The sequence below is a fragment of the Camponotus floridanus genome, unplaced genomic scaffold (genome assembly GCF_003227725.1).
Source record: "Camponotus floridanus strain SB8 unplaced genomic scaffold, Cflo_v7.5 scaffold5, whole genome shotgun sequence".
Classification (NCBI taxonomy): domain Eukaryota; kingdom Metazoa; phylum Arthropoda; class Insecta; order Hymenoptera; family Formicidae; genus Camponotus; species Camponotus floridanus.
The window spans coordinates 4,431,684-4,575,862 of record NW_020229658.1 but is presented as its reverse complement, the minus strand read 5'-3'; the positions used below and the strand labels follow the sequence as shown (position 1 = coordinate 4,575,862).

Below are 144,179 nucleotides of genomic sequence, written 5' to 3'. Positions count from 1 at the left end.
TATACATTAACGCAGAATCTTAAGTTAATGAAGTATTTTAATTTATTGAATAAAATTGATTATTTATTAAACAATTTATCACGGAGCCTTTCGTTATACTAATTATTTGTATCTATAATTCGATTGTTTTACTTCGCGTTCTCTCACATCCTATATTATATTTAGATTATCAAGTAGAGCGATAAAGTAACACGGACCAAATATATTTGTGATTCTAAATATTAAAATAATAATTATTGTCCGTAAAAATCGCAATTATCAAAGTGATTATTTTATATTTCAGATCCCTATAATTTAATCAATTTTCGATTAAATTGTGTATTTAATTAACAATGATTGAGAAAAGTTAAAGCATTGGTCGAAATATATTTAATTCTAATTATATTGTAATATTATATAGAAATATTGTAATAAGTTTCGATGATCGAAATATCGCAATATAATCTCTTATCCTCTTTTATGTATAACCTGTTTCAATTTTTGTTCTCAGCAATGAATTATTGCGATACGATAAAGATTTATCGTTGCAATAGAGTTTCATGTCGTTAATTAATTTTCAATTTATTAACATTTATTAATATTCTTAGCAAATTATGTTACAAGACTAATCATAATCGTATTTAACAAAAAAAATTATAATATACGAAGCGTTTCTCACCACAACTTTATTACTCGAGAGTCACTGTGCGAATGATGACAAAGCGGTAACGTATAAGGCGCTACTGTTTATATTTTATATTGCCAAAATCGAACGCCGTATTATCGATAATTTGCTGAAATATTTTATAAATTGTAAAATATACATTTATACGCAGAATCTTAAGTTAATGAAGTATTTTAATTTATTGATTAAAATTGATTATTTATTAAACAATTTATCACGGAGCCTTTCGTTATACTAATTATTTGTATCTATAATTCGATTGTTTTACTTCGCGTTCTCTCACATCCTATATTATATTTAGATTATCAAGTAGAGCGATAAAGTAACACGGACCAAATATATTTGTGATTCTAAATATTAAAATAATAATTATTGTCCGTAAAAATCGCAATTATCAAAGTGATTATTTTATATTTCAGATCCCTATAATTTAATCAATTTTCGATTAAATTGTGTATTTAATTAACAATGATTGAGAAAAGTTAAAGCATTGGTCGAAATATATTTAATTCTAATTATATTGTAATATTATATAGAAATATTGTAATAAGTTTCGATGATCGAAATATCGCAATATAATCTCTTATCCTCTTTTATGTATAACCTGTTTCAATTTTTGTTCTCAGCAATGAATTATTGCGATACGATAAAGATTTATCGTTGCAATAGAGTTTCATGTCGTTAATTAATTTTCAATTTATTAACATTTATTAATATTCTTAGCAAATTATGTTACAAGACTAATCATAATCGTATTTAACAAAAAAAATTATAATATACGAAGCGTTTCTCACCACAACTTTATTACTCGAGAGTCACTGTGCGAATGATGACAAAGCGGTAACGTATAAGGCGCTACTGTTTATATTTTATATTGCCAAAATCGAACGCCGTATTATCGATAATTTGCTGAAATATTTTATAAATTGTAAAATATACATTTATACGCAGAATCTTAAGTTAATGAAGTATTTTAATTTATTGATTAAAATTGATTATTTATTAAACAATTTATCACGGAGCCTTTCGTTATACTAATTATTTGTATCTATAATTCGATTGTTTTACTTCGAGTTCTCTCACATCCTATATTATATTTAGATTATCAAGTAGAGCGATAAAGTAACACGGACGAAATGTATTTGTGATTCTAAATATTAAAATAATAATTATTGTCCGTAAAAATCGCAATTATCAAAGTGATTATTTTATATTTCAGATCCCTATAATTTAATCAATTTTTGATTAAATTGTGTATTTAATTAACAATGATTGAGAAAATTTAAAGCATTGGTCGAAATATATTTAATTCTAATATTATATTGTAATATTATATAGAAATATTGTAATAAGTTTCGATGATCGAAATATCGCAATATAATCTCTTATCCTCTTTTATGTATAACCTGTTTCAATTTTTGTTCTCAGCAATGAATTATTGCGATACGATAAAGATTTATCGTTGCAATAGAGTTTCATGTCGTTAATTAATTTTCAATTTATTAACATTTATTAATATTCTTAGCAAATTATGTTACAAGACTAATCATAATCGTGTTTAACAAAAAAAATTATAATATACGAAGCGTTTCTCACCACAACTTTATTACTCGAGAGTCACTGTGCGAATGATGACAAAGCGGTAACGTATAGTGCGCTACTGTTTATATTTTATATTGCCAAAATCGAACGCCGTATTATCGATAATTTGCTGAAATATTTTATAAATTGTAAAATATACATTAACGCAGAATCTTAAGTTAATGAAGTATTTTAATTTATTGGTTAAAATTGATTATTTATTAAACAATTTATCACGGAGCCTTTCGTTATACTAATTATTTGTATCTATAATTCGATTGTTTTACTTCGCGTTGTCTCACATCCTATATTATATTTAGATTATCAAGTAGAACGATAAAGTAACACGGACCAAATATATTTGTGATTCTAAATATTAAAATAATAATTATTGTCCATAAAAATCGCAATTATCAAAGTGATTATTTTATATTTCAGATCCCTATGATTTAATCAATTTTCGATTAAATTGTGTATTTAATTAACAATGATTGAGAAAAATTAAAGCATTGGTCGAAATATATTTAATTCTAATTATATTGTAATATTATATAGAAATATTGTAATAAGTTTCGATGATCGAAATATCGCAACATAATCTCTTATCCTCTTTTATGTATAACCTGTTTCAATTTTTGTTCCCAGCAATGAATTGTTGCGATACGATAAAGATTTATCGTTGCAATAGAGTTTCATGTCGTTAATTAATTTTCAATTTATTAACATTTATTAATATTCTTAGCAAATTATGTTACAAGACTAATCATAATCGTGTTTAACAAAAAAAATTATAATATACGAAGCGTTTCTCACCACAACTTTATTACTCGAGAGTCACTGTGCGAATGATGACAAAGCGGTAACGTATAGAGCGCTACTGTTTATATTTTATATTGCCAAAATCGAACGCCGTATTATCGATAATTTGCTGAAATATTTTATAAATTGTAAAATATACATTAACGCAGAATCTTAAATTAATGAAGTATTTTAATTTATTGATTAAAATTGATTATTTATTAAACAATTTATCACGGAGCCTTTCGTTATACTAATTATTTGTATCTATAATTCGATTGTTTTACTTCGCGTTGTCTCACATTCTATATTATATTTAGATTATCAAGTAGAACGATAAAGTAACACGGACGAAATGTATTTGTGATTCTAAATATTAAAATAATAATTATTGTCCGTAAAAATCGCAATTATCAAAGTGATTATTTTATATTTCAGATCCCTATAATTTAATCAATTTTTGATTAAATTGTGTATTTAATTAACAATGATTGAGAAAATTTAAAGCATTTGTCGAAATATATTTAATTCTAATATTATATTCTAATATTATAAAGAAATATTGTAATAAGTTTCGATGATTGTTAACATTTATTAATATTCATAGCAAATTATGTTTCAAGACTATTCATAATCGTGTTTAACAAGAAAAATTATAATATACGAAGCGTTTCTCACCACTACTTTATTACTGTAGAGTCACCGTGCAACTGATAACAAAGCGATAACATATAAAGCGCTACTGTTTATATTTTATATTGCCAAAGTCGAACGCGTGTTATCGATAATTCATTGGCGATATATTTTTATATTACAAAATATACATTAGCGTGGAATATTAAATTATGAAAGTATTTTTATTTATTGATTAAAATTGATTATTTATCATACAATTCACAAAGCTTTTGTTATGCTAATTATTTTCATCTATAATTCAATTGTTTTACTTTGTGTTCTCTCACAGTCCCTCCTTCCCAAATTATATTTAGATTGTTAAGTAAAACGATAAAGTAAAACGGATAAAATATATCTGTGATTTTAAGTAATAAAATAATAATTATTGTCCGGAAGGATCGCAACAATCTAAGTGATGATTTAATATTTTGCATCATCATTCATTCGATTCTCGATTAAATCGTATATTGTTTAATTATAACAAGAAGGATTGAGAAAATTTAAAGCATTGGTCGAAATATAGTTAATTCAAGTATTGTTAAAGAAATTTTATAATAATCAATGATGGATATCATAACATAATTAAATCTTTTATCCTCTTTTACGTACCTCGTGTTTCCATTTTTATTTGCAGTAATAAATGATGCGATTCGATAAAGCTTTATCGTTGTAATACAGTTTCATGTCGTTAATTAATTTTTAAATAATTTTTGTTAATATTTATAGCAAATTATGTTTTAATATTAATCGTAATCGTGTTTATTAAAAAAATTATAGTATACGAAACATTTCTTACCACTACTTTATTACTCGAAAGCCACCGTGCGAATGATGACAAAGCGGTAACGTAGCCCGATACTGTTTATATTTTATATTGCCAAAGTCGAACGCCGCATTATCGATAATTTGTTGCTGAAATATTTTTATATTTTATATATTATAAAATATACATTAACTCGGAATATTAAATTATGTAAGTATTTTAATTTATTGATTAAAATTCATTATTTATTAAACAATTTATCACGGATCTTTTCGTTAATTATTTGCATCTATAATTCGATTATTTTACTTCGTGTTCTCTCACAATCCAAATTATATTTAGATTGTCAAGAACGATAAAGTGACTCAGATGAAATATATTTTTGACTTTAAGTATTAAAATAATAATTATTGTCTGTGAAGATCACAATCATCAAAGTGATTATTTAATATTTTGGATTACTATCATTTAATCGATTCTCGATTAAATTGTATATTGTTTAATTAACAAGGAGAAAATTTAAAGCATTGATCAAAATATATTTAATTCTAATATTGTTAAAGAAATATTATAATAAGCATCAATGATCGGAAGATTATATTTAATTCTCTTATCCCCTTTTATACATCCTCTGTTTCAATTTTTAATCGCGGTATTGAATGATTACGATTCGGTAAATATTTATCGTTGTGATACAGTTTCATGTCGTTAATTAATTTTTAATTAATTAATTTTTGTTAATATTTATAGCAAATTATATTTCGATACTAATGATAATCGTTTTTAGTAAAAAAAATTACAGTATACGATGCGTTTCTTACCACTACTTTATTAAGTTATAATTATTTAATTTAATCTATCCTAGCTCATCAATTTTAAGGTAACGGATTTACTACAATCTACAATCTACAATCTACAATCTACAATCTACAATCTACAATCTACAATCTACAATCTACATCTACATTTACAATCTCTACGAATCCGTTACTTTAAAGTTAAATGAAAGTTTTTCTCACTCACCGGCACTGATGCGCAACAGCGGAGTTGTTGTTATCGAAGCTAGTTGTCTATAACATACAAATATAAAATTCATTTATAATAATGTTCACAAAATCAATATTTCAAAAAATTTTTATCGTTTGAAATCAATATTTCAAAAAATTTTTATCGTTCGAAATTTTATATCCGATGTGTAAAATAATAAGCAGAGATAAACACGTGTGGAAAAATTTTATAAATTTTTGAGACGTTTTTTAAATAGAAAGTTTTATATGACTTTTATAAAAATCTTATTCTTTATTCTCTTTAATTCATTTAAATAATAAGACCGAATTATTATCCGTACAATTTATACTAATTAATATACAAATAATAAATATTCACCATCAGGTTGCTCCGCCGATGCAAGATGCCTCTCCCAGGCCTCCTCCTCCTCTCATGTTGTTGGCGCGCGATGCTTTTAACGCACTACCGCACTCGCGTGCGATATATTTATATCGCTATTTTCGTTATTTTACGCGCGATACTGAACGGCACTCCCGCACTATTACGATGCGATTAAAAATTTTATATTTGATCGCGCGATGTATATACTTAATATGTATATACCTTTAACGGCACTCCCTAATACCTAACGCGTTGACGAAGCGCTTGTTGTCCGCGGCACGTTGACGGCACCGACGACTCGAAAGGGTACTTAGCTTCCCTTTCAGGCACCTTAAGATTTACCATAAATAGAAAAATTTAAGATAAATCTCAAGACACCATCCAAGTACTAAGCCCTCCCACCGCGACAAGGTGTACCCCATGGGAGGGTTATATTATATTATATATAATTTTATATATAATATAATATATAATTAATTTTGTATTATATTATATCAATTTTATAACTTATAAACATATTAATGATTTACATCTTATTGATCCATCTATTTCCAAGTTTTTTTCTTTTGTTTCACTTTGTTCTCGTGGCTCTCCAATTCTCGTTGAACTCATTTGAATTCTACGTTGCACTTACACTCATTCACGAAAAGTTCCTTGTTGCACTTGCAATTGTGGTTAGAGAAAAAATTTGATAATATATGGAACGTCTCACATCACTATCTCACTGCTCGAGAGTCATTGACCGAATGATCGTAAGTCAGAAACATTATCACGGTACTGTTTATATCGTCAAAGTTGATTATGTGAAGAAAGAATTTGATAATATGGGAAACATCTCTCTCGTTATTACTCAAGGTTACTGTGCGAATGATAATAAAGCCGTGTCACATATTAACAATAGCGCGATTTTGTTTATCAAGGTCGGACACGGTGTTATTGATGGTGAGTCTCTCGTTGCTGAAATATTTTCTGTAATATAAAATATTTGTACGCGGAATATTAAATTATAGAAGTATTTTAATTTATTGATTAAAATTAAGATTAATTGATTATTTATTAAACTATTCATCATGAAGTCTTTCGTTATGCTAATTATTTGCATTTATAATTCGATTGTTTTTCGTGTTCCCTCATAATTTATTATATTTAGATTATCAAGTAGAACGATAAAGTAACATGGATGAAATATATTTTAGTCTAAGCATTAAAATAATAATTCTTGTCCGTAAAGATCGCAACGATCGAAGTGATGATTTAACATTTTTGATTCCTATAATTTAATCGATTCTTGATTAAATTGTGTGTTTAATTAACAAGGATTGAGAAAATTTAAAGCATTGGTCAAAATATATTTAATTCTACTATTTTGTTAAAGAAATATTATAACAAGCATCAATGATCGATATTACAACATAATTAATTCTCTTCTCCCCTTTTATCTCCTGTTTCAATTTTTATTCGCAGTAATGAATGATTGCGATTCGATAAAGATTTATCGTTCCGATATAGTTTCACGTCGTTAATTAACTTTTAGTTAATTAATTTTTATTAATATTTATAGCAAATTATGTTTCGATACTAATCGTAATCGTGTTTAGTAAAAAAATTACAATACACGAAACGTTTCTCACTGCTACTTTATTACTCGAGAGTCACCGTACGAATGATGACAAAACCATAATATAGCGCGCTACTGTTTACATTTTATATTGCCAAAGTCGAACACTGTTATCGATAATTCTAAAATATTTTATATGTTATAAAATATACACTAACGAGGAATATTAAATTATAAAAGTATTTTAATTTATTGATTAAAATTAATTATTTACTAAACAATTTGTCACGGAGCCTTTCGTCATGCTAATTATTTGCATCTATAATTCGATTGTTTTACTTCATGTTTTCTCATAATCTAAATTATATTTAGATTGTCAAGTAGATAAAGTAACAGGGATGAAATATATTTGATTCTAAGTATTAAAATAATAATTATTGTCCGTAAAGATGGCAAAGATCAAAATGATTATTTAATAATTTGAATTCCTATTGTTTAATCGATTCTCGATTAAACAATATAATAGATAAATTGTATATTGTTTAATTAACAAGGATTGAGAATATTAAAATTGAGAATATTATTGCAGTATGGATTGAGAATATTAAAGCATTGGTCGAAATATATTTAATTCTAATATTGTTAAAAGATATTACAAGCATATATCAATAATCGAAAGATCATAACGTAATTAATTCTCTTATCCCCTTTTACGTATTCCCTGTTTCAATTTTTATTCACAGTTAATAGTAATGAATGATTGCGATTCGATAAAGATTTATTGTTCCGATACAGTTTCATGTCGTTAATTAATTTTTATTAATATTTATAGCAAGTTATGTCTTGATACTAATCGTGTTTAATTAAAAATAGAATTCGATAATATACAAAATCTTTCGCACATCATTACTTTATTATTCGAGTGTCACCATGACATGTATACAATAGCTCACTTGCTGAGGTCAGATATAATACTATTGATAATTCTCTGCTGAAATATTTTATGTATTACATATATACGCGAAATTTTAAATTATAGAGATATATTTTATTTTATTAATTGTAGAGATATATTTTAAATTAATTATTAAACGATTGATGTATCACGGAATCTTTCGTTATGCTAATTATTTCAATTTATTCACGGAAGATACATAAATAAATAAATAAATAAATAAATAATAGCGTGAAAAGAGCGAACATACTAATATTTTTATGTGATAAATTATTATTAATTAAATTATTTATATTTTTATTTATATTATTTATATTATCAGAGAGAAATATCCCATATAGCATCCTATATCTAAAAGACATTAAGGACATCCTGAAGATGTCTAATCGCCCAAAGATATTTTCTGAATACCTTCTGGACATCTTTTGAATATGCATGCTATGTGGGATATATGTTACTCTCTGAGACCATTCGTGAACATTGGCTTTATAATTCCACGTTTTTAATGTCCACAGAGAGAGTATCGCTTTCAGAGGTCATCTATAAATGAACTATGACACCTTTCAGTTTTCTCTCTGCCTACAACAGTGAGCCATGAGTTTTCCATCATGCTAATTTTCGTAAGACCAATAAATTCTCTTATTAGCGTCTTATCATCAGTGCACGAAGTCTGACGAGCTTTGCCAATCTGCTGTGAGAAGGCGCTGTTACTTAACATTCAAAATATACGACTTTCCGCCATTTGTGCGGTTGTAGTTCGCGCGTTTGTACCTTTCCTGCTTTTCGTCACGAAGTTATATTAATCGTGTGTGAAATACTTGCCGAAAATAATACAGAAATCGAGATTCTTGGTAATACGAATGAGGTACGTAATAGTTACATCGTAATTTTCAAGTTTGTTCATAATTCTGATGTTTGTCGAAAGAATATTCGAAAACAATTCTTGTTCCGTTTTTACTGTCCCTTGAACTTTTAATCTGCTACAGTTATAGCTATTATCATATTAATATTTTAATATTTGTTAATATACACATATTCTGACAAAATATACATGTGTATGTGTGTGTGTGTGTGTGTGTGTGTGTGTGTGTGTGTGTATTTTTACGAGAATATATGTATATTAACGAAAATATTTAATATTTAATATTAAAATATGAAAATAATCGCCAACAATGAACAGAACCGATATATAAATTCCTCTTAAATATTGCATTATCTACAAGTATTAATCTATTGAATAATTTCTCTTAAATTCTTTTCAGTTAATGCTTTATCGTCGATGTATCATACCAGCCGGTACACAAAGCTCGACAAAACTTTCGCTTCGCTGGCAGATGGCACCATCATACTTCTTATGAAATTCAAAATTATTACAGGTATGTCTTTGCTACTTGTTAGTTCGCACGCGTTTCTTTCGTCGCGAAATTATAATTGTTAATTGTTTGCGAAATACTTGCTGAAAGTGATATAGAAATTGAAGTTCCTGATAATATGAATGAGATACGTTGTAGTTACATCGTATCTCGTAGTTATTTCGAAGTTATATGCATATTTTTATGGTGCTAATATGTCAGAAAAGAATGTTCGTGTGTGATTCTCCTTCTGCCGCTGTTATTTTTTGAACTCTTAAATTATTACGTGCTGTATTTCAATTTTAACTATTACTATCATATCATTCTCTTGCTATCATATGCAGCACATTGCAATCATGTAGTGCTTTATATGTAAATAGATTTATACCATCAAAACTGATGTCGTTTTGCTGCTTGTGTGAGTAATATATATATTGATTTAATTTTTCCTCAATATTTTTCAAGGTCAATGATTTTTTATTTTTGATTTTTTGTTTTATAAAAATTATTATATTTTAAACAATTTATAATTTGCAATAAAATTTGAAATATTCTATATATATTTATATATATTGTGTAATATAGAAAAAACATATTTATGAATCCTATCTTAAATTTCACAAATTATAAATCGAGTTTAAAGATATTATTTTGATATAGAATCTAAGAAAAATTTTATGTGTGAAATATTTTCATAAATCATTTCCCATGTGTGATGGCTAGTAACAAAATCTGCTATTCGAATTTCATGCAGTTTGACTTTTGAAAATATTTATATTTTAATTGAAATGTGATATTAATTTATGATAATTTACTTAATATTAATTTATGTGATATTAATTTGTTTGATATTAATTTATGAGTTATAATCCATTAATTTAACATAATTTATTATATCATTAGAAAGTCATTCTTCAATATCTCCAGCATGTTAATAAACAAAAATTATTAATTATTAATTATTAATTACAACATTTTTTATATCATGCTTTTGTCTTACTCTCTAAAAATAATTGTCTTCTATACTATATATACATACTATTTCTATACTATTTTACTTTAAATTAATTATTAAAGAACTGTATTGATTTGTACTTTTCTTATTAAAAAAATAATTATTTTATCTACATTTTTATTTACAAATCAATAAAGATTATTTATTATTATTTTAATATAATTATTATAAATATGGTAAAGTATATTTACATTTATTATAATATAATTATCTTCCTCTTATATTTTTATTATGATAAAGTAATTATGCAGTAATTATGTAGAAATTAGATGCGCGGAGTATCCTTCCGTTTTATTGAGAGTCCTGTAAACCCTTTTGCAATCTTTTTACATCCACGAGTAAACTTTCACTTTTTGTCGACGATGCGTCTAACCGAGCGACGGCGATTCTTTATCCATGCAAAAAAAAGAAAGAGTGTGCACGGAGAACGCGCCGGCGGTTCGTAGAATTTACGTAGCACTTAATCCCGCCGCTTAGAAGGCCTCGGCAAAATCACCCTACTTCACATTCTCAGGTACCTATTCCTCCGTTCCTTTGCGCCTTCTCCTTCGCCACTCATCATCGTGAACATCCTTGCTTCGTATTCGAGCACCTCCGCGCTCGCGCTTTTTATTAGCTGCCGAGAGCGGCGATATTTCCGTAAAGTATACCTTATCAGTGTATATCACTTTTAGCGTGATTTCGTATTTTATAATGCGCGAAATAATAAAAATTAACAGATCGCACAGAATAATATTCCTATAATAGATAATTGAAATTATCCAGGCAGACTGAAGTTATACCTTTAATATTAATCCTTTGCGTTATTTATGCCTTTTTTCTTCTTATTCTGTTATCGATAATTTATTTAAATATATATATATATATATATATTTAAATAAATTATCGATAACAGAGATAATTTTAACAGGGATAATTTAAATAATTTTTAAAATTTAATTTCTTTTAAATAATAATAATATATTACGAAGATATTTTTATATTAAAAGAATGTAGATCGGTATAAAAACGCAATATCTTGTGCATTTTGCATATGAATAAATCAAACAATTTTCATGTAATAGACGATTCAAATAGCTACTTATTGATTAATCTGATTTATACGCGAATTGCTTGGATATGAAGACGCTCTTTGAAAATGATGCTCCGAAAATATCGCGAAAAGGTTTCGTGAATCAGTTGCAAAGCCAATCCTTTAATCGTCAGTACTAAAATATTATAAGGCGCGTAATCGCTCGCGATCGCGCCGAAATCCGCCGGCTAATCTCTCCACCGTAAAAGCGGTTTTATGTACCTATCTGTCGGGAACTCGGGCCGGTGCTATGCTCTCACTGCTTTCCCGAGATTTTAATGGCAGTCACATGGCAGAGCCGATGGCAGAGCGGGTGAATCGGCCGGTACGAGTGTACACATTATTCCGTCGTCAGAGACAACAGAAACGTTAATCTCGGTCGCCAATTATCGGTTTTAGGCGGCACTCTTCGTTGTCTTTCGTCCGGGGCAGCGGGGGAGGGGTGTCGCTCGCGCTAAAAACTGCTCGCTTGCTCGCTTGCTCGCCCGTTCGCTCGAAAGAATGATTAAACGCGGCTCGATTTATCGATTATCGGCTTTGCGCCCCGAAGGGAAATCACCTCGCCTAGTATGCCCCTATACACGTTCCTCGATTTATATCATGGACTTCAACGAGATGTCCCAAATCTGCCGATCTTAATTTTCGATCTTTCGACCAATTTGGGATTTTAATGGAAATTTAATGTTAAAAAAATTGCAATAATGAATTTAGGAAATGATGTATATCTTTAATTTGTAAAATTCACTTTGCATACGACATACTTAATGTGGAGACGTACAGATTATGTATTTACTCTATTCTTATTTTTTTTGCTAGTCTTTTAAATCTGAATTTACCAAAAAAGTTATCGTTAAAATCATATTTCGACATTTTAATATCATGGAGAATACATCTAAGAAAATGTATGTATATTATGATATTTATTATATATCGTATAGTTTGATATTTATAATTTTTTACTCAGGGCGATATGGAGCAATTAACAATTTACTGTATGATCTAAATATTCGCGATTTATGTATCGGCGTGATTTAAGACTTACGATTCATCGAGCACAGCGGTATTAAATCGATGACGACCGGTGGCTCGTGATTACGGGACAAATCAGTGGATTATCCGAAAGCTCGGTTTCGCGAACACGGGAACCGGGAATAGAACATCGGAGCAGTTTCCATTTCGACCGGGAGGTTAACAATCTAGAACGGGGAAACTGTAGTTTCCGAGAGTGACGAGTCTTCGTCTGTTCCGTTAAAGGGCAGGGAATCGTAGGTGGAGGTAGATCGAGAGTAAAGGAGAGGAAGAGGAGAGAAAAGATGGCTTATTTGAACGGAAGAGAAAACTAGTACGCGCGAGCGAGGGAGGGAAACACAGGACGATGATGGTAAGGGAAAACCGTGGAAGGAAAGCAAAACGCGACCAGAGGTGGGACAACAGTTAAACGAGAAAGAAAGATAGCTGAATAGAGAGGGAAAGAAAAAGAAAGAGAGAGAGAGAGAGAGAACGAAAAGGAAAGAGAGTGAAAGGGGTGTGAGCATTGCATCCGGAAAAATAAAGGAAAGTAGCGTCCGTAATCCAGAGCGCGGCCCGGGTCTTACCGAGGCTTCCACGGATGTTTATTGAGTCGGTACGCGCACGCGCTACATGCAACACTATCATCTCATCTCATCCGGTCGCGTCTCATCGCCCGTGTATTCCCCTATGGCCCTTTCTTGCTTCTCTCCCTCTCCCTTTCTCTCTTTCTCTTTCGTTGTCTGCTCATTTGTGCCATCTCTCCCGTTCGCCGTTCTTGATTTTAGTTCCATCACATTTTCCTTCTCTTCTCACCCACCGCCTTCATAGAACTCTTTTCTTTTTTCCGCTCGCCACCTTATCCCTCGCCTTTGCGCGACGTCCATTCAATCCTATCTCATCTGCGAGAGGTTACCCAGGACTCCCCGTCGCCCCATTTTCCCTTAAGTCGCCCGGCTCCTTCATTCATTTCTAACTCGGCAAACGTGTCGACCGATCTTTCCCAGCTTACTTTTGTCTTACATATTTTTCAACGATTCGAAAAATACTTGATACGACTAAGTCGAATATTGAATCTATCTTTTTTTATCTAAATTTTACATTGAATTTTTCTCTCTTCTAAAATTGATTCTGTTAAATGATCCGAGTCTATTTATGACACTGGTCGAGTAACTTTTGATAATTCATATATAATATAAAAATTATTCTCTCTCTTTTTTATTATAATATATTTATTAGAATTTCAATTTTTTATTAAAAACGCATTTTTTAACATTAATCTCTTTACAAAACTGTCGAGCAATATTTGATTTATTAATAATACGATACGATAATCGTCATTTTTTATCAACTTCGTGACATCTATCGAATAAGAGAGAGATTATTACTTTTAACAATATTCTATGTAAACAATTTTACGTGTTTAATACTGAAAAATTTGATTAAAATTGAAAGATAAAGCTCAGCGTTGCGTTTACTCCCGTGTCATAATTACGCTGATTGAGCTTACGAGATCGTGACTGCAAAGTACGTTCGATCAAAGCGGCAATAGAGACAAGCCTCGCGCGTACATGAGAGTCCACGCATACGCGTCGCACGAATCAGATAAATCTCGAGTGAAACACGTGCGCGCGTGGGACCCCTCTCGAAAGGGTTGTTTACACGCTGATAACCGCCGCATACGATATGAGATTATTGTAAAGATAAGTAACCATATATAACATACAGTTGTAACCTATGCCACGTCGACATAGATACAAGAATGACGAGAATCACCGTGCTTTTTTTATGCCGCCTCAATTACGTTGACGTGTATTTACGCAGCACTTATAAACCGCATCGTTTTCTGCACGTTTTCATCATTAGAAGGCTCGATGTTTTATTGACTTTTCCATTAGCGGCAAATCATTGTTACATACACGTACGCGTTTATCGTATTACTAATTTATTTCTATTAAATATAAAGTATTTTCGATTGTTTTAAAATAATCGTGAGTTTTTTTCACATCTCTGTTTAAAAATATTTTTATTAATACATATAATTTACATTGCTTTCCATTAATATGTATTACACAATAATAATATATTTTACCTTATCAATAATGATATATATCATTCATTTCATGTAAATTATACATATAATAAAATAATCTATTTTTAAAATAGGGAAAATATTTACTTTGTCATTTTATGTTCTCAGAGAAATCAAGTCACGTTTATATTAGTTCGACACAAACACATTTACAAAGTACATTTTTGTAATATTTTTGACAATAGCAAGATTCAGTCAAAATTTGCTTTATTTTTTATTGCATTATTGAATGGAAAAGTTAAATGAACAAAATTCTTATTTGCAAATTGCATTGTTGTATATGCATTTTTAGACGTACAAAATCTTATTAGAAGTCCACGGATAGCATTCTCAGTTAAATCTTGAATTTTAAAATTGTTTGTTTACTTATTAATTTTGCATAATTGAAAATGATTTGCACAAAATTTATTTATCAGATATAATACAGTCGCGGTTTCACATTCGCTAATTAGTCGATTTTCTCGCTCGTTAGTGTCGAAGCGGCAGAAACTAGATAAAATTAGAAATAATTAACGAAGTTAAACCTTCGCGACGGGTCGAGAGGGAGTTTTAAAAGCCACCTGTAACCGTTATTACTTTTTCACCTTCTCGGATCGTTCGCCACGCACGTATCGGCGATGTTCTCGCCGTAAACGTAGTCTGTCTTTCCTCTTTTTAACGGGAATCACTCTCTTGGTCGTTGCATCGCGATGCAACGCTCGCGCGCACGCGTGAGCAACGATCAATCTTGAATTTCTTTTGCGAGAAAATAAGCTTAGAATTCGGCGATGTTGCCAACAATTTGGTTATTAATCTTACGAAGTCTGATCTAATCATTTGCTGTAGAAAGCAATTGGTATTTGAAACTTTTGATTATACATTTGTAATCGAAATTTACAATTTACGATGCACTCGAAAATTCGTAATACATAAAAAACGTAATTGCTGTTATGTTTGCAAAATTTATTACACTTATTCACTAAACTGCTCCTTTTTATATTTATATTTTTTTCAGAATTTATCAGAAGTACGATTTTTATCTTATTCGTTATTTTCGATTTTTGCGAGAGAATGGCACGGCATAAGTCGTCGTTTTTTTCTCGCGAGCGACAGACACTCATTCTTTACTTAATTGCGAAAATCCAAGAGGTAGACCATCCCCAACCTTTCGGATGCTACGCTCCGTTAATGCACCATCCCCGTCGCTCCGGAAAACCGATGATTTTCTTCCTCCTCCTTTTTCCTATCCGCTATCTTCCCCCTATCGTCTTTCCTTCTCGTTTCTCCATCGGAATCGCACCGTTCGTTGCTTTTGGTGTTCACCGACACCGAAGAGAATTAGAAGCGCGGAGAACGTCGTCGCCGTGCGACGACGACGACTTGCTTCCTTCTCTTTCTACGTCCAGTCTCTTCCTTTTCCCTTCTTTTGCCTCTGTTATTCTCCACCTCGGTTCTCTTGCTACTCTATATTGGGGAGCCTCCATTAAATTCATTAGGCCATTAGTGGCTGCAACCCTCCAAGATGGCTCCCGTCGCCTGGCAACGCTCTGCTTCTCTACATTCACCCTCTCTTCGCTTTTCTCTCTCCCTCTCTCCTTTTGCTTCTCCTCCATCTCTCTCCATTACTCCCTATCTCTTGGATCCAATCTCTCTTTCCCCCTCATTCTAGTCCTCTTAGTCCCTCCTTTTCTTTCTCTCCCTCTCTCTCTCTCTCTCTCTCTCTCTCTCTCTCTCTCTTTCTCTCTCTCTCTCTCTCTTTCACTTCTCGAGAATTTCCGCTCACTCTCTAAAACGGGAGGGTCTTGGCGGGTGTAATTAGATTCAACGAGCGAGAAAAGGGAAGGGCGGAGGGTGGTTGTTAGGTTGGAAAAGGTGGTAGCCCAGGATGTTAGCCTGCTCTCGAGGTACATTGTTGAAGAGGGCCATTGCCAGAGGATAGCCAGAGGTTTCCTCGTTTTCCCTCACAATATCCTGACAACTCCCTTCATTCTTCTTTATCCAAACTCCCTTCTATGGCGAGTTGGTTTTGGCGTACACGAACATGCTTCCGGAATCGTTTGCCCCGACATCGTCCTCCCACGAAGAATAAATTTTATTATTATACTATGGAATTCTTATTCACCTTCAAACAAGTTTTCTCAAATGAATTGGAATGAAGAAATGATGATCAATCTCGTCATATAAAAATATCAATTAATATGTATAATAATAGCGATAATTATTTTTTGTTTTCTGTTTGGGAAATTTAATAAGCCAAATAATTATATTTTATATACTTATATGTACTACTGACTTTGAGAAATTATAATATCAATATTTGTGTCTGTGATTATATATATAATATGTGTGTGTGTGTGTGTGTGTGTGTTTGGTTTAGATAAATTAATATTTTAGAAATTTAAATAACGAATGCTCGCGCGCAAAATTAATTTTTATCTATAAATCAATATTTTATTGAAAGTTAAATTAAATTTAATTACATTTTGGATTTTTGGAGCAATTTATTCTTTTGTGTGAGAGATTAGAGCGTTATCGTATAATATATAGATAGTGAGGACGCGACAAAACGATAGCATAACTATAGGAAGATTAGGCAAGTCAAGACAACAGTGGACAGTGTTGCATCTCTAAACACAAGCTGGAACGCATTCATACGAGCGGCCGTTTTCGGGGGTGGTAGAGCAAAGGGGACTCTTAAAATACTCCAAGAGCTTCTAAATCATGGAGGCTTAGTCGCCGTCGTTTGCGAGCAGGGATTACCTACCTTACTTCAAAGTGCCCTGCAGGTGCAGGCTCTCCGTTTCGAATCCTCTTCCACGACAGAACGTTGAATCATGACGCGTCAGTCGCACTTAACGACACCGTTTCGTACGTGCTCGTCGAATGCGCGCTTTTTTTTATCCTGACAGTCCCTTTCTCTTTGTCGCCACTGGAAGTATCACGAAACTCATGCTGTGGAATTTCGATTTAACACTCGGTACATGATGGAAGAATATTTTACAAAATGTCAGATAGTCCGAAATAATATGTGCTTTCCGAATTATTTGAATCAATTCAACAAATAAGAATTAATAAAATATACTCTAAAATTGTTTGATTTACTTTCCGAAAGCATTAATTTAATTCGATTTGCACTTGTTAATTTTCTCCTCAAGCTTTAAGAGAATTTCTTAGTTAAATACCATCAAATTTAAACGCCTTCTTATTTTCATGAGATTCATATCGCCAAGTGTTCCGATTTCACAGTCGTAACACCAGATGAGCCAAAATATTTGGAAGTGCGCGGCTAATCATTACCATACGAATTAAATGCGGGTAGAAATACGCGGAGCGGTTCTCTCCCCGACGAGGCAACGTCATTTCATTTTCACGGCAAACGAAGCCGAGGAAGAATTCTCCCAATTCTCTAAGCCTCCGCCCTAAGCCCTCAATTTCACTAGAGTAAAAGCTCAATGGAAAGCGTGATAAAATGGCTTCTTATTCCCGCGTTTATATTCAATCTCGATGCCGACGCCGCAGGCACAAAGGGCTCCATTTGAAACACGTTAGTCGATGCCGTATACTCTGGATAGACAGATACATACATACACACGCATCACATATACATACATATAATGGGAGAAGAGAGAATCGCGGTGATGCATTATGTAGTACCTCGCTGATCCTTATATGCATCTATGCATGGGTTCCGCGACGCACCAACTTTATAGGCGTGCTGTATCAAGACACTTACCAGTAGTGCGAACCGTTAACGTAACCGCAGACATATTCTGACAATATATTTTCAATGCGCCTGGAAAAAGTCTTTTTGGCAATCGGAATTTATTTTTTTCTCTCATCTTTGTATCAATCGCAAAAATGTTAGCAGACATATATTTTCAAAGACACAAGATGTATTTTTATAATTATTAATTATTTCTTTAATTATTAATTATTTTAATTATTGTAAAAAATCTTATAATTCTCTTGGAGTTTCTGAAAGAAAGTATTTTTGTATTCTTTTCCTAACTCTCCCTTATCTTAAATTATTATTGTATCGTAGTTTTAATTTGCCTAATATTTATTTAAATAATTTTAACATAATATATTGGGAAAAAGAAACCATTATTTTTACAAATGGAGCTTTTTGTATTCATTTAATCATTTGATGTATCGAATCGCTCGAGTCTCGTTTGAAAGAAAATGCGAGGACAGCTCGATTCAATCCAGTGGCAGTGTGCATACGTAAGTACAACGTTTCGCACTCTGTCTGATTGCTACGCGTGAAGACAATCGGTTCTGCCAAATGGACCGATCGACGTCTCCAGATGTCATAGCAATTATAATAGAATCAACAATTTGCCAGAGTAGCAATTTGCCTAGTTAATCATAAAACAAACTTTTTCTTTAAACAATAATTATATTCTATTACTCTTTCATTTACATTCGTTGATTTTATTATATGTTTTTCACATATCGCGTGACGCGAAACATTTACATATTGTATTTGAAAAATCTATGTGTATGTGTGAAATTTTATTGATATAAAAAAAGATATTTTTTATTGTATTTTTACATTATATGTATAATACATTTCTGACTTGTATTTTTTTTAAAAATAGATAATCAAATCAGCATATGAATTAGTAGAATGTATTTATATTAATATATAATTAATATAACATATGATAAATTATATATATTTAAATTAAGGCTGATTTAAGAGAGAAGAACTCTCAATTATCAAAAGATATTTACAATCAGATAAAAAAATAAATTTTTCAAATCGTCAACGAATCAAACAATGATTTTATAAAGAAAATCATCAAAATTACTCATTAAAATATAGAACACATTATTTTCTCGCTAATGAGTTTCTCGATACTAGAACGAGCTAGACAAAGCAACTTTGAAAGTAAGTTGAGAACGGTTCGCTTGATTCGATGCCAACATCGGGTCGCGTACCGGCAATAAATAACACGGTACCTGAAATCTACTCTTTATGATATATGCGAGATATAGTTATAGCAATAGTTTGCATAAAGGACCGCGGCAAGTATGGAGAAACGGAAGAAAGTAACCTCGCGCAAAAATTAAAATTGAACACTTTATGTCGTCAACATTAAAATATAACATCGACATCAAAAACGAGAAAAAAAAATTAATTATAAAGACAAATTATTGAAACGATTCTCTTCGATAATTAAAAACAAAAACAAAACTGCTTAATATATTAAAATCGATATAAAAGAATTAATATTAAAGGCGTCACATGTCATAAATTTTTTTTCAGCATCAATATCATTCTGGTTACATTACTGACCTTGGCTACATGAGTCGACAAGATAATAACGACAAAGGTGCGACGTTTGCGCGAATCCATTAAATGCGTTAGTTACGCCAATGCGTAAAAGCGGCGATAAGGTTGTAGCGATGTTAGCGCAGATACGCCCGGTATCTTTATTACCCTTCGCGAGACACCTTGCTCAAGTTAATGTTAATTGCCATTTTATCTTACTCAGACGCCTGATATTTTGACCGCGTGATCCTCGCAAACTTTATGGTGCGCAAATGAGAGACAGCAAGAGAGAAAACGCTCGTATACAATAATCGAGATGTATCTTGAAATGTTAATCTTGGAGAATAATGTAAAAATAATTATAGAAGAAACATGTCAAAATTAATCGTATAAAAAGTGCCAGATACTCTTACCTTAAAAGTGTCCTTTCGTTGCTGCGTTTCTGCTTCATCTTTCATCGTGATCCGAATCGAATTGCACGAATGTTGACAGAGAAAGAAAACTCGATCTCGCTCTATTAGTAGGAGTATAAAGAGAAACAAGGAAGGATTACGGTGACGTAGCGATCTGTAATATTTGTTTACTCGAGCTCGCGCGCCATATATGTACATACGCACGTCGTATGGTGTCTGAGAGCAGAAAAAGAGATCGTCGCCCTTGGGAGAACGAGTGTGCCGTAAGTAAAAACAACGTATTCACGAGGCTGTATCGGATTTTATTCCGTAGGTAAATCCTCGAATCTCGGCGGACCCGTGTCTCTGTCTTTGCATCTCAGTCTTTCGCTCCCTCGCGATTCGTCCCGCGTGATGGTCCTTAACCCTCTTACCCCTCCTTCCTCTCCTCCTTCTCTTCTTTCGTGTCGTCCGCGCGCGCTTTCACTTCGCGGAAAGAAGTTTCGGGAGTTACGGTGACTACTCGTAAGCCGACGAAGACGATGACAGCCCCGGTGCGTCTTTCTACCGACGAAGGTCATTTCGTCGGAGAAACATGGATGCCAGGGTTGCGGCCCACCCTAGCCTACTTCGTTTCATCTCTTTCCATCTCCTCCTCCGACCATTCCAGCCTCTCGTTTTCCTGCCACGTCTCGCCGAAGCTCGTCCGTATTCAAATGTTCGGTCGGGGATGCACGGAGGCGGACGAGAACCGAATTACCTGCCCTGAATTGGAGAACGGCGAAGGGGTGGGGGAGAAAAATTCGTTGTTACGAAGCGAGGCGAGAAGAAAGTAGGACGTCTGGTGGAGAGATTCCCCTTTTCATTTCTTTTCGCGAAACATACTATCATGCGGCCCAGAATTTTATCCATTAAATATATAAAATGAATTGTGTCTTATAACTTCAATATAACATACGAGACAAAGCATTCCTTTTTTTAAACATATGAAAAGATAGAACGAATAGAAATTATACATTTTAATTGAGAAAAAATATTTTTCCCGCAAGTCTTATCAAGATTTTCTTCATGAATGTATTATTAAATGCGAAAAGAATAGAAATAAATTTTTCGGAATTCTTTTCTGGCTATGAATGATATAGCGATATTTTAAAGAAGTTTGTCACTCTCGGAGATTTTTGAGGAAAAAGCGTCGTATGGCGCGTACGAATGATAAGATTACGGAAAAAGATAAGTTGCGGAAAGATAAAACGTTCTTTGTACATTGGACTTACAATTAGTAGGAATTTAAAGCAGTACGATGAGATCTTGTTGAGATCTCGAAAAAAATAGCGATAACTTTGCATGCGCGGCTATAATTAAAACCGACAATAATAATTGAGACTTGATTTAACTTATCACGCGCAACATGAATCAATGTAATTATGATATAATTAACGCATTACTTTTCATACGCTATTATTTATCGGAATGTAATAAAATTGGCGTCGTTTTCTTAAAGCGCGACTGTTATATATACGCGTAATGGGGAACATACGGGCTGTGCAACATCTTATAACTGCTGCGCCATTAACGGCACCACGATCATTGTAATATACGTTTAGTTTAGTTTAGCTAGCGCACGAGGGTGGTTGCGAGCCACCGACCCCTTGCGTGCCAGCCGAGGGTGCATAATTTATCGCCGCGTCCCAACCACCGTAATGCAATACGTTACATGCTCGGCATGCATGTGGATTCCACATAGGTTATCGATGCTCCCTCAATGTCCGAGGGGCATAACTAACTATCTATAAATAGCGCGATCATGTATCGGCATTCATTGCCCGTTATCTCTCCCTATTTCGCTTTCTATTCGACAACATAACAACACGAAGAGCGACATAAAGGTATATCGAGACGTTACGGGATACATCGTTGCCGTAAATATAATTTTTCTCACGTCTGCGCATAACTCTTGGAATTTTATATTTAAATAAAAGGACCGAATTGAAAACCGATTGAAATAAAGAAATTGTAATCGGCCAAGTGACGCCGATAGGCAGGGAACAGTTCCGAGAGACACGTTGCTTTTTAGAATAGAATTGGTTTTTATTGTGACTAGATTACAAACGGGGCCTTTAACGGCGCTCAATATCGCCCAGTAGGAACGTTTACACGTAGTGAGTGAGGTGACAAACGGGAATGAAGAAACATTCTGCGTGACGTTACGGATCACCCACTGCAGGGACTGGGATATGTGATTACGACGAACATTTGTACGACATTGGGATTCATACAAAATAGCGGTCGTTTCTTACGCCTATCTTACGTGACTATGTCTCGATCTCTCTACGGCGATCGGCCACTCGCTATCGACCTCCGAGGTCGATCGATTCGTGTCCTGTCGTCGTCGTTTCACTCGGTCGAAATCTCCTCTCGATGCACTTTACACCACACATTCCCCCGTTATATATAATAATTTATACAATTATCCATGACGTCGACGCGCGGCATATAATCATTCTATACATACGCAATATATTTTTGGGTTTAACTTTGGTTTTGTTTTTTTTCTCGCAACAAGTGTGTCATCTATCAAATAATAAGCTACTTATAAAAATAGGATATTTTGTTGATTGATTACGTTAACGTCTCTCTAATTGCACAATCAAGGAATATACGTATATAAGTTAAATGCTGTCGCTAGAACGATAAGAGTACGAAGAGAAATCGACGGACTTGAAGAATTCAATTGCACGCGTCGCGCGAGGATACCGTGAATATTACTTTAATAATTATTTGACGATACTAATTCATATTTAAACGCCTAATCGATAGGATATTTCTTGTTGCATACACTGTACAATCCGTTCATAATTCGTTCGCTTACTTACAGCCTACAAGATTTTTGGTATTCTGTTTAAATAATCGTTATTATCCTCATTACAATGTAACAGTTTTTTTTTGGTATACAGTTACGCTCCGCGCATAAAGAGCCGGCATTCTACTATACATATATCTACAGAATAGTGAGTACCCGATCCGCGACGGATCTTTATTAGCGCCATTGTTCTTTGCTAGAAATTAACCCCCCAAATTTTCATGCCGTGTCGAGAAAAAAAGATTATTAAAGCATACTTCGTATACAATTAGCGCACTCGTGTCATGTAACTCGCGAGGAAACATACTTTATCTCCCAGCGAAATAATATTACACGTATATTTATTGCGACATATATACAGCATCGTTAATAATGAATATATAATATTTGCCGGATTAAAAATATTAGAAAGAAAATCGGGGGGGTTTTAAACATATTTTTCATCGCGGCGGAAGTTTAATATTTGTACTCCATCAACGTTTATTTGCCTTTGAAGAATGTATGCGAGTCCACTGAACCCGCCGAACTTGTAGTTTGCCGAATACGACGTAGTTGATTGCTCGCGTAATACCTTGTATTTGCATACAACGTAAGCAAATGTTCTCGACTGTAAGTTCTGTTAATCGTTGTCGCAGACACTGATTCCTTACCGTTTTTTTCATTCTCGTAATTTTCGTAAAGATTCTGATAACGAGAATTATCGGCAATTGATAACAAAAATATTTCTAATTCCATTACGAAACTTGCATTATTAGGCCGATTCCAACCGAGCATTGATTAATATTAAATATTGAAAGTGACTCTGCGCTTTTATAAATTTTATAAAGACACATGAAGAGAGACATGTAAGAAATTCTTCCAGTTTATATAATACACAATCAATTTTCGGCAGAGATGCGAACATTTTAGTAGATATACTAGGACTATAAGCAATATTTTTGCAACCGATTTCCGATAGAGATACAAAAATACGAACGATCTGCGAGTCGTATTTGTTTAGGCATCAAACGTTCGATATTTGACATAACGAAACAAGATTTCGCAAGAGGATCAAGGCAACACTAAAACGACAATTTGATAAAATTCTACTGGCCTCAATCATCGTCCCGCGGCAAGGACAGCGTCTGCGAACCGGATGCGATCGGCGGCGTCGTCCAACAATCAAACAACGACGGCCAGTAACTGGTGGCGGTGGTCGCGTGCTGCCAATAACCCGTCAATCCGGTACCACTTCCGGTGGCCGTGCCTGGTCCACCTACGCCGATACCAACTCCCACGCCGATGCCACCGGCTGTCACCACCTGTTCAGGATTTACCATACTGCTCGCATCGATTACACTTCGCTCGTCCACTTCCAGCTTCTGGTCCGCCGCGGTCCCGTCCTCGTCGTACATAAGGTAATGCGGATGCGAGGTCGTCGACGAAGGCGTCGACGACAGCGTCGGCGAGGCGGCGGACCTAGGCCTGGGTCACTCTTGCGATCTAAGTTGATTGTCGCTCGGCTGGCCGGAAACCGTGGACGCCGCGGCACCGGATGGCGGTACCACCTGATTGTTACCACCGCCACCGCCGCCGCCGCCACTGAGGGAACTTCCTGAATTTGGATTCGTTACGTTGTGATGATGGGGGCTAGAGGTAGCCCCCGCTTCGCCTCAGACTTGGGCCCTGGCGGTGGCATTGGCGTGCGCCTCGGGACCACCCGGAGAGTGAGGATTCGCCCCGGTGGCTGTCGTTAACGCGTACTGACAGGCGCTTAGGCTACCACCACCGCCCCCGCCGCCGCCTCCACCACCGACCGACGACGCTCTCGAGCTGACGGGACTTATGCTACCAGCCGTGGTACCACCGGTGATGCCGCCGCCACCGCCGTAACCGCTGCTGTGCTGTTTCGCTTTCATGCGCAGCGAGGCGATGCTGCTCGATGTCATCACGGTGCAGGAGTCGGGTGACCGATGGTGCGGCGTGTAAACCGGAGGTCCGTACGGATGATGCGGCGCGGCCGGCGCCGCGTATGGACACGCAGCACCGGAAGCGGCAACCGGCGAACTCGCGACGCCCAGACCGGAACTCATGCCCGGTAACATGGACGTGGCTGCTTGCCCGACCGACACTGACATACCGCCCACGTGGCTGCCCGCGACCGATGTCGCCGCGGAGTTGAAGGGATTCACCGGACTGACCTGCGCGTGATGATGATGATGCGACGCCGTAGGCACCACCGATCCTAGAGTATTCATCCAGGGAAAGCTCTTGCCACTTAGCGGCGACGGCACTTTGGCCGCCCAATTGTTGTATTGCCCAATTGTACTGTACGAACTGTAGAGGGTATCCGGATCCGGGAATGGTTGGGTGATGAAGCCGTTCATCACCCCCGTGCTAAAGCCAGATTTGAAATCCGCCGCGGCCTGCGCGGCTGCGTTCATCGCGTTACGCTCTTTCTTTCGCCATTTCGCTCGTCGATTCTTGAACCAGACCTAGAAGAATAAACGTAGCATTGTGAGATTTATTAATTATGATATGCGCGACATTATTTGAGAAATTTAACAGAGAAAGTCGGTCTGATAAGTCTCTATTTCAAACTTTAGAATGCATATATAGATAGTATTTTTTAAAAGACCCTGCGATTTATTTTATCATCAGATAAATATTATTTTTCGTTAACGTATATAGCTCGTACATCGAGCATGAACAATGGAGAAGAAGGAAAGGCGTAATAACCCGTAGAGTTTCTTGCCAGAGATTTCACGAGCGCTCGCACGCCACGGGTTATTAGTCACGAACGCAACGAAGAAAGCAACGGGCGGCGGTTCCGCTCCGTAGTAGACGGTAGGCGAGTCCCGAGACAAATAGCAAGAAAACCCCAGCGAACTCCTCCATCCTGAAATATGACGGCGTTAATTCAAGGCGGCCCTTCTCTTCCGCGCTCGATACTACGGCAAACTTCGTCAGCCGTTTCCACCCTTCCCATCCCTTCGTTCGTCCTTCAACCCCTCAAACCCACGCAGCCCTCTGACTATGTCGTCTCTCTTTCTCGCCGTTCGTCCCTGCTCGCCCCCAACAATTATACGGGTGGTTGCGCTCAGATACACGTCGCTCTCGCGTAACTGTAAGGCAAGGGGCGGGAAAATGCGACATACGAAGGGTCGTGGCGCAAGTATTCGATGAAGGAAGGGTCGGATAGCAAGCAGGAAAGACGGTAGGAAGGAAGGAAGGAACGAAGGATGGTACTGAGGATGAAGCAATGCTGAAGGAGGTCGGGAGAATACTCCGTAAGATGGATGGCCCTACGATCACGCCGTGGAAACGCTAAGAGGCGCGACGCCGGGTCATTGAAAGTGGGGGCGAAAGACTAGCTAATGAAGAATAATGTCCTTTCCTCTCGACGATTATTCCCGTAACGTCGCGTAACATCCCGAATTTGTTAGTAGTCTCGATTGTGTAACTGGACGGAATAATTTTACGAAATGTGGGAAGAGATGCGTTCAAAAATTCATTGAGATTTTAGTGAGAATTTTCGTTCGCTCACTCTTGTTTATTTTAATTTTTACATTACTTTGTGTAATTAAAAAGCAGTATTATTCTTATGATAATATTTTTATCACAATGTCGTATTTCTCTCTGTGCCACTTAGTTGTTGCAAGATATATATAAATTTATTATTATATCACTTTTATACCGTGAAATCTTTATTTTTGATCTGAACTCGCGTGAAAGGTTTACGTATAGGCGTGTATCTTTTTTTCTCGCGATAAGCCGCACGAGGAACATCATTGAATTTTACGAAGCGGCCCCGGTAGTCGCGAGACGCCATGGGCGACGACGGTAAGCCAGGAGGGAGTAAACTCGATAGGACAGAATGGTACGGCGGGCGAAAGATGCCGCGACTCGAGAATCAATAAACTCTCTCGCGCAAAGGCGCACCCGTGTACACACAAGAGAGAGGTGCCGCGCCCATAAAGTTTAACAGCGCCGCGGAATCTCGACTAACACCGTGTGGAACCGTCAGGAGAATCGTAATGCCTCTGATTCATAAGGTCGTAAATTTGACGAATGTATGCTCGAATTCTGGAGACTATCGTTTGACCGACTGGATTCCAGCTATTGACCGAATGATCTTTCCGAATCGTGAGAGAAATCGCGTCCACGACGTAAATACATCAATCGACGCGTTATATTCCGGCAATAAATTGCGGTATAATTAATCAACATAATATATCTCATTAATAACTTCAATCCAATTTTATGAATATCCCTACAGTAAATTGACGCAACGAGCTATGATATATAAAATCTATTTATGTTTTCTCGTCTATGCGTTTGTAATTGTAAAATTTTTATTAATATGCTAGAAAGTGACGTGATTATAAAATAAATCTATCTGTCGTAGGAATCTACGTTATTTTTGACGATTAATCGAAATCATGGTAGCAGCGCATTCGACCGATTTCTCGACGGCGTTGAAAAATGTCAAAGCATAGTCCGGTATAGAGACACGATAAATCGAATCTACTGTTTCCCGCCTGGCAACCGGCTCGGAGAACAATGGCCCCGTCACGTCATTCGGGCAATAAAACCTCATCAAATCACGACCCCTCGCCACCGTGTAAGCCTCCAGCTCGCTCCCGTTCGCGTGCGCGCGCGCGCTCGGCTCAATCTACGAAAGCTTATATAAATGTAATGAGACCGTAACGGGGGGTGCCTCATCAATCACACCCCCTACGGCCCCCTCCTGTCCCGTTCCATTGGCGGCGTCGCTCTTCTCTACGGTCGTCTTCTGCGCCGCACATACGTCTACGTGCTACATAGACACCCTTGAACACCGGTACCGGCCCGTTCACAGTAATCCCGTGACTTAACATCGGGCTCCGGGTTCTCCGAGTAACCGCGATTTGTTCCATTGCGCTCAGAAGTTGCGCGCCACGCCGCACCGTTAGTTCCTCGGTCAAGAGAGAGTCTTATAGTCGGAGCCTTATTTGGAGCCCAGCTCTCAAGTAAGGCCTATTTAAACGGAACGACTTTCGAAGGATATCCTATCGAATCGGAACATTTTATGGTGTTTTTATATATACTTGGTTCATGTTGTTCACGCTATTTATAATTATATTAGCGAAACGAAATTAAGGTTGAACAATGTCTATTATTTTATTAAAATCCGCTATTTATGCACCAATAATCATTAATTGATTTTAAACGCCAATTTGTAACGTCTAATAATAGCTTATAGCTTTAAAAAATGAGATGCATTTCATTAACACATTTCACACTCTATAACACACTATTTACTGCATATTGACTATAACTTGAAAATTTATTTAAATATATAAAGTCTTGAGTTATATATACATATATCAGTTACTGAGTTATCAAACTAATAACTTTTTCTTCTTATTATTCATGTATTCAACTTATTATTCATGTTTTAAGAAATAGTATAGATATGTATGTATACGGGTAGGTTTTGAAAGTTAAAAATTATTCTTGTGGTTATAAAACTTTTTCGTCGTAAGAATTATAACGTTTATGATAAGATTAGTGTAATCTCAGAACTCCGAAACGAAATATTATAATTACATTATTTATTATCTTTTTACATTACACATTGCTTTTCAACAGTATTAAATTTTGTAAAATTGTAATTCTTTCCAAACAATCAATTAAGCCCAGCATAGAGTTTCTTTTATATTTTGCGTAAATTTGACATAACAAATAAATAAAAGCCATCAAACATTTTATATGAAAAAGCCAACGTTATGATTTATTTCGGTAAATCAACTTGTATTTTAGAACAAAGATTTTGATGAATATCGACTGTCGAATAAACAAATTATATACATCGATAAATGTCATCGATAATTAACTATTATTATTATTCTGCAAACCATAGTAAAAATTTGAAAATTCAAGAAAATCACATTTCAAGAGAATCAAGTTTCTTTCACTCTACATTGGATTGGAGAGCAAATGAAAAAGAATTTTGAATTATTTTTGCAACATATAAACACGTAAAATATAAATATCTCGAACGTCGCGTAAAATCGTAATTCCTTTACGTTTCTGTGCGTCTAGATTAACGATCTCACCCAGTCTGTGCGAAATTCGCGTGAGTTCGTGCGAGCTCGCATCGCTCGCAAGATGAAGGGGAAAGAAGGAGAGAGAAGAGTCGAAGGACGAGCCAAAGGAGGCAGCCGCGGGTGGCGGTAGAAGGGAGAGCAACCTGACATTCGTAGGGTGGAGATGGTGATGGTGGTCGCATCGGAGGGGAAACCCGAGAGGGAGTCTGAGGGAAGGTTAGTCGTGGATGTAGGAGGAACAGGGAGACAGAAAGCGAGGGAGAAAGGGAGGAAGAGAGATGCATGGACGAGGAAACGGAAGTGGAGGTGGAGGAGGATAATATTGATCCCCTCGTAGCCCCGCCCCTCCTCGCCCAGCCGACGCCATCATTATATTATCCACCATCCCTCCGTCTCCGTTTCCCGACGTATGCGCACCTACGACCTCTCGAAACTCGCGAAACTGTCCTGGCGCGCATGTTATCTTATGTTCTCGAAGAGAGACCTTTCTAAAAAGGGGAAATATATGAAGACCATTCTTACGTACGTCCCCTGTGTTTCTCGTCCGATTCTCTTCGTCTCCGTCACTTTCTTAACTTTCGCTATCCTTTTGCTTTGCTACTCCTACGTTTTTTCATATCGAACAGAAAGCTAGCTCGAAGAAGAGCGTTGCTGTGGTCACGGAGGATTTCAGCAGGTTTCCCGAAAATCTTGCGAGGACCACAGCGCGTGGGCGAGAGAAAGAGAGAGAAAGAGAGACAGAGAGAAGCACCACTTCATTAAAAATAAATTCCGTAAAGGAGTCGGCGGATATCCGGGGGCTTCGCGAGGATTTGACGCCCGCAGACTCGGTTCTTCATTCTCTCTCGCCCTCTCCATCTCGCACCTTAGTTTCACACTCGTTATTCTTTTCTCCCTACATGCTCTCGCCTATCCATAATTTGGTGCACCTCTCTCGTTTGTCTCGTGAATGTTTCCTCAATGTTCTCCATTTCTTTCTTTTATTTTTATTGTACTGTGAGTTGGTTGTACGCTTCAACTTTTTTTTTGTGTTCCAATAGAATATTTTATTCCAGAGAAATTTTCGGATTTTTATTTTTGTTATTGTTCTTATAATAGACAATAATTGGATATCTTAATCTTATAGATAATCAGTTTTAATTATTGCTAAAAAATTTATAGAATATATTGGATGAAAAATATAATATATTGGAAAATCTAGAATATATTGGGAAAAATTGATTAATAAAAAATTCTTTTATAGTCATAAATCAATATAAAATTTAGAAATATATATTGTAAGATTTTTAATGTTGACGCATGTCAATATCATTATGTAAATCCTCCCTTTATCTTCTGTTTTTCAAAGTTTAATAATTCGTATATGTCATATCTCATGTCATCGACATAATATTGAATATGTATTATTAGTATTATCATCTCCATCCAAACAGCTTTTATTCCGTCACTTTACTTACCTGTCATTGTGCTGTTTCGCATTATAAAAATCATCATTATCATCGCGAAAAATGCAAACAATTGTCGCGTGGAGCTAATAGATGCGACGACATCGGTTCTGCGTCAAAAGCACGACGGCGCGACGCCACTTCGTTAAAAGTAAATTCCGTGAAGTATATCGCCGGATATCCGGGGCTTCGCGGGGATTTGACGGTGGCGCGAAGGTGGAAACCTTTTGTCTGTCGGGAATAAGCGGTTCGCCACTCGTAACTTTGAACTACTCCTACATCTCTTTGCGAAAGCTCTCGCGACATCGTCCGCGATTTATAACAACATCCGCCTTTCCGCGCGTCTGTGTTCCATCTTTCTGAGGCTGTAAGAAGGGTTCATCGCGCGACTGATTTCCGTCGATATTCTCCAATACCCCGCCATTTCACGAACGATTAATCTTACTCATAGTTGTACGAGACAACATCCCGGTAATTTTTAAGCGTTTCACATTTCGCGAGGAAAATAAATACGTTCGATATACGAAGAGAGAGGGCAGCTGCTCGCTTATGGCAAGCTCGCTCACGCCATCATGGCCGCCAGGATGAATTCTCCTTCCTCTCTTCTCTCCACTCTCTTCCCGTCTTTTCTCTCGTTTTCTCCCTACAGTATCCTTTTCTCTCTTTTTCCAACCCAGCTTTGATCCTCTTTTTTCCTTTCGCTGTGAACAGTTTTCTCTTTCTCTTTCTTTTTTCCGCTTCTACGTGTACCCACGTACGTTCGCTTCCTCGCACACGAAATAGACTCTTCGTCTTCTGGTCGTTTCTCTCTTTCTCTCTCTCTCTTCTCCTCTCTCTTCGTCCTCTCCGTATTTCCTCCCTTACCCTCCACACTTGGTCGCAGTCTCAGGTTCTAACAGTAGCGTCTCCATAAATCTCGCTATAACGTCGAGATGGATCAGCGAGAATGGCCCACGTCCGACATAGGGGAAACGGGACACGGCTGCGTTTGTATCGTTGCATACGTTGCCGTGCATACGTGTATGTCGAGGATAGGATAGGATCGCTACGGATGCGGCTTAGGTCGGTGAACACGCAATGGGCGAACCATCGGCCATCGGGAGTGGATACGAAGAAAATTCGTCACGTCTGTGACAACGCCGAATCCCGCTTATGCTTATATCAACAACTTGGAATAAAAATGATCGGATGCTGTTCCACAATTTTGTAGAGAATAAAAATATTCGTATATGCTTGTGGATATAGAATGTATATTTCTTTTTTTTTATCTTCTAGTATGATATTAACGTTTCTAATTTGTATGGTATTTAGAATATCGATTAAGTATTGATGCTATAAACAGAAAATTACCAAAAAGTGTAATAAAAATAAGCAAAATTTTTATAAACATGAGAAAGAAAGAAAAGGAGCTTTGTACGGATTGAGAGCTTAAGCTTCAAAATGGAGAGCTTAAAGTTGAGACTCGAGAAGTTATGTAAGAAACTATATGTCCGATTTTGTATTTAAACTATTTGTGTCTCATATTTGTGTTTTATTGTATATCTTACAGTATTCATGCAAATCGGAAGGATGTGGCCGACGGAAATCGTTCGTGTTGGAGCATTGCAAAGGGCGGTACTGAACGATACAAACGGCGCGCAGGACGCGGAATGGGAAGCTGGGCTTTCTCTGTGTCTGTTTCTCTCTCTCTCTCTCCCACCATCCCTCTCTCTCTCTCTCACATGGTGAGTAGTTTTATGGATTTTTTTTATCGTTGTGCTGGTGGACCGTAACAGCTGCAGCCGGTGGGATTCGGATATTCAATGTCGGCGTACCTGTATGGATATTAAATTAACACCCGTAAGCCACGAGTATTAACAACTTTGCAAAAGATTATACGAGATTATGAGCTCAAGCGGAACACGTGATTTTTAATGCCACCGTCCTGCTAGTTCTCTCTCGCGAGCCTTCTTCATTTCTTTGTAATTTATAAATAGTTACGGCTCATTGCCCGCGTTCACCGCCGCGATTCGTTTCCAGTTAAATACTTTTTTTTCCGTTCTTTCTTTTTTCTTTATTCACTTAACGGCATCGGATTCCGTCAGGCAGCGATTCTTCCGCGATATCGATGCGAGAATGTCCGTGTAAATTTATCGCAAAGAGTTTTAGTATTTCAGGCTTATGTAGCTTATTTTTCCTTACTTTACTTATTCGATTAAACGAGACTTGTTGCATACAGGAAATATTAGAATAGATGCATCAGTAAATGACAACTTGGAAAATATTGTTGTATTGTTCAATCTTTTTATGATATTACATGCAAGTTTATAAAATAGTTTCTTTATACATATTATTATTTTTTATATATGTTTATACTTTTTATATATATTAATTAAAATTCAAATTGTTTGAATTCCGCTTCATATATGTGTGTGTGTGTGTGTGCTCACTTTATACATGTATGCGTATATATGCAAAAATAAGTTATTTAAAATATTGTTTTTTAAATGTGTCAATATATTATTTTATATATAGCACGTAAAAAGCACACTGTTTTTTATTCATTTGATGCATCTATCCTATATTTTTTGAATTGATGAATTTGTTTCATTGTGCTTTTGTATCTCGCTGCTCTTGTATTTGTGCGCAATAATTTTATTTCGTGATATATATATCGTGTATATACTCGTTTTGAATACGATCGGTTTCAACTTCTTCAAATCAAGATCACTGACCGTTAAACCTCGAAAACATTTTATCATTTAATCAATACAAACATTAATCGTGATAAATAATCCCAAAAGAATGATTAATCAATTTCGAGGGATTATCCGATACTCTAATATATATAATAATAATATTTTTGACTTTGATCGCGCGAAATTTGAATACTGAGACATCTAAAACACATAATATTATGAGGAAAAATTGATTGAAATTTTTAAATATTTTTTTGGCTAATATAATGTTTACGTATTGAATAATAAAATATACAATTGATTGCTTATTGATTGAGCATTATTTTTCCAAATTTGTCTATAATTAGAAATAATTTATTATTTTACAATTATATTTTGAAAATAACAATACTAAATCTTCAAAACCTTGAAAGAGAGCTCCAATGCTCTTTTGCGATGGTATTGCACAGAACGCATTGCAATGCTCTGTATCAAAAATACAATACCCGATGGAAGATTAACTGCCGCCGATTCGAATCCTGACTCGCCTGTAGAGTACGCGCGCTCTTTGCCATTTTTCATCTCGTTCAACGTGATATTAACTTGAAAACGGCCGCTCTCGGACATTACTGTAAAGCCGATCATATCTCCGTTTCGACCCGCTCTAAAGCCAAAGCTGGGGCAAAAGGGGGCCTTTTGCGGGATAAAAACTTATGATGCCTAACGTTGAATTGAATTTGAGATCACACTATATCAATTTATCGTATATATGTATGCGATGATAAACATGTTTGAATGAATACTAGATATTAAATAGCCTTCGTATATTATATATTTGTATTCAACATAACACTTTACATCGCATTTAACGTTAATTGTAATTGTAATCAGCTCAAATCTCACTGTTCTCGAATTTTATACATTTAATACGAAGACTTTAAAGCAAGCGCGTATTAAGAGTAAGATTTGTGAGATTCGTCTCAAATATGGAATCATATCTAAGTGATTTATATTTCTCTATATTTATTTATATTTTACAAACCTAGATTTATTACTATTGCTTTAACTCTTGATGGTTTGAGATTCTCTCTCTCTTTCTCTTTGACAAGGAATATTATCTTTTTTATCAAATATATTTGGTACAGTTTGTTACTTTTATTGACTAGTCTGTGCATTGACCATTTAAATAGGCAAGATTTGTCCACCATCATTTATTATATGAGAGCTATTACAAGGTCGTTTTTTTAGAAGTGCGTTATCGTTACCATTTATTCAAACATTAATAGCGTTATTAATTATATAATCTCTATCTTCATTGCACCATCATTTTACATAGATTATTGCTCCATTCATTATATTATTATTATTTTTTCCTCGCGAATCGTTGCTTCGTTTCGAAAGCCCAAGACAGTCGATATCGCGCTTTTCGCGTTCACCTGAACTTACGAGCTCGCGATCTAAACCAGGCACAGTCAGTGACCGCCACGGGTTCAACATTAAACCCGCGTAACCGTGCAAGCGCGGAGAGGCGAGAGGTGAGCGCACATACATACACGAAATACGTCGCGATGCAAATCGGCCCGCGCGACGCAAACGAGATACGCGATGCGATGCGTTTCATCGCGATGCAGCGGAGTTTGTGCATCGGCGGAATGCAGCCGGGCGTAAGCGCACGGCGCGGCCAAAGGTAATAATTGATATATAGCGATAGCATTGGCCGCTGACAGCCGCTAACCCGGCCGAATACGGATGACACTCGGTAATCCTCACTCTCATACCGGTTAGTGTCCACCTATATTCCGCGGCGTCCCATTTCCCATTCCCATAGCGTGTAAGCTCGATTCCTCTTCCTCCTCCGCTCCTCCCTGTCTCTCTCTCTCTCTCTCTCTCTCTCTCTCTCTCTCTCTCTCTCTCTCTTTGTGCAACCCCCCTGGACCAGTCCGTGGTACACAGACACTGAATATATGTCGGTCGCGCCGCAATCAGGGGTTCGGGAGAGGTGGATGATTGCGCGAGAGAGAAAGAGGGAGACAGGATGAAAATTGGACAGAGATGCGAAAAGAGAACGAGAGAAAGAGAGAGAGAGAGAGAGAATGAAACACAGGAGACCTAGAGAAAGAGAAGGAAGGAGAGAATACAGCACTACTGGAAGCTGGAGCGCAAAGCGACTCTCTCGTGCACCAGGCAGAGCGCCGGCACGAGGTGTGCGGTGCAACCATACTAATCCGCCGATGGATTTATGGTCTTAATCACCGGCGGATTATCTCGGACAGCCGCGCTCTGCTGCCACCGACCGAAACATACGCCTGCCTCTTTGCAGATAACTGTACCCAGCTTCGCGCGCACTCTCTCTCTCTCTCTCTCTCTTTCGCTCTCTGTCTCTCTCTCTCTCTCTCTCTCTCTCTCTCTCTCTCTCTGCTCTTTCTGCTTTTCTCTCTCTCTCGCTCTCTCTCTCTCTCTCCCTCGTCCTGTTTCTATCGTCGACTCTTCGGTATCTCTTCTTCCATTCTTTTCTCCAATATGACGTTTCCGGACCTTTAATCTGATATCAGGGATTTCTATGACGTTACGTTAGGCTGTGAAAATAAGTCTAAGAACCAAGAGAGACGACGCAATTGCACGTCTTTAGATTTCTTCAATGAGACACTGTTCGCCTTTAAAAGTATCACGTAATAATTCAAGTTCTGACTGAACATGAAGCAAAATCATAAAATTAAAATAGAAAATTCCGAAGTTCTTTCACCTAATTAATTTCCCAAAACATTACAATTCTGCTTGCGCAAAGCGGAATATTTCATTAAAAATTTATTTAAAAATATTCTTATCAAGTTCGTGATTGTCTTTTGAAAAGTATTTAAGTCCTATTGTTTCGTATTACGGCAAAGATTAAAATGAAACTCCGAGCTAACGATGATCGCGTAGAAGGACGTTCTTCGCGCTTGAAGTAAAATGCGCGCAAAAAGAGAGGTTTAAAATGAGGAATGTGTCTCCATAACGGCGATACAGTTTGCGAGCGAGCAACGGCAGTCGACAGGACACCGCGACGGCCGGGGATCTGCAGCGTTTTGGTACATGGCGTATAGCACCGTGGCGGGAACACCGTACCACGCTGTGTGTGGTTCTATAAATCCACCGGGGTTTACTGGCGCAAAGCTTCCCCTGCGGCCTGTGCGCGGCACCTCTCACCTCTTTCCCTGTGTGTGACCTCCTATCTGCCCGTTCTCTTCCGTCCCCCGTCAACCCCTTTCCTTCGTGCCGTGTCCACGCACGCTTCGTCCATGCTTGGTCGTCTCGCGATGCCGACCGGAACGTCTCGTCGAAACGCAAGCAGACCGTCGGGATTTCAAGGAGCTCTGTTCTGGTCGCTCGCCTGATCCGTTTCCAAGTCTCTCGGACTTGGACCGCGCGCGATCCATCGTTTGTTCGCGAATCAAGTCGCGGAGACGCGAGAGGATTTATAAAGGGCTTTCGGATTTGCGAACTTTCTAACGGTTTAGTTTCTTCGACGTGAGCCGCCACTTCGTCGTGGGGAGAGAGAGGCGTCTTCCTTTAGCAACTTCGGAAGTACTCTTTCGGAGAAACATTATTACCGCTTGTCGTGTTCCGGATCATTACAGTGATACATGATAGTTTTAAATCAGTAAAAACGCATTTATATTTATGAACTATAAATTTCTAAAGCTTAAAAAATCCTTAACTTAGTTAAGGATGAACTTTTGTTATGAATAATTATTCTTTTTTAGCAAAGTTACTATGTGAAACAATACGACATTAATTTATGCTAAAAATTTATTTGCTCCATAATTTAATTATTATTCTTTTTCAATAGAAATTTATGTAGAATAATCGAATAGAAATTGTTAAGAAAATTTATCATTGCGAATAGAAGTTTTAATTAATTAGCTAATAATATTTAATATTAACAACCCGTTTAAAATTTTATCCTCGTCATTTTCATCTTGTAGAATTCATTTGTAAAGTTCACTAATGCAAGACTCAAGGAGTATTATCCGTAGTCGACAGATTGTTGTCTTTGTAATCGATATTTTAACGCTTCAATGCAACCATTGTGTGCGTCTATTACTGCTTTATTTGTTAGGAACTCAAATTTTTGAACATCGTTCCCATGTAACTGTCCAACATTTCTAGTTTTCTCGATATGATTCCTAAGAAGACAAATGTTTCATAAAGCAAATGCTCGACGCGAGTATTCGATCAAATTAACATCGATCTATCTAAACAAATGATTAAAATAAATTAAAGTCAAATATAAAAATATATTAATTTATATTATAACAGAAAAAATATATACTCCTCTTTTTTGTAAACAAATATTATTTTATGAACAAACAAATGATTGGAATAAGTTTTTAAAGAAATTTAATTTTTATTCAGTCCTTGTATTTGAACGTCGTCTTCTTCCTGGTCTTTCTTCGCGAAGTTACCTCGGGCAATTAAAATGTTTGTAATGATTGTAGCGAGGAAATCGAAGCTTTTTAATATAAATTACAATTAATCTTACCCTGACGCGAGCTTCCGTAAGATTCGTACAGCAAGCTATCTCCTCCCTAGTCGACATGTCCGGATATCGGTTCCTCATAAATGTCATCTCCAAATTCTGTAGCTGGTGCTGCGTAAAGTGCGTTCTCTGTCGCCTTTGTCGTTTGTTCTTCTTACCGTCCTTGTCATCGGTATCGTTGACTCCGACCACTCCAGGAGAAACGACACCACCACCGGCACCCAACTCGTGTTTCACTTCTGGTGGTGTTCGTACACCTGAAAAGTGTTAAGGTATCATATCCTCGACAAAACCGCTAATAATATTTTGGATATAGGGTCGATCGTAAATTGAGATCTTTTAAAAAATGATTTAATCCGTGAAAATAATAATAAAAATACTACATATAGTGCATATTTATTTAAGTAAATGTAGAAAAAAAAATTTTGCAATATTAAAAAGTATTAACTCATTACTGATACATATTTATAAGTAATAAAATTAAAGGAAAATACTATTACTTGTAATTATTATTACATATTTATTCACTAATTAGATAGAATCTTGAATTATATTTTCAGATAAAATATTGTAAAGTATATTTATTAATCCGGTGTAATTTAATTGACATTGAATTTCGAGTGATCTCATGTTTAAAAAATGTCATTTTTTTATATACATTTAATTTTATATACATTTCATCGGGAGAAGTTAAAATGGACTTATTTGCGCGTCGTATCACGAAAATGCAACGGACTCGAGTGAAAAGACATGCAGAAATTGACATTTCTACAATATTAGAACGAACGAAGTGAGATCCGGTGGTGCGAAGGTTTGTTGTTAACCGGGGACTGTAAGACTCCGGGAGATATTTCAATTTGCGGGGATTTGGGGCGCGAGTGAGAGTGTTCCGGCTAAGTGCCGAACAAACGTGCAAACAAACGAAAGCAACCTTTTCCGCGTCTCTTCTCCCATTCGTCGCCATCCACCATTTCGCGCATTCGTTTCAAAACTCCGTGTAAACGCGAGAGAGCATGGCGTCTGGCAAAACTCCTTCCCGTAAACTAAATTTTGATTCGAGCAAATACGTCTCTCTCGTTATAGAATCTAAATGTCGAATTCTGAATACGTATATACGTAATATACGAGATATATCGCATATCTCATATCATTTTAAAAAAGATATGCTAAAAATATATATTAAAAACGATATCTATAATATTCTTTGACAACTAATAAAATAATAAGATCAATTAATAATAAATGATAGTCCCTATGCGAACCAGATATTAAATTATTCATGTTTCAATAGTTAGATTACGGTTGCCCACAAAGTTTGACACATGTAAACTTTATATATTATGTATGTATTGTATATATTAATTCTGCACAATCGAAACGTACCTTTTCGGATATCCGGTCTATGAGTGGTGTTCGTACGGTTTCTCGGTTGACCGGTAGAATATCCTCCGGAGGGTGTCGTGGGAGTCGCCCCTGGTGTACTAGGGTTGCTACCACCGGGGGTATGAGCGCCATGCCCTGCATCGAGCCTTGCGAGACCCCCGTTGGTTTCGTCTCCAAAGTCACTCTGCGCCCAGACTACAAAACATATCGCATTCTCTTGCAACATCGTCTAGTACGATAATCCTTATTTATTCTCGACCGAAGTCACATTTCTTAATTAGAGGGGAATTTCTTTTCGCGTTTTGCAAGTCATCTTTGTATGATTTAGCAAATGATATGTTACTATTTCAGATTCGAGACAAATGACTAAGATAGCTATAATTGAAGCAATACTGATTCATTATATAAATCTGTATTATTAATATCTATTGTAATAATTCTGAGCAATTTAGGAAAAAAGCTATTGATGATAAAATAATGCCTTTTAAAAATTAATTTCTTGATAAAAATCTTTTAATTTTACTACAAATTTTAACCAGTAATTTCTCATGTCGTATAATCGTAGTGCATAATTCGTATGAATGAGATAATTAATAAACGTATACATTCTATTCATTCAAAGTTATGTCTTCTCCCGCTCTTTAATCAACGATTATTTATCTATGGACAAAGTAGACGCAATAAAAAGAAAGATCGTTCCCTCTCTACGCACTTTGTGATGCTCCATGTGCTTCCTTACGTATGCGTCGCATGTGCGTGTGCGTACGCGAGGCGGGCTAAGAAGTTAATCGGCTCGGTCGTTTAGTTTCGCTCCGTTTAGTTATATTTGGTTTCCGAGGGAGCGGCAAAGAGGAGGGACATAGTTCACAATTAGTCGGCGCATAACTCGAGTTGATTTAGTAGACTACGAACGACGGAGACACCCGTGTCACTCTTCCTCGATGCTGCCAAGTGTGCGAGCGACGCACATATGTGTACGAAACGAGATGAAAGAAGGGAGGGGGGATTCTTCTACAATATTTTAAATGACTTCAAACGCGTTTAAATTTTAAAAAATTTGAATATTACACTGTTAATTGGATATTACACTCTATCGAAATAGATTTTATTTTTTTTCTTACAAGAAACGAGAATATTAATAAAATAGGATATCATATATGTATTGTAAGAAAATTTGTATGTGTGTATTATAAGAAAACAAAGAAGAATCAATTGTAGAGAATTATATATATATATATATATATATATATATATTTCTATTTATTATATATATTTGTAAGAATGTGATATATCCCTGAAAAGATCATGCGCATAAAAACAATATGTCGTAATATTCGATGCGTATTTTTTACAACCTCCCTTCTATTGCCTCTATTTTACGGAATCGCTGTATGTCATTCTCGTGAGACTTAAAAATAGCGCCGTTTCATATCATCGTATTATTCTTTGATCGCGACAAGTACATAGTAAATGATTGTGTTTTATTTAATTATTAAGCCCTGAAGGAAAATAATCAGTATATTGAAACAGTTTTATCAGTTATAAAAACTGGCCAATTGACCAGTAACTACCAGTAAAACTGTTTCAATATACTGATTATTTTTTTAAGAGATTAGATTTACATAAGGAAAATGTAGCTGATTCAGGATGGATTTAAAATCAAGGGCTTTAAGAACGACATATTAATAAGAGTATTTAATTAGATATTCTAATAATCTACGTCTGTGTCACTAAGAAATATGATTTCGTGTTTTCGGAGTTATCTTGTATTATAATGTATACACAAAACAAGACGAGATTTTTTTATAATATTTTAATAACGACTTCAAACGCGTTTAAACTGTAAAGATTTAGAGCTTTTATTAAAATAATATATCGGAGATGCTATATCATTGACATAAATTTTATTTTCTCCGAAACAATGAACATAATTTAATGAAACAGGACATTACATTGTAAGGAAATGTAATAGCAAAGAAGTAATTAAAGAAAATTATTTGTAAGGATATACTCGAGATAATAAAATCACCGTATACACGCACTGGCAGGAATGATGTGCGAAGGACGGAACATTGGAATGCCTCCCCCACTACTCTATCCCCACTTTCTCTCCCGCTGCCCGGCTCGCGTACATGCGAGCTTCGCTTGTGTGAGTGTGACGTTAGTGAGCGTCAACACAAGCATAACGGGATACCTTTCCTGCCAGTGCGTGTACAAAAGACCACGTCCTATTACGTCACATAATTCGGCATAATTGTTTTTGCGAATAATACGCTATTAATGTTTATATACGATCACTGTCATTCACATCATGATACTCGAACGAGAAAATATTAATCATTAATGAAACATTACCTGGAAATAAAACATGATGTAGTATAGATTGATTCCGAGTCAAGTTGCGACGCATTAATAAATAATATATACAATTACGTTTTACAAGGATAATCGTATATTTGAATTTCTAACATAAGTATGTGAATATTTTCTTTTGCCTGCGGCGTACGTCGCGCGTCGCGCGATTGTTTACATTCTTGATGACTTATCATACGCGCTGCGAGACTCGGGCGGGCAGCAACGCCAGTCGTTCCGAGGTGATGTCGTATTATCTCGCGAAATACAATCGTAACGAGTACTGGGAGCCGTCAAATGTGATTATTGTGATAATTACAATTAAAGATTAACTATAATGATTAACTAAGCGTGACACGTAAACGATGGTTATTCAAAACGGGCATTTCGCGATTTATTCTTTCGAAAGAGAAAAATTATACGATTGTTCGCGGGATTTAGGAATCGTACATGCAATGCTAAATTTTAATTGTATATTTTCGGATAATCCATCGTAATTTAATTAGCTATCAATTTTATTCGTTCAGTATCAGTCGTTGAATGTCAGAACAGAATGGAATTAGAAAGAACAATCACATATTTTAATATATTAGTGGACTACGTAATAAAAGTTCAACATTTATACAACGTGATTCGTTAAAACACATTTCATGCAATTTATTCGAAATCTATTGAAATTTATCAGCCGAATAATTGGCAAAGCGATGAGAGAGTGTATTTTTGAATCTTATATTCTGATATTTATCTTTAATTCTGACTCATATATATTCATACTTATATTTATGTTGTAATTTTTTTTAATACAAGATAATACTAAAACAAGAATATATTTATTAACAATAAACATAACGTCGATGTAGGAAGTGGCGTATGAATTTGAGAATGTAATTTTGGTGCGTGCAATTATAATTTTCTGTGTTATTTTCGCAATATAGTAAAGTGTGCGTTGCGAATTGTGTTTTGATGATTAGTGCGTGTACAATTAAAAGTGTTTTCGCGAGTGAATGTGAATACCACAAGAAAACAACGAAAAGGAGCAGAAAGCCCGGGAAGGCATCAGGCAATGGAGCCTGGAATCATAAGGTGATTTTATTATTTAGAATTTATTATTCCTTATTACTTTTATTAATTAATTAATTGTTACTTATACTATTAATTACTTTTTTGTATAATAATTCATTTTATATTATTATATAATGTCATATATTTATATGAACTATTTTATACTTTATTTTCAAATGTAGCGAGAAAAATAAAATATATTTCATATAAATATTATATATAGAATATTTCGTCATTCATGTACAATATTAATAATTATCTAGATTATATATATAGATTATACATATATATATATATATATATATATATATATACACACACACACATATATATATGAATTATATTCTCATTTTTATTATATATATTTTATAAAAATTTATATATTTTTATAGAAAATTTTTTTTAGAATTTACAAAAAATTTTACATTAAACATTATGTTAAAGAATAAAGAAGTCAACTGCGCATAATTATTTTTTGATTTATTAAATTTATTTTAGACATTCTTTTATAATGTATATATTTGTATTTTACAGATGCCAACATAATTCCGTCACTGCGCATCATACTGGTGAGTAAAATTATTATTTTAATTTCTATATATGACAATGAATTTACAAAATTACATCAGATTGTCTGTCAGATTTATATATACGAGATATATCGAAATAATACACATGTATATGTATATGTGTGTACACATAAAAGAACCAAAAAATTATAAATAAAAATACACTTTTTTGATAATTATATAAAAATTTAAATATATTATTAATAACTTAGATGCTTGATATGTCTAAATTTAATTTATATATTTATATATTTTTATACAGTTAATATTTAATAGTTATTAGTTAAAAATTTAAAAAAGATATATATATCTTAAAATTTAATAAGAAATAAAAATATTATAAATAAATATAATATCGTAAATTCATTGTCATTTATATATAAAAAATATTTAAACATTAAAAATAGTGGCTTTTATAATTTAATAGGAGAACTTTGTTTCTCTAGCCACACAAATAATATCTAAAATAATACAGTTATATTTTTTGCGATTACGTTGTATCTTAAATATATTGCAAATTTCAATTAATCTTGTTTTGAAGCAATCTGTTTTCTTCATCTCAAAATAATAAAATCGAAGAGAAAAAGAGACTTTAATAATTGATAATAAAAGTGACTAGTTTAAAACCGATAATGTAATAATTCATAATTTTTAGTCGAATAATATTTTACTCACGCTTATTTCAAGCAAAGTTATGACATTTCGGTCGGTATAGTTTATCATGGTGCTGTTTTGAAATGCACTTGCGCGAATAGATTTTTTTGGCAACGGAAGATGTACCTGTCAACGCTTGTAATATTTCAACGAGCGTACTTCTGCGGTACCAATTTACGCGTAGCTTTCAGTTACATAGTCTACACGGCAAGGAAGTCGTCAAAACTGTTGACGGACGGTTTCTCGCATGTTGATATTTAGTCCTTGGAGGGCAAATTTATCAGAGAGAAAGTATTCGGTAATATGCGACTGTTTTGCGATTTCTGTTTTGGATTCAAATACATTAATGTACGACTTTCTATATCAAAAATCGAGTACAGGTACCATGTTTCCAAAGAGCGACGGAATCCTCTTGGGAGTCGTTCGTATATTTATAGCTCGGTTATAAATTTGTAGAAAGGTAACTATACGAGACGCGAATGTGGTGAAAATCGTGGAACTGCCGCAGAAAATTGATATTGACGAATATCGCGACTTGGCATCGCGTAAATCAATCTTTCCCCTGGACTTCACTGCACGGATTCTCGCCGTGCGTTTGCTAGAGCCGCGCCATGTATGTTTACACAATCATTACTGTTATTTATCGCTTTGGTAGCCAGGATTGAAACTGGTATAATTTCGGCGAATTCAGGTCTCAGCGCTCTAGACACGCGGAAATGATCTCTGTATTTATTCGAGACGATTAATAGGAAGGAAATCTATTCGAAGAGTATTTTGAGTAAAAAACAATCTAAATCTCTTTCTTTTTTTCTTTTTTCTTATTAATATATAATTGTACGGCTTTGTATTTAAAGCAAGTTTTATTTTTTTTGTATACTTTATTTTTCTTTCTTTTATTTTTATATTTTTACGTCACAGATGTACGTGTACGTATTTAATTAAATTCACTGTAAATTATATCGAGTTTCAATCTTGTTTTATCGTATATGCGCATGCATTTTCTTCCGAGCATTATATAAATAAATGAACGTAACTTATGAGGTTGTGACTCGTCTATCAGAATTCGTGATTAATTCGCCGGACGAAATGCGAGAGCGGATGAATCGCGACGACAGAATTATGCAAGACACAAAATGCAGCGCGATTTTGAACGAGGCAAGGTACAATCGTGTCACGCTATGTTATATATCGCAGAAATGCTAGCTCGCTTGGAATTTATTCCGACATTTATTACCTGCAATTCAACAATACCATTCATCTAGAAAACGACCGACGTATGCCTTTGATATCAGCGTGTAAATAGAGTACCTATGAAGCGATCAGTTCTACAAACAGATCAGTTACTTAAATGGTCGCTCGACCCGCGAAACACATGTAAAAGTATTTCCCTATGAATGGAAATATCGGGATAAGCTCATGTTACGAGCGACTTGTTAAGGCTCCTCAATAAAAGACAAGCGAAAATAGTATCGCCTTATGGAATCATTCTCGGCAAATAAGCAAATAATCAGTTTGAAATTATTTGAAGATCTTTATTGGTTAATCCATCAATATATAATAAAACTCCCCCCAAAAAAATTAATATTTACAAGCGACATAAATTTCAATTTTAATTTTTTAATTTGAGAATTTTTAGAATTACATAAAATAAAAAGTCTCTTTTTACACACAACATGTTTAATTTGAAGGTTTTCGCTATTTATTACAAAGATATTTAAATTTTACTTAATAGATACGCACGTACATTCATTTCTCTTATTTTGATAAAGATAATATATCAACGGAATTTTCTATCGCTGCTTATATTTCAAGATTAGAAATAATCTACATCGTGATCTAATACGAGCGATTAATGGAGTAAAATTTATAGATTACTTCTACGCTTTTTAATATGTCACAAACAGATCTACACATTGACAATAGTCGAATTTTTATTATACTTTTTTCTGAAAATTTTTTTATACTAATTAGAATTATTCGAATACCTTTTGTCTCAATATTTGCAAATATATAATCTGATATTTTGATAAATTTGCTTAGATTAAATTCGGAAATTCGATAATTTTTGGTCCATGTGCAATTTATCTCTGATATATTTACAAAAAATATGTGTTTCTGTATAAAACAAAAATTTAAATTTTTCTATATAAGATTATTAACGATTATTACGAAAACTTTAAAATTTCGAATTTATTGAATAATTGACTTGAAAGATCTCAAAGTCGAAGATGAAAAATTCGAATTCGCTAAAACAATAATACATTGTGAATATTTTTACGCTGATAATAACATAAATAAGCAGCGCGTAGAACGAGATGCAATGATTTTCCATGGTGTCGTTCGGATATACTTTTCTCGCCTCTAACGCGCACGTTCCCACAAGATCCCCTGCGGAGTTCTCGGAGGCTTAAGATGTCGTATCGTTTGACGGCCGTGTGCTTGTCCGCCGGCGGCCACCATGGATTCGTGGCGGAGTTATTGCGGGTATGCGAGAGGATCCCGAGAGAAAGAGAGAGAGAGGGAGAGGGCGGAATGTAACCCCGACACTCTCCACCCCGTCCTGTCAAATACGTTTGACACTCCGATCCCGTTCGCGCGCTCGAGCATTTCGTTTCTCGAAGAAAGAGATCATATATTGATCCCTCGACCTGAAAACGTCGAAACAATATGGACCTTTCTTTCCGTCTACGCAACCGAAGACTACCTTGGACATGTGTCAGAAATATCGCGCGGGATTCGAGTGTAACACAAGTGAATGAATAAAGTTTTGTCGCAAAATGACGATTGTTAAACGAATGGAATTGAAAAAATACTTGCTGCTTGAATTTAAGTGAATCATAAGATTTTCAATTCTGTCGTTTTCGGGAACAAAAGAGAAAGAGTCGACTTGACGGATTCTTTCATACCAAGCATCGCGCGTTGTTTTCGTACAGAAAAGAAGGCCGGAAAAAGAGGAAGCTCAAGAAAGCGCGACGTTCGAACGGACAGAATAAAGAAACGCGAGAGTTAGGATGACGATGGGGGTACGGGAGAAGGGACGCCAACTAGAGGAACGACACGAGAGAGGGAGAGACAGGTTGTAACTCACAAATTTATTACTTTTCCCTGCGTGCTTGGAGTTATTTTATGCCAAAGACAAACCGGGCCCGTCCTGCGAGAACGAGAGGGAGACGACGACGGGAACGAATATCTCAGCTGCGTCGTCGCGCGCGTTTTTACGCCCGCGGGATATATTAGTGGACCGCTAATCCGCATGGATTTTACGGGACGGCTGTGCATGCGAGAGCGTCGCCGTCGTCGTCGTCGTCGTCGTTGTTGTTGTCGACGAAGACGACGAAGATTACAACGACGAAGCCGCGCGCACCGTTTTCATCCTGTTCCATTTAGCACCATCGACTCTCTCCCGATCCCATGACCTCGGCCATGTCCGAGTTTGCGCTCGGGCTAAGTCGTCTTGCGCCCTTTCGTCGATATCGCGATGTTACAGTGAACTCTCTGTCGGCCGACGTTGCGCTATCGAACCTCCGGATAATCGGCATGATTTAGGAGATTCGCGGAAGAATTGCTACAGTAACGTCTACGCTTTTTCCTTTATAGACTAGTGATAATGATTATTATGATAACGAGCGAAATAATTGTATCAATGTCGTAATTTATTACATAATTTCCTTCACGAAGAAGGATAATTTTATTCAATCATTTTTTAAGTGGGCGAGATTTTTATTTTAATAATTATATATTGATGGATAATTATATATTGATATGTAAAAATCATTAAGATTTAGACGACTATACTTCAAATAATACACTGCGATTCAATCGAAATAATAACTTCTCTATAACATGTTTTTAATGTAAAAGAATATCATGAAAATATTGATATACAAAATTTTAACACGGTCGATGTATATGATTGAAAATTAATATTTATCTGTAATACACGAGTAAATAATGCAGTTTTGTTAATTTTTCGATATACGTGCTAGCATAATCCAAGCCGTGATAACTGTATACCGACATTAAGCCGTGGAAACTATAAAAGCCGTGGATTATGATTTAGGCCACTGTAGTCCAATCTCCGATACAAAATTAACAACGCGCTGTTATTTCGACGCTGTTGCTTTCATCACCCGCAAGTTTTACTCGCGCGGGGCAATAAAGCTCGCTTCAATATACACGACATCGATCAAGAGATATTTGGCGAATTGACATTCCGGTACTATTAATTTATTGCCGTAATCAAATGGGAATATCTCCATCGCTAAAATTATTTACAGTCTCCATTTATAATGTATACGTATGCATGAATATTTTTATATTGCGCAAACATGTCTGAACAATTATAAAATAGAATAATTATAATAATAATAATATAATTTTTATAAATTATCTTTTTTACAAATTAAGAATATTTTTTATAGAAACTTGAAACTTAGATATTATAAGATTATTAAAAAGCGCTATTTGTGTACATGTATATCTTTTAATTCTTTTTTGCGAATATAATGATATATAACATGATGCAGTTCGATGAAACACACATACACAAAATTGATGTTTTTCAAAGATTTGATCACTTAATGCTCGGCGATCATTGACGGCCAATGAGAAGATAATACACAGTCATGAATAAGTAACACGTGGCACAAAAATTGTGTGTTTAGTGAGCTATGACGCGACATAATTCGATGACAAAGGGGGTTACGAGGGTTGGCGAAATATATGTGTATCACACAGCTGCGAAGCACTTGAAAAGTCACACGAAAAATTGCTCGATCGTCAGAATTCTCTTAAAAGCTTATATTATTACATCGAAAAATATTAATAAATTTTAAGTCCAATTTTTTTTAAATACAAAAGAATTATCAATTATAAATTGAAGTAAAAATATCTCTTGCCAAAAATTAATTCTCTTCTTGAAATAGATTAATTCTTTTTTTAATCTATCTAACATTTGTATTTTTTTTCTTACCGTATAAAGCAAGACACGAGTTTTTTTTTTGACAGGCATGTTTTCTTAAATCGACGCGTTTTGAGAAAACCAAAATGTGTCACGTATAGCGGATAGCGTTTCTCGAATGACGGACGAGCGCAGCCGTGAGTTCAATAATTACTAAAACGATCGTATAAGAGGAGGAAATATCGGGGTTACGTCAGGGGTTGAGGTACGACGGCATGGTGAGAGCACCTGCGGACCCAGCAGCCTGTGTGCTTGGGCGAGAGAAAGTCCTAGTCTGCCGCTGGGTCTCCGCCCCTAATCTCCTAATCCTTAGCTTCCTTAGGAAGTCGTTTATTAGTCAACCGCAACCGGGCGCTATGCGTCACCGGAGCAAAGTATTTTGTGTCCGGAGTCTTAAAATCGCTCTACGCCTATAAATACGTACACTTGTGTGGCGCATCATGCCGGTGAATGTCATTACACAAAATCTGTTGTTGGAAGATATCGAAAATGAAGAAAAGAAATGCGCACACAGATATTAATAAACTCTAATTTTCTCTTTATTGTAGCTTTTCATAATACAAATTCTAATATTTATTTTTAATGATAATTAAAGCACAAGAAATACTATTTATATTACTTTTGATATCTATATAGAAATTTAAAACGTATTTCAAATTATCTGTGTTCGAAAGAGATTATCTTAGAGTATTTCGTCTTATGTAGAAATCTATTTCTTCGCGATAGAGAAGAAATAGATCGGAAATAATCAACCGATTAGTTTGTTTGTCTAACATGAAAATGTCAGTAGCATCCACAGCTCTGCGGATAGGGTTCATTATCGCTTGTCAAGCAATTTGTGTAATTTCATTTTGACGCGGGGGAAGCACATGGAACCGATAAGTAACTCGAGAACGGGTGGCTCCTTGGTACACTTTGGGGGCGTAACAAAGATATTTCGAAAAAGTCTACAGATTGAAAGGTTCCGCGGGTTCAGACTGCCTGGCGCTCTGAAAATTCGAAGGTCAGAATTCGAGAAGACGTCGAGAACAGACGATCGGGTATTGAATATCCTGTTGCAATGAAAAATTATGACGTGACATGTTTCTCCTTTCGACACAAAATTCTCGAGAAAATTGAACCAGATCATCTTTCTGTGAAAGACTTTTTAAAATAAAATCTAAATTTCTTTTATAGTCATAATTTAATTGCAATTAAAATTTTATAATAAAATAAAAAATTAAAAAAGATATATATAATGCGCTGAAAATATATATATTAGATGAATAAACATAGAAATAAATTACGAATAAAAAGATACGATTTATTTAATAAAAAGTAAAGAATAATGTAATAAAAATATTTTGTGATTCATAATTTGAAGATGCAACGATATTTATTTTGACATTTATTTTACATTTTGATCATGGATCGATCGTTTGGTTCTCACGTATCGGCACGCACAGAAATTTTCTTAATAAAACAACCCTTGGAAATGAGCCTACCCTAGCCGATGGCGGTTAAAATCTACTGAGTACACAAAACCTCGTTGTTGAGATAGACAGGGACCTGCCTTACCGCAGCAGCTGAGATAATGGGAAGGAAATCAGTTCATTTCTATGTTGATCCCACCAGTTCGGTCCCCGGCGCTTAAAGGATCGCCACGATTGGCTGGCTGATCGAGAAATTCGAACCGTAACATCAGGCTCATCGAGAGACTCGATCGTGTCTGCCAATCGAGAATGATTAAAAAAAAAACATAACTGCGTGAAATACGAAAAAGTATATTCGTTAATTATTCGATTAATTATGTACATCAAAAATTACAACGTCAATCAAATATTGCTACTAATAGTAAAACTTTTTCAAGTGCGTGAATAAATAATCATTTATAATATTTACAAGTAACTGTTAATTACAATTAAAAATATTCTATATGCATATAAAATATATCATATATATATTTTATACTTGTTAAAATATTTGCACAATAAATCGATTATTATCGAGTTTTTAAACGCAGGCTCACAAATGTGTGTATGTGTCTTTCGATAAAACAATTTCAACAAATGTGATATTTTGTTTCTTGCACGAATGCTTTTGTTACGTTCAGGAACTGAAAGTTTCCAAGATTGTTGCATAACAAAGTTTATTTCACATGCGGAAACGTGAATTCTGCGGTCCAATTTCCCGTCTAAACGCCTATAAGTTTGCGGCGAGGAGACTTTTGCAGGCGCATTCCCCGGGGAGGTTAGAGGCTAGCCGAGCAATTTGTCAACACCATTAGCTCGGGAGAGGGGTAACCAAGGGTTGACTTTGGCGCATCTGCTAGTCCGATCGCAAGGCCGCGCGATAATAAAGGGGTAGTTAATGACTAACAGGGGCCGTAGATCGGACTAGACCGTATGCCGCCCTGTTGACAAAATATTGGGCCTACCGTCGGACCAACCAAGAGAAGTACGACAGATTTCCGGTGACGTGCGAGATTCTCCTCGTCGTATATTTCGCCCGTAATCTCGGTCTGAATCGTTGGACCGGACGTCGCTATTTCCGCGTCATCGTTTTCATTAGAGGGCGGCGTTGCTTTTATCGCGGTCGACACTGGCATTAATTTCCATCGACATGCCGATATTAATAGAGCTCGCGTAATCCCTCCGCGATATTAATGACAATAATATGTGGGGTAGCGTTCCTGATAGAAATTTTAATTCGCCCGTGGCTGCTCCGGATTTATCACTGTCGTACTTGTTGACCGATCAAGCGCGGCGACAAATAATGTCCAGCGAAAGTGAGCCGAATCGGATAATGATAGGATAGTTAAATGAAAAATTATCGAGAACGCATACAATACATGGGAAACGCGAGTAATATTGTGAATAGCCTCTGCAACCGTAAGACTTAACAAAATGAATTTGCACGAGTTTTGTTTTCTGAACGAATTCATGAGCGACGATAAAACCATAAGATTTAATATGATTCATCCGCGCGGGATCTACGTTATTTGCATGTGCAGATCGAATCACAGTTTACCGTCGGGAAAGAGCGAACCCTGGAAGAAAATTCGATGTATTTGCGAGGAGAATGAAACTCGTAAGGGTACCTGCGTTTCTAAGTGATGAGAGTGGTCGGCATCGGATCTAGGACTGAAACTGAAAGGGGGATAGGTGGGATGCCATTGGAATAAGATCGGGTTTAGCCGCAGTGTCGGGTTCGAGCCCTGGATAAGTCTGCCTTATCCCGATAAGCCGGTGAGTTAATGAATCACAAAACAGGTGGTAGCGCTGCCACCAGAGAGAATCGCCTTCATCGTCTTCGACGATCGCCGCATGTGCTAGATACTCGCATGAATTCGTATGCAGTCAAACAAACAATATTACTTTATAGTGAACAAGGAGTGTTGTGAAATTCGACTTTGAGATTCGTCTATTCTAAGCATTTTCGATCGAGATTTTGTAGCATCAAGAATATTGAGCATTTCTACGTGATCTTAAAATAAATAAATAAAGTTTATAAATTGTATTTTGAACAAAATTCAAGAAATATAAGAGGAAAAAGTATATAATGTAATATGTCAAAAAACTTTACACACAAATAATATGAAATAATAAGTTTGATCAAATATAAAAGAGAGTATATAATATTTATGAATCCTAAGAAGATTAGAGCAATTTTTTAAATGACGCATAGTCTTAAAATTATTTATCTTTGCCATAAAAAATATATGTATCCTGTGTAATACATAAAAATGCGAATATTTCGAATTTCTAACTTTTCAGCGGCGGCACGTTGTCATTTTAACACCTAATAAGTTTGAAGTTTTATCTGATATCTCGCGGGTGGAATAACACAACGGGGCCGTGCTTATCACAGCTATTCCTACTAAAATTTTATCTCTGCTCGTCTAGTACTTGACAAGAATCAACGCCGTTTCGTCAGACAAAAATCTTGACACAAGTGTGAACGAGGTTGTTTATTAATTTATTAATTTTATTAATTTATTAAATATGCGATTACATGTGTTTACTAAATGACAAGCATTGTTTAAGGGAATTTTGCGCGCGCATCAAACACAATAATTTGATTAATAATCGATCATAAAAGAAATAATATTTATTCGATTTCAATGTTTCCTCTTGCAAGATTGGAAGTATTTGCGATGAACGCATTTGGATTACAGATCGTTCGATAAGAACGCAATGACGGAGGCGTAATATATTAAATTTTGCCTTCTTATCGAGGTTTATCGGCGAGGTAGCGTGTAATTGAATATTTCCGATCGTGCGTCACATCATATTGAATCATGCCGATCGAATCGTTTGGTTTTTTTTCGTCGAATTATTTCATCGGCCCGGTTGTTTATTTGTTTGTCGCATATTTATTTGTTTGTTTATCGCGGCATTCGTCGGCGAATAAAGAAAATTTCCTACTTTTGTGCAATGTCACACATATCAATCTTGTTTCGCAAGCGAGACGTCTGCGATATGAGGTTTTCGGCGGCGATGCACGATAATGCTCGACGCGATTCTCGATGCCAAGTCGGGGAAAATGTCAGATACTTATCGAAAAAGATCGATAATATCGCTAACAACAAAATCAAGCGACAAGCCAACTTACAAGCGATCACATCGCGATAATGCGCGATGTAGCGACAATATGGAAGAAACAAATCTCATATCTCGTCGGAATCGATATAACACAAAGGAACACGTCGATTGTAATTACCGAACTCGTTCGCGAAGCCACTTTACCGTGACATTATCGCGTTTTTTAATCATCATTATCTCAAAGAAGGGAATTCGATTCGTTGCATGTCATGTATTTTATGCAGTGACATTTGCGATCATAATTATATTAAATCTTGAAGCGATATATTATATACACGTGTATTACATTGTCAGATATGAAAAATCGCAATCCGACATAGTCATTGTTTGGAAAAGCTCTGTAAATTATTTCTCAACACTTTACATGCGTGCATCAAGATAAATCAGTTATTCTATGGAAGCGACATTAATAAGCTCATTATTTTCGTACAAACTAAAGTTTAGTCGATTCGATGTTTGCCAAGTGCCAATTTTTTATTTTATCTCATTCATAATAAAATCTGATCATTCAGAAACTGCTACGAACAATAATAGATACACGTAATTCTCTCAAATATTATTGTCTGTTCATGAAAACAATTGGATGATATACCTGCCTGTATCAAATAAATCACTGATCGCGCGTGCTAAGCCCGTCGCGTCACGAGAAGTCGTAATCGTCTTTAGTATTGTAAACGACTCACCACGTTTAAGCTTCTCCAGCGGCTCGTGATGCAGCTGGTGGCTGGAATTGTGCAGCATCGACGTGTCGTGATGCGAGTTGCCGTGAAGATCGTGATGGTGCATCGCGCCCTGAAGATGGTCGCCGTGCAGGCTAGCCATCGAGGCGGTCGCCGCGTGCTGAGGATGCTGCACCGAGAGGCCGCTCGGCCCGATCACGAGATCCTGAAGACATAGATCTCCGCTGCCGCCGCCACCGCCGCCGCCGCCGCCGCCTCCGCCGCCTCCCCCGGCGAGTTCGAGGCTCCCCCCGGCCCCGCCGCCCCGGTCCATACTGTAGAAGGTTAACGTCGTGTTGACTGTTCCTTACAACTCGGTGACACGATCAACCTGGCCCACGAGAGGCCGCGAATTAACGCCGGTTTGCACGCCGCCTGATCTTAGGGGCACATTCAAGCGTCTCCCTTGTCTCGTAGATTGAATCGTATCGTCGGTGAAAATCGGAGCGATCGTTCTTTAAAGACGATAGCTAGGTGAAAATCATCAGATTTGTTTTTTCCAAAGAGAAGATGGAGTTTTGATATACCAGATTCTGTCAAAGTCTCCGTCGGCTGGAGATCCGCAGAGGTTGTCAGTAATGGTGTCAATGAGGTTTTTCGAGACAGATTTGTGAGGAAACTATGTTTGTGATTTATGCGATTTTTTTCAAAAGATAGTTAGAGCATGTCGTCGCTTTTCCGTTCGTATCAAGATGTCTTTAATGTAATGATGTATTCATGATATTTTGCACTATTGGCATCCGAGAAATTATATAGAGTATCGCAAATTCACGTTAAAACTTTGAAAAGTAGCTCGAGGCGCGTGGATAACACGCGCGTTATGAAGGACTGATAAATTAGATAACCGTCACCGTTACGTAAGAAAAAAGCGGAGAGTTATAAATTTTGCCAATCAAGTAGATTAAACCGCGCCATCATCTTCACACAGATGATATCTTTCAGAATTCCTTCACTTCTGTTTACTCTTCTATTTCTTTGATTTTTTACTCTATTTCGCTCTCACTTTGATAAAGACGATCACTACAAACATTCTCAATTTTCGCAATTGACGTTTTTACGTCTCTCGCGTGAGTTCTTCGGCGAAACGTTTGTAAAGCAGATTTCATTCAGTATTCTTAACACTACGACGATCACTTTTGTTAATCGCTCTCTTCAACAAGACGAGTTCACCATGAATCAATCTATCGTCACCGATCAAAGTCACGTCGATAATTTGACGCGAGCGACGAACGAATGACACCTCCGCGATACCGCGATCTATACTATTCACTGTCGGTTCCCGATATCTCGTCTTCCACTCTGAGGCTCCAGTGCGTGGACTTACACGCGATTTGACGCGTGACACGAGGACGACGGGGCCTTCTCCCCGCGACCGTCGTCGGATGCCGCGGCCGCGGCCGCGGGCAACGACGTTGACGTTGCCGTCGTCGTCGTCGGCACGAGCGTGATGATGATGTCCGCGCGGCACTCGTCACTATTCGCAACCTCCGCCCTTAACGTAAGTCAGAGAGGAGAAGCGCGGCGCGGGAGACGGTGATGGAGGAAAATATAAGAAGGCGGCGGCGGTGCCGCCGGTCGCAGCGGTGTATCCCGATTTTCCTGCCGGTGGATGGAACGCGGCGTAGTGGCTACCGCGGCGTAAGTCGGTTGGTAGGTGGGTCTGCCAGGCTTAGCCGGTTGAGCCTTTCGGACTGCCTGCCGGCTTAAGTCTCTAAGTCGGTAAGCCAAGCGGATCTAGTGGTCTTGGCTGGTGCACTGGCTGCCTGCTAGCTTGCCTGCCTGGCTGCCTGCCTGGTTGCCTGCCTGCCTTCCTTGCTTGCCGGGCGGCCTGCCTGACTGTCTGACTGCGTCTCTCCCTCCGGCTCGCTCGCTCTTACTCCCCTCCATCCGTTTCTTCTCTCTTCGCCGCCGCATCCGCGGAGCGAACTCCCCACCTAGAACGTCTCGCTCGCTCTCCGACACCCCTCGCTCTCTATCTCCCCTTTGCACGATCTCTCACGCTTGTGCTCGCGCCGCCGCTTTGATCCTTTTCTCTCTCCCACGGATCACTCAGTCACCCTCTCTCTCTCTTTCTCTCTCTCTTTCTCTCTCTTTCTCTCTGTGCCGTTCATCCGCGATTCATGTCCACCCGCTCCCGCGTATCGTGTATGCGCCGTCCTTGTCCACGTAGCACGGGTTCTCACTCGCTATCTCGCGATCTCTTATCTCGCGCTCTCCCCCGCGCACCCTCCAGCCAATCTTCCCGCAACGTCTTTCTCTCACGCAACATCCCTTCTTCCAGAATCTCTGTCTCTTTGCATCTCGTGCTCGACGCGATCTCTGCCACCGAATTTCTGCCTCGTATCTAGATTGTAACAACGGCACGATTTCCTCGCGATGCACCTAGAATTCTGTTTGTGAAATTTTCTTCGTCTCTTTCTTGTCCTCGATCATTTTGTATTTTTTACGCTGCCGCGATCTTTCGCGTCTCTTTTTTGCGAGATGATCAACCAAGACGGTCATACGCCGGCGAACACTCGGTATCACTGTTGCGCACCCCCCCTTGTGGTCCATCCCTACCTTCGGACTCCAACCCCACCTTTGACCCAGCGTCATCTCTCCTACGGTGGCGACAGTGGCCAGCGTGCTTGCCCCTACGGACAAACGCACACGCACACGTGGTATTTTCTCTCTTCCCTTCCCTTGATCTAGCGATCTTGCGGATCTTGCCGTATTACGACGATTATGTTGTTGTTTCTCGCAGTCTCGTATCGTCTTGACTATGAAAGATCGCGATTTGTTGCCGGTGAAGTAGCTTTGATGGTTACCCTTTGCCTTTGTAAAAAATTCACCGCTATATACGATACATATACTGTTTATTTATCTAAAAATTTTCACGTACAAATAAAAAAATAGGATGACAGTTTGAATATCTATTGTTGTGCAATTGTGAATTTTTTTATAATCATGACTAGCTAATTGATAATTGTTGTTTTATTTTGAATAATTGAATTGCGCTATCGATTCGGTAACTTTGATATTAAAGTCGTGTTTAAAATCGAGACCACCGAGCTGTTATCGTTCGGTTTATCGGTCGGAGCAAATATCGGCTTGCAATGACATCTGCAATCGTCTATATTGGGCGTACTATTCAATTCCACAAGAGGTGTGACTCGATTACAATAATGCTTCGAGTTTGTCAGTCGTATATGCACGCGTGCGCGAGACATTTTGAGAAGAAGCGAATTTTCGTCTATCTAATCTACTGTCAAATGATACGGTTAATGCGACATTCATATGCGATTAGTTTGAGAATTTAGAATTTATTATATCATTACTTCAGCGATTTCTTATTCTAAATAAGAAAGAATATATTTTGCAGCAGATCGAGCGATTATCGATTGATAATCTCGAAAACAGTCTTGAATGCAACAGGCAATAATTTAAATCTAAGTAATACATTCGTCAATCAAATATCATAAAGTTGAAAATAGCAACAAAGAAAAGAGGCTAATATCAGTTTGGCTAAAATCAGTTGCGAACGAGAGTTCATTTTTAGCTTTAGAATCCATCAAATAAAAATAGTTTCGAATTGCAAATTGAACTCAATTACATTCTCCATTTGTTACACGATCACGATAAATATTGCAATACTCAAATAACCTCCTGGTTATTTCTCTGTAATCTACTTGGAGGACATGACTCGTTCTTATCACGAAAGGGAACAAGATCCGAAAGGGTCAAAGACGAAGTGGGCCGTGCGTGATCCTCGTAAGAGAATTGTCGGCAAAGGGAAGCCGAGGACGTCGTGACTAGCGTCAAGAAGTTGTCGCGCAACGAATGGCGCGGGGGAGGAAACGTCTTCCGAGAGAGCGTGTGGAAGAGAGCGATGGATGTGCAGGGAAAATGGAAAAGAAAACGGCAAGAGATGGAGAATGGCCATCCGATGGGTATGATGGGTGAACGGGTGAGGAGGGACGCGGCTCTAAAGTACTCGATGGTGGAGAACGCGGCGGGCGCGCGGAAAACGAAGAGAGCGCGATACGAAAACGGGGGTTGTAGCGGCAGTACATACGTCAAGCTAGGAACAGAGAGCGCCATCCCGGGGATCCCCTAACGCCTCGGGGAAAGTAGAAGAGACAAATGACAAGATGGCCACGCCTACCACACTGGCTCCATGGCGTTATTTGCCAGTGTGTGCGTGTGACTTCCCAGAGTTCAGAGCTAGAGTGGGAGCACCAACATCGACGCGACTCAGCAACGATCTGGTGGGACAGAAAGAGGAGAGAGAGAAAGAGAGAAAGAGGAGGGAGGGAAGGAAAGGGTGAAAACTAGAGTGAGAGAGCGGATTATGTACAAGGTGGACGAGGGGTAAGATGTGTTCGCTAGGGTATTTCCTGATTTTTGAAGTGGTCGGCCAAGTTATATGGACGCAACCTACAGCGAGTACAACGTCGTCCGTGAGACTGGAGAGAAAAAGGCAGAGAAATTACTCTACTTCTACTAAATTAAAGTCTAAAATGATCGGAAGGGGTGGATCCTAGTTCTGGATGAAATATAGCGTCCAAGTTGTAACATGAAGAAAAATAATTTATGTTCTGCGATACACCTCAAGTGTCTTATTGTCGGTGACATTGACACATTCATCAGACATAACTGATATTATAACTAATAAAGTATACTCTAACAAAAATAAAACTTTACGACGCATCATTCCTATCGCTACATCGAGACGATCGAGGAAATCGGGCATTCGTATTACACATCCGGCCATAATTATTGTAATTCGATAATAATTGAAGGATTACGGATTATCTCTGTATATAGAGGAGCCACGCGCAGCACGGCTTTGCGGCTGGCCTCAATGCCGTGGCTGTCGCGCACGATTGCATCGACTATTCACTATTGGTCTCTCTCTCTCTCTCTCTCTCTCTCTCTCTCTCTCTCTCTCTCTCTCTCTCTCTCTCTCTCTCTCTCTCTCGCTCGCTCTCTCTTTCTCTCTCTCTCGATCGACGTTCAACCCTGACTGCGATTCGACAATCGGCCCATTCTATCGATGGTTAAACTTTGTGTAACGGCGCGACATGCCATCGGCGCTGTTTCTTTATCTTGAAACCGACACGCACATATGAGGTGTTCACATTGGAAAATTGGCAAAATTCTTTATCCTTTAAAATATAGATTTCTTATTTGCCGTATTTAAGGACAGATGTATGGCGATTTTGAGTTTCATTAATTTTGAGAAAATAATATAACAAACATAAGTATAGCATAAATAAACACTTAATATTAATTATACATAGAATAGGTCTTGATAAATTTGAAGCACAGGTAAGCATGTCTACCTGAGAAAGATTTTTATAATTTTAAGTTTCGAAAAAATATTTACAATTTATATTACAAGTAGTGAGCTTTTGCTATTAATATTGTATATAATAAATATCAATTATTTATGTATAAATCAAAATGCAGAATTAACGCTAGATTTGTTCTCCATATTGATCTTCATAAATCTTATCATATCTTCTTTTAGTCGGTTTTACAAGCTGTCAGAAACAGTCTCATATTACCTAATTAACACTCGTAATTGGAATTATTACTCCGCGTCATACGTAGGATTATTGTTTGCACTTGTCATTTGCTCGATATCGGCGACAACCATAAACTAAGTTATTGCCGAGATGCCATAAAAGGATAAGATAGACATTTATCAGCTACGAGCCGGTCGGTTGTTTCGTTTTAACGACGAGAACTTGACTCGTGAGCATGCATTCGACGTTAAATATTATCCGCGGAAATGATTATTTCGCGACGCGATGCAAAAATATGTAAAATATGCGATTGTCATACACGAGACCAAGTATAAAAGCGGATCGCTTAATCAATGAGAAGTATATTACACATGTACAGACACATACACACATATATGATTTATAAAACCTAATTACATAACCAAAATAACTACATATACAAAATAACTAATTACATATACCAAAATTTTATTGTATAACTGCATAAAGTAAATATCGTATCTTGATATTTAATATTATTTCAATACAAAAAAAGTTGAATCCATCTATTCATTTCATGATGCAAATAGCTGTAAATTTCCATTAAACGATGATTGTTATTCATTGCGCGAAATATGGTAATGTAATTTTATTAAAGCTTTATCTGTATTCTTTTTTCTCGCAGCGGCATGATCAATGTGAAGATAATTTCTCTTATTAAGTATATCCTCAGGAAACATCCACTTGACTTTCGATATTAAATACTGGTGATTACTTTTCGTATTGATAGGTTGATTTCAGTATTTATATTTGAATTGGTATTAAAGAGTGAAATACCGATAATTGATCTTTACAATATCTTAATATACTTTTCTTACTATTTATACTTATGGATTGGCAAAATGTTTCAATAATATTCTTAAATTCTTCATTATTTAGAATTTTTAAAAATTGATCTTTTAAATTTTGTAAAATTTTATTTTTTTATTTTGTAGAATTAAAGTTTGTGAAGTTATTATTAATCAACGCAACAGTAATTTCAAATTCGTGTTTTTTGACTTCATACAATTAAATGTTGCTGTTTATTTCAAGCATGTATGCTTTAACGTGAATTCACTCTCGTTTCTCTACATCTTATGGAAAGATGAACGGTCGAGGAATTTCATCCTGGTTTATTCGAAATATATCGACAAGATAGACGGAATAAGTCGGTGCGGCCGCCGTAAAGGATCTAAGGGCGGCACGAAGCGTTTCTATGACTGCAAAAGAACAGATCAATTGCCGCCGCCGCCGACGTGACTAGTTCGTGTTTTACTAGCGATAGTAAAACGTGCCCGCGGCGCAAACAATCGATATTCGCTACGGAATATCGTTTTCGAGATTCGTATCTGACTCCGCGATAACGCCCTCCTTTGTGCCTACGTTTGCCTTCTCTGTCGCCGAATCTTAACAAAGAGGCCTCGAAGGAAGCAAAGAGTTCGCATTCTTCCGATTTCTCGATCCTTCCTTATCGCCTTTCTCAGAACGATACGCATCTCGTGACACTTATTGCAGGGTAATCAATTTATCGATTAATGAATTTAATCCGCTTTGACATTGTTGAAATACCATTCAAGGTTAATATGCATTTGCCTGAAAATTTATTCTTTATTTATATATAACTGATATTTTTCGTAAAAAAACCCTCTTATAATTGCAACATGTCATTTTCAAGTCGTCCGAAATATGTACATAAATGAATATGTTTGATAAGGGAATTATATAAAAGTTCAGATTCTTGTTGTTTTGTCTGTCTGCTCATTGATAAATAATTTGAAATAAATCTTTTTATAAAAATATCAAGGTATTAAGATATATAACTCTTTAATAAATAAATAAATAAATAAATATAGCGTCGTAACTATAAGCTTTATGAAATAAATATCTCATAATGAAATAAAATTCTCTTGATGGAAAAAAATACGCGTGAAAGTCTTACCGATTCGACTTAAAGTATCGGATATTGGCTTCGTAATTTTGGAAAACCCAACATTTTACAGAAAGATATGCAATAATTTACAATATCCTCAATTGATTTTTGTTTTCTATATCGGTTGGTCTGTACGATAAAAACGGCTAATCTATCTATCTCGATTGTAAAACACGTCCGTCGTACGCGCCGAGAGTTTATCTCTGAACGGAATTTTTTCATCAGTAATTGGAATAAATGTGATGAACAATATCCGCGTCATCCCATGATAATTTTAAAATAATTCCGACGCTTCAATATCGAAAAACAAGCATCGACAACAAGCATGTTTTGATTTTAAAGTATGAACGAAGTAGTACGTACATCTTCTTTACGCGAGCGTTGTCGCACATACGTCAAACCGTTCCGAGTTTATTCTCGTAAGAAGAAATCATATCGATTGCTGTCAAGAAAGACCTGGGGATTGCTCTCTGTTTCGATTTCGTTTACTGTTGCTGCCAGCCGCGTTCTTCCAAATCCCTTCTCTCGACCGCTCGTGCGTTTTTCTCTCCCCCTCGATTCACCCTTGGCTCCCACTCCATATGGCCAAGCCGTTCGGTCGTTACAGCGCGCCGTCTTTACAAATTTTATATCATTTTTATGAGGCATAAAGTCGTCGAGAAGCCGACCGAGAAGAGAAGAGAGAGAAAGAGAGTTAGAGTGCGAGAGCGACGAAGGGGAAGTTCTCGGTCCAAATCATCCCTCTCGGCAACCTTACCACCCCCGCCAGTCGGTGCTATAGTCACGTGGCTGGGCGGAGCGGTTTGCATCCCCTCGTGCTTGCTCGTCGGCGTGGGGTACGAAAGAGAAGGGAAAGCCGATGACCGCAGGAGGGGATGCTGCGCCGCGTTAGGGGTGGTGGTGATGGTGGTGGTGAATTGTAGTTCGCCGGACGAACTGTATATTGAGAAACGCTTCGTGTCTTGTCTTGTTAAAAAATTCGCGAGCGCTAATACGTTTTTTTACTCGTAGATGTATAGATATACTTTCGACAGAACGTTCTCAGTTTTTTATACAATCGAGTTTCTCGACCGATAAATTACATATTAAATGCGTACACACGTAATGAGTGAAAGAAGATAACTATTTAAGGTCAATACAACGATCATGAATTACAAATTAATTAACTGAAAGCAAATTAGAGCATGCAATATACGCTGGTCATTAAAATTATGACACTATGTACGTATAATTTGCAATTATATAAAAATAATGTTGCAATTTTAATGGTGAACAATATATAAAGTATTTTAACTTATCTAATCTCTGAAATTATTTATATATAATTATTTAGTATTACATTTCTACAAGTCACTTATTAAAAATTTTATTCAAGACGTAAGAAACGGAATTGTGATTAAATCGATTAATTGAAAAGAAAATACAGCGGAATAATAAGTCACAATGCGAAGAATCGATCGGCCTTTCGCGATTATGCCGCTTAGCGACCGATTATACGGCGAGGATTACTCTCAGTTTAAGGTTAATCCTATTTAAGATGGACGGAAAGTAGGCGAAAACTTGGCTTCTTACTCGGTCAGCCTTCCGGTGATAGTGCGGCTTAGTGGCATTAGAAGCGACGATCTCGTTAACGAGCTTTCAATGGAGCAGACGATTTCGCGCGCGGATTCATTTCGCGCTTCTTTAAATACATAGCGTGAGATTCGATTCTCAATAAACCTGACATCGCAGCCATCTGGTCCTTGCATTGCAATTTTCTCAAGTTAGCTTTATCTAAAATAAGAATCCTTTTGTTTTCCGTTTGCTTATGTATTCCATTTATAATTCGTATAAACGAATATATTTAAATGATGTTACGTAAAAAGAAATTTATCTATCAAAGCGAGAGAAAAATCAAGTTAATTATATTTAAAGTGCAGAATCTCAAATGTCCTACGTTTATTTAAAATAATTGAAACATACACAAATATGTTTGTATATATATCTAAATTTAAAAAATGCCGCATTTAATTAATTAATTAATTAATTTGTAATTCATGTACCCGTACAGGATCATAATTATCATCGCAATATAAAAGAGCATATGAAATGTAAAGATCTCTCTTTCTCCGCGCTACATAAGCTCTCTTTGTTACTCTGAAATTCAACGCGCACGTGTAAACGGCGTCACCCTTTTGCGTGTTTTGATAAATGAACCGCGAGCACCGTCATTCCCTTACCCGACCTCCTTCAGCCCTCTTGATTCCACTCCATCAATTTTCAATCACAAAGAAGTCTCTGCTCCGCCGCCGCCACGGTTATCGCGGCTTCTTCTTTGGCCGGTTATAGTTACCTACATATATATATTCGTTCTTCTATCTTCCTGCATATCCCCTTTCACGTTCATGGTTCACCTGTCTTAGCTCGCGAAAATCTTTTGCCACACAGGTATATTCTCCAATCTTTTTCTATCTAATTGCCTATCGAATTTGAATGCTTGGACCAAATTCAATTTACTAGCTTTCGAGTCTTGAAAGAGATATTTAATTAAAAATAATGATAATTAATATTTTTATCTTTATCGCGAGGATTTAAATATCGATTCTTCTTAAAAACAGCTGTTATTTTTTTATCTTCATAAAATTTTTAAATTTTAATTATAAATATAGAGATTTTCCATAAAAAGATTAATGCCAAATTGATAACAATTTAATAAAAGTAATAAGTGATTGATGAACACGATAAAAAATTATAATCGCAATTGTATTTCCGTGGGCCAATGCGTGCTGTATGGGATTATGTGGATAAAGAGAGGCGTGTAAGATAACCAAGTGTTTTTTTCCTTTTTTATTATTGGCAAAACTCGACTCTCGTGCGTGACTAATCCTAATGAAAGCGGACAGCACGCATTGGTTGTGTTTAAACGCCAATGGAGATCATAAATGTACGCGAATGGCAAACATTAACGATCGTACGAATTACACATATCTCCTTGTGCCGATAGTTCGACTATAAATATATCTTCTCACGATATTATTATCCCATAGATAGCAAATAATTGATCAAATATCCCAGAAACAAAAAAATTGATATATCTACAATATTGACAGCATCAATTAAATTATTATGATATTATAATAATTATTAAGGCATATAAAATTGGAATAAAAACATGTGATGGCAGTTTATTTCACAATTATCAGAAATTGACAAATAAATAGAAAAGTGAGAATTATTGATTCCATTACTGCAAGTTGTTACATTTTTATCCTCTTTTATTTCGCAATGAATTTCTGATTAATTTTACTCGAGATATTTTAAGATATTTTAAGATCTTTTGATTTTTGGTGATTTTTGTTCGCGACATTGAAAAACGATTGGATCTAAAAATCATTCCATTTCTTACTACTCTCTTGTACGTGTATCTCGTTTCGACCCGTACCCAGCTCGAAGTTTACGAAATAACATCGAGTACCACCGAAATCAAAGAAATCTTCCATAATCCAGCTGGCAGTCTCCTCCGCGGTCCTCCGGACGACCCGTCAGGCCGCAAAATATACTTGAAATTACGATCTATCCAGTCGGAGGGACGCTTTCTTGCCCTCGATTCGGCCCCGAGAAGAAGCGAGAGGAAGAGTTCCCGGTCCTCCTCGAAATTACTCAACGCGCGGGTGTATGCGTTGTATCATGTGCGTCGATACCACGCACACGTAACCACCCACATGTTCGCAGTTGCGTCGATACTCACGCACACACTCGCACCTATCGCCCTGGTATATCAGTCTCGCACACGCGCGGCCGGAGAATCTCGCGCGGCGGGGAGCGTAGATGAAGCCGAAGAGAGATAGAGAGAAAGAGAGAGTGCGTCTACCCCGCGGCTCCCTTCGTTCTCCGCACTCCGGAACAACGCCGACGACCAATGGAATCGCGCATCCGGGGCGGTGCCTTTGGTGTCGACCAACATGGCAGCTCTTCATCTTGCTCGCCCGCCGGCGGACACAGTGCGGAGGAAGATCCACTTCGTACGTCTCTCGTCGATACATCCGTTTCCACCTATTGTTCCTCGCACGTTTCATTGTCGCGGCGTCTCCGCTCGCCAGCCCAGCCGCCAGAAATTTCACGATGCAGTGACCCACGTAATTCGGACCGGATAGATACGTCTCTATAGCATTGTTTTCAGTAAACGCCAGGTAAAGGACAGCTCCACGTCGCCGGACGCCGGACGTGAGGTGAAGTGCAAGCGACAGGTGAAGCGACTACCACGACACAATTGCATCATTCTTAATTTACAGCTTCACCGTTTGCAAGGGATATCACCAAGTGTCCGATATTCTTGGATTCCGACTTGAAACTTCATTCATGTCGTATAATATTCTGACTACGTACTTTAAGCAAATCTTCTTGAACGTGATTCTCTGACGTGATTAATTTGATTGATTAGTAAAGTTAATTATTTCTACGAACCATTGAATGAATTTGAGATAAATTTGTCTTTGACAGAAAATGGGAAAATTGATGTAAGCAAATGTGAAGTCAAAGACAAATATGTGGCTTTATGTAAATTTTAAACGAAAATTATTCGAAAGTCAAAAGGTCGAAGTGAGATCCAAGTTTGAAGATACCTATTTCCCTAAAATGATTTTTCTAGAATTGATATTGAGAATAAATAGACGTAAGGACTTGCAGTCTAGGCATCATTGTCCGTCGCTTGCACAACGATTACACAATTAAAATCTGATATTATTTAATTGAAAAGTACATACATACAATCAGCGTTGTGACATTAAATCATGATATTTGAAACGCTTAAAATTAAACATTAGAAATGACTAACAAATAATATTTCTTGAGCTTCCGATTTTTATATCGTTTCGTTACAATCTATTCAGGAGCTTGGAAAATGTTTCTTCTCCAAATCTGAAAATTCATAAGCAAGTATGTATAGGGTGTGTCAATAATATTTCATTACAGGATTTTAGGCGACTTTGGAAATGGAGTTTTGGCGTGAACCGCGCAGCTAATCTCTCATGTAGATAATAATGACTGGAAAAGCATTGTGTACGTCTGCTCGCGGAAAATTCATTTGGCCTGAAGCTCCGCATAACTTATAATGGCTTAGGTGATATCGCAAATTATTTTCCCACCGTGGCCCGGATTAAGCAGTGCCTGCCTAAAATAATTATCCCCGTCCTATCTGTTCCAATGATAATGTTCCTATAAATATCTTAAAAGCTAAGAGCTCGCGTTTGAAATTTTCGATGCTCCAAGCGACTGTTCTGTCGCATGATAAGGGTTAACTTTTAAAACAGACGGAAATTATATTTATTTAGGATCAAGAATTTCTTACTCGTATATTTTAAACATTACGTTGTAAATCTTAACATTAATCCAATAGTTGAACAATCCTTAAGCGTGAAATTTATGAAATATGATGTATTAGTCAGTGACGTAGAGAAACCTTAAAAACCTTAAAAATAATATACATTTAATGTAATTAGGATATTTTTATCCGATGCAAAATAGTAATTCGCGTTGATATGTTACTTAAAGTAATGGACATTTCGTGAGAAAAAAAAGTTATACATTCTTTCTGATTAATTCCAAGATTAAGATGCGCCGTTTTTTTTTTGAACGCGGCCGCGTGCATCGCGCAATGCCAGTGTGTATGTATACGTATATGTTCAAGGACCGACATAAAGATAAGTTCTTTCCACGAAGATAGTAGGAACAAAGATTGTAAGAAGGTGTGAAACGAGCCACGTGCTCTACCACGCGCTCATATATCACGGCTCTTTCCATTCTCTTTCTCCGTCGCTCGTCCGTTCCTTTTTTGCTCCTTGCATCTCTCTGTCATTCCGACGCTGCAAGGGTGCAGGGGTGGCGGTAGTCTATGAATATTCTCGTTCGCTCCGGCAATGAAATGATGAACGACACCCCCGTTTGCCGTCACCCCACCTCGACGCTCAACCCGCGCCTTTTGCCGGCGGTTTCCTACCGAAAAGAAGAGCCTCACGCTCGGTTTCCTCCCGCGGTTCCTCCATGCGAACCATACCATCGGTTCCTTAAACTTCCGCGCGAGCGTCGGAACTACCCTCGGTCTCATTTATCAAAATCAACCCGCCGCTATTGGCAACTGACGTAATTGCTCGAAGACGTTGCGCGTTCGATAGAATCGTTAAGACCTATTTAGATGCTCTACTTAGGTCTTCTAAGATCGTTACAACATATTTCCATCGTTATATTACAACATATTATTTAGATTTCTAAGATTGTTACAACATATTTCAATATAATTCCAAAAATGCACATATTAAAGGGAATAATTTTAAAATCATCTTATGGCAGCTTGAAACTTTGATTGGCGTATGATATCATGCATGTATGTTAAAAAAAAATAATGATAGAACTATTTACTATTCATGGTGCTTATACATATGGATAATGATTTCTCTGGAGAAATAGAGAAGAATAAAGTCTGGAAATTTTGAGATAATTTAAAGCAAGGCAATTTGATTTTTTGAGAGGAATTATCATCGAGTAAACGTTGCAGCCAAGAAAATTTCCTAAGTTCTAATTCTCCAGGCAGTAAAAAATTATTGCTTGATGGAGAATTGGAACGAATGGCGCTCTGGTTTCGTAATTGCGCAATGCAATTGTCATCTGGCTTTTATTTTTGCCGCTACGTCAAAGTCATGCCGGCACATTTGACGACGTGGCGCGCGCGATTTGCCGCGAAGTTGGACAACACGCGGCGACTCGTCTCGCCGATGACTGACGGCTCATAAAACCTTATCATTTATTGTTCGGCGCGAGCAAACGGACCTCTCCCGACGACGCTATCGCCTCTCTTGGTTTTACGTAAATACGAGAAACGATTAAGAGAACGCGAGCGATCCTCACACCAGCTTCCAAACACATTCTCCTCGTTCGACATAAATTCTACCGCGCCGTAACTTTTTTTATCTTGCTTTCTCAGAGCTGGCCAATTCTCGAAATGTTTGCGGGTATCGTAACAAACAATGGGTTGCCAAATGATTACATCTCGAAATTATTTTGTTCGCGAATTCTTTAATTTAATTTGTTAATTTTGTTAATTGATTTCTTTTTCTCAAAGAATATATTCGATTGAGAAAGAAGAGAAAAGTATCTAAAGTTTCTAGCAACTCTAGAGAGAATTTTTATTTTTATATTTTTTGTTTGCATACAATTAATCTACAATTATGCATATAATTAGTCTACAATTATATTTTGTTTTTAGTAAAAAGAGAGATATTATTCAAGATTATTTATATTTAAATATATCTCTCACTTTTTTGAAGCAGCTGTCTTCAAGCTAACTTTTGTCATGTAATATCAAATTCTTTCATTTTTAATTGTTGGTATAATTTTTGAATATTTAAATTTTAATATCGATTCAATTACCATCTGCTCTAGTATATTATTTAAATGGTAATAGAATCTGGCAATCTCTGAGACACACATTATGTTTGTCGCCAAAAATTTTTCAGTATGATTTTGCCAAAGGCACAGCCTCCGCTAAACAAGTATAATAAACATTAATGATAGTTACGATATACGCATATATGAATTTTTTCTTGCACTCTCGATAACCGCAAGTCAGATGACAACGATCAATGATAAGATTATGAGAGATAAAGAGACATCTATTTCTGCCATTTTCGAAGCAGACAAGATAGTTATATGTAAGAGTATGTATGTGATTATAATCTATTATAATACTAAATTTTTTCATATAATACAAATTGCAGAACAACAAAATCTATTTGTTTAATACTTTAAAAACAATAGAGTACAGTTTCAAACAACATTTAAAACTATATCAAAAGATTTAAAACATAGTTTAAAAAAAACATAATATACTTTTAATTGTATGTATATACATGCTGACATTATATTTTATTTTAAATTTATAATGTCAAGAGAGCATGCATAATGAGAATTAAGAAAAACTAATCAGAAAACAAATAAGAAGAACTTTTTAAGAAATGATAGATTCTTATTGTTGAGAAGAAAAGGATTTTAGAATTATTTCCTTCTTTGGATATGAATAATAAAAGACATTTTATATATTTATTATATATTATATATATTTATTAGAATATACATATAAATGTGACAAGTTAATTAAGAGCTTATTAGCGAACTTAAATTAAAATATAGTACTTGCATTATCATTATGTATTGTTTGTAAAATACTTGTCCTAAAAATTCATGAAGTTTGAATTTCAATAATTTTATTTTATTGTGCTTTACTCTTATGTTTAATTATATCTCAACTCTTATGTTTAATTATATCTCAACTCTTATCGTTACTGAATATGTCATAACAGCCGATTTTTAATTAATCTCTTTTTCTTTTATGACACCGCCCGATAATCGCTTGATAAGAAACAGGCTCGCTTTGACGACCTTGACGTACGTCAGTCACCCTCGTGGCTACGGTAATTGTTACGTGTCCGCCCTTCCGAATGCCATACGTGTGCGACGTATAGATATGTTATACATGTCGCGTATTCGCATCCGTCAGATTTTCCGCGTCTGTGAATCGACGCGACGCGCGCTCTTCATAGGCGACTGTAGGGAAAAACTTCAGGGGTGAAAACACGCAGGGGATGGCGGCAATCTCCGTCGAAACGCGTTTCTCACCGCGCTGCGGTTGGAAACAAAATATCCCGCGATTTTATTTACGCGAGATACGGATATCTACTCTATATCTCGCCAAGAGATATGTAGATTTAATAAAATATCTAGGCATGAAATATTTAAATATTATAACTGAAGAACCTTATGAATCATATAAACACAATATATAATACACACACTAATGCTAAGAGAGATAAAATATTTAAAAAAAACTCTTATATTTTGAATATTTAACAGTTTATGCTGTTTGGAATGTTTGCCCAGGTCCGACATTGATTTTCACGAGTATTATATTATTATTACAATCGAACGTTTTTAAAACTGTCGCTAATAATTTGCATGGTCGAGATGTGTCGCAAACGAGGGAGTCGAGATGGCAGAAATAACCCTCGGAGTTGCGTCGCGTCGGGGCACGCACAGAGGGGCGACGAGGACGCGTGTTCACGTTCCCACGTGATGCCGGGGGTCGTATCGGTGTACACGTACACCCTCATTGTATGCCGTTGTTCCGTCACGTTTCTCACTCGCGCGGATTCTACACCGATATTTGCCTTATTCGCGGCTGTAAGGGCGCGACCGAGCTACGACAGACAATCTCGAAATTCTACACAAATAATCCAGCGCCTCTCATAACGATATAATTTTCCGTTCGTATGCGTTGCATTCTCGTTATTCTTGCATTCGCCAAACAGAAGCTTTATTAAATGCGATTGATCTCGAGCTTCGTTAAAGGAAATTACATTATGATATAAATAGTATTGTGAAATTATATCTTACTTTTTAGTATTTTCCCTATGTTCGGGAGTAATGTTTGAAAATTTTGTTAATATGAATGTTAAAAGAAAAAACTTAGCTATATCGGGACAATTAATTTTAATATAATAGATTGATGCAAAATGCTATTTTTCTTTACGCTTGCAATAATGAAACATATATGTACAGACTGGAAAATTAATTTTGCTCGAAATTGGTAATTACAAATTAATAGTGCAATTAACAGTACTTGTAATATCAATGTGACGATCTAAGATAAGTCCGAAGCGAATTATTTCTCGGACTAGGTCATTGAAGGGAGCGGGGGTAGACAGCGTTAATTAACTAAAATCAGGTCCGGATAATCGAAATAATCTCCGGGGCCACAGCGAGAGGGGATTAGACGACTACCGAAATACTAATCCATTTGTTATACACCACCAGCAGTAAAATCTATCTACTCGTGCGCGCTCCTAGAACGTTGTTATTTTAGGTGATATCTGAGAGGTATCGTTGAGGAAACGCAAGAGGGACGGGAAGAGAGGGAAACGGTGAATAGATTGAGGAGAGGCGGAAGGGAGACGGAGAACGGTCGTTGTCGCGCAGGTTGTGGGTCGAGCCTTAGCGAGGGAAAGCGCCCGAGGGTCCTCGAAGGTAATCTTGGCTCGTTCGCGGAGGGTTGCATTTTGATCCCTGGAGCTTCCGCCGTGGCACGATCTCTCCGCGCCACCACTGCGTCCGGGCTCATGCATTTACTATAATTAGAACTCTCTAATTAACGAGCAAACGTCGCACGGGGCTGTCGTAATCTCGGGCTTGACCTTCCACCATCGTTTAGACGCCTTTTCTCGCTCGCGTTTTAATCCGTCTTTCTCTTCTCTTCTCTCTCTTGCTTTCCTCGCCCCCTCCCCCCTTCCCGCCATTCTCTGCTCGCTCGCGGAAGATCAAGAAAAAGTGGAAGCCGCGTGCGGTAGTAAAAATTTATTTCGCCTTTTTTATTTCGAGATTAGAGGAAACGCGAGATGCGTTTGTTCGACGATTATCGAAAAGAACACATGTCGTTCAATTTTTATCTTTATGTAAAAGGATATATTCATTTATATTTTTGTGATATTTGGGACTAATATGGAGATATTAAAATGAATTTGAGATTTTTTTGTAAAACGTGATTTTTGCGAATTTGTGATAAATGTAGTGTTTTATAAATGGTGGAAACGTTGGCCCATTCCTGAAGTATATTTCTAACTGATCCTTTCATTCTAGTGGTTCTTTAAAGTTCATACAGGAGAAATGATAACATGGCAAATGTTTGTTCCCACTATACTTGAGATCATGATGTCAACCCCTGACATTCGTGCCAAAAGGAATATCCCTTTCCCGTGGGACGAGTTGTTTTAAAATAACTTTAAAACATTGAGTAAACATCACGCCGACGCGTGTGACCATATTGTGCAAAAATTAAAAAATAAGCTTCCTAAGCTGCCACCCTCTGATAGGTCTAACTCGTTAGAAGGAGAATGGCTTTTTTGTCCAGCGTGGGCTGAGAAACAAAAATAAATCGAGATCAGGGGATACGTTTTTTTATAGAATTGTTCCATTTATTTGAATATCAATAAAGTTTTTGATATAAGATTTTATTTTAAGATTATGTAGGATACAATTAAAGTGTAAAGATAAACAAGTTACAAATGTATGAATTAACATAAATTTATGTACAAAATGTTAAGAATTAAATATATCGCAAAATTGCAAAAATATCAAAAATTCCCTAAAGAAAATTCAGTTTACAAAATCAGAAATACAATAGTTTGCGATAAAATTTTAACATTTTTCTCTTTTTTATCGGTTATCGTTTTATGTCGCATTTTTATCGCACTTTCAAAAAATTGCTGTTGTATACTTCTAATGCACTTCTTCCATATAATATTTAGAGAAGAATATTTAGATTTATATGTCATTTAGGTTGAAAGAAACAATATAAATTTAAAAATGGAAAGTTGCATAATATATGACATTTGGTTAATTTAATGTGCCACTGCTTATTATTCGCTATGTCATTTGCGGCTTCTATTTAACTGAAATGATGGTGGAAGAACGAATCCGAAAGGAACGATAAAACCCGACGGGTGGTGCCAGTGTGCACCGCGCTGATAAATATAACGTAACAAGTTCAGTGGAATAACAGCTTCATCCCAGAGGGATCAATGCGACTTTGCTTCGACTTTCACGCAGAATTTCCTTCTGGAAAACTGTACGCGTGAAAGAATCGAATAGATAGAGCGAAGTCAGTCTAAGGATGGTTTTCACGACAGCAGCATTATCATATCATTGTTTATGTCATTATCCATTTTAAAATGTTTCTAAAGATGCCCGATTAAAATTGATTTTTGAATATTTAATGCATCTAAAAATATATCTATACACATAGTGCAAATGGCTGCGCGTTTCTTTTAACATGTATCGCGTGCATTATCAAACAATCTGATCATGCTCAATTTCATTATGGAATAATTAATTTCTCGTATGATGTACAACTTTTATCAAATGTGAATCTTTTTTCGTTGTCGAACATTACGAATAACATCCAACTGATGCTTTTTTATTTACATTGATTGTGTTTCACGGGATAAATGGCGAGCGACCGTTAATTTGCAATGACGAAGAAACCTTCCATTTCCTTAACGGGGGCGGCAAAACCATGCGACCGTAAAAAGTAAATTAAATAAGAATTAAATACAAATAAAACCGCTCAGCCAAGTAATTGGCTGGTAACCTCGCTGGTTGCCTGACGACCGTCTGAGATCGTTCTACCCTTATACCATCCCCGTGTCTCTCTCTCTTTCCGCCACTATACCGGGAAAGAAAAAGGATCCGCGTCAATAGACACGCGCCGCGACGTAATCCGCAGAAAAATTACTATCTTTGAGACTGCTGAGTTTACGATTAATTGAAAGAATCATCAACGTATTTTCGTGACTTTATACACTAATTATAATTAATTCGAGCTAATATATTGCAATATCCGATTAACCCGAATTAATAAAATTAGATTTATCGAATTGTAAATTGTATTATTATAAATTTACGATAATACAATATAAGTCCGTTAGTTTTTAATACAAAGAATAAGCGAAGGAAAGCGAAACCTGCACGAAATTCATCATGTCGCGAGGTTTGTCACAAAGTGTTTTAAAGAAGCTAGGAGAATGGGGTCACATACACAGAGATAGGAAGGGTGACATGCTACGTTCATAGTCGAGGTAGAGTTTTCGAGGCGGTTGGCGGGGCAATCATGGCCGGATTAGACGTATGTATAAGGATATCGTGTGCTGCCTACTCTATGTGTCTGACAGAGAGAGGGATGTCGGAGGGTTGCCAGCCGGGTCAAACGGGTCGCAAGATAGACGTCTGCGCGCGGGGTGAGAAGCATAAATGATATTCCATGAGGAGCATATGCGTACGGAGATGGCTCCTCCTCCGCGCGGGCCCTCGGCAAGGGTGGCTCCGCTGTCATCCCACTGGCAGCGGGGCGCTGGTTTATTACAAACAAGGATTACCCGGGTAATGGGACATTCTGTCCCTTCGGCTCACTGTCGAGTCGAGGCGAGCCGAGTAGTGAGAAACTTGGTGCGCACTGACTCACGCCTCTGTCTACTCGTTTTGTCGATCTTTGGGCTGCCTGTGCAGCATCGGACTGTCAAAGGGGCGACTGGCAGCCGGGAGATCTTTGGTAGCGATAGCCAAAGCAGATTCGTGAAGCACTGAGTAAATTTGTCAACACGATCAGATAAGCGTGAATAGGATAATCGCATCATTTGGACACGGGAAGTAATTGCAACAATCGATGCGGTTAATTACATACTTCGTGATACATGAGTCTTGAGCGTTACATTGACGATTTGCTACTTTTCGAAGCATTTCAAAGCACAAATCTCGACAGATTATGCCAATAGCGATAATGGTATTTGTAAAAGCGAGGACTTTATTCGGCGAATACCAGATTTCAGCTTAATCCGAACGTTCTCCAAGCGTGCCGCTCAAACACTATCTAAATCCGTGTTTAAATACTGTAAAAAGTTCCGTCGATTTTGCGACTGTATCCGGGATTCGATTGGTCCATATGAGGACCTTCGATATTTAATTTCACGCTGCTCGGATGAATTCTCCGCGGTAAAGTTGGCCCACTATGACACCTCGATTTATCCACCGATAAAGGTATCCGAACGATCGATTTAAGTTCCTCGTCCGAATGACCGCTCACGTGCATCGGTCTATCTGGTTTAGGTGGTTCCGGAAAAATCTAAAAATGTGCAACCGATTTGTTTTTCATATCGGAATTTTAATTTAAATTTAATTTTAATTTAATTCAAATTTAAATTTAATTTAATTTAAATTTAATTTTAATTTTTCCTTGGATATATGTGTACTTTATAATTTAATTACATATACATATATATGCGTACCTTGATTTCGTTTCGCATGACACGCCAAGTTTCTTTGCCGAGTGTTTCCGGCTGCATAGGCACGTACATCTTTGACACCAGACTGTCTCGACTGTGAGTGTAGACGCTATTTAACGCTAAATCGAGAGCGTCATCTGGAACCTGTAAGAACATTAACATGTATCGATGAAAGTTGAATTCTGATATCGAATGCCGTACCTGCGGTCTGATGAATCGACGATCCCTGCGGATGCTGTTCAGGGTATGGTGAGCAAAGAGACGCTCGTGAGCGCTCAACTTGACGTTCCAGTCTCTATCCGACGGCGAGACTTTATCTCCCAACACGGGTCCACGTGATATCCACGCTCCCTCCCGGGTGACATCTGGCACAGGATAAGGATTCCGCACGTAGAATGTTTGTGCCATTATAGTGTTACCAACGTTCTTGAAAATATAAAGCATACGTATACAAATTTAATTTTTTGGTCGAAACATTTTACGATACTGTCGCGAATTAAAGTAACGTTAGAAAATGTCTTGTCAATGAATCGTGTGATTAATTTATCGTGAGAAGTATGCAAGAAAATATTTATCAGCTATTTTCATATGTTTCAGAAATTCTAAAATTAAATTTGTATATGCATACAATTTTTATTTCTCTCCAGAAAATATACAGTTGAAAGAGCGATTTAAAAAATCGATATATCACCTCTCCTCGTTTTATTATAAAATTGAATTTATTCTTATATTTTATCTCATTTTTAATGACTTTAATATTTCTGTTTACATTTTCCGGAATATTTTTTTAATTAATCAAAACATTTGTTATATTTCCTTTCAAGCAAACAATTGTCCTGTTTGCTACGACTTCCTTTAATTTCCCGTAAATCGCTAGCAAACAATATCAATCCGTTCGGGACTCAAGAGGCCGTATCCGGTCTCGTGGTCTGCCTCTTCGGGATTAAGCCGCGACTTTGCCTTAGTTTGACCAAAGGGCAACACTCGAGTTGACTCGCGTGGATCCCGATACTCATTCATAAATGAAGTCGATCTTAATTCATGCGAACGGCCTGCATCGCATCACTTTCCACTTATCGTTTCTTCCGCTCGTTCTCGCCTTCGCGGTACTCTGGTATTTTCTAAGGACGAAGTCATTTTACGGATGCTTTCGCGCTGTGAAAGAGCCTACTGTGAAATTCGATCGAGACTTTCCACGAATAATGCTATTCCCACGCGTCTCTTTTCTGTTTGTTCAAATTTAACTGGTCAATTGACTTTGTATCCGGTAGAGAGATGAATTTTATCGCGAGCATCAGTAACTAAATCTAACAATTGATTCATAATAGTTGTGTGAATCAATTTATAGTTTCTTTCGGAAGAGTAAAAATCAACTGATGCGAAAATTAAACCCAAAATCATTAAATGTGAATATTAAAATTTCAATTATAATACTGTGTGATTCTCTTCACACGAGATGATTTTCTCTAAAATTTCTCTGTATTATTTTATCGAAATATACATGCGATTGTTACGATTTGCACGTTTTGATATCGGATCTTCGAGGAATTTCTCGAGCGATTCGAAGAATCGCGATTACATTTACCGTGCTCTCCCCGTGTTTTGCTCAGGAGGTGGTCGGTCAGGGCCAACGCCGACGTCCAATATTAAACCCGTGGTAATTTATGTTAGCGCGAGCGTGCATAATGCTGTTTGTATAAAGCGCTACCGCCACGTGTCGACTCGTGCCGACTCGTACCTATCACTCCCTCCTGCGCTTGTCCTTTAATTCCCGTTGTAGGCGACGCGCAGAATCCCGGCCAGTATACATACGCATGCCATTCTAAATGCATCCTTACATCTCGGATTCTGAGACATATTAAAAGAAAATAAAATCTTATTATTATTATATAGGCGCATAAACACTTTATTATCAATTTTGTAAAAATTCTCTGACGCATAGAAAGCGCAATTTTTTAAAGAAGATTTTTAAAAGAATTTTTTCGCGCACACACCTCTTAATCACATTTATAAATTGTAGATATTCGATTCTCAATCTTACGATGCCGAATATCACCAGCGATGAACGTAATCCTCACATTAGCTAAATAAATGTCGGACGCGACGAAAAATTGGCGCCCCTTCATTTCCCGGCAGATGCGCGCTTATTACGCAATGTAAGATCCCTCTTCTCGCGGAGAGGGTGATAGGGTCACGAATCATCTTCCGTGTCATTGCTTGTTCGACCTCTCCTTCGGGGCATCAGCCCGAGCTACACGACGACACGCGTAATCGCGTAATCGCGTAATCGTGGCGCGTGCTGAAGTTCGGGTTGCGGGAGCTTTGCGTGCGTCTACACTGGCGCACGTGCGACGTTGCACACCCTGAATCAACAGCGATCGTGAATCGCACAGATCTATTCGTGAATGTCAAACGGACGCGTCCATCCACGAACCCCGGCGAATCCTGGTAGCGCCCATTTTACGAGAGATAATCGGCGCAACGACCTGAACCGGATTATCGCCGACTATCATAAGCGCATCAAGTATGCTTCGACCGAAATGACGACGCTAATTAAGTAAAACGTTGTCGCGGAAATTAGCCTATAATTTCGCATATTCTCCAAAGCAACGAGCGTTAACGAATTGATTTACAATTAATTATATTAATATGGTTAAAAACAGAGATAATTTTATAATTTAACACTTATAATTTTATTCATAACATAAGAGATTTATTTAAATATAAGATATAAGTTTTGATTCACATGGAAATTTAGCATATATTGTATATTTTTTACTTGAAAAGTAAAGGACTGTATGACTAAGGGACAAACAAAAAATACAAAGATGCTAAAGTTTACGTGAATTTCTTTCTTTTTTTTTACTTTATTAGTAATATTTATTATTGCATTGTGCAGTATCGCGACTTATTTTGCGGGATTGACCGAGTTTCTGCGGCCGTGCCGAAATTCCGCTTCCCTTTAAATCCTAATCCGGTAATATCCTCGGGCTGATATACCGGCATCGGTAATGGAATCGCGCATTCAAATGGACATCGTTTCCCACCGACGGCGACGATGACGGTGGCAGGAGGCAGGTCGCGGTAAGGGACAATGCCGGGGGATGATATTGCCAATATTTGGCTTGATTCTGGTGCGAATGTGTTCGACTGTATGCCGAGGGGTTGCGCCCGTTCTCGCACCCCTTGAAACGGGGGTTGGGTAGGGCGCGTCGGTGTACGTTAGACGCGCGAGCCGATTACCATTTGAATGTCCCTACCGGCGGTCAGCCATTGTCAGGCCTCGTGACACTGACCGCACCTACCTATCTATCTAAGGGAGAGATCCACCTACCCCTTAGTCACCCCCTTTTTGTCGACGACCGTCTGTTCCGTCTGATGATTCCGCGCCGAAGAAAAGGAGAGTCGTCGAGATTCGTTTACACACACACATTTCTTACTCTCTCTTAACTTTTTCCCCGGTCACTCCGACATTGGTTGTCGACCATCTGAAAGATCGATGAACGATTTGGTAGAAAAAAACATGATTGAATCGATCGAACTGGTGGCGCGAATAGTCCGTTCTTGCCGCGAAAAGATGGACACTTCTAATCGATTGAGTCCAAGGGGCGTTTCGACGCCCGGCGCGCTTTTCCCTTTGTTTCCTCGCGATCTGACATATTTGTCGTTTCACTGGTATTGTATTCGAACGGCGACAGATGATGACAAAAGTCGGGAAAGCCTAACGCGGTTTTGTTGGAAAACATCCAAACAGATTCGGGCAAACGATACGCCCCATCCGCAAGCGTGGATTTGAGATCTAGGGTAACTTTCAATCTATCATCAGAAATTGCAAATCAAATATCTTTAGATTTTATATAAATAGGCTATTATTAAATATTTAAATTCTGAAGCGCATTTAAATTATATATGATTAAATACGTAGATTTAAATACTTCACGTCATTATGATCATATCACATAATCTTGATAATTTTGATCCCTTATTAACATTTCCCTCATTAGTACAAATGCGATAAATATAATTGCGGATATTTAAATAATAAATATAATTTGAAAATATTTATTATATCCTTCAAAAACACATAAATTTTGTTAAAAGGGGAGAATTTTAAAAATTAAGATAAATGAAAGGCGTCGTGTAGTAAGATTATTGAGAAAGTAACCTTTCATTTGCGATTTTCGCAGATAAATTAGAACTAGTTTCCACGGTGCGGATAGTCCATGACCCTCCTCCGTGTAGAATAATGTCTTACACCCTGCGTGACCGATGCGACGAAACGAATAGGGCTGATGAGGCGACAGTGCGACAGGTGGCCCGTGAAATCAGTGCACGAGCGCACAGTTTTCCACGACCCTCGTTCGACGCGCTTCATTAGAAAGTTAAGTGCATAATAATTAGAATCGAGGCGCCGATGACGTTAAACGCTCCATCTTACAATTTACCGCATCGCAGCTAATTTATGTGCGATTTAAAATGACTATTGGTAAAGAAAATGCCTCTTTTTTACATTTATTTGAATAATGAGATTGTCATGAATCAATTTATTTTGGAAAAATATACTTTAATTTGAATTATTGTCGCGATAGATTCTTGTTTGAAACAAATAATGTCGTTCGTTTACTTGAAACTTGAAATAGTCAAGGAGTATTATCGTTGAGAAAAAAAGTGACTCCTCGTGCTCATCAAAGAATCTGTGCGTGAAATATTTTTCGGTAAGTATGGGACATTCCGTATACAATGCTCGTGCACAATTTGCATACCGATGATCGAGGGAGGTGCTTGCGCGGTTTCGTGCGTTACGCGGGCAGACTCGCCGCTGTATTTTAGCATTTCACGTTTGTTTCCATTTAAATGGTAATCGAGTTCATAATGTAATTGTATTCGCCGCGTAAGCCTGGGCTCACCGCAGCGCTACGTCCCGGCCATTGTTTGCATTGTTCTCTTCGCGGCGCGAACAATCCGCGCGCAGCGCAGCCTTTCAGCCTCGCGTTTTGGCGAAATCTAAACCCCTCGGACCGCTCCTCTCGCTCGCCACCCATACCTGATATTTCGCCTCGATGCGAAAACAACGCGTGATGAATGTCCGTCGAATGTCCGTTCGATTGGAAATATCCATATCGATCTAGAGAGTTTTTAATTCCTCGCTCCCCTTGCATATGCGTACCATAAAGCACGACGCTAATTTTCAATCGTAACCATTATGAAATTAGAATACATTCTAAATACTATTACGTTCTGAAAATAATTTTATAATTGCATAAAATATCATAATTGCATAAAATATATTTATGTAATGTGTTTTAAGTTTCGGAAATTTACTCTTTTAATAGGAGTTATAAAAGATGTTTTGTATAAATAATAATTATACAAAAGATATATATTAATATGCAAAAATAAAATATTTCTATATTTACTATATAAGTTTATATAGAAAATATTCTCAATTTTCTCTCTTTTTTCTCTATAATTATAATTTAAAGAATTAAAAGCATAGTATAACATCCATCGCAAATTATTTCCAAACATTTTTTTCTTCTATTCAGTGACGTGACTTTTTTCCGTGCAAATTTATAGAGACGAGATACATCATTGTGCAACGTTAACCGGCGTTATATCTCGCATAGGAAACGAATCGTTAAACAGCTCACGGAGGACTCGCAGAATCCGCCGAGGTGAAACACGGAGCAACGTCGGGGGTTGAAACGAGGTATGCGAAGGGGGTTGGGCGGTTATATTGTAACGCGAGGGATATGCCCGACAACGTAGCATATGTATATGCATATGTGTGTGAATGCTGATGCGCGCGTATTGTACGTGCATACGTACGTCAGAGTCGCGGTCGCCTTTCTCTCATACATATTCATCAAACGCTAATTAATCATCGCCCAGCACACCCACGGCGAGCCACCCCCTTGGCAGTCTACAAAAAAAAATAGAAGCGCGGTTACGCAGACGCCTCCATATATTACGAGTTATATCCAGATGTCGAAGTCGTCACTATGTGGAGATTTTTGCGTAAATTTGCGGGAAAATATATGAAACTTGGTAACTAAAGATATTTACACTTTCTTTCGAAATTTGAAAACAGAGTCTAGTATAATAAGTATTATTAATATCTGATATATCAAAGTGAAAATATATATTAATATAAAAAATGAATTTATCAAGTTGCCACAAAGTCTATTGAACGTGAAGTAATAAATAAATGATAGTACCTCTCAATGTTGATTAATACTTTAGTAGAAGTGATACAAAATAAATTGCTACAGTTAGTGAGAGAAAATACGATTAAAAATGATAAATTTAACGAATATTATCTGGAGCGCGAAAGGAATTGAAATAATTTAGCAGTATCGATATCATGGAAATAATATCAAAATATCGCGATTATTTCTGCATGTCGCCTATAAATATTGCGCGGGACGATCAATCTAAATTGTAATTTCGTAATCCCATTAAGCAGACGGCCATCTTCGCACGCACTTGCGGTGCCTTTAGGTCGGCCGGCCCTTTTCACGCAGACGGGCCGCGTATAATTAGGTGTCGTTTATTTTACATCCGAAGGTACCGTTGGGGGGTGACACACCGCCAAAATATATATATGTATATATATTCTCTGCGCATATACACACACATACACATACGTTGCGCGCAGTGGCAGTGGCTCATAGAACGCTCGACTGCTAATGTGACGCGATCATCGCCACCCAGCCATCGTCCATTGATATTATACGCGCCATGGGGATGCCCGTACCCTTCTCGCCCTTTCGGTATTTCCTGCTCACCCTGCCTTCGTGCCATACAACACCCCCCTCGGCTCTCCTTCGCAGAGTAGCGCCGCAATTTTCTACGTCACTGTCCGTACATTACGCGATCTCTCGCCCGCGAGACGACGATACGCTCTGATGCTTCATTGACTTATCGATATCAAGGGGATGAATCGTTTTATTCGCATTACTGTGAGAGGATTATGGATGTTATTTTAGAGGAAAGATATATGGCTAGAACAGCTACAACCAATTTTAAATTTAACCTATCGATCATTGTCGTTGGATATTTTTTTCGCAAAATATTTTTATCATTGGATAAATTAATAGCGCATATTTCTTTTAACATGCATCATAAATCTTTAAAATAATTATAAAATAATTATTTTAAGATAACTATACAGATTTTTTCGATTATTTTTGTATTCAATTGTTTTTTAACAAATATATGAACATGAAATGTTTATTAGTGTGTTTTATATAGGAATGATCATAAAAATGCGTGCAAGAATAATTCGCGAATTTAAAGAGATCAAACGAGAAGTGTACGTACAACGTGTCCTCGCAATTTCACGCAATGAAAAGCTGTTTTTGTCTCCGTTGAAACTTTAAGATTCGGGAACGTCGGTGCATTTGCGAAAAACCGATCCATGTGTTTTGACTGCTGCCATCAAATCGCAACAGAGCGGCAGATTGCGAACTGACAAATGAGCGCGGGGACGCGACGCACGGTAGACATATGGCTCCATAAAAAAAGAGAGATACGAGAGGTGGCCTGCAGTAACCATCCAGTCGATCCGAAATTAATGGAGACCAAACACCGCACATTCTGTGTCGCCACCGGTCCCGCTGTGTGTACACACATCCGCGTTTGCCATTATGTTCCTGTTATAATGTGTGTGTACACACCCCCTTTAGCACAATGGAATGATCTATAGACCGCTACGGGGATCGGCATCTCAGATTCGCATTCTTTTCTTTGTGAATCTTTCAGTTTTTCTGTTATTTAGATCTTTGGCGCAATACGTTTTCAAATTTTTTACCGAAAATCTCGGTCAAGTCCGAGTTTATTAATTTCTGATGATTGTGAGAAGATTATGCGAATTATCTTTTACTTTTTTTTTGTCATATTTTCTCTGCATTTTCTTTTGAACGAGTTGATTTTAAAAAAATTTTATAGAAGATATTAATATTGAATTATATGAAAATAAGATAAAACGAATAACACATTCAAATGCTTCTGTTTCTCTTACCAAAGCAATTATCAAAAGAATATAAATAAAGGTACATAAATACATATAAATAATAAAGAATATAAATTGCATAGTACAATTATGTATACATTTACATAACTAAGGCATTGTTTCTAATTTACGCTAAGAATATATGGTTTTTATTCATATGAAGTATCGTGCATTTAAAAATAAAATTCGAAATTTTCTTGCACAAGGCAAGATAAAGTTTCGTATCTTACTTGCAGGATGTGCCGAAAAAGGGCGAATTTCTCCGCGTTACGCTTACAATCGTGTAATTTGGCTGCGCCTAAGCGTGCAAACAATAAAATTGGATTTGGCCACCCTTGCCTCGGCGCATACGTGGCGCGTGACTCGAAGGGTGGGTTTTCGGAAGGTGGACAGAGGTACGGCGGAGTCCGGAGGGGACGGGCCGCAAGATCAAAGACGCCCCGCAGCAATTCCGTACCTTCTACGTGACATATTACGTGAAAATTGACGTGGACAGGCACGAGTGGTGCGGCGCCTCGTGAACTTTGATCATTTCACCTGTGGGACTTGTGCTCACCCGCGGTAGTCGCGATAAGGAACGATCGTAGTCGATAAATTCGTTCTTTTGACTTTCCTATTACGACAATACTATTTGGCATGTGCACAAATCGAAAAGTATATATAAGTCTTTAAACTTTCTCGTGACAGTGCGGACGTCAAATGTTCTCAGCCTGTCATACAAGATATTTGTAGTCACTTGTCGTTAGAAATAATTCTTTTGCAAGAGAATTAAAATACAAAATTTTCTATTTTCTGAACAATCGAAAAATAAATTGAAAATAATTGAAAGATATATTTTTGTTTTGAAGTGTTCTACAAAAAATTATATCTTTCTGCGTATATAAGCACACTTTGTATTTATATATGGAAAAAGATATAATTTTTTTATTTATTATAAATTTTCGTAAGCAAATTTACTTTAGGAAATATCATATTTAATATTTCGAATTCTCTTAATTAATTTTAAAAACACGTAACTATTAAAAATCCAAATTTATGGATAAGATTTTAAAAGTTTTTATGACAATGTGATTTAGTTTTGTTACACGATAATTTTAATACGAAATTGAAATCGAAATGTTGATTATTTATTTCGAAAATAATTAACGCATAAAAATAGACCAAGTGTATTAGTATAAATATTATGTAATAATTTTACCTTTGCACGCGAGAAAGATGATTTTTTAAATTCATTTGCCACCTTGCTTTGTTCGAAGACTGAAAACGAGAGAATACGCGAAACTATTATTTCCTTAGTAACGAACGGAAAGATTTACGTTACCAAATACGAAGCATAAAGTTATATCGATATTGCTAAGGAACGCAAATTTTGGAGTACTTTCCGCATGCTCCATCTTCTTGGTACATTCGTGACTCTGTCGCGAATATCTTTTAACAATAGATAACACATCCAGAATACGGACGCATTGAGCTCGGAACACTCTGTCCGAGAATGCCTAAAATATCGATGCTTGATACTTACTCTCAGTAGATAAGTTGAAAGTATTGGGTATTCAAAATGAAATATTTCATTTATCGGCAACAATTACGGAAAATTGCAGAAAGTTAACAAAAAAGTATAACAATTTAAACAATTTTAATATTTAATTTTATAAAATTAAAACATATAATATTTAATTAATAGAACAATGTATTAAATATTATAAAAAGGCAATTTTCAATTTTCAACTTTAACTATTTTTATTAAATAATATATTATAAAAAATTCTCTATCTAAAATCCGATTTTTTTAAATTATTATGAAATTCTTATTAATTATTAATTGCTATTACAATATTTATTACTGTAAATAATTAATATTACTATTATTATTATTTGTGTAAATTCGGTTTAATCGGGTTAATTATTTATAATTTTATTTATTATTAAAAAAATATACATATACACAGAAATGATAAGTTTGTACACGATTCCAATTTTACCGGCTTTGCTTTGTAGCGCAGAAAAGCATTTCAAAGCATTCTCGTATTATAGCGGCATCTGTATAAATCACACTATATAAATTTCTAGTAATATAAAAAAAATGATTTATAATATAAAAAAATGATTTTATCCTCGTTTTTTAATATATATACATACACATATAGTAATACATAAAATTAGAGATTAATAGAGCATTTAATTGTAATCTTATTATGTTATATAAAAATTTGTTTTTTTAATAAAAGCAAAATTTTATATTTTTTGATTAATTAAAAATTGTATATTGAAATTATTAATTACTATTATTTATAATTATTTCAAAATATCTTATGTATTTTACTTATTGCGTAAAATGTGTAAATAATTTTATAATCTCTAAATTGATTGATTTTTCTCTTATATGTTTTAGCGATTGGCTCAATGAATGGCTTTGATTTCTTCTTTGAAAATGTGATTCATCAATTGGTGAGTTTCTTCTTCTCTCTCTTCTTCATCTTTGACTAAAATATTAACAGCTGTACGGATCTAGAAATACTTATGACGTTATAAAAATACTATGTATTTTGTTTTCGATTTTTACGAGCTCACATTCTACTATAAATCTATTCATAAAAATTATTATTTAATATTACAATTCGAAAATGTAAGATATATAATTAGAAACATATATTTAACGATTTTTTATATACATGAAATCTGTTCCGTACAGCTTTCGAAAATTAACGGTTACTAGATTTGACTCGAACAAAATTGTATAAATCGAGAGCGTTATAATCATCATCCCTATCGCCACGTGGAGGCAAAGATGGTCCATCCACATATCGAGTGATTTACGGCACGTCGAGATAATCGAGGGCACGTCACATTTCGATAGCCTGCGCAAAAAAATATGTTGGCATGTTTCGGTCGACAACGCGTTATTAAATATCACGTATTATTTTGCCCCCGCGGGGTCAGAGCCACGATAATGACGTAGCAACCGCTCGTGGGGTCACGTGTATGGGGGTAAGGCACCACAACTGCGAGCTATTGGTCGCTGCCATCGAACCACCCATATACGTCGTTATTCTCGTATACCACGATAACAATTGTGTATTAATTATCACGTGGAGCAACTAATGTTTGTCAGCGGAGAATGCGCTGATAACTGATAAATATACGCCTCATCATTCTCATCCGCTTTCCTCGTCATTGTCATCTCCGTCAATCGGATTATAATTAGCGAAAACATTAATACTTGATAAGTAATAGTAAGATAATTTCGAATTATCTTTTTAACACGATGAGGCCCAATAGCATTTTGCATAAACTTGAAGAATTTTATATAAACTTGAGAAAATTAATTTAAATTTAAGACGAGTTAAGGCGAATCTTGGTAAACATTATTAATTAGAAAGAAATCAGTTATATATTTGATTTTCTAAGTACGTTAATTGTATTTTACAGCACTTCAAGAAATGTTTTTTAAAAATATGATTGTTTCAATTTTTATTTACATAAACACTTATTTATAAAAGAAGGCTAACATTTTATTTCTGTTATTCATATAATATAATTAATATATAATATAATTCTTAATATAAATATAATACTAATTCTTATTCATATAATAATTCTTAATATAAATAAGGAATGATAAATAAAAGTTGTTTTTGTATATCCTTCATATAGATGAATTATAATTTTGACAAATCTTGATAGAGATGTACGTTCAAGATTTGGAAATTATATAGGATTTATAGCAAGCATTTATCGACACAATTAATCTTGCAAATTATTTAATTGGGAAAATATATTCGAATAATTATCGATCCGAAAAATACGTGATTTCCAAAGATGTTACGCCCTGTGCAACCAAAAAATATTCATTAAATTATATATATTTTTGTGTGTCTTTCGAGAGTCGCAATAAGGTTGATAGTGCGAGATTTAGATAATTCGAGATTGCGCGCTTTAAATCATTCTGTGCCAATCAATCGCTTTTGCGCTTTCTCGCGTGCGTTAATTGGATCTTGTTACACAATAATTGTTAAGATCATTAAGATTAATGACAATCCATTTTCTTAAGCTGCGAATTTATTCCAAGAAATTCCTTAATTTTTACAAATTTTTACAAAAAAGGTTCTACAATTATTTTACTTATAATTATCTTAAAACTAATGTCGCTTAAATTAATTATATTGTCCGTCGAACTTATCTAGCTTTGATTAATAATTCAGTGTTTCTTTCTGTGTAGTCAGTTATTTTTTTAATCTGTATCAGATGCATAAACTTTCTTATAAATTTAATATAAAAGAAAAAAACAAAGTGTGTGTGTGTGTGTGTGTGTGTGTGTGTGTGTGTGTGTGTGTCTACGTTTAAAGACAATGCAATTGATTTTTATTAGTTCCATATCCTATTACTGAAGATTACTCTTTTCATGCTTTTATGATTTTATGTAGCTTTATCTTCTTTCTTATTTAATTATACAAACACGTTTTTCTCTTTGTGCATTATATTGCTATGTGTCATATAATGCCATTTCTTTACTTATTATGACAATCGTAACTTAACTGTCGCAATTGAGAGTCAAATGTATGTAATACGTAAGCAATATATAAGTAAATACAGAGACGATAGAGTCTCTATTTTGAATGTATGTTTTTTTAGAAGGATCATGGCCTTTCTCAAAGAAAAACTTGCATAATATGCATTGCAAAGTAAACGAGAAAGCGTTTGATGATGATCTCATATGGTTCACGTTGCGATCAAAACATGTTTTTGTATTTAACAATACTTTTGTATCATAAATCTAAAATTTCTATCGCTTCTTCTTATACAATAAGAAAAAAATCAACATTTCTATTATATAGGATTATATAGGATTGACTCTTGACCAAAAGTTACATTGACGATAGGATTAAAATTCTTTAGTATATCAACAATTTTATCAGATTTCTATAAGTGTCAAAAAGATAGTACGAGATATTGTAACATGATAATGTATGCAGGTACATATACGTATACATACAAAAGACGATGATGTAGTTATTTCTTATTGATTATCATTGCCCATTAATTCTAATATTATTTTAATAGAATAATTATAGCTTCTATTATTAATTTAAATAAATTTCTACGTAAGGTCGTAATAAACGATTTGTACCGTCATTATTTAAACGTGCATCGCGCATTATTCTATTATCTTTACATCGAGACTCGAAAGACACACAGACGAGCGAATAGTAATCGGTTTTAGATACAGACGAACGATGGATGATTCACGAGAAATCGCGAGATGTCGAGAGGATGTGCCACTATGCAGTTTCTCATCGACGGGGTTCAACGTTCATTTCGCGCAAGGACGTAAAGCCGTCGTCAACGGCGATATCAGCGACGATAAAGATGCGAAACAGTCAACGTGAAAACATTGATATTTTTTGCTACGAGCGAGCCTAACGAGCCGCCGAACACGCGGAAAAATGATAAGACCTTGACAGCTGGCACCTAAACGAGCCCCGATAAGCGCGCGATGCCGACATGGCTTTTGCGGTATCGACGCGATCTTAACCCTGAGTCGCATAAGCATAAGCAAATGTCTCATAAGTAATTCTCGAAAACAGCGAGAAATAAGAAGAGCTGCTTTTTTTAGAACGATAATGGTCCTTTATCGATACATGAGATATTTTAAACAATTTCGTTTTACATTGTAATTCGCTCACATTGTCTAAGTGCACTATTTTTAAAGTGCACTTAGGCGCTGAAACGCTTGTTCACGGTAATTTTTTCCGAGTATTTTAAACCTTATCGCACACACGTGTCTGTAACTATTCTCCAAATGTAACCTTTTCTTTGCCATTCGATAATAATATAGATTCTTAAAAGTACGATTTTAAACGCTCTCTAAATGTACAAAAAATTGTTCTCATGATCATTTCGACGTATTTTTTTTTTTTATCAGTATAAGTATTATAAGAATACAGAGACCCCAAGATTTAATCAAGGATCGAGAGATTCCCGATATTTACCTGAAATGTCACGGGTTCACTTTGGTCATCGTGAACTTCGCACCCGACAGTCGATGGGACGGTGCGCCAGCTAATGCGCCGGCTTCGATCCAGCGCGCACTTATTCCGCTCGAGTGACGATTCGACTCGGTAATGATTGTGTACGACGATTACGCAACGGGGGTAGAAAGACTCGGTGTCCGCGCGCGATCGTTGAGTAAGAGACGAGGTGAAGGTGAGCGGTGGAGCCAAGAGAAGTAATAGTAGTGGTAGTAATAGTAATAGTAATAGTAACAGTAGTGGTAGTGCGCCGGGCTCACTCACGCGGGGAGGGTAAACTCTGCAGCTGATCGCTCGGTGGGAGAATACTTAGGATCAACGACCGGAACCGCATCGTGATTTCCGCGGATCGCTAAGCGGGGCAAAAGGCAGAATTTCCCTTTCATCGCGCGAAGCGCCCGGTTCTTGTGTGCTCGCTCTCGCGGTTTGTTAGATAACGCGCGCTACTTACCTGCACGACTCTAGCGGTTACGTGCATTTACGCGGTGTTTTGCTCCACTTCATGAAAATGAGAATAGAATGATATTTTTGTTTTAGACTTAAGAGAAAGAGAGAGAGAGAAGCGATTGAAAATGAGAAGACAAGCGATACCCAAAATCAATAATTAATGCTGAATTAATTAGTATTAGCTTTATAAGATATAGTGATCTAATTAAATAATTATTAAGAAGATATTAATCATTGAAGAAATATTCGAATTTTATTTTCCTTTATCGCGCATTTATTTTTTATATATCACACGGTACCACGTTTATGTATATTTACTTCTTTTCTCTAAAAAGAAAATTAGCATTTTAAGCAAAAAAGAAAAACTATAAATGAAAGAGTTTTTAATAAATCGATTGGGCTGAAATAATATGCAAATGAAGATATCAGTACAATGGGACACGTAATGCTTCGTGTCCACAATTGTATTTAAACGTCAAGGACAATTAAAGTGACGATGACGCGAAGTAGCTGCGTTCGATCGGCGGTAGCCACATCAGGGAATACCTCGAGATTCATGTCGAAATCCCGATGCTGACTCGTCATACCGTGCACAAGCGTATGCCTACAAGAGGAACACGTGGGCACGGAGTGGGCCTTATAAAAGTAGGTGTGTTAATATGCACATGGGGGGTTTTTACGAGGAAACGGTAAGAACCGTAACCTACTTTGACCGAAGTAGATGCGTGCGCGACTCGATCGAGGGGTCGGAGTGCGTTCTGGAATTTGTATGGTCATCGTTTGCGCGAACAAGCATTCTTGGAATAATTGCATCGGGCACACGCAAACCGGTTAAATTCTGCCAACTTTCCATTTCAATGCGAATTGAGGACTTCTCTGGAATTCGATTTGTTTCTGATCGACACATGTCAAAAGGTTTGCTACGACAAGATTAGAAAACGTGAATTAAATCTTGAAAGAAGAGGTTAGAGGAAGCAGTTTTGTTATCAGTATTTGCATGCATAGTGCAGCAGAATATTCAATGATAAACTTTTTTTTAAACAAGTAAGAGTCTCGACAAGAGCCAGCTTCTAAGAGGAAGTTGATTATCGTGAATAAACGATGTATTATGTGTTTATAATTGCATGGGTTTTGCAATTGGCTTATCGATGTTCCTTAAATTCATCAGCTTTTATTCAAAAATTTCTGCAAATTATTCGCCAATGTTGGACATAATCATCAGACGGATTCGATAGCGATGCTTTGGGTCAAGGCGTGAAGTAAAGATACAATGCAGACGTAAAAAAAATGCATGATATAAGAGAATAGACGATTAATTATATTCAAACTGCAAATTATCATACAACGCGGATAAGAATTATCGGAAACACGAGATTATCATTTTATTTTTTATCCAAAAATACCATTGTATCTTTTGCAACCGTTTTTCCTTGTGCAAATTAAGTATTAATCATTTTTAAATCATTATTCATTTTAAAACATTTATAATCATTTTTAACGTAACTTGCGATTAATTATTTATATATCAATTAGATACTTATTAACAAGAGTCATTTATTGCGTGCATGTTATACAAGAATCGATAAAGATTCCTCATTAATTCCTTTTAAAATTACATTTTTATAAAATAAGGGGAAGATAATTAGAGGAAAATAATTTCATATTAATATAAATTTTAAAAAATGTTTAACTTAATCTGACTATTTTTAAATAAAAAGTATTTATTTTTCTATCAATAATATAACAAAAAATGATTTAGCTGCTTAAAGCTTAGTTTTCTTATCATTGTATGTTAAAGGATATCGCGAAACCTAATTTAGTAAATGCTGTTTCAAGGATTGGATATCTTTATTTTCGCGTTTGCATTTTGTGGTGTGATGTAGTTTATGTCGTCTTTGACATGCCATGTCGCAGATAATACATATTGACGCACGTACGTACGTACGTACGTACGTACGTTTCTTTAACGGAAATCCCGTAAATACAAGTGTTATTGTATAATTATTATTTGCGCGCAGGATATATTAGATTATATCACACGATTGTCATAACGCAAAATATAATACGCATATCTACAAAAACAACAGAGCTAAACATCGAGTATCATTAGCGATGTATTGTCGATATATTTCATTATAAAATAGAGTAAACAATACATATTTAATTGCGTAACGAGAAATTGATGCAAACATGATAAGAAGTTAATTTCCTAGTTCTTATTTCTTGCATTACATATACATTGAAGACGTTCTGACATTTATGTTAGAATGACGAATGACAGCAAATTAGATTATAGCACTTGATTAAATAAAAATTTGCTGTTTAATTCGGTCAGAAAATATAATCTGTAATTATATGTAAAAAAGGCTTTTTTATCTTTTTTATTAAAATATATTTCACGTTTTGCCAATCATATCTAATCAATATTTTTATTATATTAAAAAGCTACCTTTTTTCCTCTATATTTATTAATTTTATTATTTTTAAATATAATACGCTTGTATTTTCTATATCTTTTATATTTAAAATTAGAAGAAATTTACTACGTTACATAAAAAACATACTTTGATAATCGGTAATTATTGTGATAGCATCTCGCGTTCGGAAAAATCCTAAAGCATGAGATATAGATGCCTTATTTCTCTTTTTTACTATTATCAGATTCACATTTCCGAATTCACTATGACAATAGGATGCCAACAAGTAATTAAGTATTAAGATTTCATCATCGAACATCGTCAAGAAATATTGCATACGTGACGGTTGACGTCGATCCATGATAATTTTGTGGCAATAAAATACAATTGCGTGATCTCGCGGAAGAAAAGGGGTTCAAAGGTGACGAGTGTTTATCAGTCGCCAGGGAGTCCCGGGGTAGCGCGGGGATTGTTCGTGGGAGGCGGAAAATGGCAATAACAACGATCCAACGCGGACCCCTGCGATGCTTATCGCTCATTTCCATTGCATCAGTAGCTTCCAGTAATAACACGGCTCCCCGGGGGTTATCGTCTCGTATTTTTGTTCTTTTTCGTTTTCTACGGCGCTCTCTTAATCTTCGAGATGCGCACGAGATGCCTTGTTGCGAGGACCCATTTCGCGACGAAGGCGTCGTATTGCATCGCGAGACTCTCCCCTCCGGGGATCAATCGTCGCCTCTGCACCCCGCGTCGCGACATCCCTTCGCGAATGCCGCCGATTGCGCGCATCGATGTCCCTAGAAAGTATTCTTTAGGTTGCATCAGCTATTCGTTTCAGGAAGATGCAATCGCAACTTAAATCAACGTAACGCGGTAAAATGTTATGATAGTATAAAGTAAAACAAAATATTTATTAAAAGATATTGGCAAAACGCGAAATATATTTTAATGAGATACATTTTTTTTAAACACATAATTACAGATATATTATATTTTATTCTGACAGAATTGAACAACGCGAATTACGTAATCAAGCGCTATAATTTAATTTATTATTATATTGTATTCGATGCAATTTAACATGACTCAGAATACCTTTGATGTGTATGCGATGCAAGAAATAAAAAAAGATTTGAATTTGATGCAATCTTCAAAATATTTTGATACGGCACATGCATTTTAATCGATTATAATTTTAGAAAAATTTGTGTTGCAGTAAAAAAAACTTCTAGGTCAAATTGTTATGAATAAATGTAATTAATGTCAATTATATTTTACGAAACAAAACAAATTACTTTTAATTTGCCTTGTTTCGTATTTATGCATGGCAAATATAATGAGTGAGTCATATACGAACAAAAAGACTGGGTGTATATCGTGGTAATATTGTTTACAATGAAAGACTGTTTGTGCCTATCATGTTATGAGATACAGAATCTTCCATAATTTCGGTCAATAAGATATCGTTTTCAATGTAATGGTAAATCTCTGTAGCGAGGAATTCAACAACTAATCCCATAAAAGATGAATTATAATAATGTTCAAGTTCTGTTGAAGATATTGTGGAAAATAACTGTGTCGAATGACATTAAAATTGTTTTCGATCACATTCTTTTCCGCATGAAAAAATTGTAACAAGTTCAATGAACGAAACAAATAATTTATATTCAATAATTGAATATTTGATTATACAATAAATATGTGCGTGTGATAATTTTTAGATACATTTCCAGAAATTCGGAGAAATTTAGATAAATTTGCAAATTTACATAATTTTATTTCTGAAAATAAAACAGAAATAAGATCGAGTGAATCACTTTTAACCTTTGTTCATAACGAACGATAGATTATGTCCAGCAAAGACAATATAATTAGCAGATATATTCTGTCGCTTCGCGCATACAGACCACGTCCTCTGACCTTCCGATGATTCCATTCGTAAAAAATATATATATAAGCATATAAGTTTGCATATAAGTTATATTCCATTACATCAGTTGCGCGTCTCGTTTTATTCCAGATAGTAACAAGTGCTATGTGTTAATTTTCTTTAACATATTCCTTATAAATATTGATCGTAGAGAAAATATTTTGAGTTATTACGAGAGATAATAATTTTCTTGCATTTTATATGTGCTAATGAAGCGAGATTATCATGAGTGTATTATGTAACTGGATCAGTTGTTATGTATGCAAGCTATTGACATGCTATGAATACTCTAATGCTATGCATGACTTTAAGTATATTATTGCATTTGATAATTGTCTGAGCTATCATTCATGAACTTTCGCATTTTATATATGGTCCTCTATCAGACTTTAATTTGCTTTAGTTAATTACTTCGAAAAATGTTATGTATTTTTGTGTAATTTTCCTTAGTTTTTACATTTAGCTTACCGTCTGACTAGTATATAAATAAGACTGTTTCTACTTTGTAAGACTGTTTCTAGCGATTAACTTGATATAATTAATCTCGATGTGATTTTCATTAGAATCATTAAATTTATTATTTTTTTTATATCGACATTTAAAAAAAATTTACGCATTTAAAAATTAATTGTTCTTTTCGTGTATTTTTTTTTTATATTACTTCACAATAAATCATTTTTTTTCCCTCGAGATCGTTGATTATTTCTTATTTTGATTATGATTTCCGAAAAGGAAATGAGATAAATGCAACGAGCACGAGCATCGGTCATTCGGTCACTTGTAGTACATACAACTGCGCTCGCTAATATTAGCAGCGGAACATGGTAACCGCGCATTGAGCTTATTCCTGGCCTAGCAGCCAGCTGCTTGGCTAGCCAGAGTCAAGGTTACGGCATTACTAGCGACATGTCGATGTTATAGTTGTAGATATCATGCACGTTGTCGCGTACATATCGGATTGCTCTTTCTGTGAGAATTCAAACTTTATTAATCAGTAGAAACAGCTTTACTAGTCAAACGGTAGCACGTGACGAGCGATGCTTAAGAAGCTTACGCTTCCCAATAATATCAAAATATTGATTTAATTTCTCTTATCTGCCATATTAAGTTTCAAAGCATAAGAAATTGTTGTGCATTAATTGCTAAAAAAAATAGCATTAATTAAAAAAAAGTTGAGAAATGATGAAATTACATTTTACAAATTTGTCTAGTTTCTCTTTGTGAGTTTTATTTTTTCGTACATATTTATGAGAGAACACTAATTGCGTTATGGGAGACTGCATAATGCATGGGAGACCCTTTTGACTCGCAATTCACTGTTTTGACGACGTCAACATCGTCAACATCGATGACATCGATGACAACGGCCTTGGCCTTCGTTTTTGAATAAAGCACGTATGTAAGCTCGAAACGAATCGCATGCATGAATCTTGCTTCGCGAGCCAACCCACTTGGATGAAGGCGGGCTCGTATGTGATGTGTCCGCGCCTGCGGTAAAAGCGATACAGTGACGTTACGTTACATGCCCCGTTATGGAATACAGCCGTTAAGCCGGCTTGTACATACTTCGTTTATCCGTTAACTTAAGGCCAAGGTAGTGAGCACGTTACTTTCACCGATTATGTCGATCCCTCTTGACGGCTCCTTCCCGCCATCTCCTTTCTAATGTCAGCATGCCGTATTAGGCACGAATTCTGTGTTTTTGTCGGCTTTATTATTAGAAATAATCTCGCTCGGACTCCTTTATCCGATCATCATTCAATTTAGCTATGGCTTCTCAATGATAAAATGTAAGTATTATTAAATTTGAAACATAAAAATACTACTAAATTTTCTAAATAATTGTATCTAATATTTAATTTTATGATAATTGAGAAGCTATGAACGACTTTTGTTAATCAAGTTTTTAATTTTTCAAAAAATTAAGCTATGTTGAAAAAAATTCAATAATTATATACTTCTAACAAAATCTATTCATTTCAAAAATATTTTTAAGATGCATGTTTGTCTTGAGTTATTTGTTAATTATAAAATCTTTGCTTGATTTTGTATATATAATTAAGGAGAGAATATTATATATATATATATATATATATAATATGATATTTTATATTATTATTGAAAATATGTCTAAAAGTTAGTTAGAATTGCTACAACATATTGATCTCTTCATTAATGTTCATATTGGTATTGATCACGTAATGACCAACATGAGCACGTAAAATTTACACCGGGTATTTCCATTCAAAATAAATGCTTTGTTATTGACTAATACAATAGCGGGGTAATTCAGATCGAATAAAAAAAACTGGAATAACATAACAATAGCATTAATAAATTTGCTGGCATTCCTGTCTAATATCTTGATATATTTTGAGAGTTATTTCATTATTATGTTACATTACGTTATTATTTTTCAGTTATTATACCGTATTTAGAAAATTGCACACAAATGAATTGATTAATAACGAATAATGAATTAATTAAATGCAAAATATTATATGTCGTAATATATTATATTGAATTTATGATTGTTTCTGTTGTATATATAATATTTTAATATAGTTAAATGTTGACGTATGAGATGAGAAAATGTTTTCAAACATATTTAAGAATGCTTAAAAAAGTGTTTAAAAAAGCATTGCTAATAATACATTGCTAAAAATAAAAATCACTCAGTGCTCAGTTTACCTAGAACAATTTCCGTTTCAGCAGTTGTAAAAGACTTTACTTAAGATTATTTGTTGATAACAAAAAATTTCGCATAGTGAAACAATTTACTGTTATCTGAAGACAACGTACAGGAGATTGACTGCTCTCTAAATATGTATCGATAAATATATCTTTTTTAAAACGTTGAAAAAGCTGTTTCAAGATTAAAAATTATTCTATTATCTCACAAAGATAAAATATTATACTATATTTTTTATATTCACATAATAACTTTTCTATAGAATTATTATAGATTACAAATTTTTAAAGACAGAATTATTTTTATCGAATTAGATATAGGATTAGGAGTAAGTTAATAATATTTTTTTACGAACATATATCGAATTATTATAGAAAATATTATATCGAAAATATAATCAATGCGTGCTCAAACAAGAGATATATTTTCATCATGATTGTGTAGCATTTCAGAAATAAACGTTAGGCACGTTACTAAAGAAAATTAATTTTTTTAATATCTTTTAATAAGATATTGTGCAAAGTATGAATCGAGCTAAACAAAAACATAGTAATTTTCTTGCAGCTTGCGGTAATGGAAATATTTCTCGTGAAAAAAAAAATTTAAATATTAAGCATATTCTCTGTGAATTTCAAATTGAATTCTATGTATATGTAGTAATTTTATTTATTTAATTATTTGTGAGAGAGAAGAAGCTATTAACAAATTAATGTTTTAAATTAATACTGCAAAATTATTTGAAAATTTTCAAATATCTGCAAAGCAATAGTAGTAAAGCAGAAAACCGCTGTAAAACTTTATTAGTATTGTAAAAGATAATATTATATAGTATTAGAAGTTTTATTCCAAATACAGTTTTCTTAGGGCCCAATTTAACGCTGTAACTGGCACAAAATTTCTATCTACAATTAGATTACAACACCCGCGAATTTGATGATATTACGTCAATGATGTTTAACTGACTTGGCGAAAAGTGCCACTTTTAGCATGCTGGCAAAGGACTGTTATTTATCGCACATTACCCTCGATGACAATTGTAAAATTCTATGGTATGGAGGAATGAAATCGTGGAAAAAACGTAATAGAAAGAATTTTAAACCAAGAATTTTTTCAAGCACTGTAATGCATTAAATAATCCATTGGGCGAATTTACAATGTACTAATTTTAATTCGGTTATATAGACAGTAATATGATTTAAATCGAAGTTGTAGGAGGCGCATCAACGATGTATGATTGCGTGCCAATTGGCAGACCCTAAGTACTATTTAGAATTTAAAGTGCATTATTAATCCAGAAAGTACCTTTTTATCACGAAAAGAAGAATATCCATGATTGTTAATAATACATTATGGTTCGCTTTTCCCATAATTAAGAAAATTTAAGCATTATTTTCAGCTCATTCCAATTATGTCTTAATTAAAACTATTGATAAGAAGCAGATAAGTACATATTTAAATCTTTTGTTATTAAACTTGCTACGATGCATTTGTCTCTCATATTGTCTTCCGACTCTGAGATATCAAAATTCAGACTTATTTTTATGAAAAGGAGATTCAGTTCTCGTTGAAGCATGAATTTCCTCCTCGATGAGGGCGCGTATCTATTTTTATGAGCGATAACGAGACCGTGATAACAAAAATAAAACTCGGAGTAAGTACGCGCGTACTCGGCGCATACATTGGTACGCACGTACATAGGTATGTGCGGACGAGAGTGAATGAGCGAAGCGCTTCGTCGGCCTCGTAATGAAAGTGAAATCGAGGGCGCCGCGCTGGAGTGCCGTGGTCGTTCGTTCGCTTCGTCGCGCTCTGCCCCGCTGACGATGCCGAGACTTCGTCGAGAAGTCACTTGGCTGACAGGAACAAACAGTTCGCACGTCGCGGTTACTGAGTAGCCCGCATGTCTGCCGGAAGTAGGTTGGCGTTGATCTCGTTATTCGATTTCGCTCAAGCGACCTCGACTTGAGAAAGGGAAAGGCACACACACGAAAACGTATGATCGTTTTTATAACTTATGTGATGAAAATGTCTATTTTTTGTATCGTTGAATTGCATTCCGCAAACTGTGAATGTATTATGAAAAGAGTTTCTATATGCGATAAAATATTACATCTTAGACACTTGACTTTAATATATGACTAATGATATTAGTGACATTGTGACCTAAGTTTTATAATAACGATAATATTTTTGGTTTATAATAACGATAATATTTTTGGTTTATTTTACAATACTTTCTACTATTTTCTTCAATTATAGAAAAATAGAATTTAATAATTTAAGTGATTGAATTTTTACAATATTAAAAATTCAAATTTATTAAAATTAAAATATTTATTTAAAATATTAAATAATTTTTACAATTCACTCTACATAAAGTATATTGTAACATTTTCTATTCTATAAAATGTATGTACATATATCATTAATATTATTATAATATCACTATAATGATATATAAAATATACAGAATATATTTATGAAATGTCATTTCAAAAAATCATAAGTTAAAAAATTTGTGATTTGATTTTTAAACGTATAGATATGAATAATCCTTAATAATCAAATGTGATGAATAAACTATTAAATTAAAAAAAAATTAATTAAGAGATGATGCGTCTTCCTCTGGCGCTATAAGATGGTAGCTGATCATCCATGACGATAGCATGAAAGAATCAATGACAGATAGAAAGTGAACATGGAATAGGACATTAATCTTATTCTCGAAGAAGAAACTTGGAATCAAACGTGACGTAGATGATAATTGCCTAGAAAAAAAATGTTGAAAATCGAGCGAATGTTGAACAAAATGGAGAGAAGGAAAGAGAGACTAGCATCGATTGTGGAAGGGAAGAGTGAAGGACGGGGGTTGACAAAGAAGAAGGGATGGAGGACTGCTCGTAGCGTTGGTGCAAACTTTCACTTTTTTCACCTCTTCACCCCTCTCTCATGGTGGTTCTTAAAAAGCACCATGGCGGTACCAACTCGTAATTGGTCGATTTTCGTCCAGTCTCCTCGTTCATTGGGTCTCCCCCCTCACAGAATTCTCTATCTGATTCTTTCTCTGATCTCTCTTTGTCTCGCTCCTTTCTTTCAACCTCTATTTCATACCTCTCTTTCTGATCTGTGTAATCGTTTTTACTCGTTCGTCGAGGATCCTCTCTCCTTTTCTCAGTTTATCCCCTCTAAAACGGACGATCTCCCTCTCTAGCAATTCCTCCGACACTTCTGGGCACGGCAGGAGTCCTTATGTAACTGACACCATTCCGCTAGAGTAACCGGGACAAAACGCCGTACAATATTATGGCGGGAAGAAAAACAAAGAGAACGAAGAGAGGGGCGAAAAGAGTAGCGCGAGAGCCGTGCGAGATATACTGATAACAACCAGATATCTTGATATATGACGTGTCAAATGAATCGGTGTCGAGAAGAAGAGCACAAACTCTCGGATTTTTTCTTCTCGAGATACGAGATAATTAAAATATTAAAAATGATTTATGTTAAATGTATAAATTAGAAGGGAAAATCTTTAGAAGGAAGTAAAAAAATTAACGATTTTTGATAAAAATAAAGATATGATTGTAAGCTATAGATACAATTCCGCTCATAAAAATCTTAAACATGAAAGACGTGGTTTAAAAATATATTTGACGACTAATATTTTATTTTTTATATTTTTCATATTTTATATTTTTCCTCACCTCTTCATATATTATTTTGCAGCTTAAATTGCAATTTTTTATTTAGTATCCCTAAATAATGAAAAGAATATTTCACAATAAGATAAAAATTATTGGATACCACTAACTTTATTAAAATACATCATTAAGGAATATCAATAATTAATTTATTTTAGAGGAAAACAAAAATCTCAGACAAAATATTTATATATCTCTAACAATGTTTATTCAAATATGAGGTACATAAATATTTAGATGTTTGATTTTTTGCAGTTGCAGTCAATTGTTGCTTTAATCATGTCCGCATTCTCAATCACGTTATCGCATTAAAATCGGCAGAGACTAGTGGACGAAAGTGCGACGCGCAAAGCGTGGCGAGCTAATTACGACAATTAGCGGCGGGTCGCGGGCCCCGCTGTCTCCCGGGCGCGTGAATCTGGAGCGGATTCGACGATCGCGACCACTCCATTGTTGGCCGGCCGCTAAGAATTCCCGCTTTTGCAATCTTCCCAGGCCCGATCTAGTTGCGCCCGCCAATCGGCGCCTCGTAGAAGACGTCGCTCGACAAAAGTTCGCGCAACAATGAACGACGTTGCAAATCCAACTGAGGTAGTTTGCGAAACGGCGCCATATTTCTTATAATCTGCCGTGTAGAGCATGGGAATTCTATTATTTTTTCCTCATCTTTCGCGCTCTCCATTCCCGTCCGTGCTCCCCGCCAACGATGGCGGTGGAATGATTCTGCACTTTCAAAACGTTACATTCTATAAACATCAATCGACTTATCAAGGAATGCCTCTGTCGTGTATGATTATCTCTTTTCCGTTGATTCTTAAACAAATTTTTTTCAAGCAGATCAGATTGTTATTATTGACAAATCCAATTTTAATCATCAATTCTTCTTAATCGACTGTCAATAACACGAATTTTCATTTGTAAAAATTTCGGCCTATTTTTGTGAATGGAATATGCAATTGTTCTTTAATATAAATCCCTGAATCTAATTACATTTCAATTCCACCATGTGCTCCGTCGTCGATATCCGTTTTACATTGTGCTAGATGCAATATTTCATATACATGATGAATATTCCAATCGGAAAGGTTAATGATAGTGCCGTTAATTGCGCATTGCAAATCTCGATCGCGTCCTACAAACATCATATCTATCTTCGTCATCCATATATTGCTTTTTTTTGGCACAGCGAAGATGAATATTTATAGATAGAACTATTAGGCAATTTCTTGTAACAATTTTATTATTTATTGAATGATATAAAAGTGATAAATCATTATATATATGCTAACAAATTAAAAATAACAACAAAGTTATATTTAACGTGATATATAACCATATAGTGTACATGATATTATGTAACTCAATGAATTAATTAAAAATTTCATTGTTCTATAAATAACAAAAAGTGAGTTCACATTAAAACATAGGTACATTAAAACATAAGAACGCATGCCATTAGATCATATCAGGCCGCTAAAACGGCTGCAAAAACGCAATGCTACAAAATTAAATTCATAATTATATCCGAGGTAAATGCTTTTCCGGCCTAAAAGAGTGTTAAAGAATCTGTCACATCGATGTGCCATGTTATTGAAAAGAAACGCGTGCACTTTTACATGTATTGCATCGGCAATTGTGCGTTACGTGTATTTTTTTCTTTGTAATTAATCGTTATCGAAAGCGTGTTACACTTGGCGTGTAACCAAGCGATTATGACGCCGACGATGACGATGACGACGCTAAGCGACGCCGACATGACGGTGGGGACAAAGTGAAAGTGAGTCGGGCATTGTTTAGGAAGCCTCGCCGCCGCAGTGGCTCTCACAATCAGCGATGTCTTGCATGTCGGCATCAGTTTAGCAATGGACATCATACTTAAAATAATAAAAAATAAATAAATAATAACTTGCCCAATTAAATATCTCTCGAAATAAATGTTAAAAAAATAATTCACTGATTTAATTAATTTTCTGATTAAACGAAGGGGAATAAAATAGTAATTATAGAAATTATTAAAGGCAAGACTGTTTATTATGTTTGTTGATGTAATTGTTTGCGCATTTTGACAGATTCAAAATTTCATAATTTTGAAAGTCTTCTTATTGATTTAATAAATTTCAATTAATCGAGCAACAGCCTATAATCATAATTGCGTTAATCGCAATCGTGGCTCGTAGACATCAGAATCACCAAATACGGGAGGCATCGACCATCACGTCCTTGGTTTCCAGCGACGCGAAAGCGCCGACCACCACATTTTTCCATGCGCGATCAGCAGTTTGTTCGATCGTGAAAATAAACTATGGCGAAAAAAATCGCAGATATAATATTATTGATTGGAGTATTTCGAACCTGATCGAGCGTGACAGAAAATTAAGATTTCGAAAAAATATAATATTTTTGAAATATTTTATTTTCTATTTGTGAATATATATATCTTTATATATATATATATATATATATATATATATATATATATCTTTATCGCTAATATTATAATTGACACATTAAAATATTTTTCTAGCAAAGCAGAATTTTTATTTTCTTTAAATATAGACATGTGATAAATGAATAATGTATTTTTATTTTATAGCAACTTTTGAAAATTGTTTCACATAAATTTGAATTGTTTATACGAAACGCGTATTATATATACGCAGAAAATTCACGCCTCACGTGGTAAGTTTTCTATCGCGTATGTGTTTGATCAAATAAATGAACAACGACACCTGCAGTTACGTTGTCAATACATCAGTAATTTCCCATAGCGGAATATATTCCCGCGAGGATATGGCATTTCGATCGGTGTTAGAACGGCCGATTGGTGCCGATATTACCGGTATCCAGTCGCCAATGAATCGATTACGTAACTTTCACAACGGATTCACAATTTCATGATGAGATTCGCTTTCGACGAAACGACTTTCGTTTCAATGGATCGTCGAATAACATATGCGGCAATTGCATATTCAATTAATCTACTTTCATCTTTGACTAATACGACTAAATTGTAGCAAGGAAGAATATCAATTGAAAAAAGAACGTAATCTCTAAACTTGTAAACGTTAACACTTTTGAAAAATGATAGATATTCTAGAGATTAAAGATATAATTTAAAATTGAAGACATAAAAGGGGAAAGAAATAATATTTATTTGATGTGTAAAATTGGAAGCGGAAACTTATGTGATAAACATAAAATTTGCATACATACACATATTATATAATATTTCAATGTTTATCACATCTGAAATTTAATGTTCGCAATGTTTATTCTGACTACTTTGGCCTTTGTCTGTCTTCTTGAATCGTCAAGTGATAATTTACTCACATCTATAATATTCGCAAAGATAAAACTATCTTCGCGTAACAATGATACTGTTATAATTTATTATAAAAGAAATATGCAATGTGAGAGGATTATCACATTATCTTTCTGTATTTCTGAGAAACGATCGATCGTTTGACGCGAGCGAGACTAAACAATAAGCGGCAAATGTTTAGAGATAGCCCCTCCTTGCAATAACCGTATACACATAACGTATAATAGTCGTGTAATAACCGATGGTGAGAAGGCAATTAAAGGCTTCGATGAGGTGCGCTTTTAGAAGCATAGAAATCGTAGGTGTGTCAGAACAGTGACGCAAGGCGACCGACGCATTTTCTATTACGCATCGGTTTACCGCGGGATATATAGGCTACGTTGGTACGATGATTTTCTTCGGCGATTATATTTATTTCCGAACGAGAACATGTGTCTACACCGACATATGTCTATATATAATATCGGCGGGTAATACCCGAGAGTGTTGGATTATCTGAATTGGAGATGCACGTCCCATGCATGTATAATCGCGTTTGACGCCAGGACAATTCCAGACTCTATTTCACTATCAAAGATTCTTTTCCGCCTTAAATCGTCTAACGTGCAATGATTTGCTTGTGTGGCTATTTTCTCGTGAAATTTTAATTTACAAAAAAATTGTGATTATCCGCCATGAGAAGAAGATTTTTTCGACATCCGAAAATAATGAAAAAATTTTTTACACAAAAATTTTACATTAAATTTATTAATAAATAATTTTTTAATCCCAACATTTTAAATTTAAATCTTTAAATCTTCTCTAATGGTGAAAGAGATTTAGAAACAATAGCAACTTTCTTAGATATTTAATGAAGTGATTATTCATAGTCAATTTGTATCTTTGGATTAGGTTCGCGTATGAAAAAACACGTGGCCGCTGCTTTCTCATTATGACGGGATTTCCTTCGAGCGTAGCTTGCCCGAGGCCTTCGCCTCGCGTGCATTATTATGTTGTTAATTATGCAATGACATTGCTCTGACATCAGTGGGGATTCCTGTTAATTTTCCTCAAGAATTTCCATGAGAATATCCCGAGCATGTTGTGACTTTTTTTTTGCTCGTTGATCAGTGTCATCCTTATAACTATGAAGAGGCCAGTGAAAAATTACTTTTTACAACATAAAGTATATATGTTTACATATGGATATAAAAATAATCATTTAGATTTTACGTTTTAATTAATATCTCGCATATGTTTCTCAATTTTTTCATTAATTACTTCTATAGATTTTATATAACCCTGACAGATTTTTATTTTAACTTTACTATTCTCTTCATTCACCTTACAAAATTAATATGATGAACTACAACCTAATTATTAAATATTAATTAACTTAATAAAATCTGAAATTATTTAAAGTCTTTGACGACAATAGATGACATTTAATTTTTGAATATTTTGACGTCATTCTTATGAGGTGTTATATGCCATTTATCAAAAGATAATATTGATGCCGCCTTCGGCATAGACGTTGATGACGCGCTATCGACCGGTTCCAGTCATCCAAGGATAAAAATAGCATCGCGGAACTTAATCGTATTCGCGCATTTAATCATCGAATCATCATGTCATATAAAATCACTGTTTCTCGCCGAGCAAAATATCATTTTAGTAAGCGTGATGTTCAATTCCAACAACAATTGGATAATTATATGGATTCTTGAAATAAGTCATCAAATTTTACGAACGTATTATATTCGTTGAAGATCAGGGGGTCATAATCTGAAAACTCTTCTACTCCAAGTTATAAAACAAGTTAACACTTTTTGTTCGCAATGAACTCTAGAAGAATATTATCAAAGAACTCTATAAGAATATTGTGAAAGTTTAGCGACCTATTTCAGGGACACCATGCATAGTACCTATAAGAAAAAAGTTAATATCAAAAAGTCAATAAAATGTTTTAACTTGTAACAAGACAAAGACAATGATTTTTTTGGAAATTATATATAAATATTGTATTAATTATTTTTCTTTATTGTTGTATGCATTGAATTTACAAATAATAATGTCTTCAATTGTTATTTATTTTGGACGCTACTATAAATTGAATCGTATATTTATATTATAGATTAATATGATAGTTTAAATTTCTATTTATTGTATGCAAGTATTTGTTTCTTTTTTATGTGCATGGTATTTTTCAGAAATAAGGCAGATTAATCTTATTTCAAGTGTTTTGATCAAGTCAATATAAAATCTAGAGTCAATATAAAATCATACAGTCAATAATAGAAATATCCAGTCAAGTGTTAGACCATAAGAACACAACATGAAGCAACAATATATGTATAATCCGAATAAGTATTATTCGTATCTAACGAAGAAAAGCGCTTCATATTGACTGCGTTGATAGAGCGACGATAACGAGGATGAGTTTAACTGTGGGTTAGGTCGTTACCCGTGACCTCTTAGCGAGCTGGTATCATTCCACGTGCGGAGACGACACTCGTTTGAACTATTCAAGGATTCCCCTATATGACCGTCCTATATGGCAATATTTGATAGCATTTATTAGCGATATCAGACAAGATGGATTCGATATTGCACTGATACATATAAAATATGTATCAGTTGTGAATAATTGTTACAGTGTAAAGAGATTTCATTAAACTTCGGCTAACTTATAACTTACCTGCATTTGTGCGACAACACGTGCGATTAATTTATTTAAAATCACCCATTATAATGGCTAATGTTGTTTGAAAATTATATAAGCTGAAGAGATATATATTCGTAATATAATTTAATCAAAGCGTATCTCATTATTTTATTTGCCTCTTAGCATAATTGATATCATATTGTATTGTATATAATTGCTATATAATTGCTAGTTTGAAAAAATTTTAAGTATTATTTATTCACACTCATGTACGAGGAATCTTTGTCAGAATATTTTTCAGTTTTTTTGCGATTTTATTCTGTAAATAATCTAAAAAATTTCTATAAAAGTAGTCTTATATGAACAAACATAATTTCATGTATTACTATTATAATTAATATAAATACTATTTGATTGATAATCCTGTGGAGGAGATCGAATACTTTCTCTAATTTTATTTAAATATATTGATAAAATTATTGAAATCCGATAATATATATATATATTTATTTATATATTTATTTAAACAGCCACTTCAAACAAATGATATTGTATAGATATGGTTTGTCTCGTTGTCTGCTGTTCAGTTTAGCGGGAGACAATAACGTGTCTTCTTCTTTATCAAAGATATGGAGATTAAATACGTAGAGATTTAGAATCCTAGGATAACATTTTAAGATTATCAGATATAAACCTATAAGGTGGAAAGATTTCCAGACCGTCTTTTGATAAAAATTCGATTTCGATTCATCATCGTATATTCTAAACAATGCCTATTCGGATTCTTCCGGTAACTGCGATACAAGAGTCATGTGTTCGCTTCTAGGAGGGTCAACGACCGCGACCGACCAGCTAGGAATTCGGTGCAGGTGAGGTCCAATAGGAGGAACCGCCTCCTCGCTATGTCGGCAAAGGTCCGCAAGGGGAAGATCATGTCTGCTCGTTTGCTTGTCCTGCTGTGTACTCTTTGCGGGCCAACGACCCGTTGCGCCTGCACTTTGTACGAGATGCTCTTCCTCTTCCGTCAACTGCGCTACGTGCGCAACTCGCATGAGTTTTTCTTTTTTTTAGCTTGTCTGACCGGTCCGTTTCGTTCTACGAATGTATTCGCATAAAGTAGGTCGAATAGAACAATCATCTCTGATGTAACTTCAGATAAAGAAAAATTTATGACTTTTGGCAGGTTGATGACATTTACGAGGTACGTGCTATCTATTAGCCATTCTACATATAATTTTTCATATATTTTTAAGATATTTTACAACAAGATGAGATGCGATTTATTTTTTCGATAAATTGATAGAGGCATTTTCGCATGAGAGCAAATGGATGTCACTTTACTGTCAATTTTACTTCTTCGTTTGCATTTTAAATTGATCGTAACAATTATATCTGTGTAGTAAACACATGCAGGGAACGTTTGTCGAGAAACATAATTCTTAGCACGATTGTATAGAGTAAGATGATAAATATTGCGGGTTAGAAATCGAAGTGAGGATAGTGCTCCTTCGGCATCCTTTGTGATGCCTTTGTTCGTGGATTCCCGTGGTGAACCGGACAAACTTTCGACCGAAGAAAATAGGGAAAGGGTCGACGGCCCTATTTCGCTCGAAGTCAAATATCCCAAAAGAGCCGAGCCGCTTCCGCCTCTCATTTCGAAAGAAAAAAAAGATGTGAAATAACACGGTACAGGTAGGAACCCTAATCAAAAGGCGGATTTGGGGCTGGCGGATGCCTCAGTTTTCGTACAGCCGTTTTGGGTTTTGTTGGGCGCTTGCCAATTTGAGTCCGGCATAAATAAACTCGTATCCGTGTTGGTGAGATTCGCGCACGCGCGCGTCTTGGCGAACGGAACGTCTCCTTAAGGTCAGACGCGCGCACGAAACGTACCTCGAGGATTAAACTGGTTTCTTTTTTCTTTTTTTTTTTATTAATGCCGAATCTAATTCTCAATCATGCGAGAAGATCGGTCATCTATCTTCGTGGAAGGCGACGTGGATGGAGCCGAAAAAATGCGGAAGTGCGTACGCTATACTACAGTATGATGATTATTTATAGCACCCAAGCGATAAAATAACTATATATCTATCGTTTGGCTCGTGAAAACGTGCACATCTCGTATTGCGTCTTTCAAATTTGAGATTGATATCGATGATATTTTGCGATAAAAATGGGTTTGGAATGCTTGCAAGCTCAAGGCATTATACACAAACATTTCGCCAAAATAGACTTAATTAGATACAATTGAGATATAGGTAATACCTATATATTTTCATGAAAATAGGCATTTTTTAAATAAATGTATTATTTTGTTAGATTTTTGTATTAGATTTTTATATACTGTGGAATTTAAAATATTTTAGAAATGTAAAGTTATATTTTCTATTAATTTCTCTAGGCTAAAATTTGTTTCCTCTGCCTTACAGATTAATTCAAAAATATATTTATAAATTAGATGAATTGTTTTCTAACGAGCTATTTAAATTGTAATAGAGCCAGAATTAATCTATTTTGTAGAAGAAAATACATGCATATATCCTATACAATAATTCTAGAAAATTCGAATAATTCAGATAAAACGCATGTGTTTTTGCTTGCATAAAGTTTTTTAAAATATATAGATAAAAAAGAACATAAACATTTGAATAATATTTAAATTTTTCTAAATAGCAAATAAAAATTTCGATAGATAAAAATAAAATCGATAGACATTTTTTAATTGTTAATAGACTAATATATGCTATTAATCTATGAAATAGTTTTTGTTGAAAATCTGCTATTAAGATCTGTTTTACAATTTTTTCAATTCTAGCTATTTTGCATGGTGTGTTTGACCTACGATAACACACGAGAGATTTTATACACAAGTGGAGGAGGAAGAAAATAAAGACAACGTTGGAATTTGTGCATATATCGTTTATTTTCGCGTCTAAACATAGATTGATCGAATAAAAAATAGCCGCGTATACGTTTTTAACATGCAAATATTTTTTGTCTATTATTTAGAATTTTCTTTATATCGATAATATATTTAATTTGTACAATAAAAGAGTATAACGTTTTATAATTTGTTAAAGAGACTAAATGAAATAAATTTGAAATATAAGCGAGAGAATAAATCACTAAAGTTTGATATTTTTTTCTTTAGCAATAAAACAGTGAAGTTATTTTATAGTATGTTATTTTTTTTAAATACAGAAATTATTCGTGAAAATCGCATACAAAATATAAATAAAAATATAATGAGTTTCACTGCCTATAAGTCTTTCTCGTCAGACTTGACAATTATGTGACGACAATCATATTTCAAGATGGATTTTTAATAGATTAACTCTCCGTTTCACATAAATTATTTTTAGAAAGTGATCTTCTGTCTATATTACATTTTGACAATTAATATCATAGTTTATATAATCTATCTATCACTCTTTCAATATCTCTACGTGACGGAAACAAATGTTTACAGTTTCGATGCTCGTCAAGTGTGTACCAATATATCAGCAACCGCTTGAGATCTGACAATGCATTCGCATGCGATTAATGGATGCTAAATATAAATGCATCGGCGGACGTATAAGCAACGCATACGAATGTATATTTGCACAAACGTGGCGCCTCTCTAGACGCTGTTCTAGAACCTAGACGATGATCGTGTCGCCCACACTGCAACTTGATTGTAATACACAGAGTGGAGCATTTAAATGGAATCACTTAGTTCTGCTGCGAGAATGATAATTTATTCGAAACAAGTATATATGATCTAACAATGGCTCTCAATATGAGTGTGATCAATTCTCTTTTATCGTTTTTTTTTATTTCAATAATACTAAAACTTTTATTTTAATATTAAAATTCGTTGCTCGTAATTAATATATAATTTTCAAAATAAAAAATGCTCGTCGCAGATTAAATTTTACAGAATTATAGAAAGAAATATGTTTCTTCAGAGATTTTTTATAAAATTACGATTAAATTATATACATTAAATTATAAATTAAAAATATAAATAGCATTTGTGTAATTTTCCATACATGAAACATACATGCATATTTTTCTCTATATATAGTATTAAATCATATATAAATTAAATTTAATGAATAAAAAGAACTTGAATTGATGTACTCATGTACATAAAGGCCAAGTAGGATTTTATCTAAGTGCGTTCAATGAACGTAATCACGTAACACGCGTTGGTCGGCGCCGCCGATTGCGTTAGCTCTCCGTTGAGATGCAGACTGGCGGATTTGCCGAGCTTTTGTCTCACCGGTAAATTGTAAAGTCTATCGATTGCGAAAAGTCCGCTTGCCCAACTGTCCCTGCTCCGACTGACAGACTGATTGACTGTACTGCTGATTGGGGCTAGCTTGTCCATTCGACGTAGGCTGTGCATACATACGTTGCCATAAGCTAGGCAAGGTCAGGGTTTCGCGAAACAGCTGTTAGACTTAATCCAACCCACATACGCGCGCGAAATAAACTTGCATTCCTGCTCGCTCACGAATACTGTTTCCGCGCTTGTCGATCCTGTCGCGTGGTCCGATACCCTCTAGCTATCGCACTCTCTTACCTATTGTGAGCGTAAAGGCGAATTCGTGCTCTCTCGGTTTGCTGTTTGTAATCAACGACGATGAATCATTCGCGATGAGAGAAAGGCGAATGTCGTAAACCGAGCATCCACGTTAAACAATAGAGGAAGTCGAACCATTTCCCATTTTTGTTCAGTCTGAATTATTGCTTCAGAGATAAATGTATAGAGTGCATCATTATAATCTATTATGGAATACATATATCATAGATTCTTTAGCTTCGACCTTCGAAGAAGATACAAACGTTAAGATTCGTCTTATCAAAATGTTTTCGTTTATCATTACGTTCCCAAGTTTGATACGACGGCTTTACAATTTACATAAGTCCTTAAAGATAAATTTGGATGTGCGGATGGATTTATATTCTTTAGAGTTTTCTTTTTCATCGAATGGTAGAGGAGATAATGAACATTTTATCTGTATCACGCGTTGTCTTCGTGAGACACAAATCGACATCCATAAGTTAATTTGCTCAAGAATTTTGCAGAGATAGAGTCGCGTAATTTCCCTTAGCATTTAGCATCATTTCATATACAAAATACTTCAGTTTTTCTACAATTTTTTTTCTAGTCTTTGACAAATTAATTTCTTCTTAATAAGGATTTAAACATACAATTCTCTTAATCAACTCTCTTCGGTATGCGTGATATTAACATGATTTGAAAATTATGATAAACGATAAAATTCTTCAGTGAAGAAAAAAAATATCGCAATGCACGATGAAGAAATAGTGAGCAAAAATCATTGATATATGCGTTTCCGCTGGTATGTAAGCATAGTTCCGGAGTTACGGGTCGTTTCTTTGCAACTCTTCTCGTTTGAGATACCATTTTTTCACATTACGTACGATTATTCTTCTTACGAGAGATCGCGACATATAATTTATAACAGCCTTAGTAACTCCAAAGAAAAAACGCATCATCTGATCATGACCTTTTGTTCGTTTGAATACGAGCGAGTGCACGCGTATGCGGAAGCGCGTGTACGCAAACTATATGCATATATCATATACGTATAAAAAATCCTCTTATGTAACATTGCCAGCGGATGAGTTAAGTCGCACATATCACGCGTAATTAATAATGTATTATCTTCGACTTCGATTTATAATTTTCCATATTTTCCAGTTCCTTAAATGTCCAATTGTGGATGATCATATTGTAAATAAGGACAAATGAAAGATAAAAAGGTGTAATATCAACTATATGTCAATATGTCAATATGTACTATGATAATAACAATAGGTCAATATGTACTATGATAATCTATTTTCTAAGAAATTATATAGAAAAATGTAGATATATTATATCTATATTGAAATATAAAATATTTATAAAATTTATAAAATATACATTAAAATTATATATATTAAAATTTATATATATATTAGGTTTGTGTATGTGATTTTACCTTCAATTTTTGTAATCTTTCGGTCTCCTAATATGGTTCAGTCATGGATATATATTGATAAATAGAGATAAATTTGAAAGAGAGAGATACAATAGTAATTTGATAAGCTAATATGTACGTATGCATTATATAAATTTGATACATATATATATTTTATTTCACATGAAATATAAAACTAACTTTTTGATATTTTGTGATATTAAAAAGGAAAGGATTTTATGTGTATTATATAATTTGTGTTGATATCATAAATTATATAATTCTGTATCTTAAATTATATACAGCTTATATAATTTATATACACATAAAGTAATTTTTCCAAAAATTAGTTTTCATTGATATTTATAAATGCTTTGTTTGAATTGACATGTATGTTGCTATCTATTCTTTAGTTGTCTGCAAGTCAATAGCCTTCGGCTTTGTTAGGTGAACGTATTCAGCCTTCATTCATTCAAGAAGAAAAACATAAATAAAACTACGACTTAATATTATGTGTTCTATACACATAATATACGATGAATGACTGTAGTTTGATAAATATCTGAGCAACAGAAGTTTAATATACAAGAGTTTAGTATATAAGAGTTTAATATACAAGAGTTTAATACACAAGGCATTTTTCAGTTATACATGATAGCTATACATGATAGATATACATAATAACTCTTATCGTTAGAGACGAGTCAATGATAACTGAAATGCAATTTACAAATTTATTCTGAATGCAAATATCACATTTGTATATTTTGTTACAAAATATGTAACATAATATAATTGATATAATTAATATAAATCATAATTAATGTAAAATGTTTATATTTTATATCTATATCACAGATTATATTTAAAATAGAGAATGCGTTGTTTCCTGGTTGGTACCACAATAACATGCATTCTTTCTGTGTATCTATATTTCCAGACAAATTTATCTAGGTAAATAATACTTATTACCGTATCAGAAAAATAATTTTTCCATAGGAGAAGGTATTTTTCGTCATAACAATTGTCAAACATATCGAATCATGCTCCAATCACTGATAGAAATGATAAAATGCGTAGGATATCAGGGAGTGGTGCGTGACGCGTTAATAATTTCTCACGCTGAACATATCATGGCGGGCGTGCGTGCGTAGCTACGTAAATAGGGAACACGGCGTAGGCAAGCTTAGGTGTGGAACGAGGGCGGGAAGAAGGTCTCTTCTTGATCAGTGCGATCACTGACTTGATCGTGACTCGAGACTACGAGCAGGATCGATTTTTTAAAAAGTAGTAGAGAGTTGCGTGAGTAGCCACCTACAAACACTTTGTGCGCGACGTCAGTTTTGCATATCACTATGTCTATTATTCATTTATATGAATATATTAAAATGAGCAGGATGAGAGATTCATACAAATTAATTAAATAATATATCACAATTTTGCATAGCCTCTTCAAATGTTAAATCTATAATTAACTCTTAATGTTTTGTTTCTTAATGTCTTTGTTTTCATCTTTTGAGTAAATGTTATATTTTGTTATAATTTTTTAATTTAAGTATATACTTAATGAGAATAGGATAAGTTTTGAATTAAAATTTTATTATATTAAAATTTATTTTAAATGAGATAAAAATTCAAAATTTTGAGATTTACCTAATTGCTTATAAATTTGTTTTACGTTGAAACAAAAATTCTTTTTAAATTAATTAGCGGATTTATAAAGTATAAATGCAAGAGACAATATCCTGAAACGATTCTGAAATATTCTAGATCTTTCAGATCATTCTTCTTCCTCGCTTTTATTATATGAAAACATATTACAGAACATGTTGTCCAGCGAATTAAACAGTGAACAATAATAACCATGGAAATAATAATGCAATAATTCATATGCCTAGACGTATATTACCTATTGACTCTCAGGAGAGTTAATCTCTCTCGCTAGCATTTGACATGTTCCATACGTTTCGCGCGAGTTCTTAATCTCTTAAACAGCCTTCGTCTTTGAAAGCGGACTTGCTCTGTCGAGATACAATCGCAATAAAGTAGAATCGGTTGCGAATCGATGCACATGGGATTTACGACGGTGGTCTCTCAGAGGGGAGCAAAGTGTCGTTTCTGGACGCATTTAGGTTTATAGATGAGCTGTGTTTGTCGTTATTACGACATCCTTACGAAGGATGCAATAAAGAGCATGCAAATCTCTGGATTATGATATGGAATAGTAAATTGAGCTATAAGAATATCGAAGAAAATCCTTTAGAATAATCTAAATGATACAGATTCAAAAAAAAATTGTGACGAAATTGTTTTGAAAAAAAAAAGCAGAATTGATTAATAACGTCGATTTTTAATTTTCTAACCGTATTAAAATTAACAATTGTTAATTTCAACATCTCAGCAATTTTATAACAACCGAATGTCTAAAATAATAAGAGTGTTTCGATGCAATTGTTAGCCGTGGATAATTTATATGTCGAGAGATTCCCGTTATACTTGTCTACCCATTTCTTCAGACTATCCTGAAAGATTACTCACTCCGAAACAAACTTTTCTCTACCGAGATCCCGACTTCCATTATCCGGTTCAGATTGAAACGAGTGCTTCATCATTCAAGCAAGGAATTACGCAAACGGTTCGCGATGGCCGTTCATCCGTCTGAAGCTTCCAAGAGGTGCTTGGAGCCGTATTTCGCGAGTCAATTCGTCCTGATTCGTCCGTGTATCTCCGGGACCGATCTGCCGAGCGACGCGACGCGGCAACCAGTGGCTTTCAGCTTCCGTAGACCGCCGATATATCGGCGGTAGAAAACGGTACGATGGAGAACGTCTTATTATCGTGCGTTCCGCAGTCGTCGTCTAAGCGGCCGGCCTTGATCCTTTAGAGCTGCAGTCGCCCGGAGCCCGACTACTCGCCACTTTCACTAACTAAGTACTCTGTCCTGTGCTGTCCTATCCTGAACGCGCGTTCATACATACGTACATATCGTATGTACATAAGCTCGCGCATTATGTTCGAACCTAGCTAAACCGCGGGCATAGAAGCGACTCTCAACTAGTTTCCGTTTGCGCTGCTTCCCATCTTTCGTACACCTTTATTTGACTATCTCCATCAAACGGTTCCGTTAGAAATTTCACGCTATAAAAAACGCGTGTTGCTCTTCTTGTCCTTTCACAGATGATATGAAGTAGAAATGCCTGAGCTCAGATTGCGGCTCGTTTTATGTACAAGTTTACATTTCTTTAATGAAGATTATTATACGCGAGAATCTGAATAATTATGCACGAATAATTCTGTTTCTCTTTTCCTAAATATTTTTATTTTAGGTAATGGAAATTTATATTATTTCTGATTTATTTCAACGATAATTATTTCAACGGTATACTATTTTTAAATAAATAACAATATTTAAACAATATTTTGTTTTTTTTTTAATTATAAATTTTTAAGACACTTCTTTGTTTTCGTTCATCATTTCATCTGACAAAATAATTAAAAATTCATTTCCCAATTTTGATACAAAAAAATTTGACTTTTCAATTATAATCTACATGAAATTTTCGAGCGCGCGTTATCGTGTGGCGCTTCGATTGCATCTGCATTTTTTTCTGATATTTTTACGCCGGTTCGGGCTTAGTCACAAAAAAATACGTGTCCCGATAAGACTATTCGTCCAGATCTATTACATCGTCGCCGAGCGTATGTACGGGCGCCCGCAGAGTTGAGCACCACTTCCCCGTTTCTAGGTTACACGCGCAGCGAGCCGAGTTTCACTTTTTCAGCGTTCGACGCCACGCTCCGCGACCATCGGGAGGTTGGCCGGGGTTCGTCTAGCGTTCTTCAACGTGTACATTCAGTTTGAAATCATGGTACTGCGTCCCCCTATGGCGGAAATCCACGTAAAAAAAGAAGACATGTATATTTGCTGCTGGCATATTTGACTGAGATGTTCGACTCGTCGACTGTCGGTCAACTTGATCATCCTAAAGTCAAACTAAATTAATGTAAAACACTGTTTCAGCCAGAGGCTAAACATGTGTATAAAATGATACGTCAATATTCAAATTGCGTCAATAAAATGGGGATGGAAGAATTTTAATAGTACAGATATGGGAGATTAAACTTTGGAAGCGCTACGCAGTTTGTGTTGCTCCAAGGTTGAAGAATTTGCGCAGTTACCTAATAGCAACATTCCTTAAACCTGAATCATCTGCTGTATAATTTTTCTCCGATCGGATACTTTCCCAATTATCTGTTATTATAAAGCGTTACGATTTCTCGGCTGCTAAATCAACAAGATAGAATCAATTTTAATATACATACAACTGTTATCAAGTTTATATCATACGAATTGACTAATGCTCTTTCCAGTCATTCATAATCCTATCAGTAATATTGTTGGATTATTATCGACTTGAGTCGATGATCCGTATTGTAACTATCTAAATATTTCTGTCTGTCCTAACTCGATCCTTTTCTCCTAGCCGTTCACTTCGTTCTTCTCGTTTCTCCCCTCAAGTTTCGGGTTCTCCATGGTCGTCCGCGCTAGACGTAGCACACGTAGCGAATGTTCGGTGAAACTCGTGGGCCGACACGAGCCTGGAATACACGAGGAGCCCGAGACTTTCGTTTTTGAAAGAGCAGACTTCGACGCCGAATATGCGTCCTCGATCCTATCGCCTTTTTAGCGTTCTAAACTGCAGCCTCGATCACCCCGGCATTAACGATTACACGTGCGACGCAGAAAAAAATCGCTTCAAAGCAGTCGAAATTAATAAAATATTTAAAACACATTTTTGAAACTGCATCGTTCAAGTATATAAATATATTACTATATATTCCGAATACAATACACGTGTAAAAATCTATCCACGAAATTAAGCAATTTTATCTTATCATATAAATATCTTTCTTTAATTTGATCTTCTTATAATAAATAAATATTTTATTCTTCCACAAACATGATTTCGAAAAAATGACATGTTGAGATTTAGAGAATACGATTCTATTTTATTTTTTTCTTTTATTTTAAAAAAGATTTGTCTTAGCGAAAAATTGAAAAAATTTTTCATGAAATTCGATCTGTATATTTTTAATTTAATTAATTCTATAAAAAAACGTAATACTTTTATTTTCGAACATTTATTAATATTTATATTTTCTGGTATCAACCTAGTAGTTCTATCAATGAAAAACCTGATTCCTCAATCACTTGTTGCTCTAAGAACTCGTAGTCTGTTCTCACGTATGTTTCGCGCGTGTTTGTTATGTTTGCATAACTAGATTGCGCGAATCATCGAGCACGCTCATCATCCCGCAAGATCATAACACTCGTGGGATCCACGAGGATACATGAAAATTCTTTTCGTGACGCGGGCCATGAAAGTTATAGCCCTCGACACATCCGTGACCCTCGAAATTTGAACTTTCACCACGAGAATACGGTTGTACATCGCGGTGTAGAGGACTGAAAGATATGTGAGTTACAAAAATAGCCAGCGGAAGCGAATCAACGACAAGAAAAGTGAAACTCTGTTCACGGGAGCGCATAAGCAAATATCCTTTATTCGTGCTAATTATCACGCAGATCATTAGATGTTACTCGGTGCTTCCTCGTATTTATTTTCAAGCCCTTTTCTCGTCAACGATAATTTCTGCATATTAAATTACAATTTAACACATGAAGATACACTATCACGTGCGCTTAATGTACTAATAATATCTAATTATGAAGAGAGTGGAAGAATAGTTAAAGTGCTAGGATAGTTAAATCTCCCTCTCTTTTTTTCTCTCTCGTCTATGTTTCTTTTTTTTAAATATATTCATAAATTACGTGATATCTATACGTGATCTATCATGAGTGTATCAGATGGACGAATAAGCGAAAAATATTACAGATTACAACTGACAGATAAAGAGAAAGATTATATTAATGTTGCAGAATTATTTTAATAAAAAAAACATAGAGATCGCATTTTTGCTCGCTTTCTCTCTCTCTCTCTCTCTCTCTCTCTTTCTCTGATTTTTTATTTATTTAACATAATTGAAATTACAAAATAAAATTCAAAATGAGAGGTATATCTGCTTAGTCACTATTTGTCATTTTATTAAAGCAGGTAACCTCAGTCACGTTGGCAAAGGTGTTAGATAAGCGTAGATAAGAAGAGTGAGGGGAGAAGTGTGCCGGAGCGATTCGCGTAATAGGCGAACTCGATGGCCGGCATTCCTGTCGAGTCGCAACAGTAGGCCGACGGAAGCGAATCCTCCGGTGGCTGATGTAATACCATAAAGACCCACTGACACGTATCGAACTAGAATACTTATCTCGCAAGACGGCGAAACACGAAATACTTCTCTATTTTTTACGCAATTTGACGCAAGATTTGAAGATTTTCCCAATTTCGTAGGATTTCCACGAAAGTGACGACAATCAAAGTAAGTAGATGAGACTTTCTCCCGACATTTACGTCGACATTTTTACTAAATGGGACAAAATTTAAATGATAAACCTTTCCACCAGTAAGAAAGTGTTGAACTTGAAATAACGATAAATTTATTTATAAATATTTATTGATTCAATTTTGTTTGCTCTTGCGATAAACATTCTAATTTCAAAAAGAAAAATGTGTTAGCTTGATTAATATTATATATATTTCATTTTTATAAAGTTTAATAAATTATATAAATTTTTTTATTTGCATCTTATCTATTGATCTTGATCTCTATAGATCTTAATGCTCTGCGTGTTATCATAGGTTAGTAAATATGGTTTATCGCGAGTTAACGATATGTTCTAATAAAATAAGTTTATTAATTTCCTAGCGATTTTATATTTTAATGGCTAAATCAAATTTCGATATCGAACTTAATAACGTTCTATAAGTAAATATTGTCCTACACACGAAAAGTTTAAATACTATGCACACAGTGGTGGAATGTGATACGAACATATCGCGAATATCATCATCATCATCATCATCATTAACAACGTAATGTTGGTTATGATCAATAACGGGCTGCTGTGTTGTAACTTTCTCCGTGATACGGGTTTCCCGCGGGGAATCGTGAGTCGACTTAATAAAGTGTGTCACCGGTTCTACAGAGTGCAAGTAAAACGATCGCTTAAACACTGTGTGTGTGTGTATGTGTGTAGATCATCTATAGATCATCTATAGATATACTTTAAATACAGACTTGCAGAATGACAATGATTCTATGTGAACAAGTGTCATTATTTATTCAAAAATATATATTAGTATTTTCATATATACTTTTTTATTTTCTATAATGCCGTCATTTATATAAATACAAAAATTGGAAAACTTAAACATACTTACCGATTCTACTCTCCCTTTCTAATGTTTTATTCGCACGTCATCGAGGACGTTTTTAATGAAGTAAACAGTAGGTTCGATGTCGCTTAGATCTTATCTTATAATATATAATATCTATCTACGAACTTGTACGATTTTATTCTCTTTTTCCATCACTTTCCTGATAGAAGTACTGAATTTCAATTAAGTAGAACTGTTTACTTCGCGGAAATTGGACTTCAATAGATGACTGTTTGGATTCTGTAATTTGAAAGAAATAAAAAAAACGTTCGATCAGCCGCTTAATCGACTGGATAATAGGCAAGAGGAAATTCACTGAAAGAAATATTATTTATGATGCTCGCCGTTACTATTGATCATTAGTCAGAAATGATAATTATGGTATCATGCAATTTAAGTATAATATAGCATTTTCAGATTTCAAAGCCGCGTTTTTAAATTACGAGCAATTGCAAACATAGATAGTTCAAAAATTAAATTTAAAAGTGAAAGAATAACAGATGCTTATTCAATCTTAAGGAAATTGTAATAGAATTTAAAATGAATTATGAAGGTATTTTTTATATTGGAAGAATTATGAAAAAAAATAATGTGTAATCAACCATTTGTTGAGAAAAGGTAATTTCTAGACTGGCCTACTTTATGAACTAATTATGTAAACTATATTTATGATTCAGTTCTCCTTCAAGATTATCATAGATCCTTTTTATTTATGAAATCATTTTGTTGTGCACACAGGTGCATGCAATTTCAATTTCTTTAACGGGAAATATGTGTGTTAAAGTGAAAAAAATAACATTATGGAGATAGCGAGAAACCGCGAAATCATTCTTTGAGGAGAACTTTTAAGGACCGGAAGCGAGCATATCACTTTCCAAATACTTTTCACCGTCGAGTCTCTCGTATGGCCTCGTCTCTCTGTGGGATCGGTGAAGTCTCTTTTTCCATGAGTGTAACATGGAAGCTGAAAATGACAGAAAAAGAAAGAGAAAGAGAAAGAAAGAAAGAGAGAGAGTGGGAGAATATAGCATAACTAGCTAAAATCGCCGTGCGAAATGGAAAGTGTCGAATCGAGAACAGTTTTGTCGCTTGTATAACAAAGACGTTATAGAAAGAATACGAAAAAAACACATATAAAATTATATGAAACGATACAAAACTATATGAAAAATTTAGCCGACAAAAATAATATTCTTATTTAATTTATGTAATTCAAACGTGCGTGTGTTTATTAATTATTTTAATTATTTTACTTATTTTAATTTAATTCTTTTAATAATTTTTTAATTATTTTAAATAAATTTTTCCTCAAAAAATAAATAAAAAAATAAATGACTCGAAATGGAAAAATTGATTACTTAAAATTCCCACGGAGCTGTATTCCATAAAAGATCGATTATATAGTGTATTAGTGCAGATCGAGATTCGCTCCTTTCGCGCTGTATTCGCGAGGAAAAGTTTGCCAGCGATCGGGTAAGCGGAGAATCGTGAGCGGACGTACCGAAAGCGAAAATCAATTATCCGACGAGAGGACGAAAGAGCGGAGAGCGAAAGACTCGATGACTAAGCGCGGGGAACGCGATCGCGATGTGCGACGGTTTGCCTGTTCTCTGGACTTAGGCGAGTCGCCGTCTTAAAGTAGGCTGTTATTTAACGATTTTAGTGAAAACGTTCACGGCATTATACAATCGGCCTAGATCCCGGAGAATCACGGAGCGTCACGGATCGTGAACGCTGCCAAGCCAGTCGCAGCGATTGCCTTCACTGAGGAGAGCAGACACACCGTTTCTTCCTCTCCAATTGCTCTAAACTCCCTCCCATCGTCCCTCTGCTCAAGATAGCGTATACTCACGTATAATTTTTTCTCAGATATAAGAACTACGAGTGTGATTTTTGTTATTAATAATCATATTTTTTATTAGAGATATTTTTTTTATTTAATTATGAATAAATCACTCTCCTGCATCGTTGCATATGTATCTGTTTCGCCAATATTAGAACCGAAGGACGACTTCCAACGTTTATTTTGACGTAATGAAGTAAAAGTATCTCGTTATAGTTTAATCCAAGTAGGCACAGGATGATAGACAGGCAACCTTTCAAGGCGACCGTTAATGAAAATCATAAGTAATAGCGCAAAATCTACTTTCCGACCGTGGCTGAGTCATATGTTTGTCACGATTTATGTCAGGATAGCAGAAATATGTTAGAGTGCGATAAAGTAATTAGCATTTCATGCCCTTCGACTTTATATTATCTGAATAAAATGCATGTAATCTTGTATCATGACATATATAGCTTAAAAATGTTGCACGACGCTTATAATTATTAGCAATAAGCATCAACAAATTTTTTTATGCTGTTATAACGATTATTTCAAAAATACATTATTTCATATCTCACAACATTTTGTTCTCATTATTTCTTATACAGTTAGATTATAACGAATCAAAGTCGTTAAAAAAAGGCGACAGGCACTTGATTGATAAAGATCCATCTACACTTTTGGAGCATAATTTATCACGCCTGTCTCGAAAATTATGTCATCTTTAAAGCGAGCAATCTCGATCGATTCGTCGAGCGATGGACGAAACGGTAAATCGAACCCTGCTACGTCGACGTGTCGGTCCGTTGAGTAATTCCGCAATCACGTTTATTGCCGAGCCGCGTACGCGTTCGGACGTGAGAGCCGGTGCGATCCCGGTCAATATTCATGTTAATCACGACGAAGTGCACTCAATTAAGTATTATGCCTCTCCACGAGAGGCGGCGAATGGCAAACGGATACGCGCTCTCAATCGTAAACCTGCGGCGGCTTGAAATACCAGTGCGTACAAATTAAAACGCGCGTTATATATGCGGTTCGCTAAGCTGCTGATTATCGTCCTCATAATACGCCCGTTTTAAGCATACCACAGTAATGCACACTCAGCATAATAATAACAGCGAATGTGGGCTAAAGTTAAAAACTCGCGATTCTCAGAGAAAGTGTGACGATTCGGCGTAGGAACGGTTCCCAGGAAAACAAGTTGAGATTAGCGAGCGAGTTTTTAACTTACGATCGAACAAAATATGAATCACATTATCATATATCGTCATATATATTTCCTATTTTTTCCTGTAATGAAAATCGGACTTTAAGATAATAGATCTGTAGAAAAATTTCAAAAATATATACAAGTTGCTAGAGATTATATTTTATAAAAAGAAAATTATAGCATCTCTTTAATTTTATAAAGTTAGCAGTTAAGACATTTAACATCTCTTGACACTCGATATTAATTATCTTCATAACCGCGACTTGAATTGGGATTATCTCGGCATACGTCATATCCGTTTAAACGTCATTGACCTCCTCCGCGATGCAGATCGAACAGGAAAGTGTTGGATCGAGCGGTCAAATAATCACTTCGCCGGCGACATCGTTAATCATCCTGACGCTGTCCGATAATGACACAGCGAAAGGAAGCGATGAAGCGGAGAGATTATGATTGCACAGACGTAACTCCACAACATCTACAGAGACACGCAACAGAATCGCTACTCGGAAGTAAACCGCACGCTGTCCTGGAAGTGAATCAGGCTACCGCGACTATCTTCCTTCCGCACGAGGATATTCCGCCGATTCGCAAACCGCTATGATGATTCAACACCCACGCGCCCGGCTTTCCCGGAGAGCAGACGCGCGGGCAGATCCTCGCAGGATATGACGGGAGTCCCTATTTATAATCGCCAACCGCGTTGCATCCTGCTCGCGCGGAGTCACGTAGACCTATTTCGTTACTATGTTCTTGAAATCGTTTAGTGACAGAGCAAATACTAGTAATTTTATCATCATTATGTGAACCTGCGAATTGTATTAAGATTTTTGACAATTTTTAATCTAAAAAATATTCATGTATTTTTTAATCGGTTAATTAAACATTTAATATCGCATCTTTCATATCGTAGAACATACACATTTAAATTCATGATTTCCATACGTGTAAAGAAATCTGCCGTTTTTTGTAAAGAATATATTTCATCACAGTTTTGCTAAATCAAATTTGTCGATAATAAATGAAAAAATGTGCCACGTTAAATCCTTTTTAAAGAAACGTGGACGTCTTGCTTGAAAATGTTGACTTCATTGTCATGTAAAAACCTGACAAAAAGCAATTTGTGCGGCATTTGGCAAAATAGCGAGAAGAGATGAAGGTACCTGCATGTTCCAATTTGGACCAGCAGCTGGAGAAAAAGAGGAGCCAAAAAAAAGAAAGGAAAACGAAATGCGCAAGTGAAGGAACGGCAAGGTTGCGCAACGCGGCCGCGGTCGCAATCGCTCCTAAACTCCTAAGCGCCTCGCTCGACGGTACGCCGTGAGGTTCGAAAGTAAGCGCCTCCACCGAGACAATGGCTCACGAAAATGGGGCAGAGTAATTAAGCCGTTATATAACCGGAGATCGCGGGAGACACGGCGGAGTGTCGCGATAGCGCTGGTAAACAGGGTGCATGGCGATTTGCCGCACCATTGCCCTTTTCTGGGAGATGGCCAACGATAGTTGTACTTACACCGATCTCTCTTACACAGATCGTTAATTATCCTAAGGATAAATGCGGGATAAATACGGCCTGGGATCGAAAGAGGCTATTTGCTCCAAGAACTGTGAACGCCTCGCCTTTCGTGAATTTCCGAGAGTTAGGAATTCCAATTAAAAGTGAATATACGAAGCTCGATAACATTAATGATATTTTGATAAGAGAGAGAAAGGGAAAAATATAGATTTAATTTTTTAATTTATTTTTAAGTATAAAACAAATTAATTGCTTATTTTATTAATTAATAGAAAGTGACTGATTAATTCGGTTGGGCTATATTTGGATCTTAATTTGAATGTAGATAAATTTCTTGTGGAAATTTTCATGCGATTGACGCTTCTTCTTATTAAATGCGAACGACCTTTGTCTACGTACACGCTATGCACATTACTATTACAGCATCGCTAACGCAACCGGTTCCACGGTTACCGCTGTGATTATGCTCGACTTATCTGGCGTGCAGCTTCTGAAATACGTTCCCTCGTTTTCACCGAGAGGAGAATATCCGACAGATGGATAGTAGAGAGATTTGCATACACCTGAGATCGCGATATCTACAATCTCCATCGCGGATCGCTCGATCGCTCTTTCTATCGCAAATGTTCAATGTCACATAATCGATTGAACATTAATATCTAGGGCAACGATTTTTTATACGGCTTTATTATTCGCATAGGAATTATCTTACCGCGATTACAATGATTGCATCTCTAATTTTATTTAAAAAGTGTAGTATTTCATTTAAAAACTACGTAGCAAAATTATTATAATAATCATCGATGGCCAGAAATACTGATTTATTTAGACATACTTTCTTCGTTCTCTCTACATCACTCGTCAAGATATAGTTTTACAAGATTTTTTGATAATGTTTTTTTATTCTTGCACAATGGAACGACACTTCGTATTCGGCGCTGTGAAAATGCATAGCTAATCGCACGATTGCTCTTTCCCCTTTCCTACGTCTCGCGACAAAACAGTAAATTCCTTTCGCTCTCGGCGGCGTAGTCAACAGTGGTAGCAGCCAACACATCCACCTCGATAGCCGCTCGAGCCAGACCAGCTGAGAAACTTATTACGCCACTGTCTGTTTACACTGGAAGTCGACTACACGCACGGCCACGAAATATTTTTCCACTTCGATCGAGAATGCAAAGAGAGACTTGCTCGTACCGGCCGGCGGCGTAGCGGTTGGTCGGCCTTTGGGGAGAAATTGCCGAAGTAACCGCGGTCTGCGGTCGATTCTCGATAGTCTACTACGTCGTAATCGTGCAACTTGAATTTTTCTAAATGCAAATACTCCTCTTGTGTTCGCACAATTTTAACTTGCATAGCTTACTTGATTGTTTGAACTTGCGTTGTGGATTTCACGTCGTCAATTTTAATTAGTCGGGCTATAAGTAATTGACGTTGGCGACATTTGACAATATTTCCCGCGATAATTTTATTATAAAAGTATTTTTTTAAAATTGTATACAAAAGATAGGCATATACTTTAATTTAATTGGATAATTTGCCATCGATTTATCGATTTTACAAAAAGTTTTGATTAATTAGGAAAGGCAGGGCAAATTAAATAGATATAGATCTTGAATAGATATAGATAAATATAGTCGGTTATTTTTCTGATATAAAGCAAATGATATATTGCGTGCATAAATATTGCTTGAAATGAAAATTAAACTTAAGAGAGTTATTACGAGAAATTATATGAACAGTGAAAAGCGCATTGATAAGTTAACGATGTTATAACATAGATTCATAAATAAAAAAAAACACATAAAACGAATTGAAACATCATAAACATTAAATCGTCACGAATATTCATGCCTGTAATAGATTACATCATTTCCTGCTTGAGCATTTTATCCCAATAGAGAGATATACTTAAACCTATAGATGTATGTCACCTATCATAAAATAGTTTTTTTCCTCTCTTACATATAAGAAATAGGCAACTTAGTAAAAAAACCCGTTTATTATAATCATAAATTTTAGATGAATATTTAAAAAGTAATCTCGTATTTAGGGTAATTATGGCATTTCTATTTCCACAATTAACGTTGACACTAATCTATAATATGTACTATTAAACACAATCTGATACTTATTAAAACCGCTACAAAATGCCTAGGGTAAAACATATTCGATTCAACCTGCACTCATACTAAGCAAACAAAATATAACATCAGATAACTGTACTTAGATCTAAAAGCAGCGTTATATCGAAGTGCACATGGCAACAAGGATATTTTGATGAGAATATGAACGAACAGAATTTGTGATGCGATGTAATCTCTAAGAAGATAGGACACGTTGCCTGATCGGAGCGGTATCATATCTCTGATCAGTCGAATAGTCGATTAACCGGAGGTATTACTACTTGTAATAGTAATAGTAGAAATATGTATGTATTGCAGTGGATGTGACTGTTCATGGGTCGACGTCGTCGTCGTCGTCGTCGTCGTCGTCGTCGCCAGTTTGCTCGCGCGCTACTCGGCGGTGCTTGTGCCACTTTCACTTGGTTACATAATCAAGGTACGCGCGCGAACGAGCGAGCGAGCGAGCGAGAGGAACTGGGTAAATAGGAGAACCACACGATTCTGCGCCGCCTGCATCACCGTACCGTGAAGAGGACATCGGCGATACCATGATTTTGGTGTCTTAAGTAGGGACCGCTTAAATTTTTAACAGAGTGTATTGATACTTTCACTCAATTCGTCAACGAAATTATCGCTGATACTCCGATGGAATAAAAATGATACTACGGGATATAACATAGGCATGCGTTAGAATAGGAGAATATTTAGAAAAGTATTTTTCAAACTGTCCATTTTCAATCTAATATCTACACGGTAAAAAACATTTTGTATTTCTGTTAAAATTTTCTCGTGTAAAAATTTTGTGTTAAATTTTTAACATACTCTTATGTTAATGTAACATATTATCGTTGCGTTATTTTGACATTTCTGCGTTGAGTTAATATCATTCTGTTTCTAAGAGTTAAAATAACACAATTAATACGTAAATGCACGAATTTTTGATGAAATATATTATATGTTAAAATGAATAGATAAGTTGTGTTATTTTTCTCTCTTTAACAGTTTCCATATGTTAGAACGGCATATCTCTTCTGTTATTTATTATAAAAATGTAAGAATAACATTTTCTTTTAATTAAATTTAACATTATAAATATATTAATTTAACATAAACTTTATTTCCAGATTTAAGTGTTACACTTTTGTGTTAATTTTTAAACATATTACTCGTGTTATTTATTTACATACTTGCCTTCTGTTAAATTAACATTAAAATTAGAGTGGATAAATTGGGATATGTGAAATATGTTAAATTTAACACAAAATTTTTTACTGTGTAATATCTAATTACATATCATTTATGAGAAATGTTAAATATTATAATGACAAGCATACCTTGAAGCGAAAGCTAGAGATTTGATTTTTGTGCGATAATATCGTGAGCGTATAACGTCTCGAAAATTTATCGTAGGTTTACCGATACAAGTCGCTTGCATTTCTCGTCGTGCACCGGCTGCAAAGTTGGTGGCCCACGGCTTTTGTGGGTAATGAACGCGTTGATATATTGGCAATGAGGCGTGAATGGAGCGATCGTCGAGATATTGTCAACTCAATTACGGAGAAATTTTTTTCGAGGTCGGATAAGGTTCCGTTGGAGAGTCCACGAAATTGCTAATTTATTTATTCTATCAATCTATCAATTTATCGGCAGACTGTATTGATTATAGATAATAGATATTTTTGAGTTACGAAAGTTGGTTCATTTATTGTATCGAAAACAGTATGATTGTGTTAGGCTTAATTAAAATTTGCAATATTGGCGAATTATGATAATTGTGATAATATGAACATTAATAATCTGGCATTATTTTCCAATATAATAGTGCAATATCATTACAATGTAATAATAAGATGTGAATCAGATAAATCACATTTAATGCTAAATATGCGGTTTGATGCAACCTGCGTAAATTGTGTAACTGATTGAAAACATAGATATTCGAATGAATGTTAATAAAGCAAACGAAATATTTTATACAGAGCTATATTTCGTCTTAGATTAAATTCAAGATTGCGCGATTTCCCAATGTAAATTATAGAAAACAGCTATCCATTTTTTTTCTCGAATGCATATATATATGTGTCATTGCATTCGCTTTATGGCAACTATAGTGCCGTCAAGATTTATGATCGTTCTCTCGCGATCTGGCTCTAACAGCGTCTAAAGCGAGCAAAATTGAAGAGCGTCTCCAATCACGATCATTAAAGATTTATGTCATCCTCTCTTCTCTTTCAATGGAACCACTAAGCGTTAATAATAATGCGCGGTTAAGCCGCAATCGCGTTATTATTGCATTCGTGCATTCTCACTCTACGTGTATGCGACTATATACGTATCGATCGATTTTTGCGTAAGCGAATTAACAGCGGAGAAAAGAGCGTCTCGAGAATCACAATAAATCGAGCGTGCATGCTCGAGTAGTGCCATAATATGCTTAGCCGCATAACGCGAGGTAACTACATAATTGGCGATAACTTAAGTGCGGTCTTTCAGGCGAGAAGCGAATGTGCATTTAGTGTTGTTATTCGCTCAAGTTGAGTACTCAAACGTGTCGCGTGTATTAACTTCTTCCACTGAGTTAGATTAATTCGAGTCGTACGATAATAAACATTTGAAATCCATAAAATTGCGCTTATAGATCTTACGCAAACGATGAATATACAAATCTTGTTTATATACAGCTAATATATTCAGGTAAAAGTTAAAAATAATACAAAGAAAGATTCAATCAATAAATATGAAAAAATAATTTATTTATTAATTTTTTCCTCATATCAGTATTGAATGATCGGAAACGATTAGAGGTGATTCTTATCAGTTTCAGTGAAAAGATATCATATAAAAAAATACAAAAAAATGAAAGGATTTGAATCAACTTGCATACGTATTCGAGAATTAATTTCCTTTGATTAATCATTTTCTGACGTGCGTAAGCGCAACAGGTGGAAAAGGTATATAGTTCGTATTGGTACGGAAAGGCGTATCGGAGGATGATTCGCACGCTGCATTTTGACAGAGAGCGCATTTTACGAGCGCAGCGCACGAACAGCTGGCACGTCGATCGGATCCTTTCCAACAACCCCTCCAGAAGAGCGACAAGAGGGGCAGGCGAGGTGGATGCGATGACCCAAATAGGAACCAGTGAAAGTAGCACACACTGGTCAGGCATGGCTTGCGCCGCCACCGTCGTCGTGTTCACCCACACACGTCTTACCAGCCGTCGCCGTTGCGTGCCTACGTGACGCGTACACGCACGCGAACTACGCGTGCATACGTACCCGCGTACTTAGGCGAGCAGTTCTTTCCGCGCGCTCGGCGCGAAGTTGATGAGGTGAAGGTAAAATAGGCGCGCACACACAGCTACCGACTGATTACTAATTAGAAATTATGGAAATGCACATTATATATCGCGCTCACACGCGTACACATACGCTCGCTCACGCGTGCTTTTCCATTGCTTCGCTTGCCTTTCTTTCGTTTCTTCCTCGCAGCCTTCTTTGTTCAGTCATTTTTTTCTTTCTTCTTTGACTTATCTCTCTTTTTTTCCTTATGATATCTCATGAGATTTTTTTCTATATATATACAAATGTAGAAAAATATAAAATAATGAATATATCATACGAAAATAATCTAAATATAATATTGTATGTATTAAAAATATTAAAAAGATCTTAAAAAACAATATTTGATATTAATGGACAATAAATGCTACAACCAACGTTCTATGAGCAATTTTGCTACGTACGCATGCCAATAAAAAAACATTTATCGTTCTGCGTCACGTTTTTCCTCGTCATCCGGTCGTCATGCCACGTTCAGGTTTCTTCTAATTTCCAACGTTCGTAGAATACGCAGCTTCATTTCCGTGCACGTAGCTATGGGCAAATGATAGAGACAATGATGACGATCGATCCGCTACAAGGGTTTCATTCTAGCCGGCAGTGATTTAATTGGAAATACTTGAATGGCATCTCTCGATCTCTCGACCGTCGAAATGCCGGTAGGCGATGTAAATTTAGCGTGCGAGCGACAATTTCGGCTCGTCCAGGGTTTGTTGTTGCCGACTTCTTTTCGAGCGCTTCTGGCTATATGCGCATTTTCCTAATCTCAGATGCATGGAAAAATTAGTTCTGCAAAGTATCCCTCTCAGCTATTTATGATAATTGATAAATAGCGTTCTCATAAACACATTTGTTAAATATCGCTTCAAAATTTATTTTTAATTCTTATAACTTATTTATAATTATAACTTTATTTTATTATGTTGTCGATAACTATTATTATTAAATGTCATTATGTTAACGATATTTAAAAATAATCTATGAAGTCATTGAGAAAAAATATTATATTTCGAGCCTATTAAAAATTATTAAAAGATGATCAAGTTTAATATCGCTTCAAAAGGCTTAATGAAATATAAAAAATATGTATTTTTTAAAATTAAAAATACAACTTTTCGCATATCATTTATTTTATAATAAACATAGGAATATAGAGAATAGCTTCAATATTTTCTTTATATTTCGCGTTTATCAATTTCTATTTTTTTCTTGTTTAATAAATTGTCATTGTTAGAACTTCCTTGTTTTCTACGTTTTCTTTTCAATAAGAAGAATAATGAAAATACTAATAAGTAATTATGAAAAAATAATATTTTCTCACCATCTTCCTTCATAAATTTTTATAATTATCTATAATTTTTGAAGCGGAATTTTTCCTGATGAGGATTTCCCAATAAGAGATGAGAATTATTTAATGATCTTGAAAAATATAACTTGTTGGTTAAATGATTTATAACGGACAATTAATAACAACTTGACTAATATGTATTCCATATAAGTCTGTAAATCGTATGAGGATTGTAGTGATTCATTGCAAGAAGGTTTTAGAAATCTTTAATATTTGCTAGAATTGTTACAAGAGTTGTCATATAGTCATCTTATAATGAAAGTTTCCTTGATCTAATCAAATCTTGATCTTATAATTAAAAATTTCAATATTATTCGTGTATGTTTCTAATCATAATAAAAATCCCCAGAATTGATTAAAAAATCAGTCATTAAAATTATGGCCGATATAAGGAAAGAGCAGAAAACCTATTAAAATACAAATCTAGTAAAAAAGTCTCAATTATTTTATATTAAACTACTGTACTTTATATTAAACTACTTTTTTTTGCATTATTAATAACTCTCTCCGTTTTTATCCGTTACATGAGATCGTCCGTTAATTAAAGCTGAAACATTATTGTTCATATCAATATATAATTTCAAAGACACACATACAATTCATTTTAATTATATCGATCTGGTCGTCGAGCTATTTCGCTTATGATTGTGGGCCCTTGACTCACGAAATCTGCGTTCTTCGGCAGCCGGAACTCGCGAGACGCAAGTTTTTGCTTCTCCGGGACGATCAAGGACGAGAAAGTGAATTATAGCTGACTCATTTGCTCTCTCGTGCAACTCGGAGCGATCGGCTGATGAAAGGGTTAGCGTGCGGCTCTCGTTGTGCGTTCAACCTGTTTTAAAAACTAGTCATTCAGGCTTGCACGAATGTCGACCATTGTCGTACAGAGATCACGTTGTAATTAACGCTTGCTATAGAAAACGATGTAAAAATCGTTTGAAACTTTTGATTAAATAAAACTATAAAATCGTCTTCTGTTCAGTTATTTATTTTCTGATTCAGTTTTTAAATTTATTCATAAGTGAAATTATAAGTGAGAAAATGCCCTCGATAATAGTAAATTTCAATATCACAAGTAAGCTCTCAACAAAAGAGAATAGAACAATTTCGCCAAACAAAATGGAATCGCTAAGCACGAAAATATGTCTAATTTAATAAATTTTATTAGTGATTACAATAAAAGTCATTTCGAATTTTGTTTTTCTTTTTTCTTTCTGAGAACACACTTAAGAAATAATGCGAACGCCAATGATCTATGGGTGTGTAATTGCTCGGCAGATTAATGTGTAAGTGAAGAATGTCTTCGTTGAAAAACGCAACAAAAAGGAATGATAGTCTGTGGGAGGAGAGGGATACGAGCCGGAACGAGGCTTCTCTCTTTCTTTCTCTCTTTCGGATCAAAGTCAGCGATACTCTCGAATCTAGTTCTAGTACGACTATGAATAGACGACGAAAGAGAGAGAAAGAAAGAGAGAAAGAGAGAGAGAGAAAGAGAAAGAAAGAAAGAGAGAGAGAGAGAGAGAGATCTTTTGGCCCAAAACTTGATCCTAATTAAACGGTTATGCGATTGCCTTATAATTAGCGTTTAATGCGAGTTATGTATATTCATTTATCATTTTGTTCATACACAAAATGTTCGAGTAGTTCTATAATAAGTAGAATAAACGAGGAGTCTGAAATTTTGCCAAAATTAATGTTAATCTTTTTCCATACAATATAATATGAACATGAATCGGAAAGAAAAAATCGATAATATGCAGAGGCGAATATGTATTACATCGTATTTGTATCGCATTGTATTTATACTCAATATGTGCAATTTACAAGTATATACGAGTCTACTTTCACATAACTACATTACTGATGAATTTTGAATGGCAATGTTCAAATTATCATTATATAATTAAAAATTTTAAATGACTCATCTTTTCGGTTATCTAAAAATACTTGACAATCATCAATTTCAAAGTGACATGAACAAATAGCAGTGACTGATTTCTTATTTGTTTTGATGAGACATAAGAATATATTTCTTGATAAGTACACTGATTTGATATAAACACGAAAAATTTTTCGATTACATATCTCTATGTTCATACATTTTATATATGTTTTAAAAATTATTTACTTCAAATATTTTATTTCAAATAATCAATCTTTGATTTTTATTTTTGACTTATTCTCATATGTGTGTGTGTGTGTATACAGAGGAGAGGGATACATATGTAAAATGACATATGACACACACACACACACACACACACACACATATTATTAATAATTTCTGTTTACATAGGATAATATCAATTATATATCTCATAATAGTATAATCTTATATTGTGATATAAGATGATGCATTTCTATCTTATTTTTATACACTATCTTATCACACATTTAACATTTCTTAACTTTAACACTTCTTAAACTTCTAAACTACAAGGTGTGAATAAAAACTATGAGAGATATTTTTGATCAAAAAATGGACATAATAATCAAGTGAACGATTTTCAAACAATTCTAATATTAATAACCAACCGCATAGAATGATTTTTTTACGAAAAGTTATTGCTCCCAATTAAACCTTTATTTTATTTTTATTGATACATTAAACGTGCAAACGTTACAATGAATAGAAATCGTCAAGTCATCACTCAGCGATATATAAAAAGTTGATATATAAAAATATAGATATAATATAAATATTTTGTCACTATATACTATATGAAAATACTATTTTAAAAGTAATATTAGTGAAAATGAACAATGTGTACAAAAGTCAAATGATGTACTATACTTATTCTATATTCAATTGAGTACATCAAAGTGCAATGTGCGCATGAGAAGAGAAGAATAAGAGACGAAAGAAGAGAAAAGGGAGAAGAAAGGTATTGATAGTACCCAATCTAAAACCAATACAAATCAATAAATACATTTAACCAGTCATTTAAACAGTCTTATCACATCGGATATCGTATAAAGGTGATAACAAGAATTTTCCGGCATCGAGTGGGGTTAGCACCCAAAAAAAACAATAACAAGTACAATATTAATATTAATAAGAAAGATCTCTTATTATTTGTGGGAAAAAATTCATGGCTAATGATCTATAATTGATTTTTTTATCATAAAAAATATTTTAATGATTTACACGCGATTCGTCTCATTTATTAAAATATTTCAGAGATAAATATCTAATAAAAAATGTTGGAAAGTTTATATTAATTTATTTTAGAATAATCTACTAATTATGATAACTTTAAATAGTTTTAAATGATTGAAAACATGAGCTTCGAGAACCAATCCTCCGAGCATTTAATGCATTAAATCACCATGCTCATTGGTTTAGACGGTCATATATCGCAACTATCTCAATTTGTGTGATAGCCTTAAATGTTAATATGTTAATTATATTTCTTAAAATTTTAGTGAATAATCTTGTTGATATGCTGGCTTAATCTTGTTATATTCATATAATTAACATTAATCATTTCTTCTTTAATATTTGATAATTATGATAATCGTAATGATTAATCGAGACTTGGATGAAAGTTCATATACTACTATTCATGTGAATATTATATACAACATCGTAATGAGTATTATTTTACTTTACACATATACGTTAATTTTTTTAAAATATATTTTATATATATATTAAGTCTATTATGTTTCTTTTAAATGTTAGTATTTTTGGGAAAACAATAAATAGCGATATTCGTACATGATATGACAAGAACAGTTTGATAGATATTATTTGCGATAATTATAATAATTGATATTTATATTTTAATTCTACGGTTTTTATATTTTTGGCAAATTAATTAATTGATGAATATCATTTTATTACGCGCAATTTATGTATTTTATGATATATTTTTCGAAAAATTAGTAAATTATAACGTAATTAATATATATATATATATAATTAATTACGCTTTTATGACTATCCCTTTCGTAAAAGATATTTCTTTTTTTATATTTTAACACATTTTGTTTTTGCTGAAATTTCAAACATATTTATATATCACCGTGATTATCTCTTTTCCAATTTTTGGAATCAATTTCGAACCGAATTTTCATCATACGTCATCACTTATTTCTATATGTTGCATAGATTCAAGTCGGATCTCTCTAAGGGGGGATGCGACCGCCGACCGACATCAAGGGCTAAAAATTTTCTCAACTTCTATTATTAGGGCGGGTGCCCTCAATACTGGCATCTATATTCGGCGCGTATACGCACATGCAGGTATCACGCGTGTGCGTGTACGCATCGCGCGTGCATTCGTCGACGTATTGAATACCTTGGATCATCGATGTATGCCAGGAGGAGCAAATGATCAATTTATTAGCCACCACAGAGATCCTACCCTTGAATATCGAGAAAGAAAAATGCACATGAGCTTTTGGTCGATGTATTTTAGAGAGAATTGAGTTTAGAAGTTTATTACAGAGAACATTCTCTAGTAGGATTCTAAACTCGAAGGAACTGCACTTTTAATCTTGCAAATCTTTTCCGCTTTACGCATGTTAGCATTTTATTGTAAAAACATTTTTCTTTCTGTGGAGTATAGTCAAATATATGATATTTATGATATTTATGATATGATTTTTCAATAATACAATCAATTGTTGTGTCACATATTTTTCTGAAGATAATATTATATATATATATATATATATATATATATATATATGCAAGATTATTTAAAATTATTATTATCGGACATAATTGATGTGCTTGAAATAAAATTGGATCTAAAAGATCGAAGGAAGAGTCATTTTTGATAACATGCTTTAAAAATCGAATAGCATTTGTATATAATGGAAGTTTCATTTCCAAGGTTTGCGGTTAGTGTAGCTTCCTTTGCTTTTCTTGTCTCGTTTTTCTCTTGATATATGTACTTTATTTCGTTTCTGAGAATATCGTCGTCAGGTGTCTTTGTTACCGCGAATGCTTCTTGTTTATTAGAATCGAAAGTTCTCCAGAGGAAGGATGAATAAAAATGACAGAGTTGTATGAAATGATAAGTCATGCTTTGATGCGTCTAAAAGAATAATTTATCATATTTTTAAAATCTTTTTATCATATTTTTAAAAGTCAATATGTGTATTCTTTCCTAATTAGCGATCTATATTCTTCGCGAACTTTACATAGCATACAATAATATTAAATACATATATTAAAAATTAATACAATATATATTAAAACAAATTTCGGTGTACATATACATATATATAATAATTTGCAAAATTCTATAAACATAAATATTTATGTAAAAATACTTTTATTTCTCTGCTTCTTTCTTTTATTTTTATCCTGATTTTACGAAATATTGAAGATTCTGTAAACTATTTTTTTATGATAAAAAAGATCAACTAAAATTCTATCTTCAATCTTGCGATCAATGCGTGCAATTATGTAGTGTTCATTTCCATTTCACTTCTCAATTCTTATGTTTCATGTAGAAACGAAAAAATATAACATATTTTTACATAAAAAATTTTCAAATATCGATAGTATAACGTTTTTTTATTTTTCCTGGTAGTTGATCACAACTATAAATAATGTCCTAATTAACGTGCGTTGATATTTCTTAATATCTCTAGAGATATTAAGTGTAGAGATAGATAGTAAGTTGGGAATACCGCAATTTTAGATTTGCGTCATTTGCAGTCATAGCGCGATCAGCATTTTTATAAAATGTAAGTTGCTCCCGTAATTACCGGATATGGCTTATATCACGTATCATATCGAAATGACATAAATTATTCGTCTTATGGATTTGTGACTGTGCAGCGATATCTTTAATCTTTAATGCACGTGTCGAGACAATAACTAATTTAGAAGTATCTGTTCGTACAAGAATTAATTTAACATTAAGATAATTTGACGCCCTCTTAATGTCGCATCCAATGAAACAAAAATACGACGCGAGATATCAAAGAATCACATTTACAAATAGGCAAATCGCATTAATTGTAACTGATGCACTATGTTAAATTTATGATAATTTATCGTAATTTTCGCGTTTTATTTAGCATTGTTACCTTTTACTTTTGTTGCAACAGTTTCTTAACATTTTCGCTAATAATTTCCTCCTAATCAACTTTATTATTATCTTCATTAGCAAGCCCATGTTATTATCTTCATTATCGCAATCATCTCGTATTAATTCTCTGTGAGCGGTCACTTTTACTGCTTTCTTTTACTGCCTAAATTCTCGAACCCGCGAAGCGCCGTACATTATCGTCCCGTACATCGCATCGTGGGAAGATATTCGTATTTAAATGCCAGTTGAATTTTTTCATTCAGCTTCTCAAAGTCATCTTTAATAATAAAATTTTGACTAAAATCTAAGACTAAAATTTACGTATCAAAATTTATGTATCAAAAGAATAGTGACGATTACAAGAGGAAAAGCAATTCTATAAAAGAATAAATCGATAGAAATTAATATAATTAAATAACACGTGTAATTAAATAATATCAATAATAAATAAACAATTATTTAAAAGATACATAAAGTAAATGCGAGACATATCAATTATTTATTCGCTAATCATATAGATATAATTATATTTAATTCAACTATTGCAAGACGTTTGTTAATACGAAGACTGTCCAATCGGAATTATAATGAATAATCGAGATTAATTTAATAACAACGAGAGAGAGTAGACTGTGAGGTATAAAAATTTCGAATTAAAACAAAAATTTATGTCTCGAAAAAATAGTAATAATTCCAAGAGGAAAGACGATTCTATGACAGAATAAATCCATAAAAATCATTATAAATAAATAATGCACGCGTTATTTAAAAGATACATAAAGCGTGTACGAGATATAATTTATTATCTGGAATCATATAAGTGTAATTATAAATATTTCAGTCATTGTATGATATTTGTCGCTGACGAAGACTCTCCAATCGGAAATCGCGATATCGTTATCCCGAGTATCGTAGGCAACGCGCTTACAATTAGCGTAGAGCGGATGGAATAGGACCAAATCCGTGCGGCTGGTGCGGCGCGACGCGACGTGGTAGCGGTCCGGTCGGTCCGGCTTTCTCGAGAAGTGCACCTTGGCACACTTACCGGCTCCAACCCCACCGCGCCTCACCTCGCCGCACCGCGCCGTACACGGCTCCGCCGAGAGCCACGCGGTACGTCGCGGCGATTCACCTACTCGCTTCTCCATCCGCTCGTTCCTACTCCTCCGAGCCGGGCTTTCCACTATCGTCCCGTCTCCTCTTTGTCTTCCGCGTCTTTTTCTCCATTTTTTGTTCACGCTAGTCGATTTTTTCCCCAACAGAGATATTTTATTTGCTTGGCTATAAATTTGTCGTTAAAATAACTGCTAATAATTAAATACAAATTAAATTTTAGATTCGAATAAAACGGAATTTCCTTCAAAATATTCTAGATACTTTGAGATTATATATGCAAAGTTTGAAGCATATGTACTTAAATTCATTAAAATAACATTGTTATGAAAGATAATTATTGTATTGGCGAAAACTCGGTCAATTTGCTGCTGATGCCAAGCTTTTTAACACTCATAATTTTATCATTGATTAATATATTTTGATGATTAAGATATTGATAGACGCAGACGTTGACGCAGAAGAAAATGCCATGTAAGCTGTAATATTCTCATATCAATTCTTTTGAAAAAAAAAAAATATAAAAGTACATCAAAATATAATATAATCTCGTTTATTAAATTATCTGAAAATCCCCTTAGAAATCATATCACGAGGGAAGTCACAGTATTATTTCCAATAAATAATCTTTCTTTTCATTTTCTTCCTCGATAACGGTGATGCCGACTTGGTGAATGGTGTAAGCCGATCTTAGCTCTACGCAGCTCCGCTCACGCATACTTTCACACTCGTATACGCCACGTGTACGCCAGTTTCTTGTCGTTACACATACACACACACATACATACACACTACCACACTAATATACATACACGCGTTGGCCGCTTCACTTTCACGTTTTACACCCGATTCCAACTCACTCTCGCGCTTATAACGTTCGGCGAACACGCGCGTATGTACTTGCGTACGTGTATATGTGTGCATGTGTGTATTTATATGCGTACGTATAGATGGGCTCCACACAAATTGACTTTGCTCTCGCGCGTCGGCTGCTGCTGGCTCCGAGAATCGTTCGGTTACATAACAGCGGAGGCAGAAGTGCACGCTTCTCCTCCGCTCGCGAGCTCCTTACTTTTCCTGGCTTCGTTTCGCTTCGCTTAAACGCGACGTGTGCGCGCACGGTGTGACGGCAGAATCACTTCAAATTTAAAAAATATTAATACGCGCCTTTTTTTAAGAAACCGATATTTAAAAATATATTATATTATCAATATGTATGCGTATACGCGCTCGTCAAGTATCAACTTTATATCTACATTAAATTGGGATTTTTTATTGCATTAATCTTGTTTTCTTTGGCTGAATCTATTTTTCCCCAGAATCACTTTAAATTCAAAAAATATTAATACACGCCTTTTTCTTAAGAAAGCAATATTTGAAAATTTATACTATCAATATGTATGTGTGTGTACGCGCTCGTCAAGCATCAACTTTATATCTTATATTTGGGATTTTTTTCATCGTATTAATCTTGTTTTCTTTAGTTGAATCTATTTTCTCCACTTATTTTCTTGTAGTTTTATTGCGAAGGAATATTCAAGAATTTGCATTAATGTTTCTATCTAATGCTTGTATTATTTTTTTGCCATGAATTCATGCATGTAAAATTGGATTGCACGAGATCTCGAAGTAAAGATTTTGCGGTTTGTGCAATATTGATGAATATGAGTTAATTATTTGTATTCTAGAATAATATATATACAATTATCTCATAAAGAATTTAACAATACTGAATAAAAATTTTAAATTATACCGAACTCTTGACTCTTGCGATGAAAAATTCGATAAGTTACCGCTCCTAAATAAAGAACATTGTATGCCATGATAGATCTCACAATCTCATTAGTGCGAAACAAGTATGAGATTCCCGTCACCTATTCACGTCATACGTTTAATCGCGGATCAATCTCGCATTTAATAAAATGGCTTAGCTGTCATTTCATTTTTCTTTTTCTTTCTTATTCTATACTTGAAAATGAGGAACTATATGTGCAGCATTAATATTTATTATCCTGCATCCTTATTTGTAACATATAGTTAACAATACTTTAAAGATAAGTTTATTATTGATCATCATTTAACTCAAATCAATTAATCTAAATTAATTTTAATTTTAAAAATTAACTTATTCTTACATTTAAAATATTAATATATTAATTTCATAACAAATATATATGAATTTATAACTATTTTCAAAAATTGTAGAGATTCTACAAAATAAAACAGAAATTATTTACTTAAGTGTGTACAAATTCTTTATAAGAAAATAAGTTATAGCTTGTAAAAAGAACGAAAGAGAGAAAGCATTTTATTTTAAATTGTAAGATACGAGTAAATAAAAGAAAAGAAAGTTTTGTTATTACTAATGACATTTTCACGTGTTTTTTTAAGCCAGTTCATTGTTTATATCTCACAAAAATAAGATACATTTATAATATAGGGATATATTCGTTATATTCATATTAATAATTCTGTGAAAGGAGGGATAAAATATAAAAAAGGAAAGTTCCGAATGATATTTTAATGATATCTTAATTGTTGGTTTCAAGCAGGAATCCACGACATTTATATTAATGAAATTAATCTGACGAAAAATATCACGCGAAGAGACGCTGATTAATTCGCGGGTCCGATAATCCCGTATGTCCACTATAAAAGCCCCTGTGAAACTCATGTCATCGGTCAACAAAGAGAAATGAGTACATCCCGTATCTTATCGCATATTGTACCGACTATAATAGGGAGATACTGCGAAGTTCGCGAATAAAAGTAATGATAACTGGGTGCTGCAAACATGCGGAAATTCTGATGAATAATCCGATTAAGTTTATCAATATATTTTATTAAAAGTCTCGACATCTACATACATGTAGATAAATAAGATGTTTCAAAAAAGGGATTTCACATATTTTAGAACATATAATGTAAAATAAGTAAGAAAATCTTAATATTCTTGTATTCTTTGAAATTTTTTCTTTGTATGTGAGAACTTACAATTACATAAATTATACAGAAACATACTAATATACTAATATTATTTATTATCATATTTATATCTCATATTTTTTTAAGATAATAAAAAGATAGAGTCAATGTTGCTTTACACCAATATAAATTAGAATGTTATTTCTCACATGTTCAAAGAGATCTCATAAACATAACATAACATAATCAAAATTTATCCACTCTCTACAACTGATTAATTATAGTATAAAGCAATATGCGTTACGCGCGAAATAAGCTTGATCTCTTTTTTCACCTTATCTATGCCTTTGCGATCGACATGGACCAGTGAGTCATTCGCGTCGCGCAGAAAGAAACGGCTGCGAAAAAGCGTGATACACGCTGATGCAGATCGTCACGGTGTCCCGCGTTGTTCGTCGAGAGAGGTAATATAGGGCTCCGAGAAAGAGAGCGAGAGCGAAAGAGAAAAAGAGACAGAGAGACAGATTTAATCCGAGCCCGACGCGGCAAACTTAATCTAGTGAAAGTACGATCAACGGTCCCGGTTATTTTGTCAATTTATTTTTTTTCCTACAGCATTGTACGCAACGGCACCGCGCGCGTTTCGGCTATTTAGTTTGACTATTTCCATGATCCCGGTCGGGGCCGACTAGAGCGGCCGTGGTTTCACCGAGTTTCACCGGGCTGCTTTTGGGCCATGAGGCTTATCATTATGCAACGATTGGCCAATAAACGAATTAGGTAATTCGGCGAAATCTTAATCGGCCAGATTGGATTTTCATCGCCTCGCAACGAAACTCCCGCGGATCTTCTATCCTTTCGGAATCCACTTGGACTCGATATTGTTCAAGAATAATAAAGTTTGAAGACATTTTGGTTTGAAGAAATTTTGGTTAATGCTCAGATTCTCGAAATGGCGATTCTAACTAATTTTAACTAATGTTTAGCATTAAATTTAAATAAAATCGACTTGGAAAGATTAAGAAAAAAAGAAATATTATAAGAAAATGTAAAAAATATTCTCTAACTTTTTAATTTTTTACTAGCATTTTAATTAATTTATAATATTTTATTCCAGTACTTGATACTTTGCCTAAATATCAATAATTAGTATAAACTGTATAAACGTTCCAAATCAATATATCTATATCATTATTCAAATAATAAATCATTATCACGATTATCGTCTCAAATGCCAAGGGATTGCAACCGAGGGGATCTAATGGGAGATTGGGGAGGGGAATACTCGTGATCGGATATGAAGCGATCGATAAGCGAGATAATTCGCGCGGCGAGTAAGCACGAAATTAACTGTGTCGTTTTTGCGATGAGGCGCGGAGCTTCCGCGGCGAGGAGACTCCTCTTTGTTTTCTCTTAGTCACGCATGCCGCTAAGTCGGGCAAATTGTACGGATGATAAGCGCGCCGACGTGGCTATCTCACGGGAATCATTGATAATCGTCTGCACACCGCTTAAAAATAACTGTACATTTGTGCACCACGTTCATTCATGCCTAAAGGCACGTGCGCGACGACGACACACGTATGTACGTTCGCGTGGATGATGTGAGTCGTCATCGTTCGATAATTCGATAAATCGAAGTAATCTCGTGTTTCGGACAGAACATATTGGACAAGATACATTCGTAAAAAGTCTGGCGAGATTCTAAGAAAAAGAAGTAAATTTTGAATTTGTTGAGAAACTTTAAAAACTTACTTAAATTAGTGATTCATCCCAGCTTTTTATGTTCTCTTTTTTTTCGAGGAGGATATGGAATATATATAGCACATATGAATGTATGTGTATGTGTGCGTATAATCATTTAATTTTCTGATATAATTAGTTAGAAATTTAATTTATTTTAACCTGTAAAATATCATACATTTTCTATCAAGAGAAAATTTTAATTTATTTTTGCATATTCTATAATATATTACATAAATATATCACATACAGATAAGGAAATACTGTCATCAATTTTTATTACTATATTTTTTACATGAAACCGCTCCTCTTTCATAAAAACAGGAAAAAAAGGAAAGATAAAAAAGCTAGAATAAATTAAGAATTTAAGTAAATTTTTTTTCATAACTAAAAGATCTTTTATCAGAAAAAATAAATACATATTTAATGGAATATATATTATTTAAGATAACTATATATTTTAGGATAACTATTTAGAATAACTATTTTTTTTCTCTATAGAAGAAATGTATTATACTATTATGAATCAAGATAATTCGATTCTTGCAATTAATATAAATTATTTTATCTCCGTGCTAAATTTTCTAACATGCGATGATGAATCACGATTTACGTCGAATGTTGGGAAATTTCCCGATTATTTCCGTTTATTAAAATTGAAGACACGAAGGAGATTTTTTACAAGAAACCTCAGAATATAGCTAGCAATTAGTATAACTTTAATCGCGCGTTAATCGAAAAATAATCAGATATTT

General features: G+C 35.3%; 2 protein-coding genes and 1 long non-coding RNA gene across 5 annotated transcripts; 1 reads left to right on the top strand and 2 right to left on the bottom strand.

Moving 5' to 3' along the window:
* Positions 1-22,979: 22,979 nt before the first annotated feature.
* LOC105258040 (pituitary homeobox x) lies at positions 22,980-56,264 on the bottom strand. 3 transcript variants are annotated; one of them, XM_025412283.1, is made up of 4 exons: positions 54,370-56,264; positions 39,507-39,701; positions 38,127-38,380; positions 22,980-25,905 (listed from the first exon to the last, which is right to left on the bottom strand). In XM_025412283.1, exons 1-4 carry the CDS (start codon positions 54,677-54,679, stop codon positions 25,084-25,086), a joined length of 1,581 nt encoding a protein of 526 aa, XP_025268068.1. In that variant the 5' UTR covers positions 54,680-56,264; the 3' UTR covers positions 22,980-25,083. The 3 variants fall into 3 exon arrangements, with proteins under 3 accessions (XP_025268068.1, XP_025268070.1, XP_025268069.1); XM_025412285.1 differs by having other exon boundaries at positions 38,127-38,362; XM_025412284.1 differs by having other exon boundaries at positions 54,373-56,261.
* LOC112639163 lies at positions 42,714-86,181 on the top strand. Its single transcript, XR_003123330.1, has 3 exons — positions 42,714-42,941; positions 43,455-43,489; positions 86,126-86,181. It is a non-coding gene; the product is annotated as an uncharacterized LOC112639163 (long non-coding RNA).
* LOC105258036 lies at positions 74,368-84,954 on the bottom strand. Its single transcript, XM_020029612.2, has 4 exons — positions 84,932-84,954; positions 75,921-76,145; positions 75,723-75,863; positions 74,368-75,559 (listed from the first exon to the last, which is right to left on the bottom strand). Exons 2-4 carry the CDS (start codon positions 76,125-76,127, stop codon positions 75,320-75,322), a joined length of 588 nt encoding a protein of 195 aa, XP_019885171.1. The 5' UTR covers positions 76,128-76,145; positions 84,932-84,954; the 3' UTR covers positions 74,368-75,319.
* Positions 86,182-144,179: the final 57,998 nt, after the last annotated feature.

Bases quoted from the DNA above. Each gene is read 5' to 3' on its own strand.
- LOC105258040 (XM_025412283.1), bottom strand. From the start codon at position 54,679: ATGGACCGGGGCGGCGGGGCCGGGGGGAGCCTCGAACTCGCCGGGGGA. The intron at 39,702-54,369 runs GTGAGTCGTTTA...TATGTTTTGTAG, and splicing joins GCTGGAGAAGCTTAAACGTG to TCTGGGCGCAGAGTGACTTT. The intron at 25,906-38,126 runs GTAAGATTAATT...TTATTCTTCTAG, and splicing joins TTACGGAAGCTCGCGTCAGG to GTCTGGTTCAAGAATCGACG.
- LOC105258036 (XM_020029612.2), bottom strand. From the start codon at position 76,127: ATGGCACAAACATTCTACGTGCGGAATCCTTATCCTGTGCCAGATGTC. The intron at 75,864-75,920 runs GTACGGCATTCG...ATGTTCTTACAG, and splicing joins GTCGATTCATCAGACCGCAG to GTTCCAGATGACGCTCTCGA. The intron at 75,560-75,722 runs GTACGCATATAT...GCACATTTTTAG, and splicing joins TCATGCGAAACGAAATCAAG to ATTTTTCCGGAACCACCTAA.